Raw genomic sequence first — 144,179 nt, 5'->3', positions numbered from 1 at the left:
GATGTTAGGATTTCAACATGTGAATTTTACAGGAACATTGTGTTCCCTTTGCCCCAATTCAGGATAATTCTCCAGCAACACCCCAGATCCAGAGCTTCCCCTAGTACAGACTGAAACATTTCTTGGGTTGGCTTTGAAGCTCAGCTTTTGGCTGTCTCCAGTTCTAGTTCCCCATATTTGAAGGGGAGTGAGAAAATACTACCTAAAATGTCCTATGTACTAATTCCCATCTCAGAGTCTGGCTCCAGGAACTTGACCTTCTATAGGAATAGTAAGAATATATAAAATCAACTTATGGAATTTGAATTTTGAAAAATCCTGCAAGCTAACTTAATACATTGAAAATCTCACAGGAAGGCTGTCCATCCCTCCACAGGGGTAATCAGAGTGTGATAAATAGCTATTGTTTGTGACTTTGAATGCACTCTTGAGGAGTGTCTTGTGACACAGTCTTAATGGTCATATTTTTGTCCCTTAGACCTACTTTTGAGCATTTATTTTATGAGAAATTGAAGAATGTGACAGGTTTTCTCTGTGAAGTTCTTACAGGTTACCGAGCAATCAAAACTCTTAAAATGTATGCAACTATTTAAAAAAATCTTCATAGACACTTTGACAGATTAGATGACTGAATTCTATTTTCTCACATCTGTATATCACCTTATATTGTTCAGAGTATGCTCACCTCATGTGATAATTGCACTTGATCCACCACTGTGAGATGTGGGCCAAACGGGCACCTCTTTATATTTTACAGATAAGCATAAATACTGAGCAATGTTATTTCCTTCAGGTAACTGAGGAGTAAATGCCCAAGGGTGGTGATTCAAACCTTCAGTGATATGAGCTGATACATAAACAGAGAGATAAAAATTAAATAAACATAGGTCTCAGACAAAGGCATTTGGGACCTACTCTGGTGGTAACACTTACCTGTCTTCCCATATGCATAATAATCATGGTTGCTTTTCAGGTGGTGCCCTGCTCACCACTGACCTAGAACAAGACAAGAGCCATTCCTGTGCCCACAGCCTGGAACTAGAGTGCAGCAGAGCATGAATTCCTTCCTGTGTGACTACTACTTGTATGTTTTTTAAATGTGCCAGAGAAGCTGACTAACTTTAAATTGTGTTTCATTAAAGCTTAGATACCACCCACATCGATAATATTTCTGACTCCAAAGTCTTCAAACCTATTTATCTGACTCTATCAGAGAAAGAGAAAATGCTCCTGGATCAAATCTCTCAGTAGTAAGATCCTGATTTGGGTAAACTGTCTTACCTCACTCATAAGCAGAGAAAAATTGATTTTTCTTCTCTAAATCCTGAGAAAAGAGATTTAGGTTAATTTCCACCTGTGGTGATTATCAGCATACTAAAAGAGAGCTAATATTGCTTTAAACACAAAGTCATTTTTTTTTTTTTTTTTTAATTTTAATTTTTATCCTCACCCAAGGACACTTTCGCATCTATCTTCAGATAGAACGTGAGGGAGAGAGAGAGAAACATCGATGTGAGAGAGACACATCAAGTGGTTGCCACCCACACGACCCCAACCGGGGCCAGGGACAAACCACAACTGAGGTACATGCCCTTAGCGGACACCGAACCAGACCCTCTGATCTGGGGGCCAATGCTCCAACTGCTGAACCAAACCAGCAAGGACCACAAAGTCATTTCTTAACAGAGATATCAGTGCTCACAAATCATGGTGGGAGGGGGAGAAAGAAAAAGAGAAAGAAAACAAAAAGAAAGAAAGAACAAGAGAGAAAGAAAGAGTAGAGAAAGGAAGGAAGAGAGGAAGGGAGGGAGGGAGGGAGGGAAGGAAGGAAAGGAAAAGAAGCTGGCTGAGGGTGAGGTAGAGAACTATTTTTTGTGTTATTGCTCTGACTTTTCTAAAGATCAAGGAGGCATCCTAACATCTTTCAAAACTAGATATGGCAAAATAAGGATGCATAATAGGTTATGTCTTTCACTTACTACTTTTCCCATTCTCTAATTTGGTTGTTATTCAGATTCTCTAATTACTGATTTTTCTGTAATATGGGAACATTATTAGTACATATCAGTTCAGACAGGGTCAGTGATAAAGAGACAAATGATTCTAAGTATTTCAAACAGAGGAATTGAATCCAGAGAGGAGAGGAGAGGACTGTGAGATTCCCAGGGTTGGCTGAGTACTGGGATCATTTCCTTCATTCTTCCTTCTAAAAAAGATAAGTCTATAGATTCCGTGCAATCCCCATCAAAATACCAATGCCATATTTCACAGAGCTAGAACAAATACTTTAAAAGTTCATATGGAACCAAAAAAAAAACCCGAATAACCACAGCAATCTTGAAAAAGAAGAACGAAGTTGGAGGGATCACATTACCAGATTTCAGGTTATACTACAAAGCCACTGTAACCAAAACAGCCTGGTACTGGCACAAGAACAGGCAGATAGATCAATGGAACAGAATAGAGAACCCAGAAATTGACCCAAGACACTATGCTCAATTAATATTTGACAAAGGTGGCAAGAGCATACAAGGGAGTAAAGACAGCCTCTTTAATAAATGGTGTTGGGAAAATTGGACAGCTATATGCAAAAAAGTAAAACTAGACCATCAACTTACACCATACACAAGAATAAACTCAAAATGGATAAAAGACTTAAATATGAGTCATGTATCCATAAAAATCCTAGAAGAAAATGAAGGCAGCAAAATTTCAGACATCATACGCAGCAGAATTATCACTGATACATCACCTAATGCAATAGAAACAAAGAAGAAAATGAACGCATGAGACTACATCAAACTCAAAAGCTTCTGCCCAGTAAAAGAAACAACCACCAAAATGGAAAGGCAACCCACTATATGGGAGAGCATAATTGCCAATGATACATCAAATAAGGGGTTAATTTTCAATATATATAGAGTGCTCATACAGCTCAACAAAAGGAAGACAAAGAACCCAATTAAAAAACGGGCAGAGGAACTAAATAGACACCTCTCCAAAGAGGACATACAAATGGCTAAGAGACATATGAAGAAATGCTCAACATCATTAATCAACAGAGAGATGCAAATTAAAACAACAATGAGGTATCACCTCACACCTGTCAGAATGGCTGCCATCAATAAATCATCAAACAACAAGTGTTGGTGAGGGTGTGGAGAAAAGGGGACTCTAGTACACTGCTGGTGGGAATGCAGACTGGTGCAGCCACTATGAAAAACAATATGGTGTTACCTCAAAAAATTAAAAATTGAACTTCCATTTGACCCAGTGATCCCACTTCTAGGAATATATACTAGGAAGCCTGAAAGACCATTCAGAAAGAATGTATATACCCCCATGTTTGTAGAAGCACTATTTACAATAGCTAAGATCTGGAAACAGCCCAAATGTCCATCAGTAGACAAATGGATAAAAAAGCAGTGGTACATATACACAATGATGTACTATGCAGCTATAAGAAAGAAAGATCTCTTATTCTTTGAGACAACATGGAGGGACCTGGAGAGTTTTATCCTAAGCAAAATAAGCCAAGCAGAGAAAGACAAATATCACATGATCTCAGTTATTTGTGGAATATAATGAACATAACAGTCTGAGGAACAGGGTTGACCTAGAGTCGTGGAAGTGGGGTACAGACTGACAATCCCCAGAAGAGGGGGTGGTGATGGAGAGATAAACCACAGAACTTATATGCATGTATGCATGAAATAAACATGGACAACAACAGCTGAGATTAGGGCGGGGAGGGGGGTTGGTGGGTATCAGTGGGGGGAAAAGGAGAAACATCTGTAATAAAAATAAATTAATTAATAAAAAAATTATGAATATGTTTTAAACAAATAAAAAATTAAAATGATAAGTTACTCTGTGCATGAAGGTCTATAACATATTTTCTATTTTTGAAATTCTTTGTAAATTCTAAAAAAGTGTTATTTCAGATTTTTTTTACATTATAAGTTACATTGTGAGCTTTTGTTGCTTAACAAACAACAGGATGGTGTAGAATAAAAAGCATTTCTTGCTCACTCTGGTCTGTGGAATTGTCGGGCATGGTTCCAGTTTAGGTCTGCTGCCCGTGTCCCATCTGGGGCCTACGCTGGGGAGACAACAACTACCTGGGGGCACGCTATTCTTACAACAGGTGAGCAGCCCCCAGCAATGCAACCAAAACACAAATGAGTCTTAATGTCTAGACATGGAGCCAGCACCCTCCCACCTCCACCTTCACTGCACTGCCAAAAGCAAGTTCACTGGGTTGTCCCAACATCGGTGCGTTGGGCAGGTATGCTTCTCTCACAGAGCAAGTGAATATTTGCATAGTAATCTAGTCAACTATTAAAGAAACAGAACAAAGCCAGATGTTTAAAAAAAGATTGTACACAGAGAAAAAGGAAACAAAAAAGGTACCGGTAATTATGAAACAATGGACTATATTTTAGTGACTGCAATTTTGTTCAAGATATGCTGTAGCTGTAGCAAAAGTATTTCTGAGAGCTGCTCAGCCAGCAGCTGGCATTCAGATGTCTGTGCTCCAGGGGTTAGCCATTGTGGGAGCTAATCACTGCCTCAGCTATGGAGTCTTGCTGGTACAGGTTTCTCTTTACTGCCCTGGTCTGCATCTCATTCCTGTGCCTTCTTGGCTCTACGCACTAACGGCTTGCACCACCTCTTAGATTTCACTACCACATGGCTTCCATTTCCTGCTTTCTCTCTCTAGGTCATTTTACTTCTTTGATTCAACTTCTTAGTTTCTCTGTATGTTTTATATTCAAAGTCACTGTAAATGAGGGTATTATTGGTTCAGTGTATCACTGTTATCTATCTTGGGCAAAGCTCAAAGCCTGCAAACCAGCTGCGAAAAATCCACCTTTATGTCACATGCTTATTTTTGTGGTCCAATCAGCTGTATCCTGGGAGGGAGTCACATGACATGAATGTGGTTTACAATACATGTATCAGCAACCATTATAGACAACTTATTTTTCTGTAGAGGTTTCAGATGTGTTATTTTCTTTGGGAAGCAGGCTGCAGGCTTGGTGAGGAATTCTGAGACTCCTCAGGAAGGAGTGCTTCAACGGACAAGTCTGTCTTTAGTCTCATGGTAGAGACAGGGTGCTGATGGGAGGAAGGAGGGGAGGAAGGAGGGAGAGAATGAGTGACGAAATTAGAATGGTGGGGCTGAAAATGTCTCCCACCATTTACTTTCCTCACTTAATTTCATATGACTTCAATCTTTCTGTCTCCTTGTAAACACTCATGCACTAAAATACATTTATTTATGGGTCTCTTTCTATATTTGAGCAACCTCAAGGAAAGAAAGGTTTGAACCTCAAAGGATCCAGTGTGTTTAGACAAAATAACTCCAATGAACCATCTTGATTTTCGACCTGGGATCTTCCCCAAACAGTGGCCACCTTTCAGCTGCCTGATTCTTCCAATAACTTCTTTGGTCCTTAACCGACAGGGCCCTCCTTGCTCCTCTCAGTGACTCGTCGACGCTGTAACTCTGATTCTTGTCCCAGCATGGTGTCTCTTTTACTCTTCATTTTTACAATTCTGTAGCTGCTTTGCTGGCCTACCCATCTGCCCCCAAAGCAACTATTAGGCTTCAGATGCTACCTTGTTGGACTTATGAGGAACTCCATAAATGAAAGTAAATAACAGCATTATTGTTATTGAGCTATAAACAAAATGTTTGTGAATACTGTATTTCCATTTATTTGAAAATTCTAACATTTACTTCATATTCAACAAATGAATAACCAAATTTCAGAGTGCTAAAATATACATGAATTTAAACAAATCTTATTTATAAATAGCATTATGCTCAATAACAAGGATAAGAACAATAAGGAGTACACATTATTGAAGGATTTATATGTGCCAGGATCTATACTTATCCTTCAGGTCCATGGTCCTATTTAGTCCTCACGGTTATGCTATGGTGTGAGGTGGTGACTGTCATCCTCATTTTAAAGAAACCAGAGCTGAAGCACAGGTAAGTGAAATAACCTGTCCAGTCTACCAGGTGGCAGAGCCAGAGATGTATGGGTGTTTAACACTCATTTTTTAAAAATATGTTTTTATTGATTTCTTAGAGAGAGAAGAAAGGAGAGAGAGATAGAAACATCAATGTGAGAGAGATACATCGATCAGCTGCCTCCTGCACACCTCCACTAGGGATTGATCCTGCAATTCTGGCATGTGTCGTGACTGGAAATCGAACCAAGACCTCTCAGTCCATGGGATGATGCTTAATCTACTGAGCCACACTGGCTAATACAAATTCTTATTTAACAGGTGATTGAAGGGATGAATGGACAGATGAATGCTTAAGTGTGGCTAAAATATAAGGTTTGAAGCGGCAAGTAGAAGCATGTCTACCTGAGAAAATTCTGGGGTTCCTGAATGCCATGCTGAGAGATTGAGTCTTTAATAGTTGATAAAAACCTGTTTAGAAGGAAACACTCTCAATGTCTTTTACTGAATAACCAGAGGATATTATGGTTCAGGTCCTGAAACAGAGATAGATGTGAGGCAACAAAGTCAGCCATGAGAGTTTTGTAAAAATCTGTGTGTCAGTCTGGGGTCTGAACTGCAACAACAGTGAGATTAGAGAGAAAAGATTAATGTGAGATTTTGCACAGCAACATGAATTTCCAGAACTGGGACACTGATTAGACACAGCAGCTAAGGGAGATAAAGAGTTAACAGCCCTATGTGTAGAAAGCATTTTAAGATAGTTGATTGTTTTAGGGTTATCATTTCAAATAGTAATTGTATTTGTTACACTGTAGGCATTCACTTATCTGGGGGAAAAAAAAAATCCAGATGACTGTAAACTCTTGATTAGGCTAGGGCCAACTTATTTTTTTTTTTTTAAATATATTGACTTTTGGGAAAAAAAATACATCTGTATAACTACAGTTTTACATATCTATGAGTTACCAGTTTTATTACTCTAGACTTCTGAGTAATTCCCTGACAGAATATACTCCATAAATAATTGTTAGATGAATGAATGAAGGAATCTCATCAGGTACATGGAATAACTCTCTGAGATAGATAAAAACTGGAGTCTCCCTTATGGGTGAGGAAATAGCTTGAACACACTGTTGCTTTTCTCTGCCCGGCAGGTGACCTACTGGGCATTGAACCCAGGTAGTTTTCTCTGAGTTAGAGGCTCCTTTAAATGCACTATGCTGTTCCGTTAACATAAAGGATACTCCCACCAACCCACTAATAAAGAATAACTATGCTTATAAAAATCCAGTCAGGTTAAATGGAGGAAAAAAAGATAATACCCTGGTGGCTCAGAATTGCAAGTATTCATCTCATGTAGGTGTAAAGTGCGCTGCTTCATACCAGGCTATTCTGTCAGAATGAGCACGGGGGGCACACCCCTCCGCTCTGACATCCACGGCAGCTGTTCATAGAGTGCACGGCAGGTGAGAACCTTAACCACCTGTGGCCTGAGGAAGACACAGAGCACCAGGAGAGAATTACACCTGCTTCTCCTGTCTAGCAGGATGCCTACATATCAATTCAGAAGCATCTAAGCAAAACAAAAGCCTGTGTCTAATAGGTAACTGTCCACATCAAAGAATCTTATTTGGAAGTAGTGAAATTTCATTATCTGCAGTCTGTACTCAAATACTAGCAGCTTTAACTACTGTGCTCTTTGAAGTGGTATTCCAGAAAAAAAAGATACCAGTGTTCCTAGAGCCATGGTGATATTGTAGGAAAAGGGCAATAAGCAAGGCCTGTAGGTCTGGGTTTTATTTTGTTTAAAAGTTTATTTGTTTTTATTTTAATTAATTTATTTTCATTACAGATGTTTCTCCTTTCCCCCCATTGACACCCTCCTTTTCCTGCCTGCCTCCACCCCAGCATTGTTGTCTATGTCCATTGGTTATGCTCATATGCATAAGTTCTTTGGTTTATGTATTCCCTCCCCACCTTCCTCTGAAGTTTGTCAGTCTGAACCCTACTTCAATGTCTCTGGGTCTATTTTGTTCATCAGCTTATTTTGCTCATTATATTCCACAAATAAGTGAGATCATGTGATACTCATCTTTCTCTGACTGGCTTAGATCTGAGTTTTAAAGCTGCCTGTACTTTTGCCTTCAACAGTCCATGGTTGTAGTAAAACCTTAAGATAATACTTATGAGCCAGAATATCTATATCTGTAAATCCACAGGAGCAAAATAAGATTATTTCCACTCCTTCCATTTCTAAACTACTCTGGTTCTGCCTAAAGTATCAGTTAATTACTTATTGTATCTTATCAAGGGCTTGGCCTTCATGCAAGAGGGAAAAGGATGGTGGGCTCGGGGACAGTGCTAATGGTATATTTATGAAATTAAAATAAATTGAATGAGCATTATAACAAGGTTAATCAGGGATTAAAGAGGTATCATTTTTTTAAATATCTCATTTTCTCCCTTGCCCCTACTCAACACGGAAACACACACACACACACACACACACACACACACACACACTCATCGTGGCTAGGTCTGGATCAGAAGAAGAAGCCTTCAGAGCAGCAGTACCTCTTGAACATTTCCAAGTTGTCTTCTTACACTATGCTGTAAACAATTAAGTATTTATGGCACATCCTGGAGCAATGCCAACAGAATGAAGACAGAGTAACTGCCCTCGAATTGCTTCCAGACCAGAAAGATGTAAAAAGACATGAGTGATGCCGATGGAAAAGATAAGCCATGCAGGTTTAGAAATCATGTCATTTTTAGATTCAATTTTCTTCTGTTATAACATCAGAATAAAAGAGCTCTATTGCCTTGCCAATTATAATTGTCCTTTTGTAGTTAGTTGATATTCGGCGAATTCTAATTTACTTGCAAATTGGTCATATTAGAAGAAGAAATAGAGGAAATCAGAGAACGTTAGTTACTTGTGTAGCTTGTAAGCGACTGAGCCAGACTTTAAACTCGATGCTTGTAACCACTCCACATACGGTCTCAACCTCAGCTTCACTGAGAGTTAGCATATTTCACAGAGCATACCTGTCATCACTATTTTAAAATTGGTCCCCCAATACTTAACTGTGAAAAAACATGCCATTTGCTGAAGTCTTCTAATAAAGGCCTAGCCCCACCTAGACTGTTGTTGCTTTAGAAAATGCGCCACAGTCAAAGCAATTAAGCAGACAGCCTAACCCGTGTACCAACCACCCTGGAGTGCTTCTCCTATCGAGCTTATAATAAAATTAGAATTACTTAACTAAACTCCTACATGCTTGGGAATTTTTTAATAGAGAAAATGTAATTAGGCCAACCTTCCTAACATCCAGTTAGATGAAAGATCTGAAATTGTAGATTTTCTCTATTGTCTTGAGAGCATATAATTTTTTCCCTAATTTATCAACTGGTGAATTGTAAAGAAGAGGAAAAACTAAAAATTTTAATGAACCCAACAAGCACTGAACTTCTATAATGTTGCATAGGCGGGATGTATCAGTTGGTACTAAGCGGGGACGCTTTGTGAAATGTAATCTTTTGGAAATGTTTGAATTTTGTACAGGAGGATGAAGGCTTTGTTGGAAACAATATGCCTTGAAAATGTCTCTAATTGTGATTTAATAAACCTAAAAAAAGCTTAAGCAATGAATTTAGGTTAATGGTGAATCTGTTGTTAAGAGAATAAATGGTAGTTAAAAGACTGCACCCAAGATTACCTGGGGCTAAATATTGCAAAGTGGATCACACACCTTGAAAGGAAAAGTGTGGTTTCAAGCTTTCAAGATTAAAAGGAATGCATTGTCTACTTTGCCTGAGATTCAAATAAAAAGTATTCAGAATAAAATACAGGGTGGGGAAAAGGAGGTTTACAGTGGTTCCTAAGAAAAACAGTACAATAATTAAGAAATAATACAAGAATAAACTCTGTTTTGTGTACTCACAACTGTAAACCTACTTTTGCCTCACCCTGTATAATAGAAGATCCAGGGATAAAAGTATAGTCAGATAGAATATTATAGGGCAAACAAATATCCAGACTGATAACTTTATTCTTCCATGTATATTTTAATATAGGCATCACAGCTTTCAAGAATTCCAACAGACTGTTTATAAAACAGTAGTGTAAAAATAATAATAGTATTCTTATCAATAATATAAGTTGTTGCATTTATTGAACATTTACTATGTGTTAGTCAATGTGCTCACATGTGTGATCACATTAAATTATCAATAATACTATTGAGTGGCTATTCCGATTTTATAGCTTCATAGCTTTGAGAGATTAAATTTTCCAGAGTATTATACTACTACTAGTGGTGACACCAGCAATTGAGATTAAGTTCTGACCTACCCCCAGTGCCATGCTATTATTCACAGCATCGCCTGTAACAGCCTCATTATTAGATTATATTTTGGGTTTTCCAGGTCGAAGAAATTGGTTTGGTGTTGGCCACCACTATCAGAGAAAGCTCAACTTGTTTTTCTGACCTAACACAGTACCTTGTACATGAAGAAAAGGGAGATAAAGAGCCACCCAAATTTCCCAACATACCTTCAGGCCACTCCCGAAGTCTTCAGGGCTCTGAGATAACTTCCTCCCTATCTCTGATGCTGTTGTAGCAGCTTTGTCCATGCTTAGATTTTCTTTCATTGTGAAAGATGAGGCTTAAAATGTAAATTTTTCTGGGTACAACAGGCTCTGGTTTAGACTTCAGTTCCCCTGAGTGTGATCCTGATCATGTCAGTTATTTCTTGGGTTGTGTGTGGTATTCTAGAGAAGGTCTTACAGCTCTGTAGGGCTGATTGAAGACTTCTCTCTCCAACTCTGCACTCAGTGACTTCATGTTAGCGGCTCAGGAGACACAAGCATGGGAGTGTTGACATCGTAGAAACTGCAAATGATACAAATCAGAGCCCACCTTCCAAACAACCAACCAGTTGGTAAACATTACAGGTACATCTCTGGCCTTCCCTTGTCAGAAGAGGTTTGCACTGGACTAGAGGTGGCAGTGAGTTCAAAGCTCCTGGGTAAACTCAGTTTGACTGGTAATGGCCACCAGATTCAACAAGAAAAAAAAAAGTGCTATTAAGTTATAAATCTGCCAAGAGAGATCTCTCTTTTCTCTCTCCCAGCAGTGAGGTTTGCTTCAGATGCCTTCAATGTTCTTGTAACCATGAGGCAGTCATTGCAAAGCTAATGATAGGGCCAGAGTTCTATGGCAAAAAGCATTTCCTGAATGTGGTACTGCTGCTAATAAAACCAGTGACGGGCATCATTCTCTACTGTTGTGTACCAAAACTGAGGTCCCTGTCCTGCTTCTTCACCAGGGTGGAAGAAGCTGATCTGAACACTTGCTCAAAAAAGTCTCTATACTATGTTCCAATAAATTTGTCAAACAATAAATGTGCCCACTGTCCATCCTCTGTAGGCAGTACACTGCTACCCAAACCACATCCCATTTCTCAAAAATGACACGTCAACACCAGAGAAAACTAGTTCAGATTCTGACTCATCCCTTACCACTCTTTTCACCTTGAAAAATTAATTCACATCTACAAACTACTATTTATTACTCACCCACAGCATGAAAATGCTAATATTGACTTCCCATGCATTATGGGGCTATTCAATAAGGAAGTTCTTAAAGCACTCAGTAATGTATGCTACTCTAAATGTTTTATAATGTTATTATTAAGTATTTGTTAGAAAATGTTTTTTTTTTTTTAAACATTTTCTCTAAATATATTAATAATAAAGGAGGAATTTATGGAGGTGGAAAGAGCTGAGAGAGTTCACAACATACATGACTAATTTGCATCATCAGGTTTCTATCTAGTTTCATATCCCCTGTAAGCCCAACCTTTAGTAAAGTTTAGCTGCCTACAATATTCTGTGCCAATGCTGCCTTGGAAAACACAGAAATACTTTTTTCAGGAGGAGTGGCAGAAAGTGGGCAGCAGCCACCTCGAGGGAAGCCTATGATTTTGGCAATGTAAAAAAAAACTTTAAAAATATACTCTCCACACTGAGAGATCCTTAGAAATCTTGATTACTAGATAGACTTCCAACAGTAAATGGCATGGGGTTATCAGGCATTTTAATTGAATATTAACTCAAATGATTATTCCAGAAAGCTAAATACTTGGGGTTACCCAGGCTTGTTGGTTAAAACGCTGTCCATACAAAAATATATTAGAATCCTGCAGTCAGTCCAGCTGGGACCCTGAGACTCTCGCTGGTCTGCAGAACAGAGGGCCAGTTCTCTGCAGACTTCATGCTTCCGCAGCGGGAGAGAGAAGGGAAGTCGGAGCCCTCAAGGACCGACTTCATAATGTCGCCCAGAGTTCACTCGCTCTGCTCTTTTTCTTAGTAATATTTGACCACTTGCTATTTTTTCCCCAAGTACTTAAGTGAGGCAACAGTTTTTGATTATTTATTTTTCTGAGAAATTACAAAGGGACATGACCTAGATGACCCCAATCAGATTGGGTGGGGGGGTGAGGCTTTTTTGATAAGACAAAGATAATTATAGAAGCTTAATGATTTGTTTAGGTTGTAAATGTGGGGGCACTTTGCTGACCTTGCCATTTTAATTTGGATTTGTGAATAATGAATAATTTGCTTTAGGGCATTCAAAGTGTTCAAATGTCACATCGAAGACTTTGACCCTGTCATTTCAAGTGCCTGGTTAGATAGAATAATCATTGCTAAGGCCTACGGGCGCTTCCCTTAAATTAAAAGGTTTTCAGAATATGTTTGGACTTGATATTCCCCTAATTGTTTTGTGGAAAATATTTTAAAGAATTACTACTTTAATAAATGTTAAAGATGAAATAAAAAATTTGCATTCTTATGCACAGTGAACACTGTGGTAAGATTTGTCAGATAAATGTCACTTTTAATGGAGTCTGCTGTTAAGAAAATGTAGTATGATTACATAAATACTCTCATTGCAAAGGCATTACATTTACCCATATTTGCTTTATGTCATTGCCAATATATTTCCTTATTTTTGATTTTTTAAATTATTTATTCAGTCTACTTATATAAAGGACTTAAATGACTCACAATTTAAAAAAAAAAAAAAAAAAAAAAAAACCGCAATAGAGTAAAATTAGGTCTTAGAAATGATAAAAAGGGCAAAAGTATATGTATATAGTTGGAGACCAGAGAAACTGAGGCCGATTATTATACCTGAAATCTTTTCTAGAGATGGCTATAGCTAAGAAATTGGCACAAAATTCATGGTGGCCCAAGCCAAAGGAGGAATAGGAGGGTGTTGTATTTTCCTCTTGTATACATATAGAAAGAAACAAGATTATCAAGTGCAATTTCCAATGTTTCAAGCTCTAAGAGCTTTTATTGCCCATACTCTGATTTAAGGCCAAGAGCCATTAATGTTGACCTCTGACGAAGAGCCCCTTGACTGCGCTGGTGCGCCCATCCCAGAGTTTCTAAGACCTGAGTCTCTCTGCAGGGTTTCCTTCGGCTGATAGGAACCATGTAGCCCAGAGAGGCATGGGAGCTACTATGCTCACTTCTTCCTGGGATAGTTCATGAAAAATAATGGACTGATACCTAGATAACAACAACCTAGTCTCCTCCTCTCAGTGGGCAGTTTGTGGAACAAGTCACATCACTGAGTCCCTTTGGAGACCAAGACAAGGCTAACATTCTACTGAAACCACATTTTTACTCATCTTTCTTCTCTTGTCCAATCCTATTTCCCTTACTTTCTCCAGAGGTTTGTCTTCAGAATGTATCATCAATAAACTGTTTAGTCAAGCACCCTTCTAAGACAAAGCAAAATAAATTAAAAAAAAAAAAATAGAAGTAAATTCTTTTTAATAACATGATGTCTATAAAATTAAGAAACATTTTTTTCAGATAGCTATTTCTTGACTCAATAAAACCCAAGAAAATAATATTAATCCACATATATTTTTAAAGACTAGATTCCAGATATCCTTCATCTTGTTTCTAATTCTCCCTTAGATTTGCTTTTCTTGTCTTCTTTTCAGATGTTATTGTGCTGTTGTGGCATAAATTTGGTCAGTGGGAAGAGACAGACTACACTCACTCAGAGGATTAAAAAAATGACTGTTTAATTCGCACCGGTGCTGGCCCAGTGGAGTCACCTCCAAAGGCTGAGCCCTATGCCTGGGTTCCAGTCCCCTTTTATAGCTCAGGCAGTTGGATGTTATAAGGGGCAAGTGGGATTACAAAAGCCAGGAATGAGGTCTCTGCACTGTGAGGTAAGGGGGTTGTATGCACCCAGCTTGCCTTCTCATTCCCCCTCGTAATTCTTAAGCTGCTCCTAGCAAACTTAGAGAACATTAGTTTATATGGTAACTGTGGGCTTGGATAGGGAGTTCCCTTAGTGAGAAAGAGGGGTGACAATCTCTGACTGCTTCCTGCTGAATAGGGGCATTGAAGGGGAGGGATGCAGCAACTAGAGCTCTTCACTGTCCAGAGGAGAGTAGTTGGGGGTCCTATTTGAAGCATCATTTGGAGCTTTATTGTTTCTAAGCAAGAGAAAATGAAACAGGTTAGTATGTTGAGAATACAAGGGCCAAATAGGAACACTACTCACAACATTAAGAGCTTGGGGAGTACCCAAGATGCCCAGTTTCATATGTTACTTCAAGAACTTCAAGATTGCCCTGGCTGGTTTGGCTCAGTGGTTGAAGCATCAGCCTGTGGACCAGAGAGTCCTGGGTTCGGTTCCCACTAGGGGAACGTACCAAAAAAAAAAAAAAAGAACTTTAAGATTCCAATAACTTCTGTCTTTTCTAATTTGTTCCTTTAACTGCTGGGCCATGTCTCTAACTATTCCTGATAGATTAACATAAAAGCAACATTCCTAGTTTAAGAAGAGGCACATTTCTCCCTTTTCAGCAGTCAGTAGGTCTAACCCCCTTCTGTTTTATAATACTACTGCTGTTATGGAGTCTACTTGATCCTGTAAGGATACAGAGTTCAGTGCTGGGATTAGTCCAGCAGGTGATGACCATCCATTCTACTGGCGCAGTCTTCAGGCGCTTATCATAAATTGATCAGTAGGTTTTGCTGTCCTTTTAAAGGTGACCTGTATAGGATTGTTCTGGCTGGTGGTCACTCCCTGGGCAGATTGGTTGTTGCATGGCAGGTGAGCTGCCTTCACCCGTAAGTGATGGATCCAGGTATTCAGACCTGCAACCTTGAGAGCTGTGGGAGTGGTTAGTGTAACTAAATAGGGCCATTTCCAGGTTGGTTTGAGGGATTTCCTTTTTCAGTCTTTTATCCATACTTGGTCCCCAGTCTGTGGGGGTGTACAGTTATTCCCAGGAAAATGGATATTCTATCAGTTACCCACTTATGTACCTCAAGAATGGTTTTTTCTTGTCCTTGTAGTTGTTTTTGGATTTCCAAATCCCCCAGTTCTTTTATATCTCCTTTGAATTTGATCAGCGTGGGAGGTCTCCCACATAAGATTTCAAAAGGAGAGAATACTATCTTTGCCAAAAGGGTACAATGTACTTGCAGGAGAGCTAGGGACAATATTTCCGTCCAGGGCAGGTTGGTTTCTTGACACAGTTTGCCATGGTCTACTTAAGGGTCCGATTGATGCATTCTACTTTCCCTGAGCTCTGGGGCCGTTAGGCCATGTGCAAATTCCATTGGATGCCTAGAGTTTTAGCCACCTGCTGTACTATTTCTGCTATGAAGGATGGACCATTGTCTGATTCTATAGTCAATGACATTCCATATCTTGGGAAGATGTCTCTCAGTAGAGCTTGGATTACTTTTCTTGCCTTTTCTGTATGTGTGGGGTAAGCATTAACCTAGCCTGAGAAAGTACAGATGAAAACCAGGAGATATTTATTTTCCCTACTGGGTCTTATTTCCAAGAAGTCTACCTTTAGATCTTCAAAGGGTGCTTGGCTGCAGCACTGGATCACGGCGGGCCTGGTGGGGCCTTTTCTGGCATTGTTTTGAGCACAGAGGTGACAGCATTGGGAGACCAAGGCACAGAGGGATGGAAGTTGAGTACTGGCTTACAAAGGCTTCTAGGGCACTTTTTCCCAGACGGGTGAGATTCTGTGGTCTGGGAGGATCCACTATCCTTCCTTTGTTTTATTTTCCCCCTCATGTTGTGCCCATTCTTTCTGGTCCATGCATTTTAGGGTTTCAGGTAGTTCTGGAGCCAGCATGATTTTTTTGATGGGGCTGTCTGTTCTCTTGCAGCTTATTTAGCTGCAGCGTCTGTCCAATGGTTTCTTTCTGACACTGAGTCCCTTCCCTTTGGTATCCCTTGCGGTGGATGGCTGCTACCTCTTTTGGTTCCCAGACCACCTCCAACAATTTTAGGATTTCACCTTGGTTTTTTGTTTTTTAATCCCTGCTGCATTAAGGAGCCCTCTTTCCTTGTATATAGCTCCATGTATATGTAAGGTGGCAAAGGCTCAGCGCAAGTCAGTATATATGTTGGCCCACTTATCTTGCTGAATTCTAATGCCCTCATCAGGGCCCATAGTTCTGCTCTTTGGGTAGACGATCCCGCAGGGAGAACCCGTGTTTCCAGAGTCTCAAAATCTGAAACTATTGCATACCCAGCATGTCTTTTGCCCTCACTCTTATAACTGCTACCATCCAAGTACAGAATAAGGTCAGGATTTTGCAGAAGGTTATCGGTCAGTTCTGGTCGGCTGAAGTAGACTTCATCAAGTACCTCCAAGCAGTCGTGCTCCAGGGCCCCAGCTGCTATTGGCAAAAAGGTAGCAGGATTTAGAGTTTTTACTGCTTCTAGTCTTATTCATGGGTTTTCACATAGAAATCCTTGGTACTGGGTTATTTGGGCATGAGTTAGCCAGTGCTGTCTTCTTGCATTCGTCAAGGTAATGACAGAGTAGGATACCTTGACATATAGATTTTGTCTCAACTTGAGTTTGTCTGCCTCCTTGATTAAATGCTTTTTCTTGATTGAGGCCCCAGACAAGGGACACCTTTTTTTCTCCTTTCAGGCCTCCTATAAGGGTTTTGCCAGTTCTGAAAATCCAGGTGTCCATATTCTGCTCCCAGGAATTCTGAAATCTGTCAGCGGGAACCAGAATAGCACAGACTGCCTGTTTCTTTTTAGCCTCTAGCATTCGTTTGCCTTGGGTGATCTTGAAACATAAGTATTTGACTTATTTTTGAAAAATTTGTGCCTTTTTCTTTGATACCCATATACCCAGCTTCCATCAGTAGACTGAGTAAGGCCTTGGTCCCTTTCCAGCACTGGGCTTGAGTGGGACTGGCCAGCAGGTCATCTACATAATGGAGAAAGACACAGTCTAAGTTCTGTCCCAGAAACTTGGCTAAGTCAGATGCTAGTGCCTCATGGAAAAAAGGTGAATTCTCAAATCCTTGGGGTAGTCTGGTCCAACTGAATTGTTCCTTTGTTCTTGTAGTGGGGTTTTCCCATTTGAAGGTGAACAGAGGCTGGCCATTGGGTGCTAGTTGGAGAGAAAAGAAGACATCCTTTAGGTCCAGGCATGTGAACCACCCTACCTCAGAAGGTATGAGTTCTGATAGAATGTTTAGTTTAGGCAATGCCGAATGAAATGTGATGATTGCTTCATTAATGGCCCTTAAGTCTTGTACTGGGTGGTAGTCGTTTGTCTCAGGTTTCTTTATGGGCAACAGGAGGGTGTTCCACAGGGACTGGAATCACTTTAAAAGTCCCCACTTGAGTAGTCAGTCTAGGTGAATCTGGATCCCTAGACATGCTTCCCACAGAACCATGTACTGGCATATTTTGACAGGTTGGGCTCCAGGCTTCAGGTAAATCAGGGTAGGGGAGTGGTTTTTGGCCAGACCTGGGGAGTTTTCTTCTGCCCAGACTGATGGGGATTCAGCCTCCAATTCCGGGGCCACCCTTGGCTCATCAGGCGGGGAGGTATACAACCTTCTTTCCAACATTCCTTCTCCTGTGATACCACCAAGGACAAGATCATGGGAGGGGCCTCCTTGCCTAGGCATAGTTATGTGGATCCATCTGGAGCAAAGGTTATTTCTGCACCCATCTTTGCCAGGAAGTCCCTGCCCAACAATTGTACTGGGCAGTCTGGTAGATACAGGAATTCATGAACCACCTGGTGGCTTCCCAACCGGCATTTACAGAGGCTTCAAAATAGTCTATGGGCTTTGGTTCCAGTAGCACCCACAATGATAAATTCCCGCCTTGATAGGGGTGCCATCTTTTGCATTACCACAGAGTATTTGGTCCCTGTGTCAACCATAAAGTCTGCCATTTGGCCCCCAACCTTCATTTTGACCACACGCACATGGGGGCCTGGTCATCCCTAGTCAGAGTCTATTCCTGCCAGGCCAATCGATTGACTTCTGGTGGTTCTAGCCAATAGTGGCTGGGTGGAGCAGAAGCTCCTGGTTTTCCTTGCTGGCGGTTGGGGCACTCATTTTTCCAGTGTCTGGATTCCTTGCAGTAAGCACACTGGTCCCATCCTAGGGGCGTTTTCCTTCTTGATTTTTTAGTTCCTCATTGTTTCTGTTTTGGTTCCACCGATGAAGCTGGTCACCCCAAGGCTGCAGCTAGGAGAACCGATTTCCATTCCATTCTTCGATCTGCCTCCTTTTTTGGCTGCTTAATTCACCATGAATTCTTCCTTTCACCTTGTGCCATGAGGACCTTACACTGTCCCTGACTAGTAAGACAGAATCAGACCCAAGGAGGCCAGATTTGAGCTCTTTCCAACCACTGGTCTATGTAGAGAAATTGGTCCGGATGGCCAAAGTCTCTGGTGACTACCCTACACACAGCCTGGACTGTGGGGACATCAAGGTGCCTTAAGAGGGCCATCTCCCACCAAAGGTGGGCCATTCTAATTCACAGAGGGTGTACAATTTTCTAGGGGTTAATTTGACCCCATAATCTCCTGAGAACCCCTTTTTAAAATTCTTTATCATACATTCCAGAACAGTGGGTTTAGAAGAACTTCCCCGCATAATGATATCTAAGATGGTTAAACGAACTTCCTAGTGAACAGTGTCGTGAGACAAACAGGAAAAAACTCTTGTTTTGTCAACGTGGCTGCTCCCCTCTTGGGCACTTAGGAACCTCTTGGCATTGGCAAGTCAGTATAAGCCCCTGATTCAGATTGGGTTCACTGGTGGAAACAATGTCACCAAGAATCTGATACTGCCCTTAGCTATATGAGGTCACCACAGATGTGCAGGTTGGGCACATGCAGAATCCGTAACAGGCATTATGAAGCATGGTCAGTTACATACACACACAGAATTTAAACTTTCCAGCCAGGAATTCTTTATCCTGTGCAGTGTCTGTGCTGCCTGGGAGGTTCTCAAGCTCCCCTTCCACCTTAGAGGTGGGCCTGAACTTGGTCCTGGGTTCCCAGGGACACTTACTGATGCGATGTCCTGGCAGGCTTTTCTATCCTCCCTGGAGTCCGTTTGAGCACAGTGGAGGCAGACTATAGTCTGGCCCAGTGAGGGTCAGGGTCCAGTGAATTCACTGGTGGTGCACCTTCCTTTCTGTCTCAGGGGCCCAAAATTAGTGGCTCCTTCCTGCTGGCTTTCAACAGTGGTGGCTCAAGAGGCCAGTGTGGTTGTTGGCTTCCTGGCCAATGCACCAAAATGCTATGGCAGAAATTCAGTGGGTGGGAAGAGACAGACTGTTCACACTCAGAGGATTAGAAAAATTGCTGTTTAATGCACACTGGTGCTGGCCCAGTGGAGTCACCTCCAAAGGCTGAGCCCTGATCCCGGGTTCCAGCTGCCTTTTATACAGGATAGCTTTCAGTTATTTGGGGGCTTTCTAGTTCTGCTGTAGTTTAGTTAGTTGGTGGTTGCGAGGGAATCACAAAAGCCAGGGGTGGGGTCTCTGCACTGCCTAAGGAGGTTGTCTTCACCTGGCATGCCTTCTCAGTGAAGTCGTCTGATGATATTTTCTTGTTTTGATAAAAGGGAATATTGATCAGTATTTGACCAGGAGGAAGAGGCAGTCTGAACATAGAGATACAATCAAAGTGAAAAAGAGATAGGCTGAGACGATATGTTGGTCAGGTAGTTTGAGGCAGGCAGGGAGCTTTTAAAAGAAAGTAAGTCCAAGGACCCTCTGCCTGTAAACTCAGGAATCCCCTCTATGACTTTCCACTAGTGAAATAATCTCTGAGTATCTCATTTTCTCCATCATTAAACCAGGTGGTAATACTTGCCTGCTTGGATTGTGGTAAAGATCGAAATAGAACATATGTGGACTCTCTTGTGGAGTGAGTGATGAAATGACTGATTGATAGATAACAATTTAATTACTTCTTCAAATGTCACCTCCTCAAGTAAACACGTATAATGTTAAAGAATATAGGGTCTATTTCTGAAAGAGTTTCTGAAATGAAAATAAAATATGAGAAAGGAAAAATAAAATAAAACTTCAGTGTGTGTGTGTGTGAGAGAGAGAAAGAGAGAGAGAGAGAGAGAGAGAGAGAGAGAGAGAGACTTGGTCTAGAATGAGTTCAGATTGTCCTTGATTATATTTGCTAAGGATTCAGAAATAAAAGAAGCAACTCACCCCATAGGGAAGTATTATTTAGTGAAAATATTCCATGCAAAGGGTAATAACATTAGGGGAAGAGGGAAAAGGTAATGTTTTCTTCCAATAAAACAGCATAAGGGACACAAAGTTTTAACTGTTATGGCTCCCAAAAAGTGCATGTTTGTGGTCTTAACAATTAGAAAACAATCCTCTTATGAATTATTTTGAGTGAGATAGTCAGTAAGATTGTTTTTTCCCCCAAATAAAACTATATCTACTTCTAAGTTGAAAGGTTAGGATGAAGTAATTTAAGTAGTTTGATATCATTGAAAAGCCATTCATCACCTGGCTTTGAATTTGTGCCACAGCAGTCGCCCAGACAATTGCTGTGGGTAAGAAGCACTTCACAGCCTCACCAATCACTCATCAAGAGCTCAAATTATGAATTCAACAATTTTCAAAATGTGGTGCATGAGATGCTTTTAAAAAAGAGGACTCCAGGACGAACTGCTTGGAACTGTAGAAGACTATTAATCTGGAGAATTGTAATGCATATCAAAGTGTGTGTTGGCATCATTAAGGCTCTAAAAATTATCCTACATTAAAGATAAATCATAACTGGAGGTTTCTTTGGTTAGTTTGTAGTTTGGGGCAAAAATGGCATCACTTTCAGAATGATAGTGATAGCAGACCACTCAGTTTTTCATTACATGCCAGGTCTTTTGAGAGTTTACCAGATGCTACTAGGAAGATGTCACCCTGGCTCATTTCAGTCCCAATATAGGATATAGAAACATGGGTGCTTGAAGAGACCCTTCTTGGAAAGTAGAGCTGGAAGAAAATGGGTAAAAATCTCTCCCAAAGTAGCCACAGTATTTGCTAGAAGTATGCAGCTACTCTTACAAAGACTGGTAGCTCCCTTCAGTAAAATTTGAAAACTGTCGGCTAACTAACCTCTCTCAGTCTCTCCCTTACTATCTCCAAAGGTGCATTTGCTGCTGTAGCATAATGAGAGTAGATCAGGTTACATGTCCATTGTCCTCAAAGTTATTCTATAGAGATGCTTGTTGCATTGAACAGTGTGGCTGAGGGCTTAGACCCTCATTGTGGGACCAGGGGCTCAGTAAGCTAGTGGTAGCTGAATCCCTGGTAGAACAGATGGGGCTGCTCAGTCTAGAGATGAGGGTTAGAGTCTCCAGTGGAAGCTGTGGTCAACCAGACTCTGAAGTTCTGAGCATACCGGTGAGATACTCCTAAACAGCAGGCTGGAGGTGGCGGCAGAAGCCCAGTGCTGCTTTGCCTGTCACAGTAAAAACCTTTTATTGGCAGCAGGAGGAAAATGTTACCATCACGCAACAAAGTGATGGACTCCACACAGCATAGCTCTTTGTGCTCAACACTTTGATTCACATATAAAGCTACTTACTTGTGTGCAAATCCTCAGAGTACCGCCTCGGTCTTCATTCCAGATCAACTACCTCAGAGACGCAAACACTGTGTCACAGCTTCCAACATGTTTTACCCATTTATTGCTCTCTGGTGACAAAGTTCTGCAAAGCTAGAATCATCTTTTTATTTTTATCTCTATTACCTAAAAACATTTTTATATATTTTTCTTTGGTAAGTGAAGCCAACTAAACTCATGTTTAACTGTCTAAGAAAAGCCATTCAACTTTTTATTGGTAAAAACAGCAAGTATATTTCAAGGTTATTTCCTGTCTTCGCCCATCTGTGAAGCCTTGACAACTTGTCTAGCTAAGAGAGATAACAAAACAATTTAATCTAGCATATCATTCTTTAGGACCCCCTACATTAGAGTTTAATTATATTTAAACTAGGGTTTCCAAACTTATTTTGGCTTCTTTTTATATTCCTTCAAACTGGGGTTCTACAGAGCATGATCTTTGAAGTGCTTGACTGTGAGGAGCATTGTTTGATATTTGCATCTTATAAAATTATGTAAAACAGAAAAGTGAGAGCAGATTACTAAATTTACCCATGCTTCATTTGTCTCATTTTCTAAATTGAATTAATAGAATGTCATGTTTCTATCTGTGACCTTGGGGAGTTTCCAGTAGAAATGACCTGTAAAAAGTTTTTGTATTTTCTGTATCTCATTACTGTTTCATACAGGCAGGTTAGGCTTAAAGCAATGATGTGTTTTATTTGTAAAGCTTTATTTAATCCATATTAAATCCTGAATGATACTCCAGACTGCATCCCATCCACTTGATTTTGTCAGGGAAACTGAGGCAGAGAGCTTGCTTAACCCAAACTCATAGTCATTGAAGAATGAACACAAGAAATTAGATCATCTTCTAAGAGTATAGATGAATTTCAAACATCAGGATAATTTGAAGTATGTCTAAAAATGAAACCAAACAGATTAAAAAAAGTTTTTAATGTTGTTGCTTATCTAGTTTTATCTCCTTCAAGCAGCATAACTGTGACAAATGAATTACTTTGTCCAGATACCTACATATCTAACAATCACTCTAGTTTTACCTCAGGGATGAGCCTTACACCACAGATCTCTGTTATGCTAAGAGGAAAAAATATCCATCTGTCTCTGAGTTTCTGGAGATTTGTAGCTCAGCTTTTCCCGTTCCTTCTCCTTGCTGACTGGTGCCAACCCTACTGTAAAGCACAGCCATCACACCTCATTAAGGGAAGAAGGAGTGGGCTGGGATGGACAGACCATCCTGGCTATAGTGCTAACTTTTTGAGCTTTCAGAATACTTTTATAAATTTATTTTTAATTGAATTTATTGGGCTGATATGAGTTAATTAAATTATATAGATTTCAGGTACACATTCTAAAATACATCATTTGTATATTGTATTGTATGTTCACACCCCAAGTCAAGTCTCCTTCCATCACCATTTACCTCCCTCTATGTAAACTGTCCAGTTCGTTATCTTTAATATGATTATATGAGGTTCATGTCTCTTTGTATGGGGTTGGTCAAGCAGGATGAGTTCTCTCATTTGGTGTTTAATAGCAAAAGGGTTTGGGCACTTTAATTTTTTTTTTTTTATAAAAATAGACCATAGTTTTGGTAGCTAGTAAAAAATCAATAAATTGAGATCCTAGGAAAGAGGTTTAGGTTGAAGTCAGAGCCTAAAGGCAAGAAAGGAAAAGACTAGGGGGCCTGGGTTGCAATGAGTAAACCAAGGCAACATTACACAGAGAAAGGAAAGATGATGGAGGATGGGTAACAGCTTGTTTTGCAAACACTTCTTTCCACTAGGACTATTTTATACCATGACTGAGATATAGATCCAACCTACTGATTCTCCAGGCTTGATCAGGGTTGAATCAAATCCTGGGTGGAGGTCAAGTTGTGGTACCTATAGTTATTTAGAATTTAAGCACTCGGATATCCATTCTTGTCTTTACTGAGTCATTTCATAACTACAATCCTTGCCATATGTACAATGATTAAAAGTGTTAACAAAGACATTATTTTTTATATTAAAATTTTGTTTCTCTCTTTTTTTTATGTTCTACAATGCTGTCTTATGCTTATTAATAAAGGGCAAGATTCAAATGATTGATTAACTTAAAGCTTTATTATCCTAAAAGTTTTTTAATTTTGGGGGTCTACTTTCTCTTGGTTCTTTTGTATTGAACAACACAAGCTAGTCTGTGTAGTCTAAATGAGTAGCATAAGTCTTTCCATGTGTCTACACAAAATGCAGTGAATATCTCAGAGATAATGCACAGATCATTTATTCCAGTTAATAAAATTCCTAGGACACTATAAGGGACCATCATGTCTTTAGACCTCTTAGTATTTAGTGGCTATTCTCTCTTTCCTTGGGATATAGGCTTAAAGTCTTATAAGCCTCCAGTGTTTAAGCCACCTATGTCAAAGACCTTTAAATTCCAACACCTCTAAGCTGAAGTCCCTCTTACCATCACGATTCACCCTTTTCTTTTTTTTTTTTTATCCTCACCCGAGGATATTTTTCCATTTTTTGTACAGGTAGAGTGGGAGGGAGAGAGAGGAAGGGAGAAAGAGAGAGAAACATCGACGTGAAGGGACACATCGAGTGGCTGCCACCCGCACGACCAACCAGGGCCGAGGATAAACTGCAACCGAAGTACGTGCCCTTAGCGGGAACCGAACCCGGGTCTCTCAGGACCGCAGGCCGACGCTCTAACCGCTGAGCCAAACTGGCCAGGGCACGATTCACCCTTTTCTAATACAATGCCCACAGGTAGGGCTGCATCTCTGCAGATTTGGCTCTTAACTAAGGTTTGCTTCTGTAATGTGGTATCTGGTGTGAATATACCTGTTTGCCTACCAACACCTCTGATTGTTTTATTCCAGTTTACTCTCAGCTACTTTGAACCAAAGTCTATGTGTGGACTTATTCCCATGGTTTTGAGATTAGAGTTGTCTGAGGTGGGCTCTGTAAGTCTTCTTACCATTCTTTGGCTGAGATTTCACAAATCTCCTTCAATCTCAGCAAACACAGATGATTCTTATTTTAAAAGGTCTGAGCCAGGGAAATTGATACAGACAAGACTCTGGACATCTTTATACAATTCACTAAAGGAGCAATTTATAAGAAGGAAGTCACATGGTTTGGATATCATAGTAGACAGAGTATTACTATGATAAACAAGTATTTCCAAGTATGAAAACAGTTGCAGCAGACATCTACACCCTGAAGACTCTGCATTGTTCCTCACTTTCTTGGAAACTGGATTCTATTTTTATAAAACAGTCACCTTCCCCAACCCACTTTTGAGAACCCAGAGGCTGTGGCTTAATCTTGGAATAAGGTCTAAATTTATTTCTCAACAGTGTAATTCTGGTTTCATGAAAAGAATAGAGGGGTGTCTGCTTATCTTTTTAAAATTGCTTTTATATCACAAAATAATCATGACCTGTGTCCACTGAGGTTTCCAAGAACACCTCCAGAAACTATCCTAATCTACCACCTTTACCCCAAAATACATCTTGATTTAATAAGAGTTGATTGTACGCAGTTTTACAATATGTATAAATACATGTTCTTTGGTCATGTCTCCCAATGAAATGGTGCAATGTTTGAGGGCAAAGGCCACAGGAGGCACAGCTTTATAGTTTTCTATAGCATTATGTTTGCACAGAAAGCCTGCACATTGTTATCTAAATGAATTAAGAAAAACTTGTTTTTACCCTAGGTTTTCAAATTAGATTTGTAATTGTCACCTAAACTATACTTCCCACTGGAAAACATTACTTTTTCTTTTCTTTTTCAGAAAACAATTAGTCATTAAGAATATCAAAACCCCAATGGCAGGGAAAAATTATTTAAACTCACCGCATGTGGTTTGAAACAGGATTTTCTAACTGGGATGACTAATCAAGCACATTGAATGTTCTGAATGCATTTTCTATTAAACAGGAACTCCTGTAAGGGCAACCACTTCACACTTGTGTCTTAGGCTCATTCATTAATGAGCTGTTGTACCAAATTCATTCTAAAAGAATGAGTTAACTCAAGACAATCCAGAAACCAATACACTGTTAGGACTAGAGTCCTGTATCCTCACCACTTGTCCGCATTGTGAAATGGTAGCAGACTGGAAGGCTCGTGTTGTGTGAAGGAAAGACAATGCTATATGATTGGGAATGTGTACCTGTTATGATGCTGACTTCACCTTCACAGCTTTTACCTTCCTGATTTAATTCAATTTTGTTTTTGGTTGAGTGAAATTTTCCAAGTTGTTTTCTTTACTTAAGTAGATGATTGAGTCATTTAAAATGTTGGAGCCAACTAGGCAATGTGAATGTGAGTAATTCTGATGGAAAATACTAATTGTGCCTGAGACTGCCATTATATTTTGCCCTGTGCAATATTTCTGTCCTTATCTTGTTTCCCTGTCTTTTCCCATCATAGATTCATAATTGGATCCACTAGCAACATACCTTCTCACATAGACAAACACATGAAAACCAATCTCACATCAAATTGGATCAGAATAGAATATTCATCAATAGTCTTTTCTTACCACCTGAAAGAAGAGAACTGGGAGATATTGCCGCTACTGCCTGTGTAACCCCAGGCTATAGCACCTCTTTTCTTTCTCCTCTGTTTCCCATATTATTATAATATGTACTGTTTCTTGATCCTGGGGCCATGTGCTAAACCAGAGTTCTCTTATCTGCCACCTTGGTAATTGAGAGTTTTTGGTAGCTCTTTTAGAAGTTTAATATGACTGCAGCGTGTGTGTGTGTGTGTGTGTGTGTGTGTGTGTGTGTGAGTGGGGAGATGAGAGATTGAATCTGACTCCTTGCCCAGACATTACTAGAGTCCTTCTGTAAAAGAATCTAACACCTATATCCTGGAAGTTCTTGTTGGCAGGTTCAGATGGCACTGTGCTGATGTAGCATGTTCAATGCGATCACCTGACACCAGCTCAGCTGTCAATCACATAGCTGCCTTTCCAAGGCCACTACCTTACAGTTTGCATATTATATGTTCATGAGAAGAAACTTGTCAGCTGGTCTTGAAATCATCCTGTTTCCTTTCCTTGGATCACAATTTCCAAGGAAATATCTTCCTGTTCAAGATAGAAAAATAAAGCCACAACAGAACATCTATATGCAATACCAGATGGGATGCACTTTCCAATATGGTGCTTTGTCCTCATACTGGCATTTAACTATACTAGGCACAGAGGTGTGAATTACTATCACTATGTGCTATCTGCCTGAGAAAAAATGGAAGCTGCTTTTACATACATTAGTGCATTTACAAGAGACTGTACAAAGCACTCTGCTAGGTGATTTACATGTATTATCTCATTTATCTTGAAACCACAAAACAGTTTTAAATGCAAGATTTCCCTAATTGTAGGGAATTTGTTGTCCAGCCTAATCTATTCATTTTATATACATCTGTATCACTCATAATCCACTCTTAACATCAGGAAATGCTACATTCGTAAGGATGCAGAGTAACAAATGGAAGTTGGAATGACAAAGGATAGAAAGTATCTGAGCTATAGAAAAGAGATCGATGAGAAAAATGGCGGCAGAGTGAATGGAAGCTACATAGACCATCTCCCAGGACCAAACTGGAATTACAATGAAAATAAAGACAAATTGTCAGGAAGGGGCAACCAAAAGGCAGCTTGGAGGACCACAAAACCAGGGACACTGACTCACTCCTGGTAGGCTTGCGAGGATGAGAGAGGAGGCTGGGAGCCCACGGTGTGCAGCAGCCTGGGCTGGGACCTGTGGCAGCCCCGGCTGGGACCTGCTGCCGTCTCAGCCAGGACCAGTGGCATCAGCTGGAAGCTGCACCCTTGGCTGGGACCAGCGGTTGCCTCAGCTGAGACCTGCGGCCTCGGCTGGGTGCTGCAGCCTCAGCTGGGTGCTATGCCCTCACTGGGAGCTGCCCCAGCCTCGGCTGCCCTTAGCTGGGAGAGGTGCCCTCAGATTAAAGTCACAGGCAGCTCCACAGCACAGAGCCTGAACAGAGGCTAAATTGGCAACAGCCACTCAACTTGGGCTCCAGCAGAGGGAAGGCAGACTGAACTGGAACTGTGTGAGGACACTCGGGATTTGGAGGGCACACAGAGCTTTTGCTGAGTGGAGCCACGCAGGACTGTGGTCATCTTACTCCTTCCCAGGGCCCTGGGGAGAGGCAGTGGTCCCTCCCTCTGAGATTCAACCCCACCCAGTGGCCATTGAAATGCTAATAGAGGCCCATTAACAACCAGCATCAGCCACACCCTCCAAAAAGCCCTTACACTGAGCACCTGAGAAAGTTTTTCTTTTTTTTTTTTTTACATGGTTCCATTATTCACATTTATTTATTTTTTTGTTACAAATATTTTACCTTTTTACCCCATTGGCACCCCCCACCCCACCCCACCTCCGCCCCGTCCCCGACTTAGTTGTCCATGTCCATTGGTCTTGCATACATGCATATAAGTTCTGTGGGTTATCTCTTCCCACCCCCCCACCCCCCACTCCCTCTTCTGAGGGATGACAGTCTGTGCCCTACTTCCATGTTTCTGGGTCTACTGTATTCCTCAGACTGTTATGTTCATTATATTCCGTATATAAGTGAGATCATGTGGTATTTGTCCTTTTCTGCTTGGCTTCTTTCACTTAGGATAATACTTTCCAGGTCCCTCCATGTCGTCTCAAAGGATAAGAGATCTTTCTTTCTTACAGCTGCATAGTACTCCATTGTGTATATGTACCACAGTTTTTTATCCATTCGTCTACTGATGGACACTTGGGCTGTTTCCAGATCTTAGCTATTGTAAATAGTGCTGCTATGAACATGGGGGTACATATATTCTTCCTGATTGGTGTTTCAGGCTTCTTAGGGTATATTCCCAGCAGTGGGATCACTGGGTCAAATGGAAGTTCAATTTTTAATTTTTGAGGTAGCACCATACTGTTTTCCATAGTGGCTGCACCAGTCTGCATTCCCACCAGCAGTGTATTAGAGTCCCCTTTTCTCCACACCCTCGCCAACATTTGTTGTTTGATGATTTGTTGATGGCGGCCATTCTGACAGGTGTGAGGTGATATCTCATTGTTGTTTTAATTTGCATCTCTCTGATGATTAGTGATGCTGAGCATTTCTTCATATGTCTTTTGGCCATTTGTATGTCCTGTTTGGAGAGGTGTCTATTCAGCTCCTCTGCCCATTTTTTAATTGGGTTCTTTGTCTTCCTTTTGTTGAGTTGTAGGAGCACTTTATATATATTGGAAATTAACCCCTTATCTGATACATCATTGGCAATGATGTTCTCCCATACAGTGGGTTGCCTTTCCATTTTGATGATTGTTTCTTTTGCTGTGAAGAAGCTTTTTAGTTTAATGTAGTCCCATGTGTTCATTTTCTCCTTTATTTCTGTTGCTTAGGTGATGTATCAGTGAAAATTCTGCTCCGTATGATGTCCAAAATTTTGTTGCCTACATTTTCTTCTAGAATTTTTATGGATTCACGGATCACATTTAAGTCTTTTATCCATTTTGAGTTTATTTTTGTGTATGGTGTAAGTTGATGGTCTAGTTTCATTTTTTTGCATGTAGCTGTCCAATTTTCCCAACACCATTTATTAAAGAGGCTGTCTTTATTCCACTGTATGCTCTTGCCACCTTTGTCAAATATTAATTGAGCGTATTGCCTTGGGTCCATTTCTGGGTTTTCAGTTCTGTTCCACTGGTCTATATGCCTGTTCTTGTGCCAGTACCAGGCTGTTTTGGTTACAGTCGCTTTGTAGTATAGCCTGATATCTGGTATTGTGATCCCACCTACTTTGTTCCTTTTTTTCAAGATTGTTGTGGCATTTCGGGGTCTTTTTTGGTTCCATATGAACTTTTGAAGTATTTGTTCTAGTTCTATGAAATATGTCATTGGTATTTTGATGGGGATTGCATTGAATCTATAGATTGCTTTGGGTAGTATGGACATTTTATTGATGTTAAGTCTTCCAATCCATGAACAGGGTATGTGCTTCCACTTTTTTATATCTTCCTCTATTTATTTTTTAAATGACCTGTAGTTTTCTGCAAATAGGTCCATTACTTCTTTGGTTAAGTTTATTCCTAGGTATCGTAATTTTTTTGGCGCGATGGTAAATGGGATTGTTTTTTCAGTTTCTCTTTCTGTGAGTTCATCAGTGGTGTGCAAGAATGCCGTCGATTTCTTGATGTTAATTTTGTATCCTGCTACTTTGCCAAATTCATTTATTAAGTCTAGTAGATTTTTGATGGAGTCGTTAGGGTTTTCTATGTACAATATCACGTCATCTGCAAATAATGACAGTTTCACTTCCTCCTTTCCAATTTGGATCCCTTTTATTTTTTCTTCATGTCTGATTGCTGTGGCTAAGACTTCCAGTACAATGTTAAATAAGAGTGGCGAAAGTGGACATCCCTGTCTTGTTCCTGTTCTTAATGGAAATGTTTTTAGTTTCTGTCCATTGAGTATGATGTTGGCTGTAGGTCTTTCATATATGGCCTTTATTATGTCGAGATATGATCCCTCTATTCCTACATTGCTGAGCGTTTTTATCAAAAATGGATGCTGGATTTTGTCAAATGCTTTTTCAGCATCTATTGATATGATCATGTGGTTTTTATTCTTCATTTTTTTTATGTGCTGTATCACGTTTATTAATTTGTGAATATTGTACCAGCCTTGTATCCCTGGAATGAATCCCACTTGGTCATGGTGAATAATTTTTTTGATGTATTTCTGGATCCGATTTGCTAATATTTTGTTCAGGATTTTGGCGTCTATGTTCATCAGGGATATTGGCCTATAGTTTTCTTTCTTCGTAGTGTCTTTTTCTGGTTTTGGAATTAGAATTATGCTGGCCTCATAGAATGTGTTTGGAAGTCTTCCTTCTTAAATTTGTTGAAATAGTTTGAGGAGAATGGGTGTTAGTTCTTTTTTGAATGTTCGGTAAAACTCCCCCTTGAAGCCATCTGGGCCTGGGCTTTTGTTTGCTGGGAGAGTCTTGATTACATCTTCAATTTCCTTAGTTGTTATTGGTCTGTTCAAGTTTTCTATCTCTTCTGGGAATAGTTTTCGGAGACTGTGTGTTTCTACAAATTTGTCCATTTCGCTTAGATTGTCGAATATGTTGCCATATAGTTGTTCGTAGTAGTTGTTAACAATCTTTTGTATTTCCCTGGTGTTGGTTGTTACTTCTCATCCTTCATTTCTGATTTTGTGTATTTGGGTTCTCTCTCTTTGTTTCTTGGTGAGTCTAGCTAAGGGTCCATCAATCTTGTTTATCTTTTCGAAAAACCAGCTCTTTGTTTCATTGATCCTTTGAATTGTTTTTTTGGTCTCTATATCATTTATTTCTGCTCTGATCTTTACTATTTCCTTCCTTCTACTTGATCTGGGGTTTTCTTCTTGTTTGCTTTCTAATTCTTTAAGTTGTGAGGTTAGACAGTCAATTAGAAATTTTTCTTGTTTTTTGAGGTAGGTCTGTAGTGCTATGAACTTCCGTCTCAGAACTACTTTCGCTGCATCCCATAGATTTTGTGTTGTTGTGTCTTCATTTTTATTGGTTTCCAGGAAGTTTTTAATTTCTTCCTTGATCTCCTCAGTGACCCATTCATTGTTTAATAACATGCTATTCAGCCTCCATGTGTTGAAATGTCTTTGCATGTTCTTGTTGCAATTGATTTCTAGTTTCATGCCATTGTGATCTGAGAAGATGCTTGATATGATATCAATCTTCTTGAACTTGTAGAGATTTAGTTTGTGTCCTATCATGTGGTCTATCTTTGAGAATATCCCATGTGCACTTGAGAAGAATGTATATTCTGTAGCTTTGGGGTGTAATTCTCTGTAGATATTTATTAAATTCATTTGGTCTAGTGCTTCATTTAGAGTCTCTGTTTCCTTGCTAATTTTTTGCCTTCAGGATCTCTCCAGTGCTGTCAACGGAGTGTTGAAGTCCCGTGCTATGATGGTATTGTTGTCGATTTCTTCTTGGAAGTCCTCCAGAAGATTTTTAATATATTTTGGTGCTCCTACATTGGGTGCATATATGTTTATCAAGGTTATATCTTCCTGTTGGATAGATCCTTTCAATATTATGTAGTGGCCGTCTTTGTCTCTAGTTATGGTCTTCATTTTGAAATCTATTTTATCAGATATGAGAATTGCTACCCCAGCTTTTTTTTGCTTTCCATTTGCTTGGAAAATTTTTTTCCATCCCTTCACTTTCAACTTATGTGAGTCTTTTGGTGAGAGGTGGGTCTCTTGTAAACAACATATAGATGAGTCATGCTTTCTTATCCAATCAGCTACTCTGTGTCTCTTTATGGGAGCATTCAATCCATTTACGTTTAAGGTGATTATTGATATGTACTTATTTATTGCCATTTTTGTTTAGTGTGGTTCTATTTTTCTTCCCATTTCTACTGCTAATTACAGCAGTCCTTTTAACATTTCTTGCAGTGCTGGTTTGGTGCTAATGTATTCCCTTAGTCTTTTTTTGTCTGGGAAGCTCTTTATTTGGAAGCTCTTTATTTGACCTTCTATTTTGAATGATAGCCTTGCTGGGTAGAGTAGTCTTGATTCAGATTCTTGTTTTTCATGACTTTGATTACTTCATGCCATTCTCTTCTGGCCTGTAGTGTTTCTTGTGAGAAGTCAGCTGAGAGCCTTATGGGGTTTCCTTTGTAGGTAACCTGTTGCTTATCTCTTGCTGCTTTTAGGATTCTCTCTTTGTCTTTAATTTTGGGCAGTTTAATTACTATGTGTCTTGGTGTGGGCTTGTTTGGGTTCTTCTTACTTGGGACTCTCTGTGCTTCTTGAGCTTGAATGCCTTCTTCCTTCACCAAATTAGGGAAGTTTTCTCTCACTATTTTTTAAAAATATATTCTCTATCCCTTGCTCATTTTCTTCTTCTTCGGGGACTCCTATGATGTGAATATTATTACATTTCCAGTTTTCCCATAGTTCTCTTAAGCTGTCTTCCTGTTTTTTAATAGTTTTTTCCTTTTGTTTTTCTGATTGGTTGATTTTTTCTACCCTGTCTTCTGATTCACTGATCCGGTCCTCAGCTTCCTCTACTCTGCTTTTTAAACCTTCCAATGTGTTTTTCATTTCTGATGTATCATTTTTTATCTCTTCTTGTTGGTTTTTCATTTCCAATTGGCTTATTTTCAGTGTCTCTATGTCCTTACTCATGCTGTTCAGCTTCCTCAAGATCATGGCTCTGAATTCTAGCTCTGTTAACATGCCTAATTGCTCCACATTGATCTCATCTTCGGTGGAGGTCTCTTGCTGTTTCATTTGGCTTCTGTTTCTGTGTATCACCATTTTGGCTATCACTGAGGGCTTGGAGCCTGTCAAGTTTTCCCTGCGTGTGTTGGTGTTCTGCTGTTTGTGGCTCCCTCTCCTGTGTTTAGATGAGCGAGTGAGGACCCACGTTGAACACCACTGTCAAGTCTTACTTTCCTGGTTAAAGTTGCCAGCCCAGGAAAGGTACTGTTATCCTCTAGGTTTTTGCCTGGAGGCTAGCAGTCTAGGTTACTTGATGAGTTTTGGGTTGTCAGTTGATTGAAAAGTTCCCTCAGGTGCTTAGCACAAGGGGATTTCCCAAGGGTGGGGCAGATGCTGGTCCTTAGTGAGCCTCAATTAGCACTTCAATGGCCCACAGGGTGGGGTTGGATCTCCGAGGGAGGGCTACTGACTCTCCTCAGAGCCCTGGGAAGGAGCAATGTGGCCACCGTCCTGGTTGGCTGCAATCAGCAAAAGCTCTGAGCGCCTTCCAGATCCCGAGTGTCCCGACACAGCTCCAGTCCAGTCTGCCCTCCCTCTGCCGGAGCCAAAGGTGAGTGGTTGTGGCTCTTTTAGCCTCTGTTCCGGCTCTGCGCTGTGGAGCTGCCTAGGAGTGTGACCCAAGGGCACTGCTCCCAGCTAAGGCCGCTGCCGAGCTGCCGACAGTGGGCTCCCAGCCCCAGTCTCACGCCTGCGCAAGCCTACCAGGATGGAGTCAGTGTCCGTCATTATATGGTCCTCTGAGCTGCTTTTCTGTTGGTTTTTCCCATTGATTTGTCTGTGTTATAGTTGTAATTCCAGTTTGGTTCTGGGAGACGGTCTGTGTAGCTTCAGTTCACTCCTCCGCCATTTTTCCTCCCTGTCGAGAAAGTTTTTCAGTCAACTCAGAAACCAAGGTTCTTCGGGTGACAGCTACTAATTGCCTCAAGGCAGAAAAGCTAGAGGATAACTACCATTTTCTGGACTAGCAACTATAACCAGGAAAGTTAAGACTTGACAGGGGTGTTTAAAGTGGATCCTCCCTGTCTCATTCAAATGCAGGAGAGGGAGCCACAAACAGCAGAGCACCAACATCCACAGGGAAAATTTGGCAGGCTCCAAAGCCCACTGTGATAGCCAAAATGGTGAAAAATAGAAACAAAAACCAAATGAAAGAACAAGAGACCTCTACCAAAGATGAAATAAATGAGGTGCAGTTAAGCAAGTTCACAGAAGTAGAATTCAGAGCCATGATCTTGAGGAAGCTCAACAGCATGTGAAGGACATGAGCTCCATGAGTAAAGACATAGAAATGTTGAAAGCCAACCAGTTTGAAATTAAAAACCACCCAGAGGAAATGAAGAATGACATATCAGAAATGAAAAACACATTGGGCCCTGGCCGTTGTAGCTCAGCGGTTAGAGCTTTGCCCTGTGGTCTGAAGGGATCCGGGTTTGGTTCCCGCTAAGGGCACGTACCTCGGTTGCGGTTTGTCCCCGGCCCTGGTTGGGTCGTGCAGGTGGCAGCCACTTGATATGTCCCTTTCATGTCTATGTTTCTCTCTCACTCTTCCTCTCTTTCCCTCCCATTCTGTCTGAACAAAAATAGAAAAAATGTCCTCCGGTGAGGATTAAAAAAAAAAAAAAACAACACACATTGGAAGGTCTAAAAAGTAGAGTAGAGGAAGCTGAGGACTGGAAGAGTGAATTAGAAGACAGGGTAGAAAAAATCAACCAATCAGAAAACCAAAAGGAAAAAATGATTAAAAAACAGGAAAACAGCTTAAGAGAACTGTGGGACAACTGGAAACATAATAATATTCGCATCATAGGTGTCCCCGAAGAAGAAGAAAATGACCAAGTGTTAGAGAATATATTTGAGGAAATAGTGACAGAAAATTTCCCTAATTTGGTGAAGGAAGAAGGCATTCAAGTTCAAGAAGCACAAAGCCCCAAGTAAGAAGAACATAAACTGGCCCACACCAAGACACATAGTAATCAGAGTACCAAAAATTCAAGACAAAGAGAGAATCCTAAAAGCAGCAAGAGATAAGCAACAGGTTACCTACAAAGGAAACCACATAAGGCTCTCAGCTGACTTCGCAACAGAAACACTACAGTCCAGAAGGGAATGGCCTGAGGCAATCAAGGTAATGAAAAACAAGGATCTGAATCCAAGTCTATTCTACCCAGCAATGCTATCATTCAAAACAGAAGGTCAAATAAAGAGCTTCTCAGACAAACAAAGGCTAAGGGAATACATTAGCACCAAACCAGCACTGCAAGAAATATTAAAAGGACTACTGTAATTAGCAGAAGACATAGGAAGAAAAATATAACCACAATGAACAAAAATGGCAATAAATAAGTAAATATCAATAATCACCTTAAACGTAAATGGATTGAATGCTCCCATAAAAAGATACAGAGTGGCTGATTGGATAAGAAAGCATGACTCATCTATATGTTGTTTACAAGAGACCCACCTCACAACAAAAGATCACATAGGTTGAAAGAGAAGGTTTAAAAAGAAAATCTTCCAAGCAAACGGGAAGGGAAAAAAAGCTGGGGTAGCAATATTCATATCTGATAAAATAGATTTTAAAATGAAGGCAATAACTTAGACAAAGACGACCACTACATAATATTGAAAGGATTTATCCAACAGGAAGGTACAACCTTGATAAACATACATGCACCCAACGTAAGAGCACAAAAATATATTAAAAATCTTCTGGAGGCCTTCAAAGGTGAAATCAATAGCAATACAATCATAGAAGGGGACTTCAACAACCCCGCTGACATCACTGGGTAGATCCTCTAGACAAAAAATTAGCAAAGAAACTGAGACTCTAAATGAAGCACTAGACCAAATAGATTTAGTAGATATCTACAGGTAATTACTCCCTAACACTACACAATTTACATTCTCCTCAAGTGCACATAGAACATTCTCAAAGATAGAAAACATGTTAGGAGGCAAACTAAGTCTCTACAAATTTAAGAAGACTGAAATCATATCAAGCATCTTCTAAGATCACAATGGTATGAAACTAGAAATCAATTGAAAGAAGAACATGCAAAGACATTTGAACACATGGAAGCTAAATAGCATGTTATTAAACAATGAATGGGTCACCGAGGAGATCAAGGAAGAAATTAAAAACTTCCTGGAAACCAATGAAAATGAAGACACAACAACACAAAATCTATGGGATGCAGCAAAAGCAGTTCTGTGAGGGAAGTTCATAGCACTACAGGCCTACCTCAAAAAAACAAGAAAAATCTTTACTACACTATCTAACCTCACAATTTAAAGAACTAGAGAGCAAACAAAAAGAAGAGCCCAGAGCAAGCATAAGGAAGGAAATAGTAAAGATCAGAGCAAAAATAAATGACATAGATTAAAAACAAACAAACAAAAACAATTCAATGGATCAATGAAACAAAGAGCTGGTTTTTCAAAAGATAAACAAGATTGATGGACCTTTAGCTAGACTCACCAAGAAACAAAGAGAGAGAATCCAAATACACCCAATCAGAAATGAAAGAGGAAAAGTAACAATTGACACCACAGAAATACAAAAGATTGTTAACAACTATGGTGAACAAGTATTATATGGCAACAAATTTGACAATCTAAGTGAAATGGACAAATTTCTAGGACACATAGTCTCCCAAAACTGAACCAAGAAGAGAGTGAAAACTTGAATAGACCAATAACAACAGAAGAAATTGAAGATGTAATGAAGACTCTCCCAGCAAACAAAAGCCCAGGCTCGAATGACTTCACGGGGGAGTTTTACGAAACATTCAAAGAAGAAATAATACCCATTTTCCTCAAACTATTTCAAAAAACTCAAGAAAAAGGAAGACTTGCAAACTTGTTTTATAAAACCAGCATAATTCTAATTGAAAAAAAAAAAAAACAGAAAAAGACACTACAAAGAAAGAAAACTACAGGCCAATATCCCCGATGAACATAGATACCAAAATCCTCAACAAAATACTAGCAAATGGGATCCAGCAATATACCAAAAAAATTATCCACCATTACCAAGTAGGATTCATTGCAGGGATGCAAGGCTGTTACAATATTCTCAAATCAATAAATGTGATACACCACATAAATATTGCAGGGATGCAAGGCTGTTACAATATTCTCAAATCAATAAATGTGATACACCACATAAATAAAATGAAGAATAAAAAATACATAATCATATCAATAGATGCCAAAAAAGCCTTCGAAAAAATCCAGCATCCATTGCTGATAAAAATGCTCAGCAATGTGGGAATAGAGGGATCAAATCTGGACATAATAAAGGTCATATATGAAAGACCTACTGCCAACATCATACTCAATGGGCAAAAACTAAAAGCATTTTTCTTAAGAACAGGAACAAGGCAAGGATGCCACTTTCGTCACTCTTATTTAACATAGTACTGGAAGTGTTAGCTACAGCAATTAGACAGGAAGAAAAAATAGAAGGGATCCGAATTGGAAATGAGGAAGTGAAACTGTCGTTATTTGCAGATGACATGATACTATACATAGAAAACCCCAAAGACTCCATCAAAAGTTTACTAGACTTAATAAATGAATTTGGGAAAGTAGCAGGATAAAAAAATTAATGTCAAGAAATTGATGGCATTCTTATACACCAATGATGAACTCACAGAAAGAGAAACTAAGAAAACAATCCCATTTACCATTGTGGCAAAAAAATTAAGATACCTAGGAATAAACTTAACCAAAGAAATAAAGGTCCTATTCGCAGAAAACTACAAGTCATTAAAAAAAAAAAAAAAAGAAAGAAAGAAAGAAAGAAAAAAAGAGGAAGATATAAAAAAGTGGAAGCACATACCCTGTTCATGGATTGGAAGAATTAACATCATAAAATGTCCATACTACCCAAAGCAATCTATAGATTCAATGCAATCCCCATCAAAATACCAATGGCATACTTCACAGAATTAGAACAAGTACTTCAAAAGTTCATATGGAGCCAAAAAAGACCTTGAATAGCCACAGAAATTTTGAAAAAAAAACAAAGTTGGAGGGATCACATTACCAGATTTCAGGTTATACTACAAAGCTATTCTAATCAAAACAGCCTGGTACTGGCACAAGAACAAGTATATATACCAGTAGAACAGAATAGAGATCCCAGAAATGAAATCAAGGCAATATGCTCAATGAATATTTGACAAAGGTGGCAAGAGCATACAGTGGAGTAAGGACAGCCTCTTTAATAAATGGTGTTGGGAAAATTGGACAGCTATATGCAGAAAAATGAAACTAGACCATCAACTTACACCGTACACAAGAATAAACTCAAAATGAATAAAAGACTTAAATGTGTCTCATGAATCCATAAAAATCCTAGAAGAAACTGTAGGCAATAAAATTTCAGACATTATACACAGCAGAATTTTCACTGATACATCACCTAAAGCAATAGAAACAACAGAGAAAATGTACACATGGGTCTACATCGGGACTACATCAAACTCAAAAGCTTCTGCACAGCGAAAGATACAATCATCAAAATGGAAAGCCTACCCACTGTATGGGAGAGTATAATTGCCAATGATATATCAGATAAGGAGTTAATTTCCAATATATATAGAGTGCTCATACAGCTCAACAAAAGGAAGACAAAGAACCCAATTAAAAAATGGGCAGAGGAACTAAATAGACACCTCTCCAAACAGGACATTCAATTGGCCAAGAGACATATGAATAAATGCTCAACATCACTAATTATCAGAGAGATGCAAATTAAAACAACAATGAGGTATCACCTCACACCTGTCAGAATGGCCGCCATCAACAAATCATCAAACAACAAGTGTTGGCGAGGGTGTGGAGAAAAGAGGACTCTAGTGCACTGCTGGTGGGAATGCAGACTGGTGCAGCTACTATGGAAAACAATATGGTGTTACCTGAGAGAATTAAAAATTGAACTTCCATTTGACCCAGTGATCCCACTTCTAGGAATATACCCTAAGAAGCTTGAAACACCAATCAGAAAGAATATATGTACCCCCATCTTTGTAGCAGCACTATTTACAATAGCTAAGATCTGGAAACAACCCAAGTGTCCATCAGTAGATGAATGGATAAAAAAGCTGTGGTACATATACACAATGGAGTACTACACAGCTGTAAAGGAGAAAGATCTCTTATCCTTTGAGACGACATGGAGGGACCTGGAAAGCATTATCCTAAGTGAAACAAGCCAAACAGAGAAAGAAAGTATCATATGATCTCACTTATTTGTGGAATATAATGAACATTACAGTCTGAGGAATGGGGTAGTGCAAGAGATGTGGAAGTAGGGAACAGACTGACAATCCCCAGAAGAGGGGGTGGTGGGAGAGAGATAAACCATAGAACTTACATGCATGTATGAATGTACAATGGATATGTACAACAAAGCTGGGGACAGGGCAGGGAGTGAGGGGGAGGAAGAAATCGGGGGGGGGAGGAGAAACATCTGTAACAAAAATACATTAATATAGAACAGAAAAAAAGAAAAATAATACATGAAAATTAATATGGGCATAGCAGTGAGTGTTTGGAGAAGTGGGAGCTAATATTTTCTCACCAAATATTCTTCCCAATATAGTTAGCAAACTTGAGACTAATGCACTTATCAGAATAAAATGTTTCATTCAGATTTAGAATTCATGACAATTTCTTTTTCATTATTGCTCATCTAAAGCATCTGAAAGTTTCAAAATCATCTAAGAAAATAAATATTAATATATTAGTATAACTTCTGATTTGATAGATAGATTTCTTATTCAAGGATTTTTTAAATTTATCATAGAAACATTTCAATAGTAGATTTTCTGTATTTAAAGATTGATGATGTTCCTGTCTTGCCCCAAATTCTCAATGGTTCCCAATTTAAACCTCAAATTCAGGTATACAAAGTCCTTTATGCTTTTCTTCCTAGCTAGTGGCCCAACCTCACCTCCTCATTTCTATCCCTTCCGGATCTCACCTTAAACATTTGTATCTAGCAATACTGAATACCTTTCTACATAGCTGAACAGACCAAGATCTAATCCCGACCTCGAAACTGTTCTATATTATTTCCTGAGTGTAGAATTATTTTTTCCTTCTTGTCCAAGTATAAAATTCCTACCTATCCTTTACATTTCAATTTAAATGTTTCTTCACTTTGAATCTACTTCATACCTTAAACAAAAAAAATGAGGTCCTGCATCCATGCTCCTATAGTACAGTAGGTCTATTTTAACCAATTACTTGGTGGGTAGTAGGTTGAATATTTGCAAGTCATTCTTCCCATTAGAGCTTAATCATGAATCATGAACACTGACTTCTTATTTTTGCATTTCCACTGTCTGATACTGTCCCTAGTGCCTCAAAAGTGCTTCATGACTTTGGTTGTTGTGTAAACAAATGAAGAATAGATGGATGGATGATTGATGAAAGGATCACAGCTTTAAATGTATAAAGCAAGTGAGTCTTTCTAACGAGAGAGTTCTGTAGATTGCGTGACTACTGCATTTATTGTTAAGACTAGATGGACCTCTGATATACAATTTCTACACTTTACCACATTGCAAATGTTACAGATTTCAATATTATGAGAAAGAAGACAGAGATAAGTATTTTCTCTGTCAAAACAATCACTTGTCATTAATATAATGCTAGATAATTCTATTATCCTTGAAAGTAAACTATTGGGCAATTAAATTTTAATTTTATATTATTTTAAAACATTATTTTTTCTATAACTGAATTGACATTGGTTAATAAAACTAGGTAGGTTTCAAGTACAATTCTATAATGCATCATCTTATTAATAATACTCATTGTCCCTATGATTGTTAATTAGCTTTGGAAAACAAACAAAAATAGCATTCCACCTGTTTGCAATAATTACACAAAGAAGACAGATGCGAAGGTCAATCTCCAACATCTGGAAATGAAAACAAAGGTTCTTGTTAATTAGGATAACTTCTAGGTGGAGAGAATCTCCTTTGTAAGATGGCAGTGCAGGGTGAGCGGAGGTGTATAGAGCAGAAACGCCAAGGGGAGGCAGAAGAGCCGGAGACCAAAAGGGAGAACAGATTCCAAATTTAATGGCTTAATGAAAAAAGGAATTAAATACTGGGATTGTGGACAAAATCCCACAATGCTTTCCTAGCAAATGACTCTTTCCTCCCAAAGATGAGGCGCATCTGTTGTGATAACGCGTATCAGGGTTCTGGGTTGCCGAATGCATGCTGATGTGCAGAGTCAAGCATCCTTTTCAGGACTATCCCAGGTAGCAGGAAGTCCGCCCTCCTCCTCCCAGTCGGTGGGCGCGGGGCGAGGCAGGCCTGGTTCCCAGGCCTGCGCAGAAGCAGTTCTCTCTGCTCAGGCTGTGCTCCTTGCCCCTAGCCCCGTGGCGGGCTGTGTAGTGGCACATCAGAGAAGCAAACGTTACGCAGCGATGAAAAAGAGAACTCAGCCCCGGTGCCGTTCTCCCCTCTTTCTTCCAGTTAGTGGCAGACCTGTGGGACTCATCACTTGTCACCATTTGTTACTGAGGGGCCGCTGTCTCAGGCAAAGAGGATGGAGTCACCTTAGAAACAAGTGCAAATGAGGAGAAATCATTTTCCCATACATCCTTTTAGGATAAAGGGGTGCTTTTTCAGAGAGGCTGCCTAGAATGTAGATAATATTCATCAATAACAAATGAGAAATTTTGACTTCTTTCCTTTTATTTTTTTTCTCCCCATGAAGTGAATCAGTTTATCTTCTGGAATTTCTAATAAGACTCAACGCAGGAAATAAGAGATCTGAAATAAGGCACAAATGCTTGAAATTTCTAGGGGTTTCCTGTGTGGTGATCCCCTAATATATTTCATCATAAAACTACTTAGTTTATGTAGTTTTGGCAAAAATATATATATATATATATATATATATATATATATATATATATATATCCTGGTTAAATTTCATTTAGTTTACAGAAAATACAGGTTTTCAGTGCATTTTTCTAATCTCCTAAGGTTTGCAAACGTAATAGAAATATTTCCCTTATGCTCACACAGCTCTCTCTAAAGTCAGTGACTTTTGTAGTCTTTCTGATCGCAATACAGGTAACTTTCATCTCAGCCTTGGAATGGCAATCAATATTTTGTGATGTCTTCCACATAATTTCATCCATCAAATTTATTGGCATGTCAGTGCCAAACATCAAATCTTCAATGAAAATGAACGATAATATTTGGCCAAGTAACCTCAAATCAACACATGTCTGAAGCATTTGTGTTGCCTGCATTGAACATTGATTTCTTTCTCCTGAAAACAACCTCACACAGTGAAGAAGACTCACCTGAACTATATTCCTTTCCACATGAATAGGAGGAAGGTGGTTGGAAACAGGCATCAACACACAGGGTCTCTTTAGTTCTCAGCTATGCCTTTGCCTAACGATGTAAGCCCGAGTTAAAAGGACGCTTTACATTTCATACACATAATTTATCTCCCTCCCTCAAGAATCTTATGACTCACAGAGCAGGCATTTTTTAAAAATTTGCTTTATTGCCCTGGCCGGTTTGGCTCAGCGGTTAGAGCGTCGGCCTGCGGTCCAGAGAGACCCGGGTTCGGTTCCCGCTAAGGGCACATACCTTGGTTGCAGTTTGTCCCCAGCCCTGGTTGGGTCGTGTGAGTGGCAACCACTCGATGTGTCGCTTTCACGTCGATGTCTCTCTCTCTCTCTCTCCCTCTCCCTCTATCTGAACAAAATATGGAAAAATGTCCTCGGGTGAGGATAAAAAAAATAATAATAATAATAAAATAAAATTTGCTTTATTGTGCTGAATATATATGTGTGCGTGTATATATATATATAGATATATACACACACACACTCATATATATAACATATATACATATATATATATATTTAAGTGTAAAATTGGATGAGTTTTGACTAAAGTAAATGCTAGTGTAGCCAGTACCATAACTATGATATAGAGATCATTTTGTTATAATGTCTCATCTTGCCCCTTTTGCAAAATGTCTCATCCTTCCCACCATCCCCTGGGCCCTGAAATTTACTGACCTTCATTTTATTACTATAGCTTTACCTTCTTTAGAATTTCATGTACCTGGAAGCATGAAGCATGCAGTATCTGTGTCTGCCTTTGGCTACTTTGTATCACTCCATTGAGATTCATCCATGCAGGTGTACATCCCAGCAGTTTCTTTGCTTTTATTGCTGAACAGGATTCCTGAGCATGGATATACCATGATATCTTTATCCATTTACCAATTGATGAGTATTTGAGTTGTATCCAGGTTTTAGCTATTATAAAAGAAGTGTCTATGAAGATTTAAATAGGAGTTTTCATAGGTTATTGTATCTCTTAGGTAACTACCTAGGTGTGGAATTGCTGGTTCAGATAATAAGTGAATGTTTAACTTAAGAGAGAACAGCCAACCCCAATCCCTAAGTTGCTGCACTAGTTTTTTATTTTTATTCCTATTGGCAATATATGAGAGGCTCAGTTGCTCTAGAACCTTGTTAAAACTTGACATTGTAAGTCTTCAGTTTAGACCTTCCATAGGGTATATATTACTATCTCATTGTAATCTTTATTTGCATTTTAAAGTGATTAACAATACTTTTTTTAATGAGTTTATTTGCCCTTTGATACAGTAGTCTGATTAAATATCTCTTCAAATCTTTGACACCTCCTTTTTTTTAAAAAAAAAACTAACAAAACAAATCAGATGTTATGTTGTTATTGACTTGTAAGTGTTCTTAAGAATTCTGGATACAAGTTCTTTATTAGATGTCTGGTTTGCTCTTATTTCTTCCCTGTTTATGGTTTGCATTTTGATTTTCCTAATAGTGTATTTTGAAGAACTAAACATTTTAGTTTTGTTAAATTTAATGTATCACTTTTTTAAAAACAAATGTGTTTTTATTGATTATTTTTAGAGAGAGAGAAACATGGACGTGAAAGAAACCCATCAGCTGCCTTCTGCACACCCCCCACTGGGGATCCAGCTCATAACCCCTGCATGTGCCCTGATCTGGAAACGAACCAGGACCTCTCAGTCCATGAGATGACACTCAATCCACTGAGCCACACAGGCTGGGCTAATGTATCACTTTTTTATATTTCATGCTTTATTTTAAAGTGTTTTCCCTAACTTAAGATCATTTAAGGTTTCTCCTTTGTTTTCTTTTGGAAATTTTACAGTTTTCACACTAATGGTTAGGTTTAAGATCCACTTTGAGATTTTTTTGGGGGGGAAGGGGGTACATGCCCCTAGCAGAAACTGAACCCAGGACTCTCTGGTCTGCAGGCCAACGCTCCAACTGCTGAGCCAAACTGGCCAGGGCTTTGAGATCATTTTTACGTGGAAGAGGTAAGATCTCAGATTTTCTTTTTGCATATTGATATTCAAATGTTAACAACACCATTGTTGAAACGATTATATTTTTCCCATCAAATTGTCTTTGCACCTTTGTTGAAAATTAATTGACTATACATGTGGGTCTATTTTTAGCTCTATTCTGTTATACCATCTGTGTATCTATCTTGATGCTAATAGCTTGCTATCTGCCCTGGTCTCACTTTATAGTATGTTGTAATATCAGATAATGGAAGTCTTGAAATATTAGAATCAGCCTGTTCATTTTGATGTAAAACCATTTCGCTGAGGATATTGATTGTGATTCAGCTGAATATGTAGCTGAATTTTAGAAAAACAGATATCTTGAAACCTCTTACCATGAACCTTTTGATTTACTTAGGTCTGCTTTAATTTTAATCAGGAAAGTTTTGTCATTCTCAGTGTATAATTCATTTATTTTGGTAAAATTTGTCTTAATGTTTTAAGCCACTCTAAATAGTATTATTTTATTTTTAATTTCCATTTGTTCATAAGTAGTATAATAAAATGGAATTGACTTTTGTTATTTTAAAAATCTTTCTTCATAAAGACTTACTAAAAGATAAATCATGGACAAGTGAATATCAATCAACTTGTCCTTCCTAGGATAAAATTCACAACTCACTTATTCATAATTTGTGTTTTTTGTGTATTGCTGGATTTGTTCTGCTCATATTTTGTAAGAAATTTTTCTTTCGTATTCACAAGGTATATTAGTTCCAAGTTTTCTTGAAATTACTTTGCCTAATCTTGGCATCATAGTGATGCTGGTATTGTAAAAAAATTGAGAAATATATCTTCTTTTTCTATATTCTGGAAGAGTTAATGTAGAATAGGTACTAATATTTCTTGTATATGTAGTAGAATTAGCTAATGAAGCCTGCTGGGAGACATTTTATTTGTGAGAAGTTGTGAGTGGGGATTTAATTCATTCAACAGATATAGGGCTATTCAGGTTATTTTTTCTTGAGTGAGGTTTGGTAGTTAATATCTTTTAAGAAATTTTTTTTCCCTCTAAATTGTTAAATTTATTAGCATATTTTTATTCATAGCATTCCCTTACTATCCTCTTAATATTCATGAGATCTGTGGTCATGTTTTCACTTTTATTTCTGATACTATTATACTTTTATTCCTATCTTGGGACCTCTCTGTAATAGTGATTTGTACTATGGTTCAATATATGATCTATCAATGATAACTGTTCTATGTGCAACTGAAATAAATGTGTATTTTTGTTGTTATTTTTTTGTGATGACATACCTTTTAATGTCAGATCAATTTGATAGAGTTGATTAGGCCTTTGAGGTCCTTCTTGATTTTATATTTATTTCTTTTAGCAATTGTTGAGAGAGAAATATTTAAATTTCTACTTAAAATTGTGCATTTGTCTGTCTCATTTTTAAGTTTTCTTATATTTTGCTCCCTGTATTTAAAATCTCTGTTATTTGATGCATGCATATTTAAGTTTGTTTTGCTCTCTTGATGAATAAACATTTTTATTATTATGAAATAGCATTCTTTATTCTTGGAAATGCTATTGAAGAAATGTGTGGATGGTCTTTCTCTGTTACTAGTGCGAGTGGTGTTCTTGTGGTGCCACTGGAATAAGGCCCCCATGGGAGGATGAGATGTGGTAGAAAGCTTTATTTGCATAAAATTAAATTCTTGGGTTTCCAAAGTCCCATTTTCTTTAATCCAGTCCTGGGCAATGTGCAGCTGGGGATTCAGTAGAGCTAGAAGCAAAGCCAGTGTCCAAGGTTTCTGATCCATGGTGGAGTTGGGTCCAGTGTAGCATTAGGCTAATTGCAGTACATTAGTCTATTGCGTGTAGGGTCCACATTGCCATAAGCCATGTGGGTGATCAAGAAACATGAAAGCCCCATAAGTTAGGAGTCAAGGGCAACACACCAAGAGGCAAGAGAATGAACTCCTTTGTTTAGGATATTAAATATCTCCTATCTTCCCATGCTTGCAGTGGCCACACCTACTCTGGCCAATGACCTGTTCCCAGGCATAACTGTAGACTTTACTGGGCATGTGTCTAAACTGCAGCTTCCTGGCAAAGCTGCAAAAATGGCATGTCTATATTTGGCCATCCTCTTGCTCTTTTCAGTTATTCATAACTAGGTTAAATGACAATAGTATCAGTAATATTTCTCGTTCTGAAACCTACTTTGTCTGATATATTGATATAGACAATCTAGCCTTTTCTTTTATTCATATTTGCATGGTATAGCTTTTTCATCCTTTTACTTTAATACATGTGTGTTTAAGTTGGTTTGAAGTAGGTGTTTTAGATATAAGACTTGGCCTTGATTTTTATCAACTTTGAACACCTCTCTCTTATAATTTGACCATTTAAATTTGATATTCTTATCAGTTGATTTTAAATTTATTATTTTGTTACTTTTTTTCTTCTACTCGCTCCTTCTGTTTCCAAAGAAATGGAAGACTATTATTCTTCCTTCTTGAGAATTGATTGAATATATTTTATTTTATTTTATTTTTCTCAGTCACTGGCTTTTTGAATAAAACTCTTTTGTTTTATTTTATATTTTGTGGTGTCTCTAGAATTCACAACATATATCTCAACTTATTATAGTTTGCCTTCAGATAATAATGTACCACTTAGTGTATAGGAAAAAATCCAATCCAATCCAAAATTCGGTGTTTACTCACAAGTATGCAAAAATTAGTCCCTAGCCAAAGCCTCCCCGGCTCCTTGCGCACAGCTCTCAGGAGCGCTCTTTCTGGGCAATGTTCTCCTATTGCATGTTTTGCCTGCCCCAGCACTCATCTCGCCTCCCCGAGCTCAAGGGAATCTCTGGGCCTGGGATACATTTACCTTCCTATGCTTTGCCTTGTCACCTCTCTCCTGACATTAAGTTTGGGTGACTGTAGGACATTCCTCTTTGTTTCCCTTCCCTGAGTGGCCATTGTCTTATGCTGCTATCAGGCAATGTCCAAAAAAACCTTTGTTTCACATATTGCATTAACCATGTTTCTAGCTTCTGTAAATGGAGTGTCTTAATATCTATCCTACCTGCATACGTTAGATATGCCTTGTTATGGATAACCTGCTAATATGCCTGAGTCACTTTGCCTTGATCTCTAGCCTTTGTTGTCATCCCCTGCCCCTCTTGAGAGGAGACCTCCTCCCAGGGTTTATTTTCCAAGTAGAAACCAAACAATAGAGGTCATGTTTCAACCACCTCCTATATTGGGCTTCTGTTCTCTGAGCCATTATCTGCCTGCCCTAATCACCCAGGGTCCTGGACCAGACAACTAGGAATGGTCCTTATGCCCCAGCACTCACTGAAATTATTCAAACCAGCCATTTCTAAGCCTACTTATACCACTCTCCCTCCTCCTTCCTGCAGAAACCACAATAAAGGCTCTTGTCCACAGCCCTTCCTCCACTCTGCCATCTAACTGACACTGGTGCTTCCCTGCATGTCCCTAATCCCCATGGCCCCTCCTCTCAGGGACTGTGAGCAGCAAACTACCTTTCCAATGGCAAGTATCTACTGTTCTGGTGACTTTGCTATACATTACATTTTCTATTAGCACACTATATTTTAAAGCATGTATTTTTCAAGTTTTCTTCTTTTTAAGGTGGAAGGGTAATATGGGTTACTCCATCATGGAGGGAAGCTAGAAAAGGCACTATTCTACTACTGTCCTTGAGTTCAAAAAAATGTTGCCTAAAGAATCTGTTAACTGCAAAGCTGTACAACTATTCAGCAACTAACTCAATGCATTTGTTCATAGTTCTTATTTAAAAAGATTTATCTGAGATCTCGAAAATGGCGGCGAAGTGAATGGAGCGACACAGACCATCTCCCAAGACCAAACTCAATTTACAAGGAAAATAAAGGCAAATTGTCAGGAAAGGGCAGCCAAAAGACATCTTGGAGGACCACTTAACCAGAAACACCCACTCAATCCTGGTAGGCTTGCAAGGACGCGAGAGGGGACCGAGAGCCCAGGGTCTGCAGCAGCCTGGGCAGGGGCCAGGGAACTCGGCTGGAAGTTACTGCTACCGCCTCCCTTCCCACCCTGCAAGGGCCCTTGGAACTCTGTAGCCGGCTAAACTCTCCGCTGGAGCCGCACAGAATCACTGGCCCCAGGGAACTCGGCGGGACCAGGGAACCCGGTGGGAAGTTAATCCTACCGTCTCCCTTGCCACCCTGCATGGGTTCTGAGAACTCTGTAGCCGGCTAAACTCTCCGCTGGAGCTGCACAGACTCACGGGCCCCAGGGAACTCAGCGGGACTAGGGAACCCGGTGGGAAGTTAATCCTACCGTCTCCCTTGCCACCCTGCATGGGCCCTGGGAGCTCTGCATCCTGCTAAACTCTCCGCTGGAGCCGCACAGACTCGTGGGCCCCAGGGAACTTGGCAGGACCAGGGAACTCGGCAGGAAGTTAATTCTACCCTCTCCCTTGCCACCTTGCATGGGCCCTGGGAACCCTGCAGCCTGCTAAACTCTCCGCTTGAGCCGCATAGACTCGCGGGCCCCAGGGAACTCGGCGGGACCAGGGAACTTGGTGGGAAGTTAATCCTACCGTCTCCCTTGCCACCTTGCATGGGCCCTGGGAACCCTGCAGCCTGCTAAACTCTCCGCTTGAGCCGCACAGACTCGCGGGCCCCAGGGAACTCGGCGGGACCAGGGAACTTGGTGGGAAGTTAATCCTACCGTCTCCCTTGCCACCCTGCATGGGCCCTGGGAACTCTGCATCCTGCTAAACTCTCCACTGGAGCCGCACAGACTCGCGGGCCACAGGGAACAGGGCAGGACCAGGGAACTCGGCGGGAAGTTAATTCTACCCTCTCCCTTGCCACCCTGCATGGGCCCTGATAACTCTGTAGCCGGCTAAACTCTCGGCTGGAGCCACACAGACTCGCAGAGACCAGGGGACTCGGCGGGACCAGGGAACTCGGTGGGAAGTTAATCCTACCGTCTCCCTTGCCACCCTGCATGGGCCCTGGGAACTCTGTAGCCTGCTAAGCTCTCGGCTGGAGCCGCACAATCTACCAAAGACCAGGGGACCCGGCGGGGCCAGGGAATGTGGCTGGAAGTTACTCTTACCGTCCCCCTTGCCACCCTGCATGGGCCCTGGGAACTCTGTAGCCTGCTAAGCTCTTGGCTGGAGCCGCACAGTTTCCCGAAGACCAGGGGACTCGGCGGGGCCAGGGAACTTGGCAGGAAGTTAATCCTACCGCCTCCCTTGCCACCCTGCATGGGCCCTGGGATCGCTGTAGCCTGCTAAGCTCTCGGCTGGAGCCTCACAGACTCCCAGAGAACAGGAGACTTGGCGGGATTAAAGTGGGTCCTCCCTGGTGCATCCAAACCCAGGAGAGGGAGCCACAAACAGCAGAACACCAACACCCACTGGGAAAACTTGGCAGACTCCAAAACCCACTGTGATAACCAAAATGCTGAGAAACAGAAACAAAAGCCAAATGAAAGAACAAGAGACCTCAACAGAAGATGAAATAAATGAGGTGCAGTTAAGCAAGTTAACAGAACTAGAATTTACAGCCATGATATTGCAGAAGCTCAACAGCATGTGTAAGGACATGAGCAACATGAGAAAAGACATAGAAATGTTGAAAATAAACCAGCTGGAAATGGAAAACCAACAGGAAGAAATGAAGAATGACATATCAGAAATGAAAAACACACTGGAAGGTCTAAAAAGCAGAGTAGGGGAAGCTGAGGACTCGATCAGTGAATTAGAAGACAGGCTAGAAGAAATAAACAAATCAGAAAACCAAAAGGAAAAAACGATTTAAAAACAGGAAGAGAGCTTAAGAGAACTGTGGGAAACTAGAAACGGAATAATATTCGCATCATAGGAGTCACTGAAGAAGAAGAAAGTAAGCGAGGGCTAGAGAATATATTCAAAGAAATAGTGACAGAAAACTTCCCTAATTTGGTGAAGGAAGAAGGCATTTAAGTTTAAGAAGCACAGAGAGCCCCAAGTAAAAAAAAAACACAAACAGGCCCACACCAAAACACATAGGAATCAAACTGCCAAAAATTAAAAACAAAGAGAGAATCCTAAAAGCAGCAAGAGATAAGCAACAGGTTACCTACAAAGGAAACCCCATAAGGCTCTCAGCTGACTTTTCACAAGAAACACTACAGGCTAGAAGGGAATGGCATGAAGTAATCAAGGTCATGAAAAACAAGGATCTGAATCCAAGACTACTCTACCCAGCAAGGCTATCATTCAAAATAGAAGGTCAAATAAAGAGCTTCCCAGACAAAAAAAGGCTAAGGGAATACATTAGCACCAAACCAGCACGGCAAGAAATGTTAAAAGGACTGCAGTAATTAGCATTAGAAATGGGAAGAAAAATAGAACCACACTAAACAAAAATGGCAATAAATAAGTACATATCAATAACCACCTTAAATGTAAATGGACTGAATGCTCCCATAAAAAGACACAGAGTAGCTGATTGGATAAGAAAGCGTGACTCATCTATATGTTGTTTACAAGAGACCCACCTCACAACAAAAGACTCACATAGATTGAAAGTGAAGGGATGGGAAAAAAATATTTCAAGCAAATGGAAAAGAAAAAAAAGCTGGTGTAGCAATACTTATATCTGATAAAATAGACTTCAGATTGAATAGACAAAGAAGGCCACTACATAATATTGAAAGGATCTATCCAACAGGAAGATATAACCTTGATAAACATATATGCACCCAATATAGGAGCACCAAAATATATTAAAAAACTATTGGAGGACTTCAAAGGAGAAATCGATAGCAATACAATCATAGCAGGGGACTTCAACACCCTGCTCACATCACTGGTTAGATCCTCTAGACAAAAAATTAGCAAGGAAACAGAGACTCTAAATGAAGCATTAGACCAAATGGATTGAATAGATATCTACAGAGAACTACACCCCAAAACAACAGAATTCACATTCTTCTCAAGTGCACATAGAATATTCTCAAAGGTAGACCACATATTAGGGCATAAACTAAGTCTCTACAAGTTCAAGAAGATTGAAATTATATTAAGCATCTTCACAGATCACAATGGCATAAAACTAGAAATCAATTGCCAGAAGAACATACAAAGACATTTTAACACATGGAAGCTAAATAGAATGTTATTAAACAATGAATGGGTCACCGAGGAGATCAAGGAAGAAATTAAAAACTTCCTGGAAGCCAATGAAAATGAGGACACAACAATATAAAATCTATGGGATGTAGCGAAAGCAGTTCTGAGAGGGAAGTTCATAGCACTACAGGCCGACCTCAAAAAAGAAGAAAAATCTCTAAGAGACTACCTAACCTCACAACTTAAAGAACTAGAGAGTAAACAAAAAGAAAACTCCAGAGCAAGTAGAAGGAAGGAAATAGTAAGGATCAGAGCAGAAATGAACGACATAGAGACCAAAAAACAAGTCAGAGGATCAATAAAACAAAGAGCTGGTTTTTCGAAAAGATAAACAAGATTGATGGTCCCTTAGCTAGACTCACCAAGAAACAAAGAGAGAGAACCCAAAACATAAAATCAGAAATGAAAGAGGAGAGATAACAACTGACACCACAGAAATACAAAAGATCGTTAACAACTACTATGAACAATTATACCGCAACAAATTCGAAAATCTAAGCGAAATGGACAAATTTCTAGAAACCCATAGTCTCCCAAAACTGGATCAGGAAGAGATTGAAAACTTGAACAGAACAATAACAACAGAAGAAATTGAAGATGTAATCAAGACTCTTCCAGCAAACAAAAGCCCAGGCCCGGATGGCTTCACGGGGGAGTTTTACCGAACATTCAAAGAAGAACTAATACCCATTCTCCTCAAACTATTTCAAAAAATTCAAGAAGGAAGACTTCCAAACTCGTTTTATGAAGCCAGCATAATTCTAATTCCAAAACCAGAAAAAGACACAACAAAGAAAGAAAACTACAGGCCAATATCCCTGATGAACATAGATGCCAAAATCCTGAACAAAATACTAGCAAATCAAATCCAGCAATACACCAGAAAAATTATCCACCATGACCAAGTGGGATTCATCCCAGGGATGCAAGTCTGGTACAATATTCGCAAATACATAAATGTGATACACCACATAAATAAAATGAAAAATAAAAACCGCATGATCATATCAATAGATGCTGAAAAAGCCTTCAACAAAATCCAGCATCCATTTCTGATAAAAACGCTCAGCAGTGTGGGAATAGAGGGATCATATCTAGACATAGTAAAGGCCAAATATGAAAGACCTACAGCCAACATCATACTCAATGAGCAAAAACTGGAAGCATTTCCCTTAAGAACAGGAACAAGGCAAGGATGCCCACTTTCACCACTCCTATTTAACATAGTACTGGAAGTCTTAGCCACAGCAATCAGACAGAAAGGAAAAATAAAAGGGATCCAAATTGGAGAGGAGGAAGTGAAATTGTCATTATTTGCAGATGACATGATACTGTACATAGAAAACCCCAAAGACTCCACCAAAAGTTTACTAGACTTAATAAATGAATTTGGCAAACTAGCAGGATACAAAATTAAGACAAGAAATCGATGGCATTCTTGTACACCAATGATAAACTCACAGAAAGAGAAACTAAGCAAATAATCCCATTTACCATTGCGGCAAAAAAATTAAGATACCTATGAATAAACTTAACCAAAGAAATAAAGGACCTATTCGCAGAAAACTACAGGTCTTTGAAAAAAGAAATAGAGCAAGATATAAAAAAGTGTAAGCACATACCCTGCTCATGGATTGGGAGAATTAACATCATTAAAATGTCCATATTACCCAAAGCAATATATAGATTCAACGCAATCCCCATCAAAATACCAACAGCATACTTCACAGAATTAGAACCATTACTTCAAAAGTTCATATGGAACCAAAAAAGGCCTCGAATAGCCACAGCAATCTTGAAAAGGAAGAACAAAGTTGGAGGGATCACAATACCAGATTTCAGGTTATACTACAAAGCCACTGTAACCAAAACAGCCTGGTACTGGCACAAGAACAGGTATATAGACCAGTGGAACAGAATAGAGAACCCAGAAATGGACCCAAGGCAATATGCTCAATTAATATTTGACAAAGGTGGCAAGAGCATACAGTGGAGTAAGGACAGCCTCTTTAATAAATGTTGCTGGGGAAATTGGGCAGCTACTTGCAGAAAAATGAAACTAGACCATCATCTTACACCCTACACCAAAATAAACTCAAAATGGATAAAAGACTTAAATGTAACTCATGAATCCATAAAAATCCTAGAAGAGACTGTGGGCACCAAAATCTCAGACATCATACGCAGCAGAATTTTTACTGACACATCACCTAAGGCAATAGAAACAAAGGAGAAAATGAACACATGGGACTACATCAAACTCAAAAGCTTCTGCACAGTGAAAGATACAATCATCAAAACGGAAAGGCTACCCACTGTATGGGAGAGCATAATTGCCAATGATATATCAGATAAGGGGTTAATTTCCAATACATATAGAGTACTCATACAACTCCACAAAAGGAAGACAAAGAATCCAATTAAAAAATGGGCAGAGGAACTAAATAGACACCTCTCCAAACAGGACATACAAATGGCTAAGAAACATATGAAGAAATGCTCATCATCACTAATCATCAGAGAGATGCAAATCAAAACAACAATATGGTATTACCTCACACCTGTCAGAATGGCCGCCATCAACAAATCATCAAACAACAAGTGTTGGTGAGGGTGTGGAGAAAAGGGAACTCTAGTACACTGCTGGTGGGAATGCAGACTGGTGCAGCCACTATGGAAAACAATATGGTGTCACCTCAAAAAATTAAAAATTGAACTTCCATTTGACCCAGTGATCCCACTTCTAGGAATATACCCTAATAAGCATAAAACACCAATAAGAAAGAATATATGTACCCCCATCTTTGTAGCAGCACTATTTACAATCGCTAAGATCTGGAAACAGCCCAAGTGCCCATCAGTAGACGAATGGATCAAAAAGTCGTGGTACATATACACAATGGAGTACTACGCAGCGGTAAGAAAGAAAGATCTCTTATCCTTTGAGACTACATGGAGGGACCTGGAAAGTATCATCCTAAGTGAAACAAGCCAAACAGAGAAAGACAAATTTCATATGGTCTCACTTATTTGTGGAATATAATGAACATAACAGTTTGAGGAATGTGGTAGTCCCAGAGACGTGGAAGAGGGCTACAGACTGACAATCCCCTAAGGAGTGGGGAGGTGGGGGAGGGATGAACCACAGAACTTATATGCATGTATGCATGAACAGTGGACATGGACAACTATCTGAGAAAGGGGCAGGGAGGGGAGAGGGAGGGGGGAATCAGTGGTGGAAAAAAGGAGAATCATCTGTAACAAAAATTAATCAATAAAAAATAATAAAAATAAAAATAAAAAGATTTATCTATTATAAGTTTGGCTGTATTACTGGACTAGTTTACCGAGGCTGCTATAAATAGTTATCAAAAACTTGTGACTTGAAACAACACATATTTATTAGTTTAGGGCTATGGATACCAGAAGTATCACTGGGCCATCATGCAGATGTGGGCAGGGCCACACTCCCTAAGGAGGATCTGGGGGGAATAATTTACTTTCTCTTAGAAAATCATTTTTGCCCAGCTGTTGTGGCTCAGTGGATTGAGTGTCGACCCATGGACTGAGAGGTCTCGGTTCAATTCCTGGTCAGGTTACATGCCCAGGTTGTGGGCTTGATCACTAGTGGGGGGCATGCAGGAGGCAGTTGATTCATGTTTCTGTCTTACATAAATGTGTCTATCTCTCTCCCCTTTCCTTTGTCATTAAAAAAAATTAATGAAAATATATTTTAAAAAATAGAAAAAGAAAATATCTCTCCTGTCTGCTGGCTATGGACATGCCTTGGCTTGTGCTTTCATCCTCCCAGTCTTCAAGGTTATCATTTTCAGTCATCTCTGTCTTCATGTACCTTCTCTGTGCTCACATCAAACTTCCCTCCCCCTCTTTCTTATAAGGACACTTATAACTGCAGCAATGACTCACCCTGATTGTACAGGATGTTCTCCCCATCTCAGGTTTCTTAATTTCAGTACATTTAAAAGACCCTATTTTTGTCCTACAAGGTAACATTAAAAAATTTGAGAGATTAGCTCAGCTGGTGTGGCTCACTGGTTGAGTGTCAACACAAGAGATCACTGCCGGTTTGATTCCCAGTTAGGACACAAGCCCAGGTTGTGGGCCGGATCCCCAGTGGAGGGCATGCAGGAGAAGGCCAATTGATGTTCTCTCTCAATGTTTCTATCTCTCTCCCTCTCCCCTCCTCTCTCTCTCAAATCAATAAAGAAAAAATATTTTTAAAAAGTTTGAGAGATTAGAACATGGATATCTTTGGGACCGATCATTTTTTTAGCCTAGCACAATTGCCTTGTTTCTACATTTTTTTTTTTTTTTCCAACATTTTATCTTGCCCGCTGTTACAATTAATTATGAAATAAAAACATGTTGTATCTCTGAACAGGCATAATGCTAAGTAAATAAATCTTCACAGATTTTAGAGTAAGATAACAACTGAAAAGATTAATAATTTTCCCATAGGCAACAATGAAACAAAATTCAAATCTCTTTTGCATCAGTTTCCCAGTTTTGTATGTTTCGAGTTTTGCTATTCCCTATTTTTGGCTCTTCTAGTTGTGTGGGTAGTGCCCACATTGTTTAATAACATGATGATAACAAAACATAGTTCCTTCACAAATATGGAAAAGACTATATATAAGATAAAAATCCTTGCATAATAAAACTATATGCAAAAATTTATGCTGACTTAATAAATCTTCAGTAAAATGAGAGATTAGTACAAAGTAAGCATTAAACATATGCTGAAGAACAAAAGGAATGCATGAATGAATGAATGAATGAATGAATGAATGAATGAAAGAACAAGCAAAATGACACATTGCTTTCTATGAAGTAAGGACATTACCTGTCATTCACAGGCACATGTGGGTAATTACATAACAAATATTTCCTTAAAGCTTTGATTCTAGAACGTGACTACAAAATTTTCATGGTAAACTCATGACTTACTTGCAAAATTTTCAAGGTATCTGCAAAATCATGTGATTTACTTTAAAAAGTGGACATTCTTGAAAAAATGGAAATGCTACCAAAATAACATTTCAACAACATTGTCGTCATATGCAAAATTTTAGCATTCAGAATAAATTTAATCATCCTCACCAATTTTCTAACATAGTCATATACCTTTTGTACATTTTGACATTCATAGGTTCTAGAAACCAGAAAAAAGTAAACCCAACTATAACATGACTAGTAAATTTATGCTCAGAATTGCTATGTGATGGCAACATGTCCCTTGACTTCATTTGGAGATAAGACTTGGTGGTGAATTCTAGGACACTTATTGGATAATTGAACCTATTAGCTTTTGTATGAATCTTCATAATGATAAAATCCAAGCCTTACATGCCTCAGAGGTTATTTCTAAAACAAGTAGAGATTAATGCATTATCTGACTTAGAAGAATAAAGTTTGGTATTTCTGTGTCCCAGGAGTATTACACAATTCCTTAAAAACTGTAGGAATGCAATATAGGTTAAATAGGGATATCCTAAATGTTATACAAATATGAGGAATAAATCGAATGAATATTCTAGTGTAGAAACCCATGCAGTGATAATGAGAAATCCATTCCAAGGAGAGCAAAAATCCTGAATCTGTGATGAGAAAACAAAAGTGAAAACATGGGTCGACTAGATGCAGCCACTAAATAAAAAAGGAAGAAGTCAAGTAAAAGCTAGCTGAAACAGAAGCAAAATGTTACAATAATTAAGGGTGGACACCAAAGAATAGTAAGGAACTCAGAGGTTGGTTATGGTTACTGTGAAAGGGCTGGGAGGTGTGGTGTTTCTGCAATTCTGCTGAGCTGGACTATAAGATATGCAGCAAATTGGCTGATATTATAGATTAACAACAACCATGAAAACTTGTCTAGCCAAATTTGTCTTTGAACGATTAGAATGATTTAGGGTTTGGAGAGAATTGAAGTATGATTTTCCTTTCAAAACTCAAGTAGCCACAGGATGCAATGCTCGACGAGGCAATACTATAACAGAAATAATACTCTTGAAGAAGTATCTCCCCACCCCCTAACCCCCCAATCATCTTTACAACTTGAAATAGACAGCCCCTTGTAGAGACATTTTGAGTGGCAGGTTTTGTGGTGCTATTGTAGATGTGAAAAAGAAAAAGGAAAATCAACCTGCTGCCAATTCATGTAATGTTTGGTTAGCACATAATGGCCATGCAGGTGAGCAAAGTGTGGGAGCTCAATAATATCCTCTGTTATTACAAAAACTAAGGTAGAGGGAAAATTTATTTTCTTCACCACATGGATTTCAACTTTATTTCTCTGTAGGATGTGTTTTAAAAAATCCTGGTGTAGTAACTTGCATTGTACAAACATCCTGAAGGGGAAAAACTTACCAAGAAAATAAACAGTTTCCAAATTTAACAAATGACTGGTTCTGAGCAGGCTGTATTTCTAAAGATGAAAATGTCAAAGTTTTAATACTCAATTGTTGAAGCAAAAGACCATATTTCATAATTTAAAAAAACAAAACAATAACCATAAAAACATGACTTCATTCATTACCAGGAAGCAAAGAAAACTCATAGAAATATATGTAGAATATATATTTATGTGCATATATGCCTGGTTAAACATTTTATTTAGTTTTCTGTGGTTGGATGATCTCACTTAAGCTAAAACTTTTAAAATTTGTTTTCTCTTATTGATTACTAAGTAAAGGAGAAAAACTTTATCATCATGTTAATATACTTGATAAGGAGTTATTACAACATCTAAAAACTTATATTGAGTTTTTTTATATATATTTTTTTCACAGAGTTGTAAACCATCAATATTTTGAAAGTCACTTGAGGGACTGCTAACGTGATCTATATAGAATCATGAATTTCCCTGAGCTTATCGTTTACTGTCTGGGTAGAGTGCTCAGGCATGCAAGCAAAACCTTTTGTGTGAAACAAAACTCATGCTATGAAATTTCATATTTTACCCAGGGTATGGTCACTTATAGAATGAGCAAAACAAAATGGTTTGCAATGCAGAGAGCAGACAGAAGTAAGTCTTGAAAAATGGGAAAATTTTTTTTTTTCCTGACATGATTTAATATAATACCACTTACAAAATAACCATGGCAGGGAGCATGGGGGTTAGGCAAATCCAGATTGTGAGGCATTCTATTTTAACATAAACAACCACAGAAATCATTGGGAAAAAGCAACAGAAAAGCAGCTGGAGAGGACCCACATAACCATGGTCAGAAAGAAGACACAAAATCAAACCTGGTAGGAACTTCAGAGGCACAAGAGGGTAGGCTGGGATCCCATGGACAACAGTTGTTTCAGCTGTGAGCAGCTCCCTTGGGGTTATAATCCTAAACCAGCTCTATAGTGCAGAGAGCTGGGGCAGAGCATAAATTAGCTACAGCCACTCACCTTGAGCTCTGGCATAGGGAGGGCAGACTCGACTGAACTGTGTGGAGAGACCCAGGAGCTTAGAGAGCCGGGAGAGCTAGGACAGCAGTGGGAGTTTTTTGCTGAATCATTCCCTCACAGGACTGTAGCCATATTACTCAAAGAGCCCCTTCCTAGAGCCCCAGGAAGAAGCAACAGCCCCTTCCTTAGGAATTTAATACCAATGGGTAAGCCAGAGAAATGCAAATTGAGGCTCATTAACAGCCAGCATCTGATCCACCATCTGGGAATCTTCTTACCCTGAACACCAAAGGGATTTTTTCATTCAGTTCAGTGCTACAACCCAAGGCTCATCAAATAACTAAGACTAATAGCCTCCAGGCAAAAAGCTACAAGATAATTGAACCTTTCCTGGGCTTGTAAATCTACCCAGGAAAGCAAGACTTGACAGTGGTACTTAATACAGGTCTTTCCACACTCATCCCAACCCAGTACAAGGTGCCACAACCAGTGGAACACCAACATCCACAAGAAAAATACAGCAGGCTCCAAAACACACTGAGACAGTTAAAATGGTAAAACAAAGAAATAAATCCCAATTGAATGAACAAGATAATTGGACAGAAGGTGAAATAAATGAAAGGGAATTGTGCAAGATGTCAGAGGACAAGTTAAGAATAAAAACCATGAAGAAGCTCAACAGCATGAGTAAAGAAACAGAAGCATTGAAAACCAACAAACTGGAAAAATGAAGAATGACATAGCAGAAATAAAGAACACATTAGAAAAGATAACCAAGAGTAGAGGAGGTCAAGGTTCAGTGAACTAAAAGACAGTAAAAAAAAAAAAAAAAAAAAAATTGCCCAATCAGCGAATCAAAAAAAAAAAAAAATATATATATATTGCAAAACAGGAAGACAGCCTAAGAGAACTGTGGGACAATATAAAACATAACAACATCTGCATCATAGGAGTTACAGGAGAAGAAGAAAATGAGCAAAAATTAGAGAATATATTTGAAGAAATAGTGACAGAAAACTTTCCTAACTTGGTGAAGAAAAAAGGCATGCAAATACAAGAAGCACAGGGAGCCCCAAGTAAGAACCGAAACAGGCCCACACCATGGCACAAAGTAATTAAAATGCCAAAAAATAGGAAAAGAGAGAATCCTAAAGACAGCAAGAGATAAGCAACAGGTTACCTACAAAGGAAACCCCATAAGGATCTCAGCAGACATCCCAACAAAAACACTACAGGCCAGGAAGGACTGGCATGAAGTAATCAAAGTAATAAAAAATAAGGATCTGAATCCAAGACTACTCTATCCAACAAGGCTATCATTCAAAATACAAGGTCAAATAAAGAGTTTCACAAACCAAAAAGAAAAAAGGGCTGTGGGAATATATTAGCACCAAACCTGCACTGCAAGATATACTAAAAAGACTGCTGTAATTAATACAAGAAATAGGAAGAAAAATATAACCACAATAAACAAAAATGGCAATAAATAAGTACATATCAATAATAACCTTAAATGTAAATGGATTAAATGCTCTGATCTAAAGACACAGAGGAGCTGATTGACTGAGAAAGCATAACTCATATATATGTTCTTTACAAGAGACCCACCTCACAACAAAAGACACATAGGTTGAAAGTGAAGGAATGAAAAAAAAATATTCCAAGCAAACAGAAAATAAGAGCTGGGGCAGCAATACTCATCTGATAAAATAAACTTCAAAATGAAGGCCATAATAAGAGACAAAGAAAGCCATTACATAATATCAAAAGGATTTATCCAAAAGGAAGATATAATCTTGGTAAACATATATGCACCCAATATAGAAGCACGAAAATATATTTTAAAACTTGTGTAGGACATCAAAGGAGAAATAGACAGCAATACAATCATAGGAGGGGACTTCAACACCCTACTGACATTGCTAGATGTATCCTACAGACAAAAAAATTAACAAGAAAAGAGAGACTCTAAATGATGCACTAGATCAAATGAATTTAATAGATATCTACAGAAAATTATAGATCAAAAATACAAAATTCTTCTCAAGTGCACATCAGACATTCTCAAAGATAAACCACATGTTAAGACACAAACTAAGGCTCTACAAGTTCAAGAAGACTAAAATCATATCAAGCATCTTCTCAGATCACAATGGCATAAATCTAGAAATCAATTACAGCAAAAACATTTAAATACATGGAAGCTATATATTATGTTATTAAATAATGAATTGGTTACCAAGAATATTAAGAAAGAAAATTAAAACTTCCTGGAAGACAATGCAAATGAACACACAACAACACAATATCTATGGGATGCAGCAAAAGCAGTCCTGAGAAGAAAGTTATTAGCATTACAGGCCTACCTCAGGAAACAAGAAACATTTGTAATTGACTATCTAACCTCACAACTTAAATAACTAGAAAGCAACAAAAAGAAAAACCCAGAGCAATTAAAAAAAATAAATAGTAACGATCAAAGCAAAAATAAATGACATAGAGAATAAAAAAATAATTCAAAAATCAATAAAACAAAGAGCTGTTTCTTTGAAAAGATAAACATGATTGATGAACACTTAGCTAGACTCACCATGAAACAAAGGGAGAAGATCTAAATAAACAAAATCAGAAAGGAAAGAGAAGAAGTAACAACTGACACCAGAGAAATACAAAGGATTGTTAACAAATACTATGAACAATTACACACCAACAAATTAGACAATCTAGGTGAAATGGACAAAGTTCTAGAAACACACAGTGTCCCAAACCTGATGGGAAGAGATAGAAAACGTGAAAAGACCAATAACAACAAAGAAAATTGAAGATATAATCAAGACTCTCCCAGCAAACAAAAGCCTAGGCCCAGACAGCTTTATGGGGGAGTTTTAACAAATATTCAAAGAACTAACACCCATTCTCCTCAAACTATTCCACAAAAATTCAAGAAAAAGGAAGACTTCCAACCTTGTTTTATGAAGCCAGCATAATTCTAATTCCAAAACCAGAAAAAGACACTACAAAGAAGAAAAACTACAGGCCAATATCCCTGATGAATACAGCTGCCAAAAGCCTTAACAAAATATTAGCAAATCAAATCCAGCAATACACACAAAAAAATTATTCACCATGACCACTTTTGCCACTCTTATTTAATATAGTACTAGAAGTCTGAGCCACAGCAATCAGAAATGAACAAAAAAATAAAAGTGATTCAAATTGAACAGGAGGAAGTATGACTGTCATTATTTGCAGATGACATAATATTGTACATAGAAAACCCTAAACTCTCCATCAAAAATCTACTAGATTTAATAATCTACTAGATTTAATAAACAAATTTGGCAAGGTAGAAGGACACAAAATTAACACCAATAATGAACTCACAGAAAGAGAAACTAAAAAACACAATCCCATTTACTCTTGCAGAAAAAAATTTAAGATACCTAGTAATAAACCTAACCAAAGAAGTAAAGGACCTATTCCCAGAGAACTAGAGGACATTGGAAAAAGAAAGTGAGGAAGGTATAAAAAAGTGGAAGAATATACCTTGTTCATGGATTGAAAGAATTAACATCATTAAAATGTCCATACAACCCAAAGCAATCTATGGATTCAATGAAATCAATCCCCATTAAAATAACAACAACATATTTCACAGAACTAGAACAAATACTTCAAAAGTTCATATGGAACTAAAAAAGGCCCGGAATAGCCACAGCAATCTTAAAAAAATAAAATAAAAAAAGAACAAAGTAGGAAGGATCACATTACCAGCTATCAGGTTATACCACAAAGCCATTGTAATCAAAACAGGCTGCCACTGGCACAAGAACAGGCATATAGATCATTGGAACAGAATAGAGAATCCAGAAATAGATTACAGACATTATACTCACCCTGGCCGGTTTGGCTCAGCGGTTAGAGAGTCGGCCTGCGGTCCAGAGACCCAGGTTTGGTTCCTACTAAGGGCATGTACCTGGATTGCAGTTTGTCCCTGGCCCTGATTGGGTCAGGCGGGTGGCAGCCACTCGATGTGCCCCTTTCACGTCGATGTTTCTCTCTCTCTCTCTTCCTCCACTCTATCTGAACAAAAAATGAAAAAATGTCCTCGGGTGAGGATAAAAAGAAAAAAAAAAAGACATTATACTCAATTAATATTTGACAAAGGTAACAAGAGCATATAATGGAATAAAGACCGCCTCTTTAATAAATGGTGTTGGGAAAATTGAACAGCTACATGCAATGAAATGGAACAAGATTGCCAACATACACCATACACAAAAATATACTCAAAATGGATAAAAAACTTAAATGTGACTCATCAATCCATAAAAATCCTAGAAGAAATGTAGGCAATAAAATTTCAGACATCATACACAGCATAATTTTCACTGATACATCACTTAAGGCAACAGAAACAAAGGAGAAATTGAACACATGGGACTACATCAAACTCAAAAGCTTCTGCACAGCAAAAGATACAACCATCAGAAAGGAAAGACAACCCACTATATGAGAGAACATAATTGCCAATAGTACATCAGATAAAGGGTTAATTTCCAAAATCTATAAAGTACTCATACAACTCAACAAAAGGAAGGCAAAGGAACCAATTGAAAAATGAGCATAGGACCTAAATAGATACCTTTCCAAACAGGACATACAAATGGCCAAGAGACATATGAAGAAATGCTCAATGTCTCTAATCATCAGAAAGATACAAATTAAAAACAACTATGAGGTATCACCTCACACCTGCCAGAATGGCTGCCATCAACAAATCACCAAACAACAAGTGTTGGTGAGGGTGTGGAGAAAAAGTAACTTGAGTACACTGCTTGTGGGAATGTGGACTGGTGCTGCTACTATGGAAAACACCATGGTGTTTTCTCAAAAAATTAAAAATTGAACTGCTCTTTGACTAAGTGATCCACTTCTAGCAATATGTCCTAAGAAGCCTGAAACACCAATGGGAATGAATATATGCACCCCTATATTCATAGTAGCACTATTATCAACTGCTAAGATCTAGAAACAGCCCAACTGTCCATCAATAGATGAGTGGATAAAAAAGCTGTGGTACATATACACAATGGAAAACAATGCAGCTGTATGAAAGAAAGATTGCATCCTTTGAGACGACATAGAGGAACCTGGAGAGTATCAAGCTAGGTGAAATAAGCCAATCAGAGAAATACAAATATCATATCATCTCACGTATTTGTGGAATATAATGAACAAACAAAGCTGATAAACAATACAGACCCATAGAAAAGATAATGGTTTAATGACAAATTGCAGAGGATTGGGGTGGGGCAGAGGGATGAGATAAATTAAAGAATTTATATTCATGTATTAGTACCAATGGACATAAAAAACAATGCTAGGTGCGGGGGTAGGATAGAGAGGAGGGTGTCTTCGGGGAAAAAAGGAGAAACATCTATAACAAAAATAAATTCATAAAATGAATGAATAAGTAAACACACTCACACTCATGAATGCTGCTCTAAGATATTTAAAACTGTCAGTGCTATTAGAAAATCAAATAAAAACAGTGATGGAGATGGGCTTTATTAGCTTAAATATAAACAAAACAAAATGTGATTCTTTTTTTAAATTAATTTATTTAGTTTTGTTATAGATGTTTCTCCTATTCCCCCCACTGATTCTCCCCTCCTCCTCCTTCTCCACCCAGTCCCTAGCTTTGTTGTCCATGTCCAATGTTCTGTGGTTTATCTCTCCCCCAGCACCTCCTCTTCTGGGGATTGTAAGTCTGTACCCCAGTTCCACATCTCTGGGACTACCCCATTTCTCAGACATTTATGTTCATTATATTTCACAAATAAGTGAGATCATATGATACTTGTTTTTCTGTTTGGCTTTTTTCGCTTAGAATGATACTTTCCAGGTCCCTCCATGTCGTCTCAAAGGATAAGAGATTTTTCTTTCTTACAGCTGTATAGTACCCCATTGTGTATATATATCAGAACTTTTTTATCCGTTCGACAACTGATTTTCATTTGGGATGTTTCCAGATTTGAGCTATTGTAAATAGTGCTGCTACAAACATGGGGGTACATATATTCTTTGTGATTGGTGTTTCAGGCTTAGGGTATTTTTCTAGAAGTGGGATCAGTGAGTCAAATGGCAGGTCAATTTTCAATTTTTTGAGGTAACACCATATTGTTTTTCATAGTGGCTGCACCAGTCTGCATTCTCAACAGCAGTGTACTAAAGTCTCACTTTCTCCACACCCCTGCCAACACTTGTTGTTTGATGATTTATTGATGGCGGCCATTCTGACAGGTGTGAGGCGATACCTCATTGTTGTTTTAATTTGCATTTCTCTGATGATTAATGATATTGAGCATTTCTTCATATGTCTCTTGGCCATTTGTATGTCCTGTTTGAAGAGTTGTCTATTTAGTTCCTCTGCCCATTTTTGGGTTCTTTGTCTTCCTTTTGTTGAGTTGTATGAGCACACTCTCTCTATATAGGAAATTAACCCCATATATGATATATCATTGGCAATTATGTTCTCTCATATGGTGGGTTGCCTTTCCATTTTGATGATTATATCTTTTGCTGTGCAAAAGCTTTTGAGTTTGATGTAGTCCCATGTGTTCATTTTCTCCTTTGTTTCTGTTGCCTTAAGTGATATATCAGTGAAAATTATGCTGCGTATGATGTCTGAAATTTTGTTGCCAACATTTTCTTTTAGAATTTTTATAGATTAATGAGTCACATTTAAGTCTTTTATCCATTTTGAGTTTATTCTTGTGTGTGGTGTAAATTGATGGTCTAGTTTTATTTTTTGCATGTAGCTGTTCCATTTTCTCAACACTATTTATTAAAGAGGCTGCCTGGCTTTACTCCCCTGCATTCTCTTGCCACCTTTGTCAAATATTAATTGAGCATATTGCCTTGGGTACATTTCTGGGTTCTCTGTTTTGTTCCACTGGTGTATCTACCTGTTCTTGTGCCAGTACCAGGCTGTTTTGATTAAAGGGGCTTTGTAGTATAATCTGAAATCTGGTAATGTGATCCCTCCATCGTTGTTCTTCTTTTTCAAGATTGCTGTTGCTATTCGAGGTCTTTTTTGGTTCCATATAAACTTTTGAAGTATTTGTTTTAGTTCTGTGAAGTACATCGTTGGTATTTTGATGGAGATTGCATTGAATCTATAGATTGCTTTGGGTAGTATGGACATTTTAATGATGTTAATTCTTTCAGTCCATGAACAAGGTATGTGCTTCCACTTTTTTATATCTTCCTTTATTATTTTTTTCAATGACCTGTATTTTTTTGTGAATAGGTACTTTATTTCTTTGGTTAAGTTTATTCCTAGGTATCTTAATTTTTTTTGCTGCGATGTTAAATAGGATTGGTTTTTTAGTTTTCTTTGAGTTCATCATTGGTGTATAAGAATGCCATTGATTTATTGACATTAATTTCATATCCTGCTACTTTGCCAAATTTATTTATTAAGTCTAGTAAATTTTTTTTGATGAAGTTTTGGGGTTTTCTACTTACAGTAAGTATCATGTCATCTGCGAATAATGACAGTTTCACGTTCTACTTTCCAATTTAGATTTCATTTATTTTTTCTTCCTGTCTGATTGCTGTGGCTAAGTCTTCCAGTACTATGTAAAATATGAGTGGTGAAAGTAGGCATCCTTGCCTTGTTCCTGTTCTTAAGGGAAATGCTTTTCATTTTTGCCCATTGAGTATGTTCTTGGCTGTTGGTCTTTCATATATGGTATTTATTATGTCAAGATGTGACCCATCTATTCCCAGATTGCTCAGCATTTTTATCAGAAATGGGTGCTGGAATTTGTCAAATGTTTTTTTGCATCTACTGATAGGATCATATGATTTTTATATTTCATTTTGTTTATGTGGTGTATCACATTTATTGATTTGTGAATATTGTACCAGCCTTGCATTCCTGGGATGAATCCTACTTGATCATGGTGAATAAGTTTTTTTGATGTGTTGCTGGATTTGATTTGCTATTATTTTGTTCAGGATTTTGGCATCTATATTCATCAGAGATACTGGTCTGTAGTCTTCTTTCTTTTTAGTGTCTTTTTCTGGTTTTGGAATTAGAATTATGCTGTCCTCATGAAATGAGTTTGGAAAGCTTTCTTCTTCTGGAGTTTTTTGTAATAGTTCGAAGAGAATGGGTATTAGTTCTTCTTTGAATGTTTGGTAGAATTCCCTCGTGAAGTCATCTGGGCCTGGGCTTTTGTTTGCTGGGAGAGTCTTCATTACATCTTCAATTTCTTCTATTGTTATTGGTCTGTTCAAGTTTTCTATCCCTTCCTGGTTCCATTTTCAGAAACTGTGTTTCTAGATATGTGTCAATCTCGCTTAGATTGTCAGATTTGTTGCCATATAATTGTTCATAATATCTGTTAACCGTCCTTTGTATTTCTGTAGTGTCAGTTGTTATTTATCCTCTTTCATTTCTGGATTTGTGTATTTGGGTTCTTTCTCTTTGTTTCTTGGTGAGTCTAGCTAAGGGTCCATGAATCTTGTTTATCCTCTCAAAGAACCAGCTCTTTGTTTCATTGATCCTTTGAATTGTGTTTTTGGTCTCCATGTCCTTTATTTCTGCTCTGATCTTTACTATTACCTTCATTCTATTTGATGTGGGGTTTTCTTTTTGTTTGCTTTCTAGTTCTTTAAGTTGTGAGGTTAGACAGTCTATTAGAAATTTTTCTTGTTTTTGAGTTAGGCCTGTAGTGCTATGAACTTTCCTCTCAGAACTGCTTTCACTGTATCCCATAAATTTTGTGGTTGTGTGTTCATTTTCCTTGGTATGCAGGAAGTTTTTAATTTCTTCTTTGATCTCCATGATAACTCATTCATTGTTCAATAATGTGATATTTAGCCTCCATGTTTTCAAATATCTTTGCATGTTTTTGTTGCAGTTGAATTTTAGTTGCATACCATTGTGATCTGAGAAGATGCTTGATATGATTTCAATCTTCTTGAACTTGTGGAGACTAAGTTTGTGTCCTACCATGTGGTCTATCTTTGAGAATGCCTCATGTGCACTTGAGAAGAATGTGAATTCTGCAGTTTTGGGGTGTAATTTTCTGTAGATATTAATTAAATCCATTTAGTTTTGTTCTTAATTTAGTCTGTGTTTCTTTGTTAATTTTTTTTTTTGTCTAGAGGATGTATCCAAAGTTATCAGCGGGGTATTGAAGTCCCCTGCTATGATTGTATTGCTGTTGATTTCTTCTTTGAAGTCCTCCAGAAGATTTTTAGTATATGTTGATGCTCCTATAAAATTGTGTGCATATATGTTTACCAAGGTTATATCTTCTCATTAGATAGATTATTTCAATATTATGTAGTGGCTTTCTTTGTCTCTAGTTATGGCCTTCATTCTGAAATCTACTTAAATCTACTTTATCAGATATGAGTATTACTACCCTAGCTATTTTTTTGCTTTCTGTTTGCTTGAAATATTCCTTTCCATTTCTTCGCTTTCAATATGTGAGTCTTCTGTTGTGAGGTTTAGTTTCTTGTAAACAACATATGTGTAAATCATGCTTTCTTTTTTCTTTTTTTTCTTTTTTTATCCTCACCCGAGGACATTTTTCCATTTTTTGTTCAGGTAGAGTGGGAGGGAGAGAGAGGAACAGAGAGAGAGAGAGAAACACCGATGTGAATGGAACACATCGAGTGGCTGCCACCCGCACAACTGACCAGGGCCAGGGACAAACTGCAACCGAAGTACGTGCCCTTAGCGGGAACCGAACCTGGGTCTCTCAGGACCGCAGGCCGACGCTCTAACCACTGAACCAAACCGGCCAGGGCAAAATCATGCTTTCTTATTCAGTCAGCTACCCTGTGTCTTTTTATTGGAGCATTCAAACCATTCACATTTAAGGTGACAATTGATATGAACTTATTTATTGCCATATTTGTTTAGTGTGGTTCTATTTTTCTTTCTATTTCTTCTACTAATTACAGCACTCCTTTTAGCATATCTTGCAGTGCTGGTTTGGTGCTAATATATTCCCTTAGCCTTTTTTTTTTGGTCTGGAAAACTCTTTATTTGACCTTCTATTTTGAATGATAGCCTTGCTGGATAGAGTAGTCTTGGATTCAGATCTTTGTTTTTCATGACCTTGATTATTTAATGACATTTTCTTCTGGCCTGTAGTGTTTCTGTTGAGAAGTCTGCTGAGAGTCTTACGGGGTTTCCTTTGCTGGTAACTTGTTGCTTATCTCTTCCTGCCTTTAGGATTCTCTCTTTGTATTTAATTTTTGGCATTTTAATTATTTGTGTCTTGCTGTGGGCCTCTTTGGGTTCTTCTTACTTGGGGCTCTCTGTGCTTCTTGAACTTGAATGCTTTCTTTCTTCACCAAGTTAGGAAATTTTTCTGTCACTATTTCTTATAATATATTTTCTAACCCTTGCCCATTTTCTTCTGCTTTGGAGACTTCCATGATGTGAATGTTATTACGTTTCCAGTTGTCCCACAGTGCTCCTAAGCTGTCTTCCTGGTTTTTAATTGTTTTTTCCTTTTGGTTTTCTGATTGATTGATTGATTTTTTTCTACCCTGTCTTCTAATTCACTAATCCGGTCTTCAGCTTCCTCTACTCTTCTGGTTAGTCTTTCCAATGTGTTCTTAATTTCTGCTACGCCATTCTTCATTTCCACTTGGATGGTTTTCAATGTTTTTATATCTTTACTCATGGTGCTGATGTCCTTACTCATGCTGTTGAGCTTCCTCAAGATCATGGCTCTGAACTCTACCTCTGATAATTTGTTTAGCTGCATTTCATTTATTTCATCTTTGATAGAGTTCTCTTGTTCTTTTATTTGAGATTTGTTTCTTTGTTTCACCATGTTGGCTATCTCAGTGGGTTCTGGAGCCTGCCAAATTTTTCCAGTGGGTTTTGGTGTAATGCTGTTTGTGGCTCCCTATATTGAGTTTGGATGACCCTGGGTGGGCCCATGTTAAACACCCCTGTCAAGTCTCACTTTCCTGGGTAGATTTTCAAGCTAGGAAAGGTACAGTTATCTTCCTGCTTTTTCCTGCTTGCCAGTAGTTTCAGTTACTCATTGCCTTAAAATGTAGCCCTGGTGTTCTGCCTAAGGGGCTTTCCAGAGTGTGCAATAGATGATGGCTATCAATAAGCCTCAATTTACATTTATTTGCCTCACCTGGGATAGGCTGAATCTCCAAGGCCGGGGCTGCTCTGGGCAGGGGCACACTGGCCACTGGCCTTTGTGGCCGCAACACAGCAAAAACTCTGTGTGCCCTCCAAATCTCAGGTGTTCCCACAAAGTTTCAGCCCAGTCTGCCCTCCCTCTCAAGTTGCCCCCAGGTGAGTGGCTGTGGCTGTTTTAGGGGTCTGTCTCTGCTCTCTGCACTTTTGAGCAGGCTTAGTCTTTATTCCGTAAGGGCACTGTTCACAACTAAGACTGCTGCTGTCCTTGGGCTCCCAGTCCGCCACCCTCTAGCATCTCCACAGATCCTACCAGTGTCCTTGATTACATGATCTTGTCCTGCTGCTTTTCTGTTGCTTTTTTCCAAGGATTTGTCTTTATTTTAGTTGTAATTTCTGTTTGGTCCTGGGAGATCATCTGTGTAGCTTCCATTCACTCTGCCTCCACTTTCACATCCTCTAAGCCTATCTTGTGCTCAGCTGGGTTGCACAGGCCTTTCTGGTGTTCCTGCACCCTGCATGTCCTGGGAGTAACTGGATTGCACAGTCCCTTTGGGGACCAGGCTCTATGCCTATGTTATGGGTTGCTGGGTCACACAGCCCTCTCTGGTGCTTCATCACCCCACAGGTCCCATGGGTGTAACTGAATGGCTTAGTCCCTGCTGGGTAGCACAGGCCTCCCTGGTTCCTCAGCACCCAATTGGCCCCATTGGTAACTAGATAGCACAGTCCCTGCTCGGTCACACCGTCCTCTCTGGTGCTTTAGCACCCTGCAGGTTCCACATGCAACTTGATGGCATAGTCCCTGCTGGGTCACAGTGGCTTCTCTGGTGCTTTAGCAACCCGTAGGTCCCATGGGTAACTGGATGGCACAGTCCCTGCTGTGTCATGGAGGCCTTTCTGGTGCTTCAGCACCCCATAGGTCCTGAGTGTAACTAGATGGCACAGTCCCTGCTCTGTTGCACAGGCCTCTCTGGTTCCCCTGCACCCTGCAGTTCCGGGGGCAGGTAGCTGAATCACATCAGTCTCTCTAGGACTCTGGCTTCCCACTGCACTTCTGAGCTACTGAACCGCACTGGCCTCTGTGGAGCCCCAGGTCCAGCTGCTGGTGGCTGGGGAGTGCAGCTGCCCCGTGGGGCTCAACTCCTGCTCAGCTTTTGCTGTAGTTTTTTGGGATGGGTCTCAGCAGCTGGTCTGTGTTTCTGTTACCTGGGGATGGATGTCTGCTCCCCAGCCTCTGTTACTGGGGTTATATCTCATCTCTGATCAGGCTGCTACTCTGGGAGATGGTGCTGGGCTCCGGGCTGACTGTGGCTTCTGCGACAGGCACCTTGGGAGTTCACTTCTGTGCACTTGTCTGTATTGAAACAGAGTGTCCATTCGTCCAATGGTGCCAGGTGTGCTGGTGGGCTCAGGTTGCTGGGCATAGCCGCTCCCACTGCCTCCTCTCAGGGAAAACCCGGGATCTTCCAAAATGGTGGTACCTACCGGCAGCGCAGGGAGATGGGCCCTGAATGGCTATTTACCGCCATAGCCTGCTGCTCCGTCCACAGCACAGGAACCTTCTGCTCTGCATTTCTGCACTGCACAGGTTTGGTCGTCTACCTTCACGTCTACTTACACTCTCTCACACACCCACTCACTCTCTCATATACTCAACCTTCCTTCAGTCCTTCCCACCACCATCTTCAGAAATTTTTTGAATGTGTGATTCTTGATTGAACCCTGGACTGGGGTAAAACACATTTAAAGGCAATTTTAAACATTTGAATATAAATTAAATATGAAATAATAATATTAAATCACTGATAAATTGGGGATAGTCTTAGTTTCAATTCTCTCATGATGAGAAACTGAGACCACTTGTGTGTGGGTAGTTTATTTAAAGGTGATCCTAGGCCTGGCTGGTGTGGCTCAGTGGTTGAACATCAATCCATGAATCAAGAGGTCACCAGTTCAATTCCCGGTCAGGGTACATGCCCCCGTTGTGGGCCGGATTCTTAGCGGGGGGCATGTAGGAGGTGGCCAATCAATGTTCCCTTTCATTGATGTCTCTATCTCTCTCTCCCTCCCCCTTCCTGTTTCTCTTAAGAAAAAAAATAAACAATAAAGATGATTCCAGGAGGAGCAATGGAGTGGAGAGAAGGAAGTAGAGTCCCCATGTAAGTGGTGCAGCTTTCTTGGAGGTGTTTCTTCCAAGCATCTATGTGATTTCCTCTAGGAATTGTCTGAGGAGCTGTAAAGAATGCACTGCAGAGTATAACTGAAAGACAAGGGGATGGAAATTTCATCTGCTGCTTCAGGACCCCTCTGAATTGAGCAGCCTTTTGTGGGTTTTCTGTCACCTTCAGTTCCAAGAGTATTTGCTAAGTTAACTCCTGAAGGATGACAGTGTTCAGATACATGGTAAGATGATGAAATTTCAATGTAAATAAGGACCATCTAGTAAAATAAAAACTGGATTGACAGGTGTAAAAATATTATTGTGGAAATGTAAGATAATGCCCTTGTTTTTTATGAAATACATTTCGAATTATTTAAGGGTGAAGTGTCAAAATATCTATCACTTCAAAAAAGTGAGAAAATAAAGTTGAAGCTAATGTCAGTAAAGTCTTTGTACCATTTTATCATCCTCAGTGTATGTTTAGAATTGTTCACAAAGATTGGGAAAATAGAAAGAATAGGATTGTAATAAATGAATTTGGAATCGGGTTTCAGAATGAAATAATGGAAACCTGCAAAGAAGAAAAACATTAAGCTGAATGGATGGAGTATTCAGTTTGAAATGAAAGAATTTCAAATTTATTTTGTACTTGATGGTAACTACTGAGACTCATAAAGGACAGAAGAAATGTTGGGTACACGATAGAGAATTCTATCTCTTTCTGTACGTGTGCTGCCGAAGATCAGAGGTTCATTTGTGGTACTGAAACAAAGTAAAAACTACTGGAATATTAAAGAAGTAATGAATGAAAGCCCTGAACTTGGATAGCATTAGCAGTTTTTAAAAACCTGAGATGAATATTAATATGGAAATATTATTGATGTTTTCTCTCTTGTTGGATTCCGAGATGGTAAAGGAGTAGAATCTATGGTAACTAAACTTGGCAATAGTTTAGTCTTTGTGTTCTCTACTCCCAGTGCATAATTGGTGATCAAAAATTGATGATGAAATAAGGTATACATTGGATAATAAAGAATTTTATAGCTTCAAGTAACATTAGAAAAAAAAGATAAGACATATATCCGGAGAGAGGAGAAAGTCAGTGAGGTGTCAAATGTTATATTGTTTTTAAGGTGATATCCATTCCTTTTAACTTATTTTAGAATTAGGTTTTTTAATGAAGTCATTTGAAAGGGGAACTATGTACAAAAATAGAAAGATAGTATTCAAACATTAAATTGGTTAAGGGTTTTGGCCTTGACCCACTCAGAAACTTACTGGAAGGCTGGGTAATAATGTGGCAAACTCCAGAGAAGATGCAAACATTGATAAATACTCACAGAGCAGGGGCTTCTGATGAAAGGACTGCTTTACAAGTATACAAAATGGAAAACAAGCTAAGTACACAAGCAGAACTATTCACGTGGTTAGGGAGGACACCCCGAAACTGGTGGGGATGTAGGTTGATCAGTTCATGGGAATAGCAACTGCATGTTTAGGTTTGTGGCAGTTACTACACACCACACACATTGATCACACCTCACATCAGGATTTATCTAATCAATGCATTTGAGGGTTGGGAAGCAGAGATGATTAGGGAAGGCTGGGAAGAGAAGCCAGTGGGAAGAATTTTGAAGGTCTTAAGGCAATTTTGTTAAGGTGAGTCCAAATAAAATGGAATTTATTTGAAACAAAAATAAAGTCTCTCAGACATCAGAAATAGATGATTTCTGTTCATTGCAAACAGGATTGAGCTTTGCCTTATCATGGAAGCAAAATGTCCATAGAGCAAAAGTAGTAAAACAAGGGAGATTAACGTGAAAACACAAGGATCTAAGAGGAAAAAAAAGAGTGTCCAGGACCCAAGTTCTCTTTATTTTTACTATAGCACAAAAGCAGTTCTAGGAAAATCCAGGCTTTCAAAGGCACTTTGGAGAAGGCATTTGCTGCTTTCTCTTTTTCATTTTTAAAATATATTTTATTGACTTTTTAGAGAAAGAGGAAGGAAGAGAGAGATAGAAACATCAATGTGTGAGAGAGAAACATTGATTTGCTGCCTCCTACATGCCCGCTACTGAGGATGGTGCTCACAATCCAGGTGTATGCCCTGACTGGGAAACGAACCAGGACCTTCCAGTCCATGGGATGACGCTCAGTCCTCTGAGCCACACTGGCAGGGTTGCTTTCTCTTTTTCACAACACCAACAATGGCAGGTTTCGTCATGATTAGAGAATACTTATATGGAGTCTGTTACATTGTCTCGCTAGGTTCCTGACTTTCTCACTGGGCCTCGGGTGGGAACCGTGGCCATTTACTCTAGGATGCTGTGTCTGCCTTGATGATAACTGACCCAATTAAATGTGCAGTTATTAGTGGAGCCATGGTCCTGGTCAAAGGTCAGTATTTACAGCTTTCATGTTAATTATAACCTTCTCACTTTCCTCCCTTCTTAGTCTCTTTCCTCTTCATGCATTTATATCTCTTGAGGCTGTCTGTCTCTACCACTTTCATCCATGAATTTGTCTCCAGGAACAGTGTTCTCCATGTTTTGGAGTCTTCCTACTATACTGACATACTCTGGAGCACAAATATAAAAAGGTGGTGTAGAAAAGTGAACTTGTTTACCAGGGCCAGACACATTCTAACTCCTGTTTTACCATTATAAAATTATAAAACATGCATTGATTTACTGTCTTAGAAAAATTAATTAAAACATCTTTTAGTGAGATGACTGCTTCCTATATTATTTAAATGCTGAATTGTTTGGCTTTAAAATGAAATCCAACGCAAATTGAAATGGAACAACACACCCCCTCCACGCGACACTACATTCCTGTTTCTAAGTATATACCTAAACAGTTCCATGAGTGTTTTTAACTATTCCTTGAACAGTTCCAGTGAGAAGTAACTGCTAATCATATCAAGCAATTAACTCCTTCTTGGGTGAGAGCACATCTTCTCTTAGGTGTGCTGGAAATGATCACCTTGTAATTTTTAGCCATTGAGCCTAATTTATTAGCATCAGGATGATATGCCCACTCTTCTACTAACAGCCTTGAGATACTACTCTTTGGTGTTGAAAGAGTTAGAAAACTTCCCCTTTTTCATATGATTAAACTTGAAGTCACTCAAACCTCACGTCTTATTAAATCAAATTACTGTTCATCCACAGATCCCTCATTCTGTCACTAATATTTTGGCTTAATTCCTCTCTTTCTTACTTGTCTGTCCTCCCTCCCTCCCTCCCTCCCTTTCTTCTTTCCTTCTTCCTTTCTTTTTATCATCCTTCCTGTCATCCTTCTATTTCCAACTCCAGTATAGGAATTTATATTCCTTAACATAAATATCAATTTGTTGCATTTGGGCCAGAAATTCTGCTTGCCATGTATGGTGCATTTAGTTTCTAGTTAGAGATTATTGTGTATGTTTGTTCTTTTACTTTATGGTAGCCATCTGCTCCAGCTTATGGGCACTGGCTTGCATTCTGTCTTCACTAAATGCCCCGGAGAGGAAGGGGCTAATGTTGGGCTGCTAACAATACAGTTGGATTCTGGACTGAGGGCTGGTTAAAGTTGGAGAATTTGTAGACCCTAATGGTTCTCACCTGTATCACCTAAGGGCCTTGTTAAAAGCCAGGTTACTGTGCCCCACCCCCAGAGTTCCTGATTCTGTAGGTATGGGTGGGGCGACCATAGAATTTCCATTTCAACAAGTTCCCATGGAGTGTTGATCCACTGATATAGCCAGAGAGAGGTCAGTTCTGAGAAAAGCAATGCGTTCTAAGAGATGCGTCAAAGGTCAAACATTAGCATTTAGGAGCAGTTGCCATATGTGACTGCCAGGGGTCAGAGGTCCAGCAAATCCACAAGAGCTGAACTTTAGTGGAGTGGGGAGTGGACCATCTGGGCCTGAGAAATAAATCTTTAGGTCTTGCATTAGAGTTTACTCTTACTTTTGTTTGATTAACTAGAAATAACCTACTTATCCCCCCCTCAAATATATATATATATGTTTATATAATGTTTATAAAAAAATATATATATAATAATTCGGTTAACAAATATATAATATATAGCTAGACAGGAGAAATAAAAATTAGCTAAAAAAAAATGAATAATAAAAATAACAGTAAAAGCCCAGAGCAGGTTGGCCATGTGTGCCTAGGAGAGTCACCTGGAGTTATGAGCCCAGTATGGGCAAGGACATTTTTGCTCTTTGGCTGTTACCTGTGGGCAGGGCAGAGATGCATGGCGTCTCTTCCCTGTGGAGTTCACCAGCTGTGGCTGGAACGGAGGCACCCATGAGCTGGTCTGCATGGCAGTGGCAGAGGCGAGCAAGAGCTCACACGGAGTGTGTTAGCCTCGCTTCACAGCTCCTGCAGAAAAAACATCATGACTGTTCTGGTTGGTGACAGAAACTATTATTTTTGTGTTTCTTTCTTAGTGATGATGGCAGGCAGGGTTCTCTTGGCCACCTCCTTTTCTTAAGATTCTTGGAAGTGCTTCAAAATAAAACAAGAAAGTCTTGACCACTGCATGCAGAGCAGTTTAAAGATGGATTGCCTTCCAATGCATTTCCCTGGGTCTAACTTCAGAAACATTGTCAAACCTCTTGGTGCCCATTTTTGGTAGCTTATTTAGTGAGAGAAGTCATAGAGTGTCCTAAATCCTGAGGGGATAGGTGATACCACTGGGGAAGATATCAATCAGAGAATATAGATGGGCAGTGATCTTGAAAGCGATACAAAGTTGACAATGTTCAAAGTTTGCATAAAACGGTCCTCAGGTACCTTCTAAACAGTTCCCCTTTTCTTTCTCCCCTGGAAATGGAAGAAAGGCCTGGAGAGAAATTCACTGTGGCAGCTGAGATAGAAACCAAAACCTACCCATGTCAACAATGCATGTGGGCATTGCAGTTATGCCTGGGTGAGGAGCAAATATTATTGCATGCACATTATATGCCTATTTGGCTTCTTGTGACTTTCAGTGTTCATGATCTGGTGTACTAGACTTCTCTCTGCTCAGGAATGACATTTGCCTGCATACTGTCAACCTCTTTATATACCAAATGACAGCATCTGTTAGGTGTAAGAGATAAGGAAACAGATACACTTGATCTTGCAATGATGCCATTTTACAGGAAGGGTGACATAAAATTTCAGGCCATGAAAGGCTCTCCTTTGTTCTACATCTCTGCATGGAATATACTTTTCTAAATCATGAAATTCTCTTCGGTCTTCTGCTGCGGTTTCGCTTATGGATGTGAATATTAGAGGAACCACTACTTTTTCTCTAATTTTAAAGTCACCATTCTAGGCATACTTTAAGGAATCACTAGCATTTCTAAAACACTGGTATCTCAGGAGGAAAAAGTTACAAGAGGATAAAAAAAATATTTTAAGATGCTTTAAATTGAGAGTCAATTGTTATCTTTAATTTTGAGTTAGCATGATTATTAGAAAAATTAATTGTTGAGTTCTGAATTAAAAAATGTAAGCCTGGCTGGTGTAGCTCACTGGTTTAGCATCGACCCATGCATCCAAGAGGTCACTGGTTCAATTCCCGGTTGGGGCACATGCCCAGGTTGTTGGCCCAGTCCCCAGTGGGGGGCATGCAGGAGGCCGCCAATCAATGTTCTCTCACATCGATGTTTCTACCTTCTTCTTCCTCTCCCGTCCTCTCTCTCTAAAATCAATATTAATTAAAAAAAAATTATTTTCTTATTTAGAAAGCCCGTTTAAAAAAATCAAGGCTGGAGATGTTTATTCATATTTCTATGATATTAAAGAAGAAAAATTCTATCTATCTATCTATCTATCTATCTATCTATCTATCTATCTATCATCTATCTCCTTAACAAATTAAGTCTTTATTTTTTAGGATCTGTGGCTTTGAATGGACATAATTATAGTAAAGGCTGTGCTAGCATCAACATTTTTTTTAAAAATTTTATTCTGTATTGAATTTAGGGAGAGGGAGAGAGAGACAGAAACATTGATGAGAGACAACATCAACTGGCCGCTTCCTGCATGCCCCCTACAGGAGATTGGGCCCACAACCTGGGCATGTGCCCTGACTGGGAATTGAACCAGTGACCTCTTGGTGCATGGGTTGATGCTCAACCAGTGAGCATCAGCCATTATTTTGTAAGATGAGGAGATGAGTTTAATAAGCTTAAGTGGCTTTTCTAAAATTCTACAACTGGAGACCATATGGAAATTTAGGCTCTGAAATGACAAAATCTATGATCTCTCCTCTTTTTCCTTTTAAAGTTTTTGTATTGAGTTTTAGAGAGAGGAAGGAGGAGAAAAAACATGAGAGAGAAACATCAATGTGAGAAACATAGATCGGATGCCTCCTGCATGTGCTCCAACTGGGGATCAAACCTACCACCTGGGTATGTGCCCTTACCAGAAATTCAACCTGCTGATGCTCCAATCAACTGAGCCACACCAGTCAATATGATTTTGTATTAGTTTCAGGTGTACAGCATAATGGTGAAACAATCACCATGATCCTTCTAATAATTATGCAGACTTTTATTGAAGAGTTGGCCTCAGACTTATTTACTGGATAATTTCAGTTTCTGATAGACCAACTGCAAGGAGGGAACAAAGGCTCTAGGCATGAGGATGGCTGACCCCATGCAGAACTGAATGTGATTCAACCTCTGAAGTAAAGGAAAAGGCCACCAATATCGATGAAAGATGTATGACATCTTTGCTAAATTATTTCTTTCAAGAAATAAAAATTTAATTAAAACACACCTGATAGCATATCTCAAATCACAGGTTTAGTCTTTAAAAAGCCTCTGTATTATTACATATTGTTGGTGTCTCATTATGAGTTCCTATTTAAGTGTTTCCTAAGTACTGTTTAAAGGAAAGTACATATGTCATCAGAAATATTTTATGGGGAAATATGTCTTTTTGTAAAGATACATTATCCAGATAAATTTAATCTAGTATTTTCCTGTAATTTAAGTACAGACTTTAAAAATCCATATTGGTGTTCCATTAACCTGCCAATTAATATAATACTTAACTCATTATCTTAATGGTACTACAATTATCTCTTAGCTATGATGGTATTTTAATTTTTTCAAAGTCGAACCTAATGGTTTATCTATGCTCCCAGTATGTCATTTTCTCTCTTTGACCTTTTTTCTTGCCGGTTATAAGTAGCACAGAGAATCCTTGTGATGAGTTATCGAATCCTCACCACACCTAGGATAGTCATTTTCCCAGAGCTTGGGTATCTCCAAATAAAAAAAGAAAAAAAAGGGGGACACCTGGTCAGGTAGCTCAGTTGGTTAGAGCATCACCCCCATACTCCAAGGTTGCAAGTTTGATCCCCAGTCAGGGTACCTACAAGAAGCAATGAATGCATAAATAAGCAGAACAACAAATTGATGTTCCCCCCTCCCTTCTTCTTTCTCTCTTCATATCTCTCTCTGTCAAAAATCAATAAATTAAAAAAAACTTTTTTAATGCTCCAGAGGATTTGGAAAAACAAACAAACAAACAAAAAAAACAACCCAGAAGGGTTTGCTGATTCTGTCTCTCTCTGGACCTGGGATGGAACTCCCCACTTTGTCTCAGCAGGTGTCTGCTTCCCGATGCTGCACCCATGTGGTTTAATGAGCAGGGTCCTGGGAGACATGATGAGTCAATGGGCTCCTGTCTGCCTTCTGGATGCAGCTCTTACCTGCTTTTCTGGTTTCTTTAGCATGTTTATTTGACTGGTTTAGTAACCCAGCACTGGATTTTGAAACAAGAAGGGAAAAAATAATGTTCAGTGTTCAGCACAGTTTAACATAAGCAGAAGCTTTACATAGATAGTATGGGATGAGTTCACATTTTCTGCAAAGGGCCAGCTCTGCTGTCTCTTAAGAAATACTGGAGACATGCATAGTAACTATTTATAGAGTTTAAATGCCAGGTTCTAAGTGATTTATTTTGGTTATGCTTTTGATCTCATAATAATTTTATAAGTTAGATATGATTACTATGGATGAGGCTTGGAAAAGTGATTAACTCTCAAAATCATAGAGCTAGTTGGTGACAGACATTTGGGTTTCTAGGCTTTTGTCTGTGTATCAATATCTATGTCCTGTCAAGTTCACAACAAAGAAAATTCAGGTGTGTCTAACTTCAAAATCCACATTTTAAAAAAATCTTTCAAAAATTACCTTTCTTTTCTACCTCTTTGTCCAGGCACACGCACGCACACACCCCACATTACTTAAACAGTCAATAATCATAAAAGAACCATTTTTCTCAAAAGTCAAGAGGGGGGGCAGTGCCATTAAAAATGATAGATTTATCATTTGACAATTGAATCATAAATACATAGTCAGTCCTAGGGGCACAAGGCCTATAAGGAATAGCTAAACTAACTTCTCTCTTTTATATTTCCCAGACCTAGAGATAAATTCCTACAGTGTTTGATCCTCAACAGTCAAGCCATGGCTTCTATAGCTTTGCCCTGAGTGAAGCCTTAGTTGTAAAAAGCAAAAAAAATTAGCAAGTCCAGTTGGCTGAATACCACTGAGTGTGTCTCCTTATATCTGGCCAGTGCAACCAGCCACGTTGTTGAAAACCTGAAGAGCTCCATGTTAGGTTGGGATGATCATTGGGGCAGGCCACTGAAGACAGTATTTACAGGATGAACCAAGACTTGCCTAATTCCTCTGAGCTCCCTCTTTTCCTAGGTTCGACTTGGCTCCAGAGTGAGGTCCTGGTGAGAAGTACAGCATTAAAATGCAGCTGCCTATTCTTTTGCCCATTCTTTTTTATGTGGAACCTCACTCTGAGATTCTCAGAGGAAACTCAAGTTCAAAAACAAATAGAAAGCATATTTTTACCCACTGTGAGCAGCAGAAGCAAACAGTGTCTCTGTTGGACAGAGCTGGTGACTTCCTCCAGGAATTAAATGGTGGCATTCTACTGACGGTCAGCAGTTGTAACAAACATCAATGGGTCTCAGTCACAGTGCAGCCTTCAGCTGGCATTGGATTGGAGGCATAGCATCTGTGTTTGGTGTTGACCATAACAAAAAAAATGTCATTGCAAGTAATCAAAACACAAATTAGAAATTGTTTAGCCAAAAGGAACAATCTGTAGACAGAGACTGAGAACGTAGAGCTGAAAACTCACTCTTATGTGTATTTGACAATGCTCATGACATAGTAGCTGGGACTTTTGAAAATCTACCAACCTACCATGTCTTTTTGTCAGCCCTGCATTGTCAAATGCATAAGATTTGAAATGTCAGTCTGTATGTTCTGGGTCTTAAACACCAGTGTTCCTCACATAGTAGCTGGTATTTGTAATATTAGGAGACTGTGTCTGATGGTCTTGAGACAAACTAGAGAAAGGTTAAATGCCACCCCTAGCATGGAGGGAACCACAGACTACTGATGTGAATATAATTGAGTTGATATTATTTAATTTATATAAGTTCTGATTCACCTTTCTATAAATTTGTCTCTTTCTTTTAAAATAAGGGTTTAATCCTTTGGGTTTCCCCTAGATGGCCCATCTTAAATGCATTTCCTTTCTTCTTAATCAGGTCTGTGTCCTGCATCCTTTTATGTGAGTGACTACTTCTGGTAACTCCAACAAGATAACTCAGTGTCAGTTAGGAAGAATTATGGCCTCACAGCAGTTAAGTGAAGGTTTTTTAATGAAGTAAAACTGTTCTCCTAGATTAAGTGCCAAGTGCATGGCTGTTGGCTAACCTCAAGTTAATGAAGTCATTCCACATTATCACCTATGTGTTAATAAAATAGGCGTGTCAGAGGAAAACAGAAAAGGTTGTAAAATAGTATAGAATGCCATTGATAAGTTAGGTTGAATAGATGCCTCCCTTAGAATGTAATTTCACATAAAGCAGGAGGTCATGATGCTCACGTGGCCCAAGAGTTTGTAAAGATGAGTTTGTGATGGGAACTTGTGCTAGAAAGTGCTTTTGGAAGCTTTTCTTCTGTAAACCACAAGCGACAGGACATTTAGATCATCTGTTAGAGAGTCGTTTGGAAGAAAAAATAAGACATCAAGAAGCTAAGTCAACATAAGGGCACATTTCTGTAGTAGCCCTTGTCTTCTAAGTATAGTTATATTTGATGTTCATCTGTGACTTCTGGGTATGCCCATGAGCTAGTATATAATTTGTGTTTTTTTTTGTTTGTTTGTTTTTTTTTTTTGAGACTATACTTTACACTTGCAAAGTCTAAATGATGTCAGAGAAGCAATACAGATATATCATAAAAGGCCATCATTCTATCAAGTGAAATTACCTTTTCAGGAGACAAAAAGTACGCAAATACAATGGGAGGCTCACTCTGAGCATTCCCTTTTCTTCCATATTAAGCAATATGAGATCAAGTGTATAAAATACTCACATTAGAGGGTTGATTCTGTGGGTGTGGGTGAGAATAGAGATTTCGGAATTTATCAATTCTAACTTTGAAACCAAAATATGATATCCCCTCTTTTTGTGTAGACTTTTATGACTCCTCTCTCCTAACCAAGGCACTAAAATGCCATCCCTTCTACCATGCACTATGTAGATAGTTTTTCTGAAATTCAGGATTTTTGTCCTAGCTTCTAGGAGTGCTGAGTGAAGATGTGTGTCAGATGTCAGCACTCATTGGGGACTGGACTTAATTTTTTAAAATTTTCTTGCCCAAACTCATGCCTCTTCTCAGGGGTAATCTGCATTGAATGACTGGTCAACATGGGGGTATAAAATCTGTCCCCTTCAACCCAGCTTTGAAGGCACATTACAACTTCAAGGTTCTTTATGGGTTCAGTCTACCTGGGGGATACTTTGCAACTCAATGACTTCTGCCTGATCCTTCATCGACTCCATTTCTTCTACAGGTATAAATTCACAGAACAGTCTTTTAATAAATATCCTTGGTGCTAATCTTTATTTTGTAGGCTGCCGCTAAGGCTAGGGGAACTTAATTTCAATACCTTTATATCCCCACAGAATTTCTATGTGTACTTGTGTTTCTATTACAACAATTCACTATACTTTTATAATGGTTTATGTTTTTCTGTGGTAGCTTATTTCATTTTCTTAATGTTCCGAAGAGGTACACATTATTTCCCTCATATGCCAAACAAAGCTTAGAAGAGGTTAACAGCTTGTGCATCAGCACAGTTAAAACCCGTTATAATATTCTGTGCACAATAAAATTACTCATTCCCACACAATTTGACCTTCTGCATGTCTGTTTCTCCCATTAAGAAAAAGACCACAATTATATACTCAACTATTGAGTCCAGTGCCTTGCTCAGATTAGTTTCTTCTCTAAGAGTTTTGAGGACCTAGAAAAGTTAACAACTTGGTTCATCTGTAGTTTCTTCATCTTTAAAGTAGATAAATAGTATAGTCACTAGGTTAAAAAAAGATAAATTATGTAAAAGGGATAACATTCAATTGGATTTCAGGCTGTAAATTCTCAATTAAGTGAGCTAATAGCATGGAAAATATAAGGTAGGTGTAATGTAGGAATTAATTGCATGAATATTTGAGTCACACAAGTCTGCTTTCTAGTTATAACTTTGAGACTTACTGATCCCTGATTTTGGGTAGTTTTTTTGATGTCTCTGAAACTAAAATTGATTAGCCATAAAGTTGTTTATAAGAATCCCGTAGGACCCAGCCAGTGTAGCTCAGTGGACTGAGTGTCATCCCATGGACTGAGAGGTCCTGGTTTTATTCCTGGTCAGGGCACATGCCGAGGTTGTGGGTTCGATCCCCAGTAGGTGGAATGCAGGAGGCAGCTAATCGCTGTTTTTCTCTCACATGGATATTTCTCTCTCTCCCTTTCTTTCTCTAAAAAATCAATAAAAACATATTTGGGAAAAAAAAAAAGGATCCAGCTGTAGGATCATTCATGTATTAGCAGCATGCCTGAAACTTTATTGGCCCTTAATAAACAGAAGGTACCCTGGGAAGACATATGCATAAGCACACACACACACACACGCATACACACACGTTTGTGACAAACAGATGTGCAAGGGCCCTAGAAGAGTTGGGTGTGGAAGGGGTGAAAAGGGAAGCTAAGAGGTCTCAGGTACCAGTTGGTTTGAATAAATTAACAGATTCAGTTGGAACTCCTGCCATTAGAAATAAGGAAAGTAAGTTCAAGAAAATTAAACAACCCCTTCAAGGTCCCACACTTGGTAGTTGATAGAGCAGCCATTCAAACCTAGATCTATTGGCTACAGAGATTGAGAGGATGAAAGGGATAATACTATGCAGCTATGAGAAAGAAAGATCTCTTATCCTTTGAGATGACACAGAGGGACCTGGAAAGTGTCATCCTAAGCAAAACAAGCCAAGCAGAGAAAGACAAGTATCATATGATCTCACTTATTTGTGGAATATAATGAATATAACAGTCTGAGGAATGGGGTAGTCCCAGAGATGTGGAAGTGGGGTACAGACTGACAATCCCCAGAAGAGGGGGGGTGGGGGAGAGATAAACCACAGGACTTATATGCATGTATGCATGAACGATGGACATGGACAACAAAGCTGGGAACAGGGAAGGGAGGGAGGGAGAGGGGGAATCAGTGGGGGAAAAAGGAGAAACATCTGTAACAAAAATAAATTAATTAATTAAAAAAAAAGAAAAATAAAAAGGAAATAAGAGAAAATAAATGAGGGGAGAAACAGTATACTTACATATATAAGCTTGAAAGTATATCAAGTGAATCCCTACAGTTCTGTACAAATGAGAATTTTGAGTCTTTAATTGATCATAAGCTTCACAACATCTTCTTCACATCAAATCTTCATCTCTCTCTACTGAAAATTTCATCTGTCTGGAAAATATGTTGCTTCCCAGATCTCAAGATTGTTGTCTCCACTACGAACTGAAGATACCAGAATCCACTTTGCAGAAGAGTTCTTACTTCCTTATTATGCACACATCACCATTAATTGCTCACTGTCAAGAATTCTCATCAGGCTTTTTAGAGCTTTTCTGAATTGCCTGTGAGGTGCTCACAATATTAGAGATTACCAATAAAGGCTCTCTCATACCTACAGGGGTAGTTATGGCCAACAGTAGGAATGCACTTTTTGGCATAATTAAGACACTTATCGATGAGATCAATTTTAGATAATGTGAAGGTCATTCCCACTGCGTTATTTTCAGTGAAAACAGCCCTCTATCACCCCAACCTCCCAAGTAAAAACAAACAAACAAACAAAAAAATGGATGAAAAATTGTATATCAGATAGAAAATATATTTTATTGGTGCAGCCTTGCCAGAGATAATAAAACCTGGTCATTCAATAAAGAGGTTTAGTTTATAAATATTGCTAATCTTTCTGCAGCATTTTCCATTTCTTATATTATTATTCTGCAAACAGCCATTAAGTCATACCTACCTGCTCAAAATAATGACAAAGATGACAACTGGGATTTGAATTGTACTTCTATTAAACTGAAAAAGGACTTTTTCCAATCATTTTACCATCAAAATCAAGGAAGTGTTATTGCCCTCGCTAGGAGTTTTCAGCAAACCAAGAATAAGCCTTCCTAAAGAGAAACACTACATTTGATATGTGGATATTCATATTTAACTCATAAATATCTCTAGATATAGTACTGCAAAACATGGACAATTATTAAGAATTCCATATTTCTCTTTCAAAAACTACAAGTCTGTTACATCAAGAGAGTCAAACCTATATGCTTACATTGAATAGATTACTAGCCCCCCCCCCCCAATTTATTGTAGATACACATGGGAAAGGCTCATTGAGCAAACTGATATATATCTTCCATATGAAGCTTTTCATATAGAACATGATTTAAAAATTAATTTTCTTATTGAGCAAGCATTTATTCTGTAAAATAAGCTACTGTGCTAAGCCTTAGGAATTCACAAATGATAAAATAGAAATCCATAGCCTATAGACACTCATTCACATGCTCTAAATTAATCCCATTAGAAAAATTTGAGTGACTACTGGAACTGTATGAGGCAAGCACTATCTTGGTGAGCAAGGCAAAGTATTGGTGCAAATAGAGTTTACATTGTAATGAAGATGGGTATAAATGGACTAAAAATAAATATATCAGGGTGATGTACACATAATAAAAGACAATGAATATTTTGTTTTAATAGTAACATAATTGTAATTAATATAAACTAATTATCATAACTATAATATGTGTGGTAATTACAGTGAGTTATTATTATTAATGTTGTGATAAACACTGATCTCTTTGGGAGAATAGAAAAGGAAGAAAAGAGATTATGACATTTACCCTGAGACTTCAGTCATGACTTTTCCAAAGAAACAGTTATGTCAGGGAGAAGAAACAGCAGCTTTAAAGTCACCAAGTCCAGAAAAAATGGAGTGTGAGAGAATTGCAAGTACCTCAATTAGATCTGTCCTGTGTTCACACCTTCACAAAGACTCACAACTCCTTTGCCCCTCTCTCCCTCTACCACACATAGCTGGTCAATATCCCTGCATAGCATATACTTCACAACTGCACTAATCAGGTGACCTTTGCTGCAGAGAAGCACAAAAATGTGCTAATAATATTACTTTAAATTTGTGATCACAAACGCCAAATGAATATCATATCATTGAGTCATTCAATTACTCATTCTTATTTTTTGTGTCCCTACTCTCCACAATTAGATCACCTCTCCCTAACTCTCCTCGAAGCTCCTTTACCAGTCTTCTCACCCTCACTCTCAGCTAATGACTTAAGTCATAATCTACTGAGAAACAGGAACAAGTTGAACTGTTCTCCTTTCGGCATCCTGTACGCAACCAGAATGCTTTCATCTGTGCCTGCCTCTTCTTGTGCCTCCCCTTCTGTTTCTTTAAGTGGAGGATCTCTATTCAAAGTTTTATCCAAAGCCAACCCCTCCACGGTGCTCTGAATTTGACAGTCTCACAGATTCAAAGGAAAATTCTCATTGTCCCAGGTTAGGTGGTAAGATAGTATTTGCTAAATATCAGGATCTTAGCACTCCATCATCCAGATCTAACTTGTAATGAAAAAAAAAAATTTAGATATGTCTAACTCTGTGAGTGTGTGTGTATGTGTGTGTGTGTGTGTGTGTGCGCGTGTGTGAGGAGAGACCAACAAAAAGTAACCGCACCAAACATTTGCTCTAATAATAATGTTCTTTTTACTCAAGACTGTACAGATCCCTATTCGATCAGCTTTAGTTGAACAGGTGTAATTATGGTGCAAATGAAGCTTAAGTTTCAGGACCTGTCCCTAGCAAGGGCCTTATGAAGACACTGGACTTGACCCTGACTTACGTACATACAGTATTTAGAATCAAATTTGTGTTAACTTTGTGTTCTTTCTAAAGCAGATCCTCAAAGAGCATGAGCCTCAGATGCTCATGTGACTCACATGCTTATGTGTACACAAGCCTAAAACTTCAGCTAGAACCAGGTGCTCTGTGACACAGACTGGTTCAGTGAGATATTCTTTCATGATCTGGAATAGAGACACAGTAGTTGAATTAGTAAGTGTTGGACTCTGGACCTTTTGAAACAAAATTTAATTTTTAGAAGAGCGGTGCATCTACAGAAACATTGCAAAGATAGAATTCTCACAGACCCCACAGCCACTTTTCACTATTATTAATATTTTATATTTATTACAACTAATAAGCCAATATTGATATATTAGTATTAAAGTCCATACTTTAAAAAATGTCCTTTGTTGTTACTTAATATTCTTTTCTGATCCAGAATCCCATCCAGGATTCCATAGTCTATTCAGTTACATTGCCTTACACTTCTCTTGGCTATTACATTTTTTCAAATTTTCATTGCTCATGATCAGCATGACAGTTTTGAGGAGTACTAGTCACATACTTTTTTAGTGTCCTCCTATTGGAATTGGTCTGATTTTTGTCTCATGACTAAATTGGGGTATGGGTTTGTTTTGGGGGGTGGGTAGGAGAAGACCATGCAGATAAATTGCTATTTTCATCACATCATTAGGGTATACACTATCAATGTGACTTATCACTACTGATGTCGAACATCCTCACCTACATGAGATAGTTTTCATCAGCTTTCTCCACTGAAAACTTAGTTTTTCTTGACCCATCCCATACTGCACACTTTGTTATTTTTTTTAATCCTCACCTGAGGACATATTTTTGTCAGATAGAGTGGGGGGGGGGGGCAGAGAGAGAGAGAGAGAGAGAGAGAGAGAGACAAAGAAACCTCAATGTGAAAGGGACACATCGAGTGGTTGCCACTCGCACGACCCAACCAGGACCGGGGACAAACTGCAACCGAGGTACATGCCCTTAGCGGGAACCAAATCCGGTTCTGTCTGGACCGCAGGTTGACGTTCTAACCGCTGAGCCAAACTGGCCAGGGTGATAGAGCACACTTTGGATGAAGGTCACTATCTATAGCTTATACCTAAAGAGTGAGGAGGTATGCTCCACTTCCTAAAAAAACTGTAATTAAATACATTATTTACAACTTTTTCTGAGTAGGAGATGCCTCTTCCCCATTTATTAATTTATTCATTTGTTTAAATCAGTATGGATTCATGTATATTTATTTTATACTTTGGGTTATTATCTACTACTTTACTTTGTTCAAATTAGCCATGGCTGGTTTGGCTCAGCGGTTAGAGTGGCAGCCCATGGACCAAAGAGTCATGGGTTCAATTCTGGTCAAGGGCATGTACCTCAGTTGCGGTTGGGTCCCTGGCACTGGTTGGGGTTGTGCAGTAAGCACCCAGTCGATGTGTCTCTCTTGTATCCATGTTTCCTCCTCTTTCTCTCTCCCTCCCCCTCTATCTGAAGATAAAAAATAAATAAATAAATTGTTCTAGTTTTGGCCATTGAGAATTCTTTCAGTTGACTTTTGTCTTTGGATATGCCATGGGCATTGTGGTTTTGTTTTTTGTTTGAGCTTTCCTTACTTTCTGGCACCACTATTACTTACTCGTACATACGTCCTGCTCTAGTCCTAGAACTAACCATTTCTACAAGGATCTCTGGTTCCCTTATTAAAAATAGATTAAAGAGATAATAATCAAACTTATTGAGCACCTTATAAGTCACAGGTATGAAGCAAGAGGTGTTACTCACTGATTTTCCATACCAACCTTATGAATTTTATACTATTATGATCCCACTTGTTATTGAAAGAGTCTGAGAAAGACAAAGGTGAAGCTATGTGCCCAGAAGACAGTTATAATGAACAGAGTGGGGCTTTGGAGGCAGGTTCTGTCCTGTGATCTTATCCTTTACACTTTAGAAAAGAGATTTAGAAAAGAAGCGAGGCAAATGTATAACCAATCACATTAAAATATGGTAAATAAATCAAATAAATATATTTTGAAGATTTATGGAATCATAGCTGATTAATTGTGGGTGTCTGTACTTTTGTGGTCTTTCTGCAGACATAGGCTTGGCATATTGGAAAGCAAGTTTCTGGGGATAAGTAAATCCACATATTTGAAGGCAACTTGTTATATGTTGGGCACTCTAAGAGAGAACCAAACTTTCCACATCACAGGGGGATAATTTAGATAAGGTGTTGTATGGATGATCAATCCAAAAATAAGATTAGGGTCCTTGGATTCCAATTCAACATTCTTCCCACTTTATCAATCTTGAATTCAACTCTTCAAGTGTTTCACAAGTTAACTCCAATCATCATTTATTTAAGGACAAGTGATCTCAAGCCTCTTTTCACTTGGACCCCTTGCATCGATGACCATGGAACCAGACTCTGGAATGCCACTTTAGACTTTAGACATGCATAGATTTCTCCTGTCATTACACCATCGTCTTGTTGCCTATTTTCTGCACAGACACTACCACAAACAGTTGAAGGGCATTATCAAAATTTATCAACAGAAGAAATACTTTATTATGTTATTCTTTCTATTCTAAATATTTAGTAAATTAATATTAAGGAATAACCAATCTCCCCTTGTGCATCTAAAGACAGTTAATAATGTCAAATCACCAATTATAAGGAAATGCATTTGAGAGCCCACATTTAATTGCATTCTGTAAGTCATTTGAAAAAAATAGAAATAACAAATGAGTTTAGTCACCATTTTTATACCAAACAAATTCCAGTACTTGAACTTATGAAAAGATTAATTATCAACTCAGAGCTATATGAACCGTATTTATTTTAGTAATATATTTGTATTACAAGCTTACCAAATTCTTCTTTGCTCACTAATTTATTTGCATAAAATTCAGATTATTGGCAAAGAAAAAATATTCAGACTTACAAAAATCTAAAATATATATAAATAAAAAAAGCATTATTTTTCTCTTGGATTCTTTTCCTGAGTTTAGGTAAAACAAAATTTAAATTTATTGAGCAAAATTAGCTCTTGGTACAGTTTGCATTGTTTAATTAGAAATTTGAATGTGATTAATTTATAGATTGAAAATGTTATTACGCACTACTTTTCCCAAATTATCTTTTTCAATGGCCATTCATCTTTATTTGACTATTGGATCACATTGCATTTATAATTTAAATATATGCATTTATGCAAATGAAAAAGTGCCATTGTTCTGAGAGTATCAACTTTTGCCTAAGAAATATAGCAGTAGTTAGTGCTGTTCAAAGATCAGGAAAGGTTACTTACAGCTCTCAATCACTCTTGTTTTTATATTAACTATAGTTATAAGACATTGTCTTTTATTCCTTGTTCTATGAACTTTACCTTTTCATATATTTCTAGGCCACCCCAACCATATCTGGGATTTATAGCAGAAACTGAATTTCTTTCTCATCCAGAGGACCATAAATGAACAAATTAAGAATTTAGTTCAACAAAATATTTCACGAACTATGTATCATGGGAACACAGACTGATTGAGAGCATGTTACTTTGAAAAGAGCATAGAAACATGTCCAACTGTTTCCACTAAGCAGTTGGGGAGTCTTTCTTCCTTACCTGAGTATATATTTATGGCAGGACAAGATCTATTTGTTGAGTGCTGTACTAAAGATAACACACATTTGATCAAGACTATACTTTATATGTTAATAGATAACTGGATGATATAGCTGGTCCCACGCACAGCTCATAGAGACATTTTTTTTATGAGTATATATATTTGAGCTAAAGCAAGCAGATCCTGGCTATTAGTCAAACCTGTGCTTGTGTGTGAGATTGACCTGCCATTACTCAGAGATTTTACTTTATCTCTTAATGATTTAAACACACACACACCCCACATGTATACACGTCATATTTACTCAATAAGAACCAGTGGAGGCAGTGGAAGTTAACACACTGATATTAAAAGAGAAAATTATTTTACATCCTATACAAAGTTTTTACTTCTCACCTTACTGTTCATTCTATGAAAATTGGCTGAGTGGTATACACATTATTAAGTGTTTAATTGTTAGTGATATTTCTTATTTCTTATTGCATTTAGAGGCATTTCTCCTAGATAATACATGTATCTTATTGGCCTCACTTCATTTTTTTCATCCTCACCCAAGGATATTTTTTTATTTATCTTCAGATAGAGTGGGAGGGATAGAGAGAGAGAGAGAGAGAAACATCAATGTGAGAGGGACACATTGACTGGTTGCCTCCCACACGACCCTGACCAAGGCTGGGAATGAACCACAGCCGAGGTATGTGCCCTTGACCGGAATCAAACCCAGAACTCACTGGTCCATGGGCTGACGCTCTAAGCACTGTGCCAAACTGGCAAGGCCTGGCCTCACTTTATATAGTTATCTCTTCATGCAGGTAAACATAAAACAATGTAACGACATATAAAACCACCATCCCAGATGATCAGTTCTCAATATTATGCTTACCTTAGTTTCTAAAGTATCATTTTAAGGGGTCATTTTCATAGTCCTCTGGGCTTTCTGGGCCTTATATCAATATTGATTTAATTTGAATTGATAATGAGATCTTGTCACCAGGCTTACCTGAAAGATGCTTCTGTAGGAGTATGTAGAAATGTTACTGAAACTCATTTGATTAAATGTTACCAGTGTTGTCATTTTTAGAGGTATGCTAGCAACACAGCAATTTTATGGATCAAATTAAATGCTAAAAACCTTTTTAATGAATAATAACTTAGAGATACTTGCACACATGCTTAAAAATCTGAAGTCAATCAATAGAAAGTTATTCCAGGCATCATTTTCTTAGGATTATGTTATCCTTCTATTTTCATTCACAATCCAAATACCTACAGTCCAACTGTCTTTGTAAAATAATTGGATTATGTAGTGATTTCATAGACCTGACAAATAATTTAATTGTCATAATGTCTCTGTGAAATTAAAGGTTTAATTTGCTTTTGTTTTATCCTAATGTCTGCTTGATTTTTTTAAGGTACTGATAGTTAGTGGAGAAAAGGCAGGCAACATGTTAAAATGTCATCAAAGCAGAAATCTATTTTAAAACAAAGATATATATTCTTGTTCTAATGACAAGGACAAAGCACTCCAGGGTGTGCTTTAATGGGTCATTAGTTTTCTTATCAGGGGTTGGAATTCTCTGGCCTCTGCTTTCTGCTCTCCTGAGTACCTTGGCCTCCTTTAGACCCATGAAAACTCCCTGGAATGTGGTTTTTGTCTGATGTGATTATTATAAAAATGTCCAAGTTATGCATTTATCCCCCTATTTACAATGGCACTGGCACTTCACTTGCTTAAATGTTGGCAAAGAGGGTCTTCAAAAAATATAATGTAGGTGATCAATTAGATGGTAAAAGGGAGATTTTTCAGGGAAGGCAAGGAGAGGGAAGAGAAATGTTTGAGTAATCTGTCAGAGTAATTTTCACAAATGCCAAATAGTGGTTCGAATCATATTGGCAAATCTTCACAAATCACAAGGTTGATACATTATCCCCAGTTTAGTTTTTGAAATTATCTTCTACCACATCTCCTCTGTGATGGACAGAAGGAATTTTTATTGTTTGTTCTTTTGTTATTTAGTCCTTCAGAACAAACACAAATTTTATTTTATAACCCTAGTAAGAAAACAGACCCCACTAATGAGGGAAAACTGTCTAGATTCCAGTGACAAAGGCAGAAGAGGCCGGGTGTGGTGTGTTGTATTTGTTTTCCAGCACATTTGCTTTGGAATAAGCATCCTTCCCTGTTATAAATGGTGATATTATCAATACGGTCTCTTTTCTTCAACAGAGTCCCATCCATTGTGCCCCATTAGGTAATCTAGGTAATGGATCTAACTGTATACAGTGATCAGTGTTACAATAATCCAAAGTAGGACAGATGCCTTTCTCTGCATTTGATACCTGGGAACTTGGGAGAAATAAATCTCTTGTTTTTGCATTATAAAATAAAATGTAGCCATTGTGTTTTCAGGAATCACTGTTCTTGCTTTTATCTGTGTTGGCTTCATCGGGAACATCATCATTTTTCTTTGTTAGATTAGATAGATAGATAGATAGATAGATAGATAGATAGATAGATAGATTATACTGTTATAATTAGCTAGTTATTAATATTAATAATAAAGGAGCAAAGGGAGGCCAGACATTATAAGCACGGTCATCTGGACAGCTTCACCTGGAAGCTTCAACTTCACACTCCCCAAGGAACCACCCATCTATTTCCTGGGGATCACTGGGGGAAGGGACCAGACAAAAGAGAAGATGAGCACATGTGCAATAAAGTTGGGGTGACATGGGAAGGTGCCTGTCAGTCTATTCAAGATAGTTGATTAGAGGGGTGGAGTCACAGCCAGCATAAGAAATCTTAGGAGGTTAAAATCCCCAGACAAAGGAGTTTGTGCTCTCTGACTTCTCTCTTGTTCCTCTGGTTTTGCTCCTGCTTCTTGCATTTGTCCATGTCCCTAGAAGCCACATGAGCCATGACCATACAGACCCCATACACAATGGACTGATGGATTGCCGCTGGGAACACAAGCTAAGCTAGCCTGATGCTGGATTGGCCTGTGTAAATAAGGAACAGAAACTCTGGGTAGTGACTTTGACTCTTGCTCTGCTAAAAAACACAGCTGGACTTCTTCCATGGCGGGACCAAGGGAGAGGGGACCTTGGAAACTCAGGAATTTAGTTCTATGCAAATAAATACCACTCATTCTTCTGTGTGAATCGCAGAAATTCCTTTTCTTGTGACATTGAGAGAAGCCCACTTCCTCCTGTCAACAGGTAGGGAGAGGGAGAGCTCCCCACCAATGATGATAGATGATAGATAGATAGATAGATAGATAGATAGATAGATAGATAGATGATAGATAGATGGATAGATGGATGATAGATAGAGATGATGATAGATAGATAGATGATAGATAGATAGATAGATAGATAGATAGATAGATAGATAGATAGATAGATAGATATAGATAGACAGATAGACACGTGGTAGATATTGACCACCCTGAGGGGGTAAGAAAAGAGAGAAAGAGAGAAAGAAAGAGAAAAAGGAAGGAAGGAGAATGACCTGATTTGTCTGAACCACTGGACTCAGTTATATCTGAAAGTAGATCTGCCTTTTGACACCTCAGTTATGAGAACTGGTAAATTACTTTTCTGTTTAAGTGGGGCAGTTATGCCCCACACCCCATGCTTGAATTGAACAAATAATGGCTATTATATTTGATCTAGGTCCCCGTCAACCTTAGAGTCCTGTATTTTTAGTCTGAGTACTCCAGAGAAACAAACATATATACTTAGCATATATCTAGAGTGAGATTACTGGATACTATGGTAAATCTAGTTTTAATTTTTTGAAGAAACTATACTGTTTGCTATAATGGCTTCATTATTCTACATTCCCACCAACAATGTACAAGTTTTCTTAATTTTCTGCATCCTTGCTAAGACTTGTTATTTTCTGTTTGTTTTAGAGTGGACATTCTACTGAGTATAAGGTGATATCTTTTTGTAGTTTTGATTTGCATTCCTGTTATTATTAGTTATGTAGAGCATCTTTTTATTATATCTTCATTGGGGAATTGTATATTCAAATTCTTTTTAAACTGGGTTACATTTATTTTTACTGAGTTGCAAAAGTTCTTTATATATCTGGATATTGACTGCTTCTCTGATATTTGACTTTCAGAAATTTTCTCCCATTCTCTAGATTGCCTTTTTACTTTGTTGGTTATTTACTTAGATGCACAGAAGTTTCAAAGTTCAACATAATGTCATTTGACTATTTTTGCTTTTGTTGTCTGAGCTTTTGGTGTCACATCCAATAAATCATTGCCAAATCCAGTGTTCCAAGCTTTTACTCTGTTTTCTTTTAGAAGTTTTAAGTCTTATCTTTAATTATTTATTACATCTTGAGTTGATTGTATTTATGGTAGGGGTCCAATTTTATTCATTTTCACTTGAATATCCAGTTTCCCCTACTCTATTTATGGACGAGACTGTTTGTTCCCCATTCTGCAGTTCTGGAACCCTGTTGGAAATTATTCGCCATATATGCAAGTGTTTATTTCTGGGCTCACTATTCTGTTCCTTTGGTTTATTTATCTATCTTTTTGACACACTACCCTGTATTGATTACTGTTGATTTGTAGTAAGTTTTGAAATTAGGCAATGTATGGCTTTCAACTTTGTTCTTCTATTTCAAGATTATTTTGGCTCTTCAGAGTCCCTTGAGATTCCATGTGAATTTTAGGATTTTCAAATATTTTCACTATTATGCCTTTGGAAGTTTCGATTATTTGGGGTACTATGGACATTTTAACAATATAGTATTTTCCGATCCTTGAGTATGAGATATATTTTAATGGATTTTTGCCTTGGGTGTTGCAACTTCTTAATTTATTTTTAGAGATCTCATACAGGTAATTTGGTCCATTTTTCTTTTTAAGTGAGTGCTTCAATGCAGGAAAGATGGTCTGGGGCTTCCTGTTCTATCATATTAGTAATGATACTCCTGGTCACCAGATTTTAGCTCAGTATATTGGGTTGACACCAGCACCCCAGATAATATTGATGCAGGAGGTATGTGGAACATGTATTTGGAAATACTCTTCAATACCAATGGTTCTCAGAATGGTAGCATATTAGGATCCCTGGGGATGCACTGATGTTTAGAATCCACTGCTAAACATCCTGATTTAAATGGTTTGTGGTGGAGTTCAATATCAGGAGTTTAAACACTCCCTGGGTGATTACAATGTGCAGCCAGTGTTGAGAGTCACTGTTCTTGTGCAACTTACAGATTAATTGATTAACTCTTGGAGTCCATTAGGTCAGCTGATCTCTCTAAGGAGTTAACTATAACATAGATATAGTCTAAACATCAATGAAAACTCCATTTAGCATCAGAATCTTCTCTGCTCAGATCTCCATCTCTGTTATTAATAGGGACAAAATATTTAATGATAATATGTGTTTCTGAAAATGGCTATAAATCTAATACCACTAGTAAAAGAAGCTGTAACTTAAACCCATTAAAAGGTGAAGCAATTCAGCCTAAACTGTTGAATAGAAACAACTGGTATTTCTTTCAGGATGAGTCTAGGGAAATGACAGGCAATTTAAATTCTTGGTACACGTACTTAGGTTTATTGGATAACAAAATTAAGACAGAGAAAGTAGTGAAAAGTGTTTTCTTTATTGTTTTTCCAGAAGATTTCCAAGTGGTGTTTGAATGTAGCTCCAGCCCTCACACTGTTACCAAATTCGGAGTTCCTGTGAGGTTTTTACAAAGCCTTCTAACTGAGACGTCTGCCAAAGCAATAAAGAAGGCAATAGAGGTAATGTTTTGAACATATCTTTTAACTTAGAAAAAGTCAACAGTATTGGAAGGAAAGGGAAGACAGGAGATTATTCATACAACAATGAGTTCTTTCAACAAACAAAGAAATAATCTCTAGTTTATCTTCGCTTACAATTCTGAATACTTAATTGTGTGTCTCCCAAATTGACAATGGAAGAGTAGGAGAGAGAGCAATAGATCTTTCAAGATTTCCAAGTACAAGTTGTGTGGAGTTTTATGTTACTAGAAGTATTTAAAGTGCTGAAATAATCTGGCATATAGAAAAGATTCAGTAAACATTTCCCCAAATAATGAACTATATATGGACATCAATATATCTGTTAAGATGTTTGGAAACATCAACCAGAATACCTCCCTCTAGTTCCAAGCTGCTTTTTTTTTTTTTTAACATTCATTTTTTATTTTAGAGAGAGAGCAAGTGAGAGGGAGAGAGAGATAGAAACATCGATAACAGAGAACATCGATTGGCTGCCCCCTGCATGCTCCCAGCTGGGGATTTGGCCCACAGCCCGGGCATGTGTCCTGACTGGGAATTGAACTGGTGACCTCTTGGTGAATGGGTTGATACTGAACCATTGAGCCATACCAGCTGGACCCAAACTGCTCTTAATCCATGTGTGTCTCCCAGGGTACTCTTATCTTTAAATTTCAGTTTTCCTCCCATACATAATTTTCAAATCACAACTAAATTTTATAACCTTAGACTCTATCCTCTGGATCCAGTACCCCGAATTTTCCAGGGATTTTTTTTTTTTTTTGAAAATATATAGCATGAACTGTTACTTTGAATTTAACAAAAATAAGTACTCTTATTTTTCTTTTTAATTTTAAGATTAAATAAAAGCATATATAAAATGCTGCTGGTACCTTAAAAAATTATCACTCAAGCAAGTAGTTTGTATCTCTAATATGATGTTTCTTTTCATGGAGTTCACCCAAAATCACATAGCAGTCTTAATTAATTCACTAGTAAATTCTAAAAGAGCTAATCTTGTTCCAGGTTTTATTGTGTGACACCTTTACCTACACAGTGTTCCAGAGACCCCTCCAGTTATTCGACTGGAAGCATTGTTCCATGACTAGATTGGAAATCCTCTCTGCCACCCATCCAGGAGTGTTTGAAAAAGTGGGTAAAGGGTAAAATAGAGATTTTGAGCACACATTAAAAAAAAATCATTTTAACTATTTCTATTTCTTTATTTCTCCAAATTTTGACTTTTCTTCCACTGCTGCTTCTTTCCCACCAGGGTTTAGTTTCCCTGTCACAAAAGCCCAGGACCCATGCTGGCTGAGATGACTGGAGACATTCATATATACGCCCACCTTGACCTCTGCAAAACAAATAAGCAAACAAACCAAAACCCAATCCAAACTCAAGCTCAACATAGATTCTATTTCTCTGACACTCTATCTGCTTCCCTGCTTTGTCCATCACTTTGCTGAAATATAATTTTATGCTTATTGACAGTTATTGTTTTAAGGACTAAAAACAATATAAATTGCAAGAGATTATACAGTTCCATGACCGTGATTGGAACTTTAATTCATATCAAACTGACAGTTGAAAGAAAGTAATCTTTTATATCTACCTACAAACACGCATCTGAAATGACCTTTCTGAATAATTGATGAGGGCTTTTGTTTTTGTTACAAGTTTCTAAGGTATGCATACCACACTGTAGCCGATTAGTCCAATGGACTCTGCAAAGACTAATTTGCAACAATTCTTGTCAGCTTTTCTGTATGAGGTGACATTTGTTAAGAAACTCCATAAGAGCCAGACTACATGAGATAGTACCAGGATATATTCTCTATTTTACTTCAAATTAAGCCCATTGGTTGAACAATGTCCAATATGCTGCGTAACTAATGATGAATGTCAATAGATACAGTTCAGTTTTCCTATTCCTACAGGTTGGAAGAGTGCTAATCAAGGTGGATGATGATTATAGGCCAGGATTTCTATAATCATTCATATCTGAAGATAGTGTGCATTTACAATCTTGTAGTGATAACATAGTTTCGTTCTGAAGAATAAATACAGTTGCTAGTGCACTCTGTAAACTGTATTTATTATACTATATCCAACAAAGCTGAAAATAGCAAAATAAGTTATTTATAGTCAAAACTATTAATTCAAAACTGGGCCTGCAAAGTCTGGATTGTCATATGCTATCAATTTACTGTGGAATGGTGTTTCTGATAGAAAATATAAAAGTGGAACAGAAATTAATAAGAATAATCCATAATTATATCACTTTGCCTTAATCATAGCCCAGGAAGATTTTTCAGTAATTAATAGACATAAATGTAGCAGTAGATAATGATACTCTATGGCTATGCAATTTCTTCTATAACCATATAAATTATTAAATATGTTTTCACAAAGTAGAACTCATAATATATTCATAGTTTTATATTTTTAAAATTATTTAGTGAAATAGTTCAAATATACAAATATTCAGTTTTTAACACATTGAACTTTAACATTATGCTATGTTAATTGCATTTCCATTTTTCATAAAAATATAATGAGATATTTGAAACACAGTCAAAGCCCCCTGGATAAACACTCTGATTCTATTACCCTCTACCAAGGTAATCACAAACATGAATTTGATGTTTATCATTCCCATGCATGTTTTAATATTTAAAATATAATGTAATCTTGTGTTGGAGGATTTAAGAGTTTAGATAAATTAAATCATACTTCATATATATTCTGAACTTGCTCCTCTTGCCCAAAACTAGATGTGGAAATTTGTCTTGGCTGATACATTTTTCTCTAATTCAGTGGTTCTCACAGTTTAGTGGGTATCAATCAGCTGATGACTTTGAAAAAAATACAAATGTTTGTACCCTGTCCTACGGCAATAAAGCCTAGCTGAGTCTCTATGCTGTTTCTTATAGGTACTCTATAGGTGATTCTGATACACACCAAATTGTGAGAACCACTATTCTAGTTCATTTGCTTGCAATATATTGTATTTTGTTGTATAAATATACTGCAATTTATCCATTCTTTTTTTGTTGAATATTTGTTGCTGTTGTTTTTTGACATAGTATGCCATGTGGAATGATAAGCATTGCAATGTTGCCAATTTACATGCCCACGGTGGTGACCAGCTAGTTCTGATTTGACTGGAACTTTCTTGGTTTTAGTACAGAAAATCTTGTGTCTTACCCAGGCAAATTAATATAATTGTTCACCATAATGAAAATGGTTTCTTCACCTACATCAAAACATCAGTGTTCTACACTTTTCGAAAATATTATTTTATTTTTTCTATACAGAGGGGCATATAAAGAATAACTATTTGTTTCAATTTATATTTCATTGATTATAAGTGTGACTGATTACTCTCTTACATCTATTAGTCTTTCAGATTTACTCCACTGTTAATTATCTTTGTCCATATTTTCTAGTAGGATGTTTATTCTTCATATTGATTTTTATGCATTTTTAAAGATCTTCAGCATTAAATATTTATTAGTCACATGAGTTAAAAGTGTTATGCCAGCTTGTGCTTGTCTTTTAACTTTCACTTATTTTGTACAAAATTTACTTTTGACATAATTAAACTTTTCACTCTTTAATGCTTATGCTTATTATATATTTTTTTGGTGGCAAATTTAATATACATTATGTACACTAAAGTAGTAACTTTAACTGACAGAAATTTTCTTATTTTTATTTATAATTTTTCATTAATTTATTTTTGTTACAGATGTTTCTCCTTTTTTACCCCATTGACATCCTCCTCCCCATCCCCCCGAGCCCATACCGCTGTGTTGTCTGTGTCCATTGGTTATGTGTACATGCACATAATTTCTGTGGTTTATGTCTTCCCTCCACCCACTCCCCCTCTTCTGAGGTTAGTAAGTCTTTATCATACTTCCACGTCTCTGGGTCTACCCAATTCCTCAGACTGTTATGTTCATTAATTCCACAAATAAGTGAGATCATGTGATATTTGTCTTTCTCTGCTTGGCTTGTTTCGCTAAAGGTAATGCTTTCCAGGTCCCTCTATGTCATCTCAAAGGTTAAGAGATCTTTCTTTCTTACAGCTGCATAGTACTCCATTGTGTATATGTACCACGGCTTTTTTATCCATTCGTCTACTGATGAACACTTAGGCTGTTTCCAGATCTTAGCTATTGTAAATAGTGCTGCTATAAAAATGGGGGTACATATATTCTTTCTGGTTGGTATTACAGCCTTCTTAAAGTATATTTCTAGAAGTGGGATCACTGGATCAAATGGCAATTTAATTTTTGAGGTAACAGCATAGTGTTTTCCATAGTGGCTGCACCAGTCTGCATTCCCACCAGCAGTGTACTAGAGTCCCCTTTTCTCCACACCCTCGCCAACACTTGTTGTTTGATGATTTGTGGATGGCGGCCATTCTGACAGGTGTGAGGTGATACCTCATTGTTGTTTTAATTTGCATCTCTCTGATGATTAGTGATGTTGAGCATTTATTCATATGTCTCTTGGCCAATTGAATGTCCTGTTTGGAGAGGTGTCTATTTAGTTCCTCCGCCCATTTTTTAATTGGGTTCTTTGTCTTCCTTTTGTTGAGCTGTATGAGCACTCTCTATATATTGGAAATTAACCCCTTATCTGATATGTCATTGGCAATTATGCTCTCCCATACAGTGTCTTGCCTTTCCATTTTGATGATTATATCTTTTGCTGTGCAGAAGCTTTTTAGTTTGATGTAGTCCCATGTTTTCATTTTTTTTCCTTTGTTTTTGTTGCCTTAGGTGATTGATGTATCAGTGAAAATTCTGCTGCATATGATGTCCAAATTTTGTTGCCTACATTTTCTGCTAGGATTTTTATGGATTCCTGGGTCACATTTAAAGTCTTTTATTCATTTTGTGTTTATTCTTATGTATGGTGTAAGTTTATGGTCTGGTTTTATTTTTTTGTATGTAGCCATTCAATTTTCCCAACACCATTCATTAAAGAAGCTGCCTTTACTCCAGGGTATGCTACTGCCCCTTTGTCAAATGTTAATTGAGCATAATTTCTTGGGTCCATTTCTGAGTTCTGTTCCACTGGTCTATATGCCTGTTCTTGTGCCAGTACCAGGCTGTTTTGAGTACAGTAGCTTTGTAGTATAATCTGATATCCAGTGTTGTGATCCCTCCAAATTTGTCCTTCTTTATCAAGATTGCTGTGGCTATTCGGAGTCTTTTTTGGTTCCATATGAACTTTTGAAGTATTTGTTCTAGTTCTGTGAAATATGTCATTGGCATTTTGATGGGGATTGCATTGAATCTATAGATTGCTTTGGGTAGTATGGACATTTTAATGATGTTAATTCTTTCAGTCGATCAACAAGGTATGTGCTTCCACTTTTTTATATCTTCCTCTATTTCTCTATTTATTTTTTTATTTTTTTCAATGTCCTATAGTTTTCAGCAAATAGGTCCTTTACTTCTTTTGTTAAATTTACTCCTAGGTATCTTAATTTTTTTGCCATGAAGATAAATGGGATTGTTTTTTTAGTTACTCCTTCTGTGAGTTTATCATTGGTGTATAAGAGTGCTGTCAATTTCTTGATGTTAATTTTGTAGCCTGCTACTTTGCTAAATTCATTTATTAAGTCTAGTAGATTTTTGATGGAGTCTTTAGGGTTTTCTATATATAGTATCATGTCATCTGCAAATAATGACAGTTTCACTTCCTCCTTTCCACATGAATGCCTTTTATTTTTTCTTCCTGTCTGATTGCTATGGCTAAGACTTCCAGTACTATGTTTAATAAGAGTGGTGAAAGTGGGCATCCCTGTCTTGTTTCTGTTCTTAAGGGAAATGCTTTTAGTTTTTTCCCATTGAGTATGATGTTGGCTGTAGGTCTTTCATATTTGGCCTTTATTATGTCAAGATATGATCCCTCCATTCTTAGATAGCTGAGCGTTTTTATCAGAAATGGATACTGGACTTTGTCGAATGCTTTTTCAGCATCTATTGATATGATCATGTGATTTTTATACTTCATTTTGTTTATGTGGTGTATCACATTTATTGATTTGCAAATATTGTACCAGCTTTGCATCCCTAGAATGAATCCCACTTGGTCATGGTGAACAATTTTTTTGATGTGTTGTTGGGTCCAATTTGCTAGTACTTTGTTCAGGATCTTGGCATCTATGCTCCTCAGGGATATTGGCCTATAGTTTTCTTTCTTTGTGGTGTCTGTTTCTGGTTTTGGAATTAGAATTATGCTGGACTCATAAAATGAATTTGGAAGTCTTTCTTCTTGAATTTTTTGAAATAGTTTGAGGATAATGGGTATTAGTTCTTCTTTGAATGTTCAGTAAAACTTCCCTGCGAAGCCATCTGGGCTTGGGATATTTTTTGCTGGGAGAGTCTTTATTACATCTTCAATTTCCTTAGTTCTTATTGGTCTGTTCAAGTTTTCTATCTCTTCCTGGTTCAGTTTTGGGAGACTATGTGTTTCTAGAAAATTGTCCATATTGTTTAGATTGTCCAGTTTTTTGCCATTTTATTTTCATAGTATTTGTTAGTGATCCTTTGTATTTCTGTAGTGTTTGTTGTTACTTCTCCTCTTTCATCTGATTTTTTTGTATTTCGGTTCTGTCTCTTTATTTCTTGGTGAGTCTAGCTAATGGTCCATCAACCTTGTTTATCTTTTCGAAAAAGCAGCTCTGTTTCATTAATCCTTTGAATTGTTTTTTGGTCTCTATGTTGTTTATTTCTGCTCTGATCCTTACTATTTCCTTCCTTCTACTTGTTCTGTGGTTTTCTTTTTGTTTGCTTTCTAATTTTTTTAAGTTGTGATGTTAGACAGTCAATTAGAAATTTTTCTTGTTTCTTGAGGTAGGCCTCTAGTGCTATCAAGTTCCCTCTCAGAACTGCTTTCGCTGCATCCCATAGATTTTGTGTTGTGTGTTCATTTTCATTGGTTTTCAGAAAATTTTTAATTTCTTCCTGTTCTCCTTTTTAACCCAATTATTATTTAATAACATGTTATTTAGCCACCATGTGTTCAAATGTCTTTGCATGTTCTTGTTGCAATTGATTTCTAGTCTCATGCCATTGTAATCTGAGAAGATGCTTGACATGATTTTGATCTTCTTGAAGTTGTAGAGATTTAGTTTGTTTCCTGACATGTGGTCTGTCTTTGAGAATATCCCATGTGCACTTGAGAAGAATGTGAATTCTGCAGTTTTAGGAGTCAATTTTTCTTTAACTATCCTTATTGCCCAGTAGTATATTCAGAAAGAGTGAAAAAGAAATAGTGATGGAAGCTAAACTTGCTGTTTTTGATTTGTTGAGACTGCTTCTAAAGTTTTCTCATTAAGCAGCAGTTGGGCTAATATATGCCAAAAGGTCCCTTCTACTTCATATGTTCAGGTTTTTAAAAGTGTTCGCTCTTTGCCTATACATCATAAGTGAGTAAAGTGTTCTGAAGACTTTGAAAACATACATTCAAATGATGGTATTTTCCTTTTAGCGGCTGTAGTTGGCAGCTTCTGAAACAGCCTCAGTGACTCCTACCTTCTGTATTCATGCACTTGGATAAGCTGTCCTCTTGAGCGTGGGCCAGACCCAGTGATTTGCTTCCACAAAATAGAGTATGACAACATTAATGCACTGCCTTACCTATAGTAAAATGATAACTACAAGTTGTAAGGGTTTTCATTCTTGCCATGTTCTCACTCTTAATAAAACATTTACTCTTTCACCGTTGACTATAATCATAGGTATGTTTATTGTAGATACCCTTATAAATAAGGGAGTTGCATTCTACTCCTAGTTTGCTGTGAGTTTTTTTTCTTTTACATCATAAATGGTCATTGAATTTTGCTAAATGCATTTCCTTCACATGTTGAGAGGTGATATGGTTTTTCTCATATATTCTGTTAACATTGTGAATGACCTTGGTCAATTTTCTTAAAAAATGTTAAACTAACCAGTATTCCTACAACAAATCCCACTTGATCATGCTCCGTTAGACTTTTTATATATGGACAGATTCATTTTATAATTTTTATAGGGTTTTTGGACCTATGCTCATGGGGGAAATTGGTTTGTAATTTGCTTTTCTTGTAAAAACTTATTCTGATTTTGTGAGTGTAATGTGGGTATCATAAAATGGCCTGGGGCTATAATGGAGTTTTATTAATTGATATCATTTATTTCTTAAATATTTAATCCAATACTTTATTAGAGAAATCTGGGCTTTTTGTTTGTTTTAGTTTTTATCAAATAAACATGTATAATAATTAGGAGTTTATTAAGCCCTGTCTGGGTAGCTCAGGTGGTTAAAGCATCGTCCTGATAAACCAAGGCTGAAGGTTCAATCCCCAATCAGGGCGCATACAAGAATCAACTAACAAACTCAGAAATAAGTGAAACGACAAATTGATATTTCACTTTCTCTCTTTCTCTCTTTCACTCCCTCCCTTCCTCTTTTTCTAAAATTAATCAATAAAAATAAAGAGTTGTGTAAATTTTTTTGCTCATTATTTCCAGCTCTCTCATACCTTAAACTTGAGTTTACTTTTATTTATTTTAAATATATCTTTTATTTTTAAAAAATTTCTGTGGGTAGAAAACCTGCTTTGTGTGTAGATGCCTGAAAATATCTTTATTTCACACTCTCTCACAAAGCCAGCTCCTAATGCCGAAGCCATGTTGATAAATTCCATGAACATATTGTTTTCTTTATTTTCTCCTTATCTCTGGAGTCAAGAAACTCCCATCACAGACCATGACTTGAAGCAAATTGAGCAATTTTCTTTCTTCATTACCCTGTAGGACCTAAACCATCAGTACGGCTAGGTTGCAGACACAGGGAACATAATTACTAGTTTGTTTGTTTTTTTCTTTTTATTAAGTGTCTGGTAAAAATATATACTTTACTTGAATTTAAGTGCCATTATATTATTTTATTTTCCTCATTTCAAATGTCATTCATTATTGCTAAGAGTTTGATTCTGTTTTCCATCTGGACCCAGAAGTGGGTCATACAATTTAATATTTCATTGCAGAAACTCTTTATCTGTATGTCTCTTCCACTAGTTGTATCTAGATATCTAAGCATTGCCATTAAAAAGGTTGTGTCTATATTATAAACCTATTCATAATTGCTACTGGCACTTGTATATACCAGGGACAAGAAACTTACTGAGTGTTTCCTGTATACTAACCACTATTCTGAGCATTTTACATGTATTAAATATTTAATTCTAGCAAAGACCATATGAAATAGCCACTGTGATTAACAGGGGAAAAGCTGAAGTATACAGGGATTTAGAAAATTTTTTCCATGGTCAGGTAGGAGTAAGATGCCTAGCTGGTGTTCAAACCCAAGTTGTGTGACTATGCCCCTTAGATGTTTGATGCATGAAGAACCAACAAATGAATATCCCAGTTGACATCTGTTTGTCCTGGCCTGATTCTCTGTCATACCTCACCCTGTCCTGTTGCACTAGTGTTCTGGTTTCTTGAGGGCAAGGGACATTCTTTATTTGTCTCCTTATCCCAGCTCTGAGCACCGAACTTAGAACTCTCTAGGTACAAATGGTTGTCTGGGTTAAATCAGACCTGAGTGGGATTCTGCTCTGGGGATTCACTCTGTGTTATAATGGTTAAAGAAGACAATGCCTTTTACTGTTTTCTCAAGAAGGCCATTTATACTGATGAGACATTCTGTTAAAATATATGTTTTAAACAGAGGGGTCTCTGGAGAAACTGTAAGGAGACACTTATTTTCTGTCAGTGTTTTATGAATTATTAGGGAATGAAGCTTAGGGGTTCAAATCACTGAAGACCTTAATTAACATTAGTCTCTTTTTCAACAGAAGTGTATGTTGAAATATGTTGTTATTTCTCCCTAGATTGTTTGGCAATTTCTCAGCATGAATTCCATATAATTTTATACCTAAGACCTTCAGATAGAAAAAATAAAAGGGCAGATTTGATAAAATCTTTGTCAAAATGTAGTACCATTCTGGTTGCTTAAAATAAAAAATAAAAAAAATAAAAACTTTTAATTCTCTCCACTGTCGCCTAGAATGGTCACAGTATGCATCCCCCAGTTGGAAATAAAGTCTTGGAAATTACTAAGGGACAGCAAGACACACCTGTGGCCAGCACATGCAGGATGCAGGATACAGGATACAGGATGCATATCAGTGGGAAGCTCTGTCAACATCTATTTAACAATTTTTCTAAAGGAAGGAAAGTGTGCTTGCTAGAACAGAACAATTAGTGGCCACATTTCCTGTTTCCCTGCTGAGAAGATAGCCTTGTCAACTGCCTTATTACTGCAGAAATAGTTAGGATGGTCAGCACTTGTCTCCTGGGTTGCTTTGTCTACAAATTGATACATTGTTCTGCCTTAAAATGATCCAGCCCTGAGAACGCCCTGGGTTCTGAACTCTGATGCTGGATTATCAGCATGGAGACATACTCGGAGAGGACCATCTCCCTCCATGAGTAAAACTGCACAAAAGAGGCAAATTGGGTTAAACAGGCTGAATATTTGGACAGTGAACGTAAAATCACCATGCCATCAGGGAGGCTGTGGTGTGAATTAAACTGATGCTTCTCATTTTGGCTCATTCCAGCCAAGCCCAGGGAATTGAATAGTTCCATTCCCTCAAGGATGTTGTGAAAAAGACTGAGGCTCAAATCAGTTGGGTGTTTGCCTGTCTCTTAAGTAAGTAGAAATGTTGATAAGAGGAGCTATGCAAAATCACATACTTTCCCGTGCCCTGTATTTCTGGTGGGTAATGGAAATGCATGCAGAATTCTGTAATCTGAACCCAGTGGAAAATGTTGCCTCTTCCATTAACAGAAAGACTGATTCTGCAGTTAGTCCCTGGTTAGAGAACATTGCAACCTATGCAAAGGTTTACTCCTGAAATATCTTAATAAATGGTAATTCTAAAGCCCCTGATGTAACTTATGACACAAGTGATAAAAACTGATAAGCTATCAAATGTAAAAATACACTAATTTATGAACCTTTACTAGTGAGCATAGTGAATGGAAAAGAAAGATTCATAGAGCCTTCAGAGATGTTGGATATTGAACAATCTACTGAACCTAAAATCCAAAAACAACAAAAACTGGTCAGTGCACAATTTTTACCTATGATATTTGGATGACCTAGGTAACATGAACTTAACAAAAATGAATATATAGAAACTTTGACTCAAAACATATCATCCTGATATAGATATGCATCCATATGCTACCTCCTTCATTTTTTCTGTCATAAAGCAGACTGACTGAGACATATTATTTTGATGCATAATAGATAATGATTAGCAAATTCAAATGGCCAATTTACCAGTCTGGAGGAATGAAATTAATATTATGATTCCTGTAACATTTCAGATATTGATATATGTCCAGAAAAGCCAAATCTAGCATAGGATAGACATAGTCAGGCTGCACTGGAAGTCTGTGTTCTTGCCTGGCACTAGGTGAGATTGAGGAACAAAGAAGGACAAAAGAGAGAGAAGGAACAAAGAAAATGGCTTAATTAAAGAGCTGAGAACATTGAAGGAATTTGAAGACTCAGAGCAACTAAATGTAATGCTTCACCTGTGAGAAGTTACTTCAGAGAATCAGAATTCATTGAATCCTATCAACAGCAATGTGAGATAGCTCCTGACAGGTGGCACTGTTTACCTGTTATTTGTAAGGATAATCATGTTAACAGAGTAATAGAGCCCCAACCACCCACTAAGTGGTAATCCTAGAATAACCCAGAACATCTGAATATTAGTTCAAGAATAGCCATGTGATGCTTTCCAAAACAGGATGTATGTGAAGTTCATGTTATAATATAAAGAGACATAATTATATGAAAAAAGCCAAATAATATCAGATTACTGAAGTAGTTGGAATAAACACTCCAGTAAATACCCCAAGAAGGGAGAATGTTTTATTCATTTTGTTTAATATAGGTGATGACTAGCATTAAGAAGTCACATGGTAGCCCAGCTAGTGTGGCTCAGTGGTTGAGCATCATCCCATGCACCAAGTGGTCATCAGTTTGATTCCCAGTCAGGGCTCACGCCCAGGCTGTGGGCCCAATCCCCAGTGAGGGGCATTCAGGAGTCAGCCAGTCGATATTCTCTCTCATCAATGTTTCTATCTTTCTCTCCCTCTCCCTTCTTCTTTTTCTAAAATCAATAAAGAAAAATAATTTTTTTTTTTTTTTTTTTTTAAATCACAGAGTTAACTAATAGCAGTCTTCTGACCTAGGTTTCCTCATTTAAAAAAAAAGAAAAGAAGTCACATAATAAATATTTTTGAGTAAATGTTTGAATGAGAGATGTCAATGTTCTCTCTTCAGCAAAAGTGTTGAAGCACTGAAGACTGCTTGGCATACAACATTGTATAATATTAAGACTTTAAAACAAAGAATAGAGAGTTTCATAACACTTGGTGTTCCTGAGCCACCTTGACTTTGAGTAAATCACATACACTCTCTGGGCCTCAATTTGTACTACATAAAATGGGAAGAGCCACAACCACGAAGTACTTGATCTGATTCATGAAGTGTTTTCAAAATCAAATAAAATTTTATTCTTAAAATTATTTTTGTTATTTTCCCTATTTGAAAGTCCCTTAACTAAGGCTACATTGTTTAATTTGTAAAGAATTATAAACAGTACATGTTACAGCCATGAGTGATGATGAGTTCAGATATTTGCTTGAAACCAACCTGAGCTTCCAAATCATGTTATAGCATCATACACAATTGAAAAAGTACCCCCAAGTAGACAGGCAGTGAGTTCTTTTGAGTTAGTTCTTCTGCCCATTTTTTAATAGGGTTCTTTGTCTTCCTTTTGTGGAGTTGTATGAGCACTCTCTATATATTGGAAATTAACCCCTTATCTGATATATCATTGGCAATTATGCTCTCCCATACAGTGGGTAGCCTTTCCATTTTGATGATTCTATCTTTCGCTGTGCAGAAGCTTTTGAGTTTGATGTAGTTCCATGTGTTAATTTTCTCCTTTGTTTCTATTGCCTTAGGTAATGTATCAGTGAAAATTCTGCTGCATATGATGTCTGAAATTTTGTTGCTTACAGATGTTCCTCCTTTTCCCCCCACTGTTTTCCCCCTCCCCCTCCCTCCCTGCCCTGTCCCCAGCCTTGTTGTCCATGTCCATTGTTCATGCATACATGCATATAAGTTCTGTGGTTTATCTCTCCCCAGTCACCCCCTCTTCTGAGTATTGTCAGTCTGACCCCACTTCCATGTCTCTGGGACTACCCCATTCCTCAGACTTTTATTTTCATTATATTCCACAAATAAGTGAGATCATATGGTACTTGTCTTTCTCTGTTTGGCTTGTCTCACTTAGGATGATACTTTCAAGGTCCCTCCATGTAGTCTCAAAGGATAAGATATCTTTCTTTCTTACAGCTGCATAGCACTCCATTGTGTATATGTACCACTGCTTTTTTACCCATTCATCTATTGATGGACACTTGGGTTATTTCCAGATCTTAGCTATCATAAATAGTGCTGCTACAAACATAGGGGTACATATAATTTTTCTGATTGGTGTTTCAGGCTTCCTAGGGTATATTCCTAGAACTGGGATTACTGGGTCAAATGGAAGATCAATTTTTAAATTTCTCAGGTAACACCATATTGTTTTCCATAGTGGCTGCACCAGTCTGCATTCCCACCAGCAGTGTACTAGAGTCCCCTTTTCTCCACACCCTCGCCAACACTTGTTGTTTGATGATTTGTGGATGGCGGCCATTCTGACAGGTGTGAGGTGATACCTCATTGTTGTTTTAATTTGCATCTCTCTGATGATTAGTGATGTTGAGCATTTCTTCATATGTCTCTTAGCCATTTGTATGTGTTGTTTGGAGAGGTGTCTATTTAGTTCCTCTGCCCATTTTTTAATAGGGTTCTTTGTCTTCCTTTTGTTGAGCTGTATGAGCACTCTCTATATATTGGAAATTAACCCCTTATCTGATATATCATTGGCAATTATGCTCTCCCATACAGTGGGTAGCCTTTCCATTTTGATGATTCTATCTTTCGCTGTGCAGAAGCTTTTGAGTTTGATGTAGTTCCATGTGTTTATTTTCTCCTTTGTTTCTGTTGCCTTAGGTGATGTATCAGTGAAAATTCTGCTGCATATGTCTGAAATTTTGTTGCCTACAGTTTCTTTTAGGATTTCTATGGATTCATGAGTCACATTTAAGTCTTTTATCCATTTTGAGTTTATTCTTGTGTAGGGTGTAAGTTGATGGTCTAGTTTCATTTCTGCATGTAGCTGTCCAATTTTCCCAGCACCATTTATTAAAGAGGCTGTCTTTACTCCACTGTATGCTCTTGCCAAGTTTGTCAAATATTAAATGAGCATATTGCCTTGGGTCCATTTCTGGGCTTTCTGTTCTGTTCCACTGGTCTATATGCCTGTTCTTGTGCCAGTACCAGGCTGTTTTGATTATAGTGGCTTTGTAGTAACCTGAAATCTGGTAATGTGATCCCTCCAACTTTGTTCTTATTTTTCAAGATTGCTGTGGCTATTCGAGGTCTGTTTTGGTTCCATATAAACTTTTGCAGTACTTCTTCCATTCTGTGAAGTATGCCGTTGGTATTTTGATGGGGATTGCATTGAATCCATAGATTGCTTTGGGTAATATGGAAATTTTAATGATGTTAATTATTCCAATCCATGAACAGGGTATGTGCTTCCACTTTTTTATGTCTTCCTCTATTTCTTTTTTCAATGACCTGTAGTTTTCTGTGAATAGGTATTTTATTTCTTTGGTTAAATTTATTACTAGGTATCTTAATTTTTCTGCTGCAATGGTAAATGGGATTGTTTCCTTTTTTTCTTTCTGTGAGTTCACGAGTGGTGTATACGAATGCCATCAATTTCTTGACGTTAATTTTGTGTCCTGCTATTTTGCTAAATATTTTTATTAAGTCTAGTAAATTTTTGATGGAGTCTTTGGGGTTTTCTACGTATAGTATCATGTCATCTGCAAATAATGACAGTTTCACTTCCTTCTTTCTAATTTGGATCCCTTTTATTTTTTCTTCCTGTCTGATTGCTGTGGCTAAGACTTCCAGTACTATGTTAAATAAGAGTGGCAAAAGTGGGCATCCTTGCCTTGTTCCTGTTCTTAAGGGAAATGCTTTTAGTTTTTGCACATTGAGTAAGATGTTGGCTGTAGGTCTTTCATATATGCCCTTTTTTAGGTCAAGATATGATTCCTCTATTCCCACATTGCTGAGAGTTTTTGTCAGAAATGGATGCTTGATTTTCTCGAAGGCTTTTTCAGCATCTATTGATATGATTATGTATTTTTTATTCTTCATTTTATTTATGTGGTGTATCACATTTATTGATTTGTGAATATTGTAACAGCCTTGCATCCCTGGGATGAATCCCGCTTTGTCATGGTGGATAATTGTTTTGGTGTATTGCTGGATCCCATTTGCTAGTATTTCATTCAGGATTTTGGCGTCTATGTTTATTAGGGATATTGGCCTGTAGTTTTCTTTCTTTATAGTGTCTTTTTTTGGATTTGGAATTAGAATTATGGTGGCTTCATAAAACGAATTTGGAAGTCTTCTTTCTTCTTGAATTTTTTGAAATTGTTTGAGGAGAATCGGTGTTAGTTCTTTGAATGTTCTGTAAAACTCCCTTGTGAAGCCATCTGGGCCTGGGCTTTTGTTTGCTGGGAGAATCTTGATTACATCTTCAAATTCTTCTGTTGTTATTGGTCTGTTCAAGTTTTCTATCTCTTCCTGGTCCACTTTTGGGAGACTATGTGTTTCTAGAAATTTGTCCATTTCGCTTAGATTGTCTAAATTATTGCCATAATAGTTCATAGTAGTTGTTAATGATCTTTTGTATTTCTGTGGTGTCAGTGCTTACTTCTCCTCTTTCATTTCTGATTTTGTATATTTGGGTTCTCTCTCTTTTTTTCTTGGTGAGTCTAGCTAAGGGTCCATCAATCTTGTTTATCTTTTCAAAAAACCAGCTGTTTGTTTCATTGATCCTTTGAATTGTTTTTTGGTCTCTATGTCATTTATTTCTGCTCTGATCTTTACTATTTCCTTCCTTCTACTTGCTCTAGGGTTTTCTTTTTGTTTGCTCTCTAGTTTTTTAAGTTGTGAAGATAGATAGTCTATTAGAGATTTTTCTTGTTTTCTGAGGTAGGCCTGTAGTGCTATGAACTTCCCTCTCAGAACTGCTTTCGCTGCATCCCATAGATTTTGTGTTGTTGTGTCTTCATTTTCATTGGATTTCAGGAATTTTTTAATTTCTTCCTTGATCACTTCGGTAACCTATTCATTGTTTAATAACATGATATTTAGGTTCCCTGTGTTCAAATGTCTTTATATGTTCTTCTTGCAATTGATTTCTAGTTTCATGCTATTGTAATCTGAGAAGCTGCTTGATATGATTTCAGTCTTCTTGGAGTTGTAGAGACTTAGTTTGTGCCCTAACATGTGGTCTATCTTTGAGAATATCCCATGTGCACTTGAGAACAATGTAAATTCTGTAGTTTTGGGGTGTAATTCTGTGTAGGTTTCTATTAAATCCATTTGGTCTAGTGCTTCATTTAGAGTCTCTGTTTTCTTGCTAATTTTTTGTCTAGAGGATCTATCCAGTGATGTCAGCAGGGTGTTGAAGTCCCCAGCTATGATTGTATTGCTATCGATTTTTCCTTTGAAGTCTTCCAGAAGATTTTAAATATATGTTGGTGTTCCTATATTGGGTGCATATATGTTTTTCAAGGTTATATCTTCCTGTTGGATACATCCTTTTAATATTATGTAGTGGCCTTCTTTGTCTCTAGTTATGGCCTTCATTTTGAAATCTATTTTATTCTATATGAGTATTGCTACCCCAGCTTTTTTTTTCCTTTCTGTTAGCTTGGAAGATATTTTTCCATCCCTTCACTTTCAACTTATGTGAGTCTTTTGTTGTGAAGTGGGTCTCTTGTAAACAACATATAGATGAGTCATGCTTTCTTATTCAATCAGCTACTCTGTGTCTTTTTATGGGAGCATTCAATCCATTTACATTTAAGGTGATTATTTATATGTACTCATTTATTGCCATTTTTGTTTAGTGTAGTTCTTTTTTTCTTCCCATGTCTCTTGCTAATTGCAGCAGTCCTTTTAATATTTCTTGCAGTGCTGGTTTGGTGCTAATGTATTCTCTTAGCATTTTTTTTTTTTTTTTTGTCTGGGAAGCTCTTTATTTGACCTTCTATTTTGAATGATAGGCTTGCTGGGTAGAGTAGTCTTGGATTCAGATCCTTGTTTTTCATGAGCTTGATTACTTCATGTCATTCCCTTCTGGCCTATAGTGTTTCTTGTGATAACTCAGATGAGAGCTTTATGGGGTTTCCTTTGTAGGTAACCTGATGCTTCTCTCTTGCTGCTTTTAGGATTCTCTCTTTTTCTTTAATTTTCACACTTTGATTACTATTTGTCTTGGTGTGCGCCTGTTTGGGTTCTTCTTATTTGGGTCTCTCTGTGCTTCTTGAACTTGAATGCCTTCTTCCTTCATCAAATTAAGGATGTTTTCTGTCACTGTTTCTTTGAATATATTCTCTAACCCTTGCTCATTTTCTTCTTCTTTGGGGACTCCTATGATGAGAATATTATTACGTTTCCAGTTGTCCCACACTTTTCTTAAACTGTCTTCCTGTTTTTATTCGTTTTTTTCCTTTTGGTTTTCTGATTGGTTGATTTTTTCTAGCCTGTCTTCTAATTCACTGATCTAGTCCTCAACTTCCTCTACTCTACTTTTTATACCTTCCAATGTGTTTTTCATTTCTTGTATGTCATTCTTCATTTCTTCTTGGTGGTTTTTAATTTCCAACTGGTTGATTTTCTTTTTTTTTTTTATCCTCACCCGAGGACACTTTTCCATTTCTTGTACAGATAGAGTGGGAGGGAGAGAGAGGAAGAGAGAGAGAGGGAAACATCGATGTGAAAGGGACACATCGAGTGGCCGCCACCCGCACAACCAACCAGGGCCGGGGACAAACTGCAACCGAGGTACATGCCCCTAGCGGGAACCGAACCCGGGTTTCTCCGGACCGCAGGCGGACGCTCCAACCGCTGACCCAAACCTGCCTAACTGGTTGATTTTCAACATTTATATGTCTTTACTCATGGTGCTCATGTCCTTACACATGCTGTTGAGCCTCCTCAAGATCATGGCTGTGAATTCTAGTTTTGTTAACTTGCTTAACTGCACCTCATTTATTTTATCTTCAGTGGAGGTCTCTTGTTCTTTCATTTGGCTTTTGTTTCTGTTTTTCACCATTTTGGCTATCACAGTGGGCTTTGGAGTATGTCACATTTTCCCTGTGGGTGTTGGTGTTCTGCTGTTTGTGGCTCCCTCTCCTGGGTTTGGATGAGGCAGGGAGGACCCGCTTTAAACACCACTGTCAAGTCTTATCTTTCCTGGTTAGAGTTGCTAGCCCAGGGTATGGTAGTTATCCTCTAGCTTTTTTGCCTGGAGTCTATTTGTAGCTGTCACCTGAAGAATGTTGGTTTCTGAGTTGACTGAAAAACTCCCTCAGGTGCTCAATGTAAGAAGATTTCCCGAGGGTGTGGCAGATGCTGGTTGTTAATGGGCCTCAATTAGCATTCAATGGCCACCGGGTGGGGTTGAATCTGCCAGGGAAGGTCTGTTGCCTCTCTCCAGGGACCTGGCAAGGAGTAAGATGACCACAGTCCTGCGTGGCTGCTTTCAGCAAAAGCTCTGAGCCCCCTCCAAATCCCGAGTGTCTCCACACAGTTCCAGTCCAGTCTCCCTTCCCTCTGCTGGAGCCCAAGGTAAGTGTCTGCTGCCAATTTAGCCACTGTCCTGGCTCATCGTCGTGGAGCCACCTGGGACTTTAACCCAAGGTTGCTGTTCCCAGTTAAGGGTGGCCGAGGCTGCAGCACCAGCCAAGGCAGCTGATGGTCCTTGCCGAGGCCGCTGGACCCAGCCGAGGACATAGCACCCAGCCAAGATCCCAAGACCCAGCCGAGGCGGCCACTGGTTTCAGCCAAGGCCACAGGACCCAGCCGAGGGCACAGTTTCCAGTCGAGTCCCATGGTCCCAGCCAAATCCGTTGTTCCCCGCCCAGCCCGCTGCAGACTGTGGGCTCCCGGCCCTCTCTCCCATCCTCGCAAGCCTATCAGGATTGAGTCGGTGTCCCTGGTTATGTGGTCCTCCAAGCTGCCTTTCGGTTGCCCCTTCCTGACGATTTGTCTTTATTTTTGTTGTAATTTCAGTTTGGTCCTGGGAGATGGTCTGTGTTACTTCCATTCACTCTGCCGCCATTTTTTCTCTCCAACATTAGAATTCTTATATGTGGAATATATGTGATCTCCATACTTTAATTATATTCACAACCTACTGCAAACCCAAGTCTTTAATAATTTTTATTTTTTTTTAGTTTGTCAAGTTTCTCCTATTTAGCATGGAGCTCAGAACTAGTTTGAAAACTACTTATTTTAAAGCTTTTGATTTTACTATTTGAAAGTAATATTTCATTTTCCTTTCATTTGGGAGGAAATGTACATTTTCCTGGTAAGCAAAATATGTCTGAAAGTTCTCAAATAATTTACTCATGGTCGAGAATAAGCAGGAATGATTAGAGCTTCAATTCAGAAAACTTCAGAGAGCCAGAAGCTTTCAAAATGTGCAGTTTTGATACACGATTTTTTCCTCACTCACTGCTGTATAGCAATCACCGCCAAATACACTCTCTCATTTTTCCCAAAGCATATATAATTGGGCAAATCATCTAAACCCCACAAGGAGGCAATTATTCAACTGCATTGATGCAGAATCACTTTGTCCAACATTCATTAGAATAGGCCATAATCTCTTGTTCTTGTCTTAACCTTCTCTGTAAAAATTTAATTCATCCAAATCCGACACGGCATCCTGTTCGTTACGGAATATGCGGTGTGCAGGGGCCCAAGCTCCAGTCCACTCCTCTATCCTCCTTCCATGTGTAGGGCTCTCATCCAAATCTTTAAACAGAGCCTCCAAATTCTAATAATTATTCAACAAACATCTATAAGCTCCCTTTGTGCTGCTTTTTCAAAATGTGCTTATCTTTTTCTTATACAGCTAGACATTGACAGAGAGATAGGATGGCCTGGGCCAATACCAGAACAATAGTGGGAAAAGCAGCAGCAGGATTCTTCGGTGCCAGGGAGATGACAAAAAAAGTGTAAAGTTGTCAAGAAGAGGATCTTGCCCCCTTCCCTCCCCTCCTCTCTATGTTTGTAGCTCAACTGTCCTTTTCTTTGATCCTGTATTCATATTATATTGTGAATAGTATGACTTTGGGTCACAGACACCTGAGCTAGATGTCATATCTGCCATTGGTTAGAGCACATCTTTGACAGCCCATGAGAGCTGAGGATGCGTCTGGAAGCCTGGGACAACCGGTGCAATGTCAGACATGTAGGTATAGCCACATGGACCATCTCATGGGATGGAGAGGCCTTCTAAAAGGCAACATATATTTTTAAATCAGCATCTGTTTCTAAAAGGATATGATTTGAGAGGCATGACAGAAAACAAAATAAGATTTGACAGAAATTTGGTTGTTGTGTGGGGCCTGTGATGATATACTTCTGAAAAATCATATTGCTGCCCTGTCCGGTTTGGCTCTGTGGTTGGATCATTGGCCTGTGGACCAGAGAGTCCTGGGTTTGGTTCCCGCTAGGGGTATGTACCAAAAAAAGGATTAAAAAGAAGAAGGAAAATCATATTGCTTTGATCCTAAGTCATTATTTCAACTTGCTTTTCCCAACATGCTAGCTTGTGAGTCCAAGTCAATGAAAAGTTTATAACATTAATTAAAAATTGCTGCTTTATATCTTTATTCAGTTTGCATGTGACCTCAGATGCAAGACTAGGGGACCGATTGATAAACTGTTCCCCCATTTTCCTAATAATAACAATAAGGATGATAATGATCATACATTTTAATGAGTGCATACTCTATGACCTATGTTGACTGATATGTATTAAGTATTTCATTTACTCCTCACAACACACCTGTGACCTAATAGCCATTTTTATTCTCACTTTAACAAAAGGGGGATTGAAGTTTACAGACATAAAATAAGTGGGCCAAGGGTATATGGAATAAGTGGCTGAGAGAAGAGTCAAACTCAGGCACTCTAAATGTACCTTGATCAACCTTTCATCCCAGGTGGTCCATCAGCTGCTTCCCTCTCTCTAATGGCCAACTCTGTCTGATTTTTCTCTGTGTTTACTGAGCAATGTTATTGCCGTAATGCAAATCACTGTTGTCTCCAAAGCAGTAAGAGAGCTCTCAACTTGCTTCTGGTTGGATCTAACAGCCTCACCTGCTGTTTGTGGAACAGTGATTCCAACCCTGGCTGCAAAGTGGAACCACCCAGGGAGCTTTAACACTGGTGTTTGGGCCCACCCCAACAGCTTGCTGTAATTGTTCTAGCCTAGGCGTCAGAAGTTTAGAATCTCCCCAGGTGGTACTGTTGTGAAACCATGTTTGGGAAGTACTGTTCTACACTCTCCTTTCTGACTCTGCAGTCAGGCAGAAAACTGTGGGCCTGGTCCTGAGTTGGAGGTATGTGGCATTTGAGTTGAGTAAGAAATCTGGGTTTTGCACTTCTAGAAATATACCCTAAGAAGCCTGAAACACCAATCAGAAAGAATATATGTACCACATGTTTGTAGCAGCACTATTTATAAAAGCTAAGATCTGGAAACAGCCGAAATGTCCATCAGTAGATGAATGGATAAAAAAAGCTGTGGTACATATACACAATGGAGTACTATGCAGCTGTAAGAAAAAAAATTTCTTATCCTTTGAGACCACATGGAGAGACCTGGAAAGTGTCATCCTAAAGTGAAACAAGCCAAACAGAGAAAAACAAATATCATATGATCTCCCTTATTTGTGGAATATAATGAACATAACAGTCTGAGGAATGAGGTAGTCCCAGAAATGTGGAAGTGGGGTACAGACTGACTATCCCCAGAAAAGGGGGTGGGGGGAGAGATAAACCACAGAATTTATATGCATGTATGCATGTATGCATGAACAACAGATATGGACAACAAAGCTGGGGACAGGGTGGGAGGGAGGGGGAGGGGGAATCAGTGGGGGTAAAAGAAGAAACATCTGTAACAAAAATAAATTAATTAATTAAATTAAAAAAATAAATCTGGGTTTTGGAAAGGATGAAAGATGATGATGATGATAATAATTAATGATGATAACCAGTTACCATTTACTAAATATTGCTCAATGCTGCTTGTCTACATATATTTACATATTTTAATAATCAGGTTGCATTCCTGCCTTTTTATTTATAATAAAAGGCACAGGAATTGACATCATTTGACTCAAATCTAAACCCAGCATGCCAGCTTGTGGGTGTCTTCAAACCTCTGCTTTTAATTGCACTATTAAGGCCTGAAGGAGGAAAATGTGTGAGTTTGGAGGCTGCATGACTGGGGCAATTTTATGCAGGGGCTTAACTCTCCCTGCAGCCTGATGAGTGGATGGGTGGCAGAACTCTCCTTTGGAACAAAGCCAGTCACCAACAAAGAGATTTGCATTTGGGTGCTACAAGCCAAATGTGTAAGAGCCAGCAGGAGAGTTATTCCTAGGAGAAGAGCCAAGATATTAACTATGGGAGAGAGATTGGATGCTAAGAGTGGTGCGATCACTCAGTCTAACTAGCCATCTCCACTTACTTCTCTGCTCCCTCCATTGGACTCAGCAGAGCAAATAGTTGGTCTCTACACTCAATGAGTTCAGTCTAAAGGGCTTTGTATTCTATTTAGACTTCCCCATTGCCATCATAAAATTATTGATCTTTGCCATCATGAAATTCTTGATCTTGGCCATCAAGATGTGGGACTGCATCCTGGTCACTGTAGCTCAGTGGTTGAGCATTGACCCAGTTGTCAATTCAATTCCTGGTCAGGGCACATGCTCAGGATGTTGGCCCAATCCCCAGTGGGGGGCATGCAAGAGGCGACCAATTGATGTTTTCTCTCATCAATGTTTCTACCACTCTCTAAAATCAATAAAAATAAATAAAAAAAGAAGTGGAACTGCAAAATGTCATTTAAGGTCTCTATTAGATTTTCATTATGTATCTTTATAAGTATAGCATTGACTATTAAATACTAACTATAACTATATGATAAATAGTAAAAATTCAGATGCAGTTAACACATAAAATGTACGCTAATGATTTTAACGTTCTTATATTCAGATTTTTCAGTGAAGAGTATTTCATCTTTCTTTAAAATTGCAATTAATTTTGAAAATTTTTAATCACAGGAAGAATTTCTATTGAAGCACCTGACCAAAGGACACTTCTAAAAGTACATTGAATGCTATATATTTTTAACCTGATAGAAAAAGTCATAAAATGACATCAAGATTTATGTGCTGATAATGTCCCGGAAGAAAGAGTGAATGGAACTCTTTTCTCGGTTTACAAACTGGGGACCAGAGAGGTTTAGTGAGTTGTACAATGTAGCACAACTACGAAGTGGCAAACCAATAGCTAGAACCCAGGTCTCCTGATTGACATGCTAGCGCATAAGCACACTCCGTGTGTTACATTATCAGATAATTACTCTAATTCAAGGAACCAAGTATTGTTATCTTCACTTTATAGAAATATATGACTCAAAAAAAGGAGTGAATTATTCCAAGTCATAGGGCTGAGATATGAAACAAGCCCTTTTCGCTCCAAAATACATCCACTTATGAAAAACACATTTGTTGTGTGCCTCTGATAGTCTGAAAAATAGGAAAAGAAAAATGGAGCAGATGCTGAAGATGTGCAGAATACACCAGCTGGCTACAACTCAGAGACACAGGGATGCATAAGCAAAGCATTACCTAATTTTATTCTTCTTGACCAATTAAGTCCTTAAGTAGACATTAATTTAAGTGTGTTCACCTGGAAATTTCCTCAATTTTATAATTTGTTGGATGAGCATTCTTTACTTTTTTATAATTAATTAATTTATTTTTGTTACAGATGGTTCTCCTTTTTCCCTCATTGATTTCCCCCTTTCCCTCCCTCCCTCCCCGTCCTGCCTCCAGCCTGGTTGTTCATGTCCATTGTTCATGCACACATGCATATAAGTTCTGTGGTATATCTCTCTCCCACCATCTTCTCTTCTGGGGATTGTCAGTCTATACACCACTTCCATGTGTCTGGGACTACTCCATTCCTCAAACTGTTATGTTCATTATATTCCACAAATAAGTGAGATCATATGATACCTGTCTTTCTCTGTTTGGCTTGTTTTGCTTAGGATAATACTTTCTAGGTCCATCCATGTTGTCTCAAAAGATAAGAGATCTTTTTTCTTACAGCTGCATAGTACTTCATTGTGTATATGTACTACTGCTTTTTTATCCATTCGTCTACTGATGGACATTTTGGCTGTTTCCAGAACTTAGCTATTGTAAATAGTGCTGCTACACACATGGGGATACATATATTCTTTCACATTGGTGTTTCAGGCTTCCTAGGGTATATTCCTAGAAGTGGGATCACTGGATCAAGTGGAAGATCAATTTTTAATTTTTTGAGGTAACACCATATTTTTTTTCCATAGTGGCTGTACTAGTCTGCATTCCCACCAGCAGTGTACTAGAGTCCCCTTTTCTCCACACCCTTGCCAACACTTGTTTGAAGATTTGTTGATGGCGGCCATTCTGACAGATGTGAGGTGATACCTCATTGTTGTTTTAATTTGCATCTCTGATGATTATTGATGTTGAGCATTTCATTATATGTCTGTTAGCCATTTGTATTCCCTGTTTGGAGAGGTGTCTATTTAGCTCCTCTGCCCATTTTTAAATTGGGTTCTTTGTCTTCTTTTTGATGACTTGTGTAAGCACCCTATATATATTAGAAATTAACCCCTTATCTGATATATCATTGGCAATTATGCTCTCCCATACAGTCGGTTGCTTTCCATTTTGATGGTTGTACCTTTGCTGTGTAGAAGCTTTTTAGTTTGATGTAGTCCCATGTGTTCATTTTCTCCTTTGTTTCTGTTGCCTTGCATGATGAATCAGTGAAAATTCTGCTGTGTATGATGTCTGATATTTCGTTGTCTACATTTTCTTCTAGGATTTTTATGGATTCATGAGTCACATTTAAGTCTTTTATCCATTTTTGAGTTTATTCTTGTGTATGGTATAAGTTGATGGTCTAGTTTCATTTTTTTGCATGTAGCTGTCCATTTTTTCCAATACCATTTATTAAAGAGGCTGTCTTTACTCCACTGTATTCTCTTGCCCCCTTTGTCAAATATTGATGGAGCATATTGCCTTGGGTCCATTTCTGGGTTCTCTATTCTGTTTCATTGTTCTATCTGCCGGTTCTTGTACCAGTACCAGACTGTTTTTATTACCATCTCTTTGTAGTATAACCTGAAATCTGGTAATGTGATACCTCCAACTTTGTTCTTCTTTTTAAAGATTGCTGTGGCTATTCAGGGTCTTTTCTGGTTCCATATGAACTTTTGAAGTATTTGTTCTAGTTCTGTGAAATATGTAGTGGGTATTTTGATGGGGATTGCATTGAATCTATAGATAGCTTTGGTAGAATGGACATTTTAATGACGTTAATTTTTGCAATCCATGAACAAGGTATGTTCTACTTTTTTATATCTTCCTCTATTTCTTTTTTCAATTATCTGTAGTTTTCTGCAAAAAGGTCATTTATTTCTCTGGTTAAGTTTTTTCCTAAATATATTAATTTTTTTTGCCGTGATGGTAAATGGGATTGTTGTTTTTTTTTTAGTTTCTCTTTCTGTGAGTTTATCATTGGTGTATAAGAATGCCATAGATTTCTTGACATTAATTTTGTATCCTGCTACATTGCAAATTCATTTATTAAGTCTAGTAAATTTTTGATGGAGTCTTTGGGGATTTCTACATATAGTGTCATGTCATCTGCGAATAATGATGGTTTCACTTCCTCCTTTCCAATTTCATTTTTTCTTCCTGTCTGATTGCTGTCGCAAAAACTTCAAGTGCTCTGTTAAATGAGAGTGGAGAAAGTGGGCATCTTGTTCTTAAGGGAAATACTTTTAGTTTTTGCCCATTGAGTATGATGTTGGCTGTAGGTCTCTCACATATGGCCTTTATTATGTCATGATATGATCCTTCTATTTCCAGATTGCTGAGTGTTTTTATCAGAAATGGATGCTGGATTTTGTCGAAGGCTTTTTCAGCATGTCTTGATGTGATCATGTGGTTTTTTTTCTTCATTTTGTTTATGTGGTGTATCACATTTATTGATTTAGAAATATTGTACCAGCCTTGCTTCCCTGGGATGAATCCCACTTGGTCATGGTGAATAATTGTTTTGATGTATTGCTGGATTCGATTTGCTAGTATTTTGTTCAGGATTTTGGCATCTATGTTCATCAGGGATATTGGCCTGTAGTTTTTTTTTTTTTTTTGTAGTGTCTTCTTTTGGTTTTGGCATTAGAATTATGCTGGTGTCATAAAATGAGTTTGGAAGTCTGCCTTCTTCTTGAATTTTTTGAAATAGTTTGTGGAGAATGGGTATTAGTTCTTCTTTAAATGTTTGGTAAAATTCCCCCATATAGCCGTCCAGGCCTGGGCTTTTGTTTCCTGAGAGAGTCTTTATTACGTCTTCAATTTCTTTTGTTGTTATTGGTCTGTTCAAGTTTTCTATCTCTTTCTGGCACAGTTTTGGCAGACTATGTGTTTTTAGAAATTTGTCCATTTCCTTAGATTGTCAAGATTGTTGCCATATAATTGTTCATAATTTGTGTTCACAATCCTTTGTATTTCTGTGGTGTCAGTTTATGTTTATTTTACTAAGGTTATATCTTCCTATTGGATAGATCCTTTCAATATTATGTAGTGGCCTTTTTTTTGTCTCTAGTTATGGCCTTCATTTTGAAATCTACTTTATCAGATATGAGTATTGCTACCCCAGCTTTTTTTTTCCATCCCATTTTCTTGAAATAATTTTTCCATCCCTTCACTTTCAACCTATGTGAGTCTTTTGTTGTGAGGTGGGTCTCTTCTAAACAACATATATGTGAGTCATGCTTTCTTATCCAGTCGGCTACTCTGTGTCTTTTTAATTGGAGCATTCAAACTATTTACTTTTAAGGGGATAATTGATATGTACTTATTTATTGCCATTTTTGTTTAGTGTGGTTCTATTTTTTGTCCTATTTATTCTACTATTTACAGCAGTGTTTTTAATTTATGTTGCGGTGCTGGTTTGGTGTTAATTTATTCCCTTAGCCTTTGTTTGTCTGGGAACTCTTTATTTGACCTTCTATTTTGAATGATAGCCTTGCTGGATAGAGTAGTCTTGAATTCAGATCCTTGTTTTTCATGACCTTGATTACTTCATGCCACTCCCTTCTGGCCTATAGTGTTTCTGTTGAGAAGTCAACTGAGAGCCTTATGGGGTTTCTTTTGTCGGTAACCTGTTGCTTATAACTTGCTGCCTTTAGGATTCTCTCTTTGTCTTTAATTTTTGCCATTTTAATTACTGTGTCTTAGTGTGGGCCTGTTTGGGTTCTTCTTACTTGGGGCTCTCTGTGCTTCTTGAACTTGAATGCCTTCTTCATTTACCCAGTTAGGAAAGTTTTCTGTCATGATTTCTTCAAATATATTCTCTAACCTTTCCCCATTTTCTTCCTCTTCGGGGACTCCCATGATGCGAATGTTATTACGTTTCCGTTGTCCCACTGTTCTCTTAAACTATTTTCCTGTTTTTTAATTATTTTTTTTCTTTTTGGTTTTCTGATTGGTTGATTTTTTCAACTCTGTCTTCTAATTCACTGATCCAGTGCTCAGTTGCTTCTACTCTGCTCATTAGTCCTTTCAATGTGTTCTTAATTTCTGCCCTGTCATTCTTCATTTCCACTTGGTTGGTTTTCAGTTTCTATACCTTTACTCAGGGTGCTGACGTCCTTACTCATGCTGTTCAGCGTCCTCAAGATCATGACTCTGAACTCTACGTCTAATAATTTGCTTAGCTGCATTTCATTGATCTCATTTTCGATAGAGTTCCCTTGTTCTTTCATTTGGGATTTGTTTCTTTGTTTCACCATTTTTGCTATTTTAGTGTGTTTTGGAGCCTGCCACATTTTTACTGTGGGTGTTGGTGTTCTGCTGTTTGTGGCTCCCTTTAAAGGGTTTTGATGTGCCTGGGTGAGCCCACGTTAAACACCACTGTGAAGTCTTAAGTTCCTGGGTAGATTTTCAAGCCCAGGAAAAGTTCAGTTATCCTCTAGCTTTTTGCTGGTGGGTATTAGTCTCAGTTACTCAGTACCTTGTAATGTAGCCCTGGTGTTCTGCATGAGAGGATTTCCAGAGGGTGGGACAGATGCTTCTTATTAATGAGCCTCAATTTGTATTTTTTTGCTTCACCTTGGAAAGGCTGAATCTCCAAGGGGTGAGTGGCAGCTGCTCCTTTTCCCCGCAGGTCTGGGAAGGAGAGCACTAGCCACCATTTTTTGTGGCCACAACTCAGCAAAAATTCTGAGTCCCCTTGAAATCCTGTTTTTTTCCACAGCATTTTAGCCCAGTCTGCCCTTTCTCTGCCATAGCCCCCAGGTGATTGGCTGTGGCTATTTTAGCACTCTGTCCTGACTCTCTGCACTGTGGTGCTGGCTTGTTCTTTATTCTCCAAGTGTGCTACTCACAGCTAAGACTGCTGCTGTCCATGGGCTCCCAGCCCACCACCCTCTCGTACCTCTGCAGATCCTACCAGTGTCCCTGGTTATATGCTCCTGTTCTGCTGCTTTTTCTGTTGCTTTTTTTCAATGATTTGTCTTTATTTTATTTGTAATTCCCATTTGGTCCTGGGAGATCGTCTGTGTAGCTTCTATTCACTCCACCTCTATTTTCACATCCTCTATGCCTATCTTGTGTGTAGCTGGGTTGCACAGGCCTTTCTGGTACCCCTGCACCCTGCATGTTTTTCGGATAAATGAATTGCACAGTCCCTTTGGGGACCCGGCTCTATTTCTATATTATGGGCTGCTGGATCTGCAGGCGTCTCTGGTGCTTCAGCGCCCTGCAGGTCCCGTGGGTAACAGGATGACACAGTCCCTGCTGGGTCACGCAGGCTTCTCTGGTGCTTCAGCACCCCACATGCTCCGTGGGTAACTAGATTGCACAGTCCCTGCTGGGTGCCACAGTCCTCTCTGGTGCTTCAGCACCCCGCAGATTCCACGGGTGATTAAATTGCACAGTCTCTGCTGGGTAGCACAGGCCTCTCTGGTCCTTCAGCATCCTGCAGGTCCCATAGGTAACTGCATCGCACAGTACCTGCTGGGTTGTACAAGCCTTTCTGGTGCCCCCACACCCTGCATTTCCCACGAGTGAGCAGCTGGATCACACCAGTCTCTGTCAGGCTCCGGCTTCCCACTGCACTTGTGAGCTGCTGGACTGCATAGGCCTCTGTGAAGCCCCAGTGCCCCAACTGGTGGCTGGAAAGTGCTGCTGCCCAGTGGGGCTCAACTCCTGCTCAGCTTTTGCTGTAGTTTTTGGGGATGGGTCTCAGCTGCTGGTCTGTGCTTCTGCTGCCTAGGGATAGATGTCTGCTCTCCAGCTTCTGTTGCTGGGGTTATATCTAAACTCTGATTGGTCTGCTACTCTGGGGGATGGTGCTGGGCTCCTGGCTGTCCACAGCTTTTGTGACTGGCACCTTGGGAGCTCCACTACTGTGCACTGGTCTGTGTTGACAAGGAGTGTGCACTGGTGTGATGGTGCCAGGTGAGCTGGTGGCCTTGGGTTGCCGGGCCCTAGCCACTACCACTGCCTCCTCCCAGGGAAGTCCCGGGATCTTCCCTGGATAAGCATTCTGTTGCTAACATACTAGGAAGCTGCTTCAGCTCTCTGAGCCTCAATTTCCTCACAAAAAAAGGTTAAATGAGTGACTTTCTATGATATACAGATTTAGCCTTCCTGGAAGCCTCTACAGGAACTGGTGTGATGTAACAGGTTGGCCCAGGTATTTGAGGTCTTGCTACCCCTGTATAGTTTTGAGCACATTATTTGCTTTAGGTAGTGAAATTCAGTACAAAATATTCTATGATAAAAGCTGTTTGAAAGACATGGATTTACTCTTATGATTTTCTTGGTCATATGTGACTTTTCAGTGTCTTTCTTTAACCTGCCATAGCAAGTTCTTGTAAACCTTGAACTGGAGGCACATTTCTTGAGCTGTCCCTATGCTCCCTAGTGTAGACCATAGCTGCACTTTCCTCATCTGCAAGATCAGGAAAGTATAAATAATAAAAAAGTCATCATAAGATTAAATAAAATAATGTGTTGCAATGCCTGGCCTATAGTAGACCATTAGGTTCTTTTAGCACTTTTTCTTAAAAGCAAATTCTATACTAATTATCAAAGAAAATATTCCTTGCCCAGCTGGTGTGGCTCAGTGATTGAGTATCAACCCATGCACCAAGAGGTCACTGGTTTGATTCCCAATCAGGGCACATGCCCAGGTTATGGACCTGATTCCCCAGTTGGGGGGAATGCAGGAGGAGGCCAACTGATGTTCTGTCTTATCAATGTTTCTATCTCCCCCCCCCCAAAAAAAAAAAATCAAGAAAGAACATATTCCTTGTTAGGAAAGGAGAAATATACCTAATAAAGTATCAAAGTTATTTGTTGGTAGGTAATTCAACTGTTGGGACACAATTTTTCCTGGGTCCCTTATTTTTCAAAATCTTGTGCCTATTGTCATTAACTCTCAATCAATTGATGAATTTATAAATAAAATATCCTAAATATCCCCAGCTGATAAATGAATGGATAAACACAAGGTGATATATACAGAAAATGAAGTATTTTTTTTTTTTTTTTGGCCATAAAAAATGAGGAGGTAGAGGGGGAGGGGGAATAAGTAGGGGAAAAAGGAGAAACATCTGTAACAAAAATTAATTAATTAATTAATAAAAATAAATAAATAAATAAAAATAAGGAGGTAGCCCTGGCCAGTTTGGCTCAGCGGTTACAGCGTCGGCCCATGGACCCAAGAGTCCTGGGTTTAGTTCCCACTAAGGGCATGTACCTCTGTTACAGTTTTTCCCCGGCTCCAGTTGGATTCGTGTCGGTGGCAGCCAGTCGATGTATCTCTCTCATATCAATGTTTCTCTCTCTCTTCTTCCCTCTCTCCCTCCTGCTCTATCTGTAGATAAAAGAAAAAAAATGTCCTCAGGTGAGGATAAAAATAATAATAATAATAATAATAATAATAATGAGGCAATGTTATATGCGACAACATGGATGAACCTAGAAAACATACGTTAAGTAAAAGAAAACAAACACATATTATATGATTCCATTCTATGAAATGTTCAGATTAAGCAAATCCATAGAGACAGAAAAGAGACTAGTGGTTGTTAGTAGGTTAGATGAAAGGGAGACATTGGGGCTGACAGATAAGATGTTCTGTGTTCATTTTGGAGGTAATGAAAATGTTCTGGAATTAGTGGTGATGGTTACACAGTAGAGTGAATATATTAAACACCTGAATGATACATTTTCAAATAGTTACTCTTCTATTATGTAAACTTTATTTCAACAACCAAAATATTTTTAGATGGAGGGGAAAGATAGAGAAAGAGAAAAAGCCAGAGGGAAAGACAGCCTTTTTTGTTGCTAAAAGAGCATGGATTGGGCTAACAGACATGGGTTAAAATCCCAGCTCTCTTTCCATTTGCACCAAATGCATCACCTCTATGCCTCATTCTCCATATTTTGTATATGCAGCATAATTACCACTCACAGGCCCATTGTGGAGATTAAGTGACATGTGAGAATACCATAATGGCTGACCCAGACTTGATGTTCATTAATTGAAAACTATAAATATGACAATAACCATTCCTTCAGAAAATAAATGAATGAATGGAAAATAAAAGGTATTATGTGCCCCTGTGTTCTTACAAATACATAGATGGGGCTGCAGTGAGTCTACTAGGGTTATGAGAGAAATATTTTCCCTAACATTTAAATAAATACATTTAAAACATTTGTTGTTTATGTTTCTACAAGTAATTGGAAGTGTACTTCCTCATGCACAGTTCTGTAGTAAGAATAACACACTGTCAACAGGATTTACATGCAAATAACTTTTTAGTAGGCTTTAGTGGGGAGCCGTTGGATCATTAATTCATACTGAGAATACATTTCTAATAGCTTCTTTGTCTCTGGCCCACACTCATTTTAAGAAATGGTATATCATTTTGTAATCAAGATGGCAATGTCAGAAAGCCTTGTTTTATAAAACCAGTTTTCATTACCTTTCCCCTAAAAATGATAAAATGTGTTCACTGATAAGACTAAGGTAACACTGTTGGAATGTATTTCATGAAGGTTAAGGATTATGGGAAGGAAGGAAACAACCAAGAAAAGTATAGTAATAAACATTAGATGGAGGGGCATTTTAAGAAAGAATACTTGACGATGTTAAGATGCTGTTATTGCATACACTCTTATACTTAAATGAAATTAAGCCAACTTCACCTACTTTCCTTCTCAATGAAGCACGTTTTGACATAGTTGTGGAAATCCTACATGAGCTTTAGCCACTAATGTTTCAGAATACTTTATTATTACTTTGAGAGTATCATAAATAGTAATTGTTTTTTAGAATCCTGTCCTCCTTTTCTTCAGAACACCAGAGAGAAGAGCAAGGTAAGGGTGAAGGAGAAAACGAGATAAGAATGTGGCATGCCTGATTAGCCAAGGTCAAGACAAAGGACATCAATGAACTTTCTGAGATGCTGAGGCCAAGAAAGATCAGCATGTGAAAGGGAGGTTGCAGGCGTTAAAAATTAAACATTTTTAAATGTAGAGAAAATTTTTCCATTTTTTTCTCTGGCTGTTTCCATTCAAATCATATTTTTCAAGACCCTCCTTTCTATTATCTTTTGTCCTTGACCTGTTCAGTTTTCACTGCTCTCAACGCCTATTACTACCTTGTTTCTCAACATATTTTCTCAGCATTCATCTCTTCCTTCTGTCCCACACTTAACTGCCACAATCCAATTCCCAGATTGGATTCAGGGGCTTGGTGTCTCAACATCTCACCAGGGAGTGCCCAGGCAGCAGGCAGTCAGGAGTAAGGGGCATGGGCAGGGACTCCATACCTGCTTCAGCTCAATGCTTTCTTGATGCAAGCAGCCCTCAGGTTGTAGAAATGGTCCTCAAAGAGAGATGTACTGTCCCAGTAATAAACACTGTCTAGGCCTTGGCGTTTCTGTGCTTCATATGATGAATGGAGACCCTGACCCAGTGCCAGACATTCTGAGTTGAATGAACACAAAGGAAGAAGCAGCTGCCTGGGGAAAGGCATTGTGGCCTTGATGCATATCCCTAACTGTGTGTATACAGTCATTTTCTTTGATGATGTTCCAGAGCCCTATCACCCAGTGCACATTGAAAAAGTCTGAAAGGCAAGAATATATAAGTTCTTTGACGTACTACTTAAAATTTTAATAGATTTATATTTAATTTAAAAAATCAGTTTCTCCATTGCAGGTAGAAATGATTTTCTTATTTAAAGTAGTGCATATGTTTGCTAGGCTGCCATAACAAAGTACCATAGACTTGAGGGCTTAATAGAAACTCACTCTCTCACAGTTCTGGTGGCTAGAAGTCCAGAATCAAGGTGTCAGCAGGGCTGGTTCCATAGAGGGCCTCAAAGGAAGGGTCTGATCTAGGCCTGTTTCCTTGGCTTGTGGATACTGTCTTCTCCCTCTGTGTATGTGTGTATCCAGATTTCCTTTTCTCACAAGGACACGGTCACTGGCTAGGGCCCACACTAATGATCATATTACATCATATGCTGAGGTACCAGGGGTTAAAACTTCAATGTATGAATTTTGAGGGGGACACAATTTAACCTGTAACAGGTAGTGATATAAAATTTTATTTCAAATACATTTAAATAAGATTTTATTTAAAAATTATTGAGAAATGATTAAGTATATATAAAGTACAGTTATTCTTGTCTGTCAGAAAAGCACTGAATAAGGATGAGCCCCTCCTTCTAATATTTTAAACACTGCACCAACAGTGTGGGGGACCACAGTAATGAAAGTTTTTGAAATGTGCCAATCTAGTAAAATATCATGTATAAAGCCGACAGTGGCTAAAACAGTGTCTGGTATACAGTAGGTGATGGATGCATATTTGTTGAATGAATAAAGAGATCTCTTGGGGTGAAGTTAGGAGAAAATAATGAATAGTATGGTGAAATTAGAAAAAAAAGTAGTAGACCTAAACAGTCAGAAAAAATCAACTTCAATCAAAGTTCCTCGACTCAAGTTGTAGAAGAGACATATCATGTGCTTATATCATATGAAACTCCTTTCTGGGCTTAATGTTAACAATAAAGACATGTATGCATTTTTTTGCCCTGGCCAGTGTGGCTTGGTTAAGTGTCATCCTGTGCACCAAAAGGTCACTGGTTTGGTTCCTGGTCAGAGCATATGCCTGGGTTTTGGGCTTGGTCCCTATTAGAGGGTGTGCAGGGGGCAACTGATTGATATTTCTCTCACATTGATGTTTCTCTCTCTCCCTTTCACTTTCTCCCTCTAAAATAATAAAAATATATTTTTTAAAAAACTATAAAAAATATATATTTTTTAATGAAAAAAATATATATGCTTTCTGTCCTTGAAAACTCTTTAGTACAGTTGAGAAGTAGGTTCTGATAGAAGTTATTGCCAGGCTTCTTAGAAGAGACAAGCATGGTGTTCACGCTTTAAAATTAAGATGTTTATCCATTTATTTATTTATTTATTTATTTATTTATTTATTTAATCCTTATCTGAGGACATTTTTGCATTTATCTTCAGATAGTGTGGGAGGGAGAGAGGGAGGAAGAGAGGGAGAGAAACATCAACGTGAGAGAGACACATTGATTGGCTGCCACCCACATGACCCCAACCGAGGTCGGGGACAAACTGAACCAAGGTATGTGCCCTTAGCGGGATCCAAACCTGGGACTCGCTGATCCACAGGCCAACGTTCTAACTGCTGAGCCAAACCAGCCAGAGCAAAATGTTTATTCCATTATAATGTAAAATCCATACCTCCCAGAATCAGAACTACTTTATGCTATTGTTCATTTTAAACATACGATGATGGGTAACACCAGAGGACATTTATTCCCAGGGTTCCAGCCTTGCTCTATCTGCTTTGGTGAATGCCTACATACCCTGCCTTTGCATCTTGTGCTTCTTTTCAAGTTAACTGGAGATGCTTCCTTACAACGACATTTTTTTTTAATCCTTACCTGAGGACATTTTTATTATTTTTTTTCATTTATCTTTAGATAGAGCAGGAGGGAGAGAGGGAGGAAGAAAGAGAAATACCGATGTGAGAGAGACACATCGAGCAGCTGCCACCCACACGACCCCAACCGGGGCTGGGAACAAACCGCAACCAAAGTATGTGACATTAGGAGGAACTGAACCCTGGACTTTCCAGTCTGCGACTGATGCTCCAAACCATTCGGGGCATAACAACTACATTTTTATCCCTCCCTCTCTAATCCTGAACTCTGTAAAACTTATTTCTTATTGTTGCCTTGTAACTAATGCTTAACTAACTTCTCTGTCATATGTACGGTCTAATATATAACACCATATACATTACATGCAATATTATAACATATAGATATATATGATTCATAGGTAATTTGAAGAAAAGTGTTTCTCAAACTGTTCTAAGTATCTATAATTTTGTGGCAAATTTGGAATATGTCTCATTTTCTATTTCCAAATAATATATGGGCAATCATTTAATGAAGAAGAGAGTTTAATAATGCAGTGGGTAGATAAATATATTGTAAGACAGTGGAAGCTGTAGTTCATAGATCCTGCTAGTTGTTTATGTGGAAACAATCTAATTTGATAGCTGAGTTGGATTTCCAGCATAAAATAGAAGTAAAAGAAAACTTCATACTAACAACAAGAAAAATAGTCATGTGAATTATGTATGCCATATTGTTAGGGCTTCGTGACCCCAGTTACAATGCACCCTGCTAAACCGTTTGTACTTTCCATGACATTTTACGGGAACGCTTGTAATTTGCAGGTGCAAGTGTAATTAGGATCACACTTTGTGGTAGCATATGTGTAACATGTTTTATTTTATTTCTTTCTTTATTTTTAATTAATTAATTTATTTTTGTTACAGATGTTTCTTCTTTTCCCCCCACTGACTCCCCCTTCCCCCTCTTCCCGGCCCTTTCTCCAGCTTTTTTGTCCATGTCCGTTGTTCATGCATACATGCCTATAAGTTCTGTGGTTTATCTCTCCCCCACACACCCTCTTCTGGGTATTGTCAGTCTGTACCCCATTTCTGTGTCTCTGAGGCTACCTTAGACTGTTATGTTTATTATATTCCACAAATAAGTGAGATCTTATGATACTTGTCTTTTTCTGTTTGGCTTGTTTCATTTAGGATGACACTTTCCAGGTCCCTCCATGTCGTCTTAAAGGATAAGAGATCTTTCTTTCTTACAGCTGCATAGCACTCCATTGTGTATATGTACCACTGCTTTTTTATCCATTCTTCTACTGATGGATATTTGGGCTGTTTCCAGATCTTAGCTATTGTAAATAGTGCGGCTACAAACATGGGGTACATATATTGTTTCTGATTGGTGTTTTAGGCTTATTAGGATATATTCCTAAAAGTGGGATCACTGGGTCAAATGGAAGTTCAATTTTTAATTTTTTGAGGTAACACCATGTTTTTTTCCATAGTGGCTGCACCAGTCTGCATTCCCACCAGCAGTGTACTAGAGTCCCCTTTTCTCCACACCCTCACCAACACTTGTTTGATGATTTGTTGATGGTGGCCATTCTGACAGGTGTGAGGTGATACCTCATTGTTGTTTTAATTTGCATCTCTCTGATGATTAGTGATGTTGAGCATTTCTTCATATGTCTCTTAGCCATTTGTATATCCTGTTTGGAGAGGTGTCTATTTAGTTTCTCTGCCCATTTTTTAATAGGGTTCTTTGTCTTCCTTTTGTTGAGCTGTATGAGCACTCTCTATATATTGGAAATTAACCCCTTATCTGATATATCATTGGCAATTATGCTCTCCCATACAGTGGGTAGCCTTTACATTTTGATGATTGTATCTTTCGCTGTGCAGAAGATTTTGAGTTTGATGTGGTCCTATGTGCTCATTTTCTCCTTTGTTTCTGTTGCCTTAGGTGATGTATCAGTGAAAATTCTGCTGTGTATGATGTCTGAAATTTTGTTGCCTATATTTTTGTCTAGGATTTTCATGGATTCATGAGTCACATTTAAGTCTTTTATCCATTTTGAGTTAATTCTTGTGTGTGGTGTAAGTTGATGGTCTAGTTTCATTTTTTTGCATGTAGCTTTGCAATTTTTCAAACACCATTTATTAAAAAGGCTGTCTTTACTCCACTGTATGCTCTTGTCACCTTTCTCAAATATGAATTGAGCATATTTCCTTGGGTCTAATTCTGAGTTCTCTGTTCTGTTCACTGGTCTATAAACTACAGGCCAATATTCATGATGAACATAGATGCCAATATCCTGAACAAAATACTAGCAAATTGGACCCAGAAACACATCAAAAAAATTATTCATCATGACCAAGGGGGATGCATTGCAGGGATGCAATCCTCGTACAATATTTGCAAATCAATAAATGTGATACACCACATAAACAAAATGAAGAATAAAAACCACATGATCATATCAATAGATGCCGAAAAAGCCTTCGACAAAATCCAGCACATCCTTTTCTGATAAAAACACTCAGCAGTGTGGGAATAGAGAGATCGTATTTAGACATAATAAAGGCCATACATGAAAGACCTATAATCAACATCATACTCAATGAGCAAAAACTAAAAGCATTTCCCTTAAGAACAGAAACAAGACATGGATGCCCACTTTCACCACTCTTATTTAAGATAGTGCTGGAAGTCTTAGCCACCGAAATCAGATAGAAAGAAAAAATAAAAGGAATCCAAAGTGGAAAGGAGGAAGGGAAACTGTCATTTTTCACAGATGACATGATACTATACATAGAGAACCCCAAAGACTCCATCAAAAATTTACTAGACTTAATAAAAGAATTTGGCAAAGTAGCAGGATACAAAATTAACATCAAGAAATTGATGGAATTCTTATACACTAATGATGAACTCACAGAAAGAGAAACTGAGAAAACAATCCCATTTACCATTGCGGCAAAAAAATTAAGATACCTAGGAATAAATTTAACCAAAGAAATAAAGGACCTATTTGCAGAAAACTATAGGTCATTGAAAAAAAAAAAAAAAACAATAGAGGAAGATATAAAAAAGTAGAAGCACATACTTTGTTCATGGATTGGAAGAATTAACATCACTAAAATGTCCATACTACCCAAATCAATCTATAGATTCAATGCAATCCCCATCAAAATACCCATGGGTATCAAAATACCCATGACGTACTTCACAGAACTAGAACAAATACTTCAAAATTTCATATGGAACCAAAAAAGACCCTGAATAGCACAGCAATCTTGAAAAAGAAGAACAAAGTTGGAGGGATCACATTACCAGATTTCAGGTTATACTACAAAGCCACTATAATCAAAACAGCTTGGTACTGGCACAAGAACAGGCATATAGACCTGTGTAACATGTTTGAAAAGTCATTGAAACTTCTGATGGACTTTAATTCATTGCTCCCAATTCCCATTTTTCTGTTATCTATTAAGAAAACAGGGCATGTGCACAAAGATTTACACTTCAGTTGTATGAACAGTAACCTAAAGAGCCTAAAATAAATGAAGAGTGAATATCTGATCTATAAATTAAATGGTAGACTTTATATTGAATAATTGTATAGTTTACAATTAAATAATTGTATCTATGTCACCATAAAGACTGTAAAGGATCATTAGATTCCATTAAACAAAAATACATTTATCGTAGTCAAAATTGAATTAAAATGATAGCTTGAGAACAACACTTATAGCATATGACACCAAAAGGTTTCATGCATTCTTATTGATAAAATATCTTGTTCATCATTTGAAAATCAATCAGTAATATTCACCATATAAATAAACTAAAGAAAAATAAGTTGGTAAAATTGAATGTCTATTCATGATAAACAAAACAAAACTGTCAGCAAAGTAAGGATAAAAAAACGTAATCTGATAAAGAACACTTATAAAATACCTACAGCTAATATATTTAATGATTTAAGACTTAAAGTTCTTTCTCTAAGATTGAGAACAAGGCAAGAATGTCTGACCTTTTCACACTTATTCATCATGGTATTGGATGTACTGGCCAGTATAATAGTGCAAGAAAAAAAGGCATCAAATGGAAAAAAGAATTAAAATTGTCTGTACTCACAGACACAATCATCATCCATGTAAAAATTTAATGGAATCTATAGAAAAGTTAACTAAAAGTATTGAGTTTAATAAATTTGAAGAATAAAAGAAAAGTGTGCAAAATCAATATATTTTTTATGTGTTAGCAGAGAACAATTGAGATTTATGTTACAAAAATGGTACCACTTACAATAAAAATAAATGTATGAACATAATCTAAAGCATATGAGTTAGTAAGAAAATCTTAGTAAATATCACAAGGATGCATTATTACTAACTTAATAGAATCGATAATAAACAAACAAGCAAAACAAACAAACCTGAAAATACCAAGTGCTGATGAGGATATTGAACAGCTTGAACTCACATGCACTGCTGGTGGAAATTTCAAATAGCACAGTCACTTTGGAAAACAATTTGGTAATTTTTTTTAAAGTTGAGCATACACTTATGTGACTGAGCAGTTGCATTCCCAGTTGCTTAACCGTGTGAAAGGGAAACATATTTTCACATAAAAACCTGCATGTGAATGTTTCTAGAGCTTTATTCATAATTACCAGAAACTAGAAATAATCCAATTGTCTGTCAACTGGTAGAAGTATAAAAATAAAATCGGTAGACCATCATTCAATGGAATACTCTTGAGCAACCAATCAATCAATGAGGAATTACTGATTACTCAATAGGATAGATGAGGTCAATGAATTATGTTAAGGGGAAGAAGGAAGGTTCTAAAGACATCTGCTGTATAACTCCATTTATATAAAACTTTCTTGTAAGGGCTGAACTATATGAATGACAAACATTTTGATTGCAGGGGTTAGGAATGAGGGATTGATTAAAAGGGACGTGAGGGGTTTTCTGAAATAATGGAACTCTTCTATATCTTGATTGTGGTAGTGCATGTAGAACTGTATGAGTTTATCAAAAGTTCTAGAACTTTAAAATAAATAGTCAATTTTATTGTGTATTAATTGTACCTCAAATGACTTGACTGAAACCAATTGAAGAACACTATCTGGAAAATGAGAAAGAAAAACAAAAGAGCACTTCAGATGTCAAAAAAAAATAGATTATATAAAAGTTGTTCAGCTTTATTGATAAATAAACTAAAAAATTAAAATGATACTCTAATTTAGCTCATGATAATAGCAGGTTCATATTGTAGAAAATTTATGTTTTCCTACTTTTGTAATGAGCATGAAATTTGTTAAAATGCTTAAATGGGGCAATGTAGCAATGTGCATCATAATTCTAGATTATATAGATGTTCACATCCATCAGATCCACTGAAGGAAAAGATAGTGATGAATGTTCAAAATATATTAATAAAATATATTTATGCTACTAGGAAACATATTGAAAGTCCAACATAGAGAAAAAAATTAATGGAATGAATTTATAAAGTGGAATAAAATATGGACAATTGAAATGATAGACTATTTACATGGTGGGGCAAAAGTAGATTTACAGTTATGAGTATCGAAAACACAAAGTTTATATTTGGATTATTATTCATTAATTATTGTATTATTTTCCATAAGAACAAAAGTAAATCTACTTTTGTGTGTATATCTCAAAAGATTTTTTTTTTAGGACATATTGTAAGTAAAATTTTAAAACAATTTAAAAAATACAATGCAGGGTGCAGGTTTAATCCCTGATCAGGGTCGTGTAGGAAGCAATCAATTGATTTGTTTCTTTCACACCAATGTTTCTCTCTTTTCCTCTCTCTCTCCTTCCCGTCCTTCCATTCTATCTAAAAATCAATGGAAAATACCCTCAGGTGAGGATTAACCTAAATAAATAAACAAACAAACAAACAAACAATACAATTTGCCCTGGCACATTTGGCTCAGTGGTTGGAGCGTCGGCCTGCGGTCCGGAGAGACTCGGGTTTGGTTTCCACTAAGGGCACGTATCTCAGTTGCAGTTTATCCCCAGCCCTGGTTGGGTCGTGTGGGTGGCAACCACTCGATGTGTCCCTTTCACGTCGATGTTTCTCTCTCTCTCTCTCTCCCTCCCACTCTATCTGAACAAAATATTGAAAAACGTCCTCGGGTGAGGATAAAAAAAAAAAAATACAATACAATTTATAATACAACATTTCATGATCATTCATGGACATGTACAGAGCAGTGAACAAATTGACTGTTCTGACTCATGTGGTCCCAGGAGGTTGAACCAGGAGCTGCTATGCCTTCTTGACTCAGCTTTCAGGCTATAAATAATTGTATTTTTCTCAGTTAATTTAGTGCCACATTTTTGTGCTTTTTGTTAAAAACTTTGTTGTTTAAAATGGTCTCCAAGTATAGTGTTAAAGTGCAATCTAGTGTTCCTAAGGGCAAGAAAGCTATGATGTCCATTATGGACAAAATAACTTGTGTTAGATAAACTTCATGCAGGCATGTATTATAATGCTGTTGGCCATTGAGTTCAATGTTAAAGAATTAATTATATTTATTAAATAGGATGTCTTTAAACAGAAACTTGCATATAACAAGATTATCTATAGATTGGTCTACAGAATATTACTACCAGAGGCTCACGGGAACCTGACTGTGTAGTTCTGCTAGGAACACTGGTTGGTTCACAACTTGTGATTCAGTGTTTGCAGAGAATTCATAGAACATGACTATTGAAAATAACACGAATAGACTAGATTTTACTTTAAAGCTCAGTGTCTTTATCTTATAATATTTTTTTCTTATGAGAACAAGATGAGATAATATATTGGAAGTATAAGATTTAATTGATAAATTATACCTCCAATAATAAAGAAAAACATAGTGCTGGTCAGTGGTGGTAGTAGCAGGGAGAAGAAAGAGAAGCCACAAATGAAGCAAAGGGAGTTGTATATGACCAGATTCACTCATCAGAGTTTCTTCCTCCATGGTCAAGAAAATGAAAAGACTAAATTTATATATATATAAAGAAATATGGGCAGTTTTGGCAATTTCAAGTATATTCTGTTCAGATGTGAGATTTCCCAACCCAGTATTAAATACACATTACTGTGTTGCTTTGGCAAAGTGGAGGTAACAGTTAGGTTCTTAAGAAAAAAAAAAAAAGAATAATTCAGTAATACACAGAGGACCTTCCAAATATATGCTTACAAAAGCAGCCAATTTCTCATGATCTGTAATGGAGACTGTAATTTATTCTACTAAATTAAAATCTAGAAATCTGAGTATTCTTTATGAGCTCTCCAAGCTGTTTATAAGGGGGAAAGTTCTAAAGCCATGGGGAGTATACACATAGACACATAACATGTAATTTGACTATTTTAATGTTGGAATTTTTATATGACAAAGTACCACCATGTTTGGAATGGATGAAGTGTTATGATAGGGGTATGATCAAAGTGGTCCTGGACTTCCCAGAAGAAATGGCTACATGGTTCAGAAACCAAAGAAACTGAAAGAACAGTGAGGAGAAAGAGAAGATGTTCAGCTGAGTTGACACTTCATCAAAGAGTACCTGTTAGCTTGATGGAGAAATGTCAAGAAAGTTCCCGGGAGAGAAAACAGATTTTGCAGAGGTATAGAAAGAAAATGAGAACCTGTCATCTTGCAGTAATGAAGCTTTGACCAACTAGAACAAAGCTGACGAGAGAGAGAGAGAGAGAGAGAGAGAGAGAGAGAGAGAGAGAGAAAGAGAGAGAGAGTGCACATGCTAAATCATGACACAGATAAAATATCACCCCATCCTCGTTAAAAAATGGTGTTGTTAAAACCAAATTAACAACAGAGATACAGATATTTATAGTGCTGTGAATGAAACAAAAAGAGTTTTAAAGAGCAATATAAAATATAAGGAGTCACATTCCAGACCAATAGTAAAAGCTCAAATGCCTATGGTCAAGGTTTAGAATACTAGGCCTAGAATTGAGGATACCAAGCATAGAACAGGGAGGAGGGGCATGCAACAAAGTCCAAGAGATGAGAGGAAATAGATTATGCAGGTCTTTGCTCAAGGATATATTCTGCTTAAATATCTTTATGCAACACAGTGGAATAAAATCACTTTATAAAATCTGAAAAACATTTGTATTAGCAATGGCACCCTAAGGAATCATTTGTTCCTTTTCTACATGGTGTCAGGGGTTTTGGGAAAAATACTTTTGAGAGATGTCGAATCCTAGCATTCCATATGGGGAAAATTTTCATAAAAATAAATTGCTATTTGTGGTAAGGAACCTCATCTCCATTTATCTCTTCATATCTCTGAAGTGTAATATATAAGATGTCCTAAAGGGATTGCCATGGTAATTATACATTTTTCATTGAATGCAAGAATACACTGATGCTTCTAGCAAGTTCTATATTACTGGGGTGGGGGAGTAATTTTTTTAACTTATTTGTAACAGAGCCAGTTATTGGTGCCCCTGGACTTCTGATTTGTTTACTCTCTCTTACCTGCATGTATTAACTTTTTGAGCAGATCCCTTTTTCTTGTATTTGAAATAAATTCTTAAGGTGTTATCTTGGCAACTCAAATTAATAATGTTAATTAGAATTTGATGGTTACACAAGTTTTCAATAGAAAAAAATTAAACTGAGAGAAAAAATTGTTTTGTTTTCAGTAAGAAGCACATTCTAGCTACAAAATATAAGTGGAGATTTTTACCGGAAATATTCCATCTGTGTACCCAGAGATTCCTATGCTTGGTTCCAGCCCCTCCTAGCCACAGACCACAGGCAACACTGAAGACCCAGGCATCCGCAGGAGATACTCCTGAGTGTACCTCAGGAAATCCTAAAATGGCACTGCCCTCGGCCTCAGACCCTGTAGCCAGTCAGGGAGCAGTCTAGCCTGATCATGGTCCTAGCAGAGGCATGTTCATCCATGCCTGCAGAGTCAGGTCTAAAGACCTCAGTCTTGGCTGTGAATTCTGAACACCCCTGGGACTCAATTCCAGTCCCTTTCACACATGGTCCAGAGCCAGCTCTGTCCACCCAGGGACTCATCCAGTTATCTGGCAGGAGCCCTCCAAAGGACCTGGGAGGTGCCACATTCATCTGAGTATCTGGTAATAAACTCACTCTCTGAGAACCCAATGGTTGATTATGAAATGGATCCCTATCTCAAAGCCATCCTGTGTGTGAACTCAAAGGCAAGTCCTTTAAAACTAACCAGTTTGAGGAACAAAACAATAACAATACAAAATAGTGAAGAAGACCTATGTGAATTATGGGACAATATCAAGTAAATTAATATTTCCATCATGGGAGTCCCAGAGGGAGAGGAGAGAAAGGGGCAGAAAGCTTTGAAGAAATAATAGTGAAACACTTAAGGAAGAAAGATGAGCATTCAGGTAAAGGAAGCTCGAAAAACCCTAATCAAAATAAAAGAAACTTTTTTCAAGACACATTGTGGTAAAAATATCAACCATTGCCCAGGCTGGTTTAGCTCAGCTGTTTGAGTGTCAGCTTGAGAATCAAAGGGTCTTGAGTTCATTTCCCAGACAAGGGCATGTACCTGGGCTGCAGGTTCAATCCCTGGCCTTGACTGGGGTCATGAGGAAGCAACCAATGGATGTGTCTCTCTTACATGGATGTTTCACTCTCACCCTCCCTCCCTTCACCTCTATGTAAAAATCAATGAAAAAATATCCTTGGATGAGGATTAATAACAACAAAAACAAAAATATTAACCATCAAGACCAAGAGAGAATTTGGAAAGCAGCAAGGGAAAAATGCCTCCTCACATGTAAAACCTTTGCAGACCAGAAGGGAGTGGGATACTAAAAAGTCAGCAATACCATAATAGTTGTATACTTCAATACCTCACTCAGAATGTTGGAGATATCATCCAGGCAGAAAACCAATAAGGAAACAGTGGACCTGAACAACACTATTGACCAAAAAGACATAACAGACATAAAGAACATTACATTCAGCAGCACCAGAATATACATTTTTCTCAAGTGCACATGGAACATTCTCCAGGATAGATCATATGCTGGTCCACAAAGCAAGCCTTAACAAATTGAAGAGGATTAAAGTCATATGAAATATTTATTCTAACCACAATGGTTTGAAGCGAGAAATCAATAACAGGAGCAATACCGAAAAAGTACAAAATGTGTAGAAATTAATGCACTCTAGAACAACCAATGGTCAAAGAAGAAATCCAAAGGGAAATCAGGAAAGAAAAATAAATAAATCAGAAAGTATTTTGAGACAAAAGAAAATAAAAACACAAAATACTAAAACCTTTGCAATGCAGTAAAAGTGCTTCTAAGAGAGAAGTGTATAGAAATGAATGCCTATGTTAAGAAACAAGAAAGATCTAAATTAAGCAAACTAACTTTATACCAATTGGAACTGGAAAAAGAAGAACAAACTAAGCACAAAGTTAGCAGAAGAAAGTAAACAATAAATATTAGAACAGAAATAAATGTGGTAGAGACTAGAAAGACAATAGAAAAACATAAAACTAAAAGTTGCTTTTTTGAAAAGATAAATAAAATTGACCAAAAAAAGAGAGAGATGACTTAAATAAATAAAATTAAAGCTGTGGATATCACATTTCCTGGTTTCAAACTATACTATAAAGCTATAGTATTAAAAACAGTATTATAATAATATAAAAATAGACACATGGACTAATGGAACATAAGTATGAACTCAGAAATCACCCTATGCATATATGGTCAGCTAAACAGTAAGACTTTCAAGTTAGCTGTTATTACAGAAGAGCATGTACACTCATATTGCTATGTGAGGTATTTTGGGTGATATAAGCATAAATTGTTTTATATTCTTTTTAACATTGACCACCCTATGGGGAAAAAAGGGGGACATCTGTAATACTTTCAACAACAACAGCAAAATTAACTAACTAAATAAATAAAAATAAAGTTGACCAACCTTCCTTCCTTCCTCTCTCCTTTCACCCTCCTATCTCTCTTTCTCTTTCTAATAGTAGAAGAGACATGTGATGGATAAAGTTCCAGGAATGAAAAAGGACTCAGAATAATTGTACCATTATACATACACACAAATAAGTATAAATATTTATATACAATAAAGGAGATATGAACTATGAACAAGAGGTAAGAGCTTTGCAGAAGGGAATTGGGCTGTCGGATTTGGAAGACCTTTTGCCCAGGGAAGCTTTGGCTAATTATGTCACCTGAGACAAACCTTTAGTAAAATGGAAGAAAAGGCTGCAGGTAGCGGGGAGCATGAATATTGTGTAATAGCCAAGATCATGTACTTTGGAATGCTAGCCCTCCTAGGAGCCTGCTACTATCTTAGG

The sequence above is a fragment of the Molossus molossus genome, unplaced genomic scaffold, assembly GCF_014108415.1.
Source record: "Molossus molossus isolate mMolMol1 unplaced genomic scaffold, mMolMol1.p scaffold_m16_p_25, whole genome shotgun sequence".
Lineage (NCBI taxonomy): Eukaryota > Metazoa > Chordata > Mammalia > Chiroptera > Molossidae > Molossus > Molossus molossus.
The sequence above is the reverse complement of the archived record's forward strand: the minus strand, read 5'-3'. Positions refer to the sequence as shown.